General features: G+C 46.6%; 3 protein-coding genes and 1 pseudogene across 6 annotated transcripts; all 4 read right to left on the bottom strand.

Moving 5' to 3' along the window:
- Positions 1 to 10540: 10540 nt before the first annotated feature.
- LOC308425454 (multidrug and toxin extrusion protein 2) lies at positions 10541 to 49164 on the bottom strand (the record flags this gene model as incomplete). The annotated part of the gene is made up of 17 exons (XM_080922786.1): positions 10541 to 10776; positions 11031 to 11085; positions 12239 to 12333; positions 15412 to 15544; positions 16668 to 16737; positions 17713 to 17788; positions 18489 to 18597; positions 22490 to 22557; positions 23432 to 23545; positions 33107 to 33204; positions 35676 to 35773; positions 36934 to 36978; positions 43271 to 43313; positions 43902 to 44050; positions 45019 to 45087; positions 48843 to 48944; positions 49021 to 49164. The coding sequence occupies 17 exons, from the start codon at positions 49162 to 49164 to the stop codon at positions 10541 to 10543; spliced, it is 1704 nt and encodes a 567-aa protein (XP_080778912.1).
- LOC308426236 (ATP synthase subunit g, mitochondrial-like) lies at positions 45544 to 45857 on the bottom strand (annotated as a pseudogene). The gene has a single exon. The product of its transcript is annotated as an ATP synthase subunit g, mitochondrial-like (transcript).
- A 1566-nt stretch (positions 49165 to 50730) lies between the features above and the next one.
- On the bottom strand, positions 50731 to 84493 carry LOC308425816 (multidrug and toxin extrusion protein 1; the record flags this gene model as incomplete). The annotated part of the gene is made up of 17 exons (XM_080923372.1): positions 50731 to 50957; positions 54950 to 55022; positions 55758 to 55852; positions 60098 to 60230; positions 60492 to 60561; positions 67415 to 67490; positions 67615 to 67723; positions 70447 to 70514; positions 70587 to 70700; positions 70783 to 70880; positions 71136 to 71233; positions 75374 to 75418; positions 76922 to 76964; positions 77793 to 77941; positions 79341 to 79409; positions 80877 to 80978; positions 84359 to 84493. 17 exons carry the CDS (start codon positions 84491 to 84493, stop codon positions 50731 to 50733), a joined length of 1704 nt encoding a protein of 567 aa, XP_080779498.1.
- Positions 84494 to 134261: 49768 nt separating this feature from the next.
- Positions 134262 to 138735, bottom strand: RNF112 (ring finger protein 112; the record flags this gene model as incomplete). Of its 3 annotated transcripts, XM_080923854.1 has the most annotated exons (15): positions 134262 to 134732; positions 134822 to 134896; positions 135039 to 135092; positions 135167 to 135336; positions 135439 to 135559; positions 135674 to 135748; positions 135827 to 135883; positions 136181 to 136231; positions 136580 to 136684; positions 136877 to 137005; positions 137121 to 137327; positions 137495 to 137780; positions 138315 to 138383; positions 138505 to 138545; positions 138682 to 138735. In XM_080923854.1, the coding sequence occupies 15 exons, from the start codon at positions 138733 to 138735 to the stop codon at positions 134262 to 134264; spliced, it is 1965 nt and encodes a 654-aa protein (XP_080779980.1). The 3 variants fall into 3 exon arrangements, with proteins under 3 accessions (XP_080779980.1, XP_080779981.1, XP_080779979.1); XM_080923855.1 differs by lacking the exon at positions 138315 to 138383; XM_080923853.1 differs by having other exon boundaries at positions 135674 to 135883.
- Positions 138736 to 144179: the final 5444 nt, after the last annotated feature.

A 144179-nucleotide genomic window follows, 5' to 3' on the forward strand; every position in this document is an offset into this window, starting at 1 on the left:
GGCTCAGGAGGGAGATTGCTCCTGGGTGTTCAGCTCTCTGTGGGCAGGCAGTGAGTCCTGATGGCAGTGGCCCATCTCTGTCTTTGGGCTTTAACAGACCGTTCCCAGACAGCACTGTGCTACCTGAGCCCTGAGAGTTCCCAGAGGTCTCTCCCTGGATAGTCAGTGGGGAGGGAGTGGGGGCTCACCCGTGGGCTCAGGTGGGAGAGCACTTCTGAGGCTCTTCTAGGTTCTCAACAGTCTTTGGGCAGGCCCTCTGTCCTGATGGTGGTGACCAGGCTCTGTCTCCACTAGTTTTCATAAGACTAGGACTTTTCATTGTATCCTTGTTAGGTTTAGCCTTAAAATAGTAATTTAAAATAGAAGCTCTTCTAGTATCAAAGTAAAGCTTTTATTTCAGAAACACAGTCCATCGAGAGACTGGGAACTTTTCTGATCCTTACATGATGTTTCATTATAGAACATTAACATTTTCTGTATGAGTCAGCTTACCAAAATAGTGGAAGCTTAACTACACTAGCAAAAGCAAGATTAGACAGATATCCTTAAATCTGTCTCTGTTAGCCTGAGTAGCCTGAGTAGACCTTAGGTAAAGAGAATGATATTTTTTAAGTCACTGACTTTCAATGGTTTCCAATACTGTAACCCTACAGCACTTTTCTTTTCTTTCTTTCTTTCTTTCTTTTTTCTTTTTTAGTGTTCTGGTCACTGCAACCATGGAATTGTTATAGTTGTTATTTTACAAGTGTAATTTTGCAATCCCACTGTTACATTTGCAATTGCAATGTAACTGTCTGACTTGGAGACAGACCATCTTAGGCCTTTTGTTCCCCAAAGGGTCATGGCCCGTAAGTTGAGAAGCTGCCAAGTGATTTGTCATACTGCTTAAGGTCATTCTTACTGCGTCATAACATAGGAATTCCTCAGTCTTTGTTTAGCTGTGGCCATAAGTTTTTAGCCTTTTATTTACCTATTTCTTAAGATTACATATTAATAGAGACATTATATTAAAATACCTTAGAAACTGTAAAATGTTCAATAGCTTTGTAAGCTTAAATATTGTTTAAAGCTTTTTTTTGAATATTTAGTTTTTTGTTTTTCTGTAAAACTCCAAAACTAAATTAAGGAAGTTTAAAATTTCTCAACTCTGTGTTTTTGCAATACCAAAATAAAGTGCTTTTCATAAGAGTAAAGACTCCAAGCACAACCATAATATTTAGAAGGCAAAAACTAAACTCTAACAGCACAAACAGTTTAATATCTCTGAAATCAATACTAAGAGGTCACTCTTACAGGTTATGACTGTCAGCAAGGCAGATTCATTCTATAAAAACATGGATGTGCAGTTATAACACCTCGTTAAACAAACATTGTCTTAAATACTATTTTTTATGAACCTGCTTTTTGAGACCAGACAGAAATTATACAAAAATATTATCCCAATTTAAAAGAATCTTTGGCATTCTGTGGTCCCCTGGGCTGGCTCCTACCATGTGGTTGCCCTTAGTCAAAATGGCACTGAAGCCAAATGACGTTCAAATTCTCTAACCCTAGCAAAGATGTCTGCTAGCTGCTTGACTAAGGCTGCCCTTAGTCAAGATGGCATTGAAGCCATGACTCTGCCTTTTTCCAACACTAGCAAAGATGATGACTAGCCAGCCATGTGTTGTTTATATCCCAGAATGGAGTCATGCCCTATGGGTTTTTAAAACTTATCTAAGCACATACTTTTAATTACCAACCCTGAGTAACAAGTTTTCAATTAATTCTTTGTTACAGATTTTTAACCATAACCCAATAACTTATATGCTAATAATCCCTTTAGTTCCTGACTCTGCACATGGACTTAGAAACATGCCTGGGTGTGAAAAAGGGTGAACCATGACCCAATTCCAGAGCCAGCTTTTAATAAAGTAGAACAGAACAATGTTTACTTTCACACATTCAAACAAACAGGCAGTGCCCGGCTGTAACAGCAGCTGAACAATGATCAAGATACATAGAACAGAGTGAACTCACACTTTCAAGAGAAATCAGTCTGTAAACAAGCGTGCAGTGGCCACTGTGAATTTACACACGTCAAACCAACAGACAAAACTGTATCACTCCCTTTAGTGTTAAATTTCAGGGGAAGATCCTCCCACATCCCATTTTCACGAGGACAATGGTATCTTGGCGAGATTGGCTGCTGGATTATTTCTTAAAATCTAACAGAACTCTGGGTTTCTCAAAGCTGCCCACTGGCCCCCAAGCATTGTATTTTGTGAATCCCATCTCCCAAAAGCTATCTGCTTAGACATGACCTTTTTGTCAGAGATCCTGTGGCCCAGCCTCGGTGTCAGCTAGACCTAGTGGGAGGTAGGGCTGCACAGTGGGGCCCTGGCTGAGATACAGTTCCAAATGAAAACACTCAAAGACAGACCAGACACAAGAGCCAAAACAACAATAGAAAAAATGAAGACAATGATATTTAATAACTGGAGTTATCCACTTCTGAAGTCCACTCGTCTGTTTTGGTCACCACTAAAGTGCCAGGCTTCTCCAAGCACAAAACTTTGGAAACATTACTTTGTCTCTCAGTCTCACCTAGGGGTCTCTAGGACATCAACCTCCCCAATTAACCAGAAACAGAAATTACTAATGGGCTATGGGATGCCTCCCTATCCCCTGGATGAAGGATTGAAGGTGGGCAGGCATCTCTGTAGTATGTCTTCATCCCCAGATCCAGTGTCCCATATCCAGAGACTCTAGGAACCAGTAAGAAAACTGTGGTGGAAAGCTATAAAAACAAAACAAAACAAAAACCTTGCTGTTTTCCTTTGAGTGTAGCCGTTCCTCTCTGGAGTCTGCAGAGTAGTAAATGCTTCCTAGAGACCTTAGGTCAGTTGGGTTAGCTATCTCAAGGCGTGTATACTCCTGAGTAGGTTCACTTGAGGATTATGGAGTGAAGGCAGAGTTTGGGGTGAAGTTATCTCGCTGGGGCCTCCATATGTTTATCCCAAGATTCACTGGAGAAAAACCAATTCCACCATTTTGGGCTAAATTTAAAACAAGTTTATTAAATATTAAATACTGACCAAGAGATAGACTTTGGTCAGGATTATTCCCTGTAATTTCTCAGTTGAAATGGCCCCGAGTCGCAGGCTCATGTTGCAGGGGCTTATAAGGACAAGCCTATAGGCCATTGTACTTTTCCCCTAGGCTTTATTTTCCAAGATCTACAATGCCCAGCATTCTAGAAAGTTACCTGGTCGTTGGCCAGGTGGGGCTTACAGGTTAGTTTGGGGCATTACACTGGCCCTGGTGGCAGGAGCAAGGGAGAGATGGTGGGCTGAGCAATTCAGCTACCACCCAGGCCCAGGTCCAGGGCTTTAAGTTGGCCCACCCCCCAACATCTACCCCATTAATGAAATGCTGGATCATGTGAAGGGGCCAGTCCTTCAGATCCAGAGCTGCAGGATCTCCATGACAACACAATATCTGACAAGGATCCAGTATTGACAGTTTAGCAGAAGCCGGAGGCCTCCAGCCAGACCAATGACCCACTGCAATTAGCATTTACAAGCAAAGCTCTTTGGGCAAGAGGATATTCTGTGTGACACACTGCAGCTTTCATGGCGACGTGGATTTTTCTGTTTTTGTTTTCATTTTCTTTTCTTTTGAGGGGGAGGTTGCAAGGGCAGAGGCAGACACCGAGGGACAGGGAGATGAGTGGGACTGGAATGCATGATACAAAATTCTCAAAGAATCAACAAAAAGTTAAAAAGCAAACCACATACTTCTAACATGCAGTTGCTTGCCTCCTGTAAGTGTTACAGCTTTGAGGGAACCCTTCTCCAATGCGGGTGTTCCAGCTGTACTTGAAGTGTGAAAAGTGTGAAGCTGTACTTGAAGCTGTACTTGAAGGGAAAAGTGTCCTTGGAACTTGAAGCAAAGGAAGACCACAATGTCACACCATACAACAAAGATCACAAAAGGGATTAAGAGGGGAAAACCCAGGAGAGTTGCTGCCTCTACTCAGGCAGAAACAGCAGGGAACTGAGCAGAAGGCAGGCTTTATATAAAGTTTTTTGAGGGAGTGGGTCTTAAAGCTTAGGGATTGGTTGGTTGCCTTTGTTTTGTTTTGTTGTTGGTTGGTTGGTTTTCTTTTTCCTTGTCCCTGGTCTGGGGCTTGGGGATCAAGTCAGGGTCAGGGTGTTCTTTTCTTGGCCCCTTTACCCTACACTTCCAACATACAGAATATAAGTTACCATTACAAAAGGGAGAAATCTGGGTATAGTGAAACACTAGGCCAAAGCAAGACTAAGACCCAGAAGGGCAAACTCCAAATCCTGTAGCCCTGTGTCTGTTGTCAGAGGGCTTAGATGAACCAGACCTTCCAGCTTTACTACCTTAAGTACACTTCTGTATCTTGGGCTAGTTCTGCTACCTGTGTGGAGATGCCATTGCTCTAGCATCTCCAACATCATAGGGTCTCAAATACAATCCAGGATTCACTTTGTGCAGTGACCTCTCAGGGTCTTCGTTCAGGGTCTTCTTTGCTACACACCTGACCTCAGTAGTGCTCCTTAACAGCAGAGGAAGATTGGATAACCCCTTTGTCTGTGTATTCTTCATGACTCTAAAGCCAGTCTTCCCCCAGCATAATTGTCTGCCATTGGACAGGCTGTAAAGAGGAGGATTTTGAGGATGCCATCTGGATTGGCTTTGGAAGTGAGTCAGAAGAGCCGATAACTGTGGAAGAGGCTCAAATGAGGATGGTGGGCATGGCTTCCAAAGGCATGGCCTGGTGAAAGCTTCCTTCCATTGGGAGGATGAGGGATCAGCAACCATTCTTCAGCGAGCCATGGATCCTTTCCAGAGCCTGTTGGGCTTCCTGCGGGGTATTACTAAGGATAAGGGAGTGTGGCCTTGGGAATTTAGGCTGGTAGAGAGAATCTCTTGTGTACTGTGTGGAAGTGTCACCTGTCCAAAAAAAAAAAAAAAAAAAAAAAAAAAGCTTTAGTAGGAGTAAAAGATGGGACATGTGGCAGAGAAAGAGGAATTCTGGTAAACAGTCAAGTGTGGGAGATTTGCCACCTGGACTCAAAGGAAGTCAGACGTATGAAACCGAGGAGCAGCCGTGTAGAACTATGGAGTAGTATAAATGGTTTGACTGAGTTATGAGCTGGTCAGGGAACGAGCCCTCGTTTAAGGCATAGGTGTTTATTCACAAATAACAAGTCGGTATTTGGAAACTGGGGCCCAGGTGGAGACGCCTACAGGCTGCACTGAGTGGAAGCCAAGATGGCTGTTTGTGCAGGTGATGGGATTGGTGTCACCCAGAGAAATGTCAGCACAGTCCTCTTGTGGGCGTTGTGATGCTTCATGGCCACTGAGTTGGAAGACAGATAGCTTCTGGTAGGGCCAAATTCAGAGTCATGCTCAATATTAATCATGTTATGAGCAGTGAAGAGACACCTTTGTTGTGGTTAAGATTAATCAGGGGTTCCTACCCACCTTTGATCATTTAGTTTTCAAATAAAAGACACCAAACCTTTATATTTAAAATAAGCCTTAGCAGCACCAGAGTTGGGCAGATATCAGCTCTCTAGGCTGTTTTGTCTACTTCCCTGCCGATAACCCCGAGCTATAATTTGCCATGTTTCACCTGAGCTGCTCTACTCTGGCCAGCGCTCATGGCCATGTTCTCATGACCCGTCTACTGCATGGCATCTTCTTCCTTTTTCCCTCTTCCTCTTCTCCTCATGGTATGTGTCTCAGACCCCAAAACTGGCAACCAAAACCCTGCCTTCCTCTTCTGCCTAACTACAGGCTGTCTTTATTTAACCAATAGTTTTAAATTAAGGAGCAAGATTATATACCATCACTTGGTGAATGTGAGGATTTCCTTGCCCCTTGTGTGCGGGTGAGGGTGGGGGGAGACTAGATCGTGAAGGCCAGTAATTAACATTATGGTACATAGCAACAGACCAAATCTCAACACTTCTTCCTTCCAGATGGCATCAGGGGCATAGATGGGCAAGATCTGTTTGAATGTTGTATCATTTCCAGCTCAGCTGCAGCACCCTAGTTTAGCTTTTCAGGCTAATATAAAATTACCCACATGGGTCCTGGATTCTAAGATTTCACTGGCTTACTATCAAATATCCTGAAAGCCCATGTCCCACCATATAACACTGCTTCTACCTGTGGACACTTTAGCTTCAGGTTGGGAATGTAGAGAGTCTTCTAACTCTGCTCTGTCACCACAAATAAAGCCAATTGTCTCTACACAGAAATGCCACAGAGTGGCCTCGGGGTGAGGATCTCACAGTAAAATCATGTGTCATGGTTTTATGCTAATCTCTGGCGTTCAAAAGAGCAAAGTCTGGGTGATGTACTGAGGAACCCTGAGGGCTTTTACAGTCTCACACCTTCCTTACAGCTTCCCCCTCCCACTGAGGGCTTTTGCTGCTGTCCCACACTCTCAAGAAAGAAGTTCTTCAACCTTAACTGGGCAGCCCCTGGAATGTAAAGCAAGGACCTCGATATATGACCCAGGCTGGCACCAAACAACACTTCTTCCCAGGGAGAAGTGTCTTATCTGGGCAGCCCCTGGAATGTAGGGCATAGGTCATGTTGGCAGCAGCCAATCAACTTAAAATCAACTAAACCCACCAATGCTTGCATACCTAATCACCATCATTGTAGCCCACCTGTTATTAAGTGTATAAAAACTATACTGATGGAGGGCTCAGGGTTGCCTCTCCTCTGGATGTAGGTCACCCCAGTGCACTGGACTAATAAACCTCTTGCTTTTGGATCAATCTCTAATCTCTTGTCTCATTCATGGGAATCTCCAAAAACATAAGAGTCAATTTGGGTCTTATAGTACAAGTCAGTGAGTGGGTAAAAGCATCTACTACCAAGCCTTAGCATCTAAGTTCTATTGCTGGAACTCCTGTAGTGGAGGGAGAAAACTGACTCCTACGGGTTATACTTTAACCTGTGACTTACACATGCATGCACACATATACACACAATTTTTAAGAGAAGTATGTAATGTGATTTTTTCTTTTGATATAGAATCTCATGTGTCCCAGAGCCTGCATTAAACTCACTATGAAGTTAGCGATGAGTTCAATCTTCTGATCCTCTAGCCTGCAACTCCTGAGAGCTGGGATGACAGGGATACACCACTCTACACACAGTTTATGCAGAGCCAGGAATGAACCCAGAACTTCATACATTCTAAGCAAGCACTGTGAGCTATGCCCCTGTGGCATCAGCCAGAAGACCTGGTAAGGTTGAAGAAGGTTCAAAAACCCTGGGGACTTCTTTCAATTGAGAATGACAGGCATTGGAACCAGCTCCAAGCCAGGGTCTACTGGTCCTGGAACATGTAATCATGACACCCCATTGAGAAGACCATGACAACCAGTCATGGAGCATAAAATCCTAGAGTTCTCCATGCTAATGAGGTATCTAGATAGGCTCCAAATGTTCAGCCAATGACCTTCTCTTCCTGGGTATCCCTGCCTGTAAAAGGTATTTAATCTCTGGTTTACCCTGAGTAAGATGTATGCATTCACATCCACCATGAATAAAACAGTTTGTACTGGAAAGGACCGTCTCCTTCATCCAGGATTACCAACAGGGCCACACCTAAATCTCCTGGAGAAGGCCTCCTCTCTTCCAGCCCCTCGGTACTCTTGGCACTCTCTTGGACCCAGACCAGATTCCTTCCAGTCCCAGCTATTCCCTTCCTGCCTGGTGTATAAGTGGACTCTGTTCTCAACTCCTAGCAACATCTGGGCACACAGGAGACTGAGAACCGCAACATCCATTCCCACCCCAACCCCTGTCTCTCACCTCGAGAAACACAGGCTCGGACACCCTATCTTGGACTGAGTTCTGCCTTCCTTGAGCACCTGAGGTGCTCTGCATTCCAGCTGCTAGGCAAATATACAACCTGACATGCCCCCAGCCCAAGCCTGTTGTTTACTAACTTCAATATTTACAATCTAGTGGAAAACCTTTGAATTAAGTTTCAAGGACCTACTGAGTGAGATAAACCATCACACTCAGTCCCCAGGTTAATTTAGGTGCTTCTTCAACCAAGTTACTCAGATAAAAGAGCCAGCTCAGGGTCACACAATCTAATGACTTGAAGAGAGAAGCTACAGGGTGTTAAAACGACCTTAAAGTTTAGGTTAAGTCTCCCCTTTCTGAGTATGTGTATACAGAGGAGATCTGCAATATTAGGAAGAGCAAAGAATGGGGCCAAGATAAGTGTCCGTTTTGGGAGAACCGGGGCCTTTGTGAGTTCAGAGATTCCCATCTATTTAGTCACTCCTCTGGTCCCTTTAGTCCAAATTTTTGGTATTGACATCTTCAAAGGTGACCCTTGAGAATCATGCCATCAAGTTGGAAAAAAATTGAAAAAAAAACTCATGACATTTTATGTAAGTCTTTTTGTTGGGCCACATTGACGGCTGTTGTGAGAATCTCAATCCTGCACATTGTTGTCCAAGGAGTGTTTAATAGTTTTATGACTAGGATTCCTATAATTTTATCCCTACTATGACAGAAGATGCTCCTTTTGTCTCTGATTAATGTTTTGTTGAGAGATTTGGACCTTTGAAGGAAAAACCCAACCACATGAAGCAACCTTAGAAGTTGTATTTGATCTGAAGTACAATTTTTTTTTTTTGGTTCTAGATTACTAGGCCTCCTATAGTGCCATGCTTCCTGATTTCCTTCCTGGGTTAAGTCTGAGTACTACTCTGTGGTAGAGATATAGCACATTTCCCAGATGCTTTTACATTGGGGCTGTTATAAATGATATTGTATCTGTGGTTATATAATGATCTGTTCATGTCCCTACATCCTTTTGAGACATTCTCAGAAGTAAAATTCCTGGGTCATAGGTTATTTCTGTTGTTTGGGTGGTTTTTGTTGTTGTTGTTGTTGTTGTTTTGGGTTTTGTTTTGTTTTGTTGCTTTTTGAGACAATTTATGAAGCACAGGCTGACCTTCAGCTCTATACTGAAAGAAACCACTTCCAGGTGTGGTTCTATGTTTTGTTTGGCTGCTGGGGTATTAAGAGAACTGTGATTAAATTGTTTTTATAGTTAAAAGGAGAGAATATTAATTTTTCCCTAGTCATGTGGGAAATTCTGCCCACAGTTCACAACTAGTACAGGGAAAAATAGAAGTCTATAGTACCAGGTAGAGTGCATAACAGTTGTATATTCTAGAAGCGGCTAGTGAGTGGAGGTCTGACGCCCCGGGTAGAGAGCTTAACAGACAGATGGTATATTAAAGTCTGCAGGAGGCTCATATTCTTTCTAACGTGGGCTCCATGGAAATTTTGGGTTGATTTCTTGGCACGGCAGATTAGAGAGGCCTAAGAATAGGCTCACAGTGTTTTAGTTTATTTCATTTGTTTTGGATTGTTTTATTTTTTTAAATAGGTGTGATTTTGAGTTTTGTGGTTATATTATTCCTCTGAGTGTCTTTCTGGTTACTGGTTAAAGGACATGCTATTTTGGGAGAAAGTTTTTCTCTTTGTGTTTTTGTAAAGGGTGATTAGGCTCTGGTCTTCTTCCAGAGCTATATGGATCAGATTTGATAGAAGGAGACCTCCTGAAGAACTAGGTTCAAGAGAATCAAACAAACACACAAAGAACAAAATTTCATCCTAACCAGTCTGTACACCCTACTCAGACTGATACAATCCATGCAGCTATGATGATGCTAAGATTTTGTTTTGAAGTTTGTCTATTACAGAATGTACAATTGTGGTGAGTTTCACCGTCAGACATGCTGAACTGGCCTGCTTGAATTGCTCATCTCAGGAACTTTCCGTCAGATCCAGTCAAGACAGACATCAGAGACTACAACGATCATTAGTGTGACCATGAAAACTTGTTTAAAGGCAAAAACCTAAAAGTTGCCTTTTATAATAATGTTCTGTTTCCAAATATTCTCAGCACGAGTTTTAGATCTTAGCCATTTATTTTATAAATTCTTCTGTGGCACAATTCCCAGACAGAGCCAGAACAGGTACCCAGTATCACTCATTGTGAGAACGCAGCAGCAGAGGATGCGTGGGAGAATACAGCACATTCGCAGGAGGAAAAATCAAACCAACACATTTAGAAATCATGATAAAGTCAGTGGACAAAAGCATTCTTACGGGCAGAACTTCTGGGGTCTGGGAGTGCTCAGTGACAGAGAACTTGCCTGGCACGTGCTGAGGCCCTTGGGTTCTCTCCCCAGTGTCTCACCCCCAAATCTGGATGGCCGTTTACTCATTCATCTGCTCGTCCCCCCTTCCCCCTAGTGCTGAGCGTCAAACAAGGGCCTTGCACACACTGGGCACACACACTGCCCCTTTTGTGACCTGCAGTACAACGGGGAGATAACGCAGTGTAAACAAGGGTGTGCTCACTGGCAGCCCTTCTACCTGAAGTTTAGAGTGTAGCAAGCTCACATCCATGGTCAGGACATGGCACACAGATATTACCAGTCCCCAGACTGGGGACAGTCCTATCTTAGCCACGGTCATTGAAAACTCGCACTACAATCCCTGCTATGAGGACAGCAATAGAAACAGTCAGAGCCATTCCGCGGTAGATAACCAGCTGTCTCCCCGTCAAGACCTCCCCGACGGTGGGCACTGTACCCTGGCTGTTTCCTTCTACCACCAGCTGGCCAGTCTGGCTCTCTGGTCTGATGATATCAGGCAATATCACCCCGCCAGTCACTTCTCTTTCCAAGATGGGCAGATCTGTTTGGAGAGAACAGTGGGACATTCACTTGGTCACTGTGGTATTAAAAAATGACCCTCAATCATCAGCACTTTTTACATAAACTTTATATGAAACACATTTAACAGGAGAGTTCACCGTTGTCATCTGGCAAATTACAGCGGAGAAAAATGTTATCGTCACAAGAGCAGGAGCTCGTAAACTCAACCTCTGCACAGACTGAGTTTCAGACGTCGTGAATCGGAACTAGAACTGTAAAGAGAGGGTCCAGTACCTGCTGGGGTGGGCATCATCTCCTTGTTGCTCTTTAGCCCGGCTCGAACCTGTGCCTAAAAACAAGGTCACATGGGTAAATAAGGTGGAGGTCAAGCCAAGACGTAGCTCCCTGTTTAAGCTTCAACTTAAGGCTAGTGCTGAAAGTCTATGTCAGAAACAGCCTTCCATGGCCATGAAAATGTCACATGACGTGTTAAGAGACGGTGCCGGGAAACGCTGCTTGTCGCCCAGCTGCACTGGCAACATTAATGGGAAAACGGAGGGTTCTACGTGTTTGCGCTTAGGTCTCTAGTGTCTCCAAATGCAAATAAAAGGACCAAGATCTAAAGGTAAATGGCATCAGCTAGTCTACTGACCAAGTCAATATCCTTTCCCCCCACCCTACAAGACTTGTTTATGTGTACGGGTGTTTTGCCTGCAAGTATGTCTGAAGGCCATGTGCACACAGTGCCCTTGGAGGCCAGAAGATGATTTTGGATCTCTTGGAACTGTGTTACACACTTTGTGAGCCACCTTGGGGGTGCTGGGAACCAAGCGGGGATTCTCTTGAAGCGCAGTCAGTTCTCTTAACCACTGCGCCCTCTCTCCAGCCCTCTAGTCCATGTTCCGTACGTTCTGTTCCCTCAACAAGTCAACATGAATTGAAGAAGCACAGAATCCATTACCATTAGGCAAAGCTCAGAATATCAGAAAAAGAAAGGGTGATGGCCAAACGCCCGAGCTCACCTCTGTCTCCTTAAGAGTCCTTCCTCTTGGCCACCACCCGTCTTACATTAGGCCTCACAACAATAAGTGCTCAGTCTCTGCCCACATGCTCATGTGGGTCACCAGCCCAGCCCAAGTATCCCACAAATCACAAATACTTAACACATGACTTCTTTGCAAAAACAGAACCAAATAAATACTTAATTGAAGCCTTAAAATGAGCAAATCAGCACAGACAAAACTTTTTACAGAAACACAAAAGTATTTTGAAGTCAACTCCTGCTTTCTTTGCTTTAAGCCGGGACCTGTGGTCAGAGGACACCAGCCAGCTCTAATTAAGAGGAACAATCTTCCTGTCTGTCTCCTTTACCCTCTGCATAGTGTGGACGGTGATGCACTGTCTCAAAACTGATGGGACTCTGCTTTATCACTTCGTCCTGAAAGACGCCTTGTCAACCACGCATTAAGTACTGATCAAGTGCTTGACACGAGGCCTGTTACCTGCTCTGCGACTCTGTTCCAGTTTGTCCTCAGGACGTAGGCTAGATAGGAGAGGGCTTGGAAGAAGACACAGACTATCAGTCCAGCCCAGAGGCCTGTGAATTCAAAATGAGAATCAGCAATCAATTCCATTCCCGTGATTATTAAAATTATTCCTCAATAGCTCAGAATCAACTCAGCAAGATTTCAATTAACTTCTCAAAAAATGTTGGATAAACATGGAGCAGAGAAGACTGAAGTCTGCCACTGATCTGTCAGAGACACTGAAGGGACAAGACGGCAACGAGGAACCACACAGGAAGTGGAAAGTGGTGGGAATGTGACAGGTGCTCTCTGGTCATCGTTGGTGGAAGCCTGCAGTGGACTCCGAATGAGTGAGAACGGAGGGTGAGGAACCAGCCTAGGGAAGGTCCAGGCCAGCAGTACAGACGGAGGCAGGAGGAGCCTGCTGCAGGGAGATGCCAGGGTGGGAGCCCATGGAGAGGCCAAGTAGGAAATGACAAGATAGGAAAAGGTGGTGGAGGACACGTAAGCCACAGGAGGAAACAGGAGTTACTATTTATCCATGGTAACTGGGACCCATAAAAAGGTTTCAGACTGCTGTATACATGAAAATGCCTGGAATTTTCAAAAGCTTGCTTTGAAGCTAGGCATGGTACCTCATACCTACCATCCTAGCTTTCGGGAGGCTGAAGCAGGAGGATAAAGGTTCAAGGCTATCCTGGGATTCACAGTAAGTTCCAGTCTGGGATACAGAGTGAAAGGGGTTGGGGGAGAAAAGAAGGGAAGGGAAGAAGGGCAGAGGGAGGAAAAAGAAGTATCTTGCTTGGAAGGCATTCCTCTAACTGTTACATGAAAAATATGGATACTTGGGGAATACAGAGATGGCTCAGGGATTGAGAGCACTTTCTGTTCTTGCAGAAGACCCAGGTTTGGTTTCCGGTACCCACATGGTGGTTCACAACTGTCTTTAACTCCAGTTCCAGGAGATTCAATGCTCTCTTTTGGCATCCACAGGCACCGTACACACATACACTCAGGTACACACCCATTAAATAAATAAGCCTTAAAATATATTGAGACTCTAAGAGAGCCCTATGAAAGAATATGTATGAGAATAAACTATTAAAGATTTTTTTAAAATTTGTATCAGTGGTTTGCCTGAATGTAAGTGTAATGTCCAGAAAAGACAGAAGATGGTGGTAAATCACTCTAGAGGTGGAGTTAAGGCAGCCACTGCAGAGCAAGCTTTGCAGAGTTGGGATGTGCTGTAAGTTGGGACCAAGTCTCCCAGTTTGTTTGTCAGCAGTTTCCTGAGATTGATTCTTGCATTTGTTCCTGCACAAACATTAAGCAGGAACTAGAGTGATCCTTACAGATGAGGTGTAGACAGCATGACAGTGTATACCCTTAACTGTCATGATTCCGTTCCTAGGAACTGGTCCTAAAGCAAGGTTCAGGAACATATTAGTGGTGCATGTGTGTTGGGTAATCCTCGCCCAGTGTTTTGTAATCAGGAGCCGTTCAAATGCTCACTCCCAGAGATGCAGTGCAGAGGAGCTATCCCCTCTGCCAGCTGTAATTTCATGCTTTGCAAAGAAAAAGGGAGAGGGGGAATAATGTTTGTTACATGATAAAAATGTGCTGGTTGGACACAGAGTAGGAGTGATTTTTCACACACATCACTGAAGTCTGGAAGTTCTCTAATTAGACTTTTAAAAACAGTTCTGAGGGGATCATGCATGGTAGGCAGCCCCAGCTCCAACTGCACTACTTTTGAGCATGAAATAAAATCCATTGTTACTAAAAGAAATATATAACAAGTGAAAACATAAATATATATATATATATATATACACAAAACACATTTACAACTTTTAAATTACTTTGCACAATTCTACAGACTCTGAACCTCAACAAAACATTTCCAAGGATGATAAAGTTTATTCATGTAGAAACAATAAAAGTCCAAACAGAAACAGAGACATCCTCAGAATCATAAACTTCTTTAAAATCCTAGGTTAAAACAGCGTCATAGAAGACTTCTACAAAAATAAGTAATTCTTATCTTACTTAGCTGCATTGGGGCATATGAAAAATTGAACCAATTTAATGAAGTAAGCAATGTGTGTAAATAGCATTAATATTATCTCTAATGAGGGCTGAGCCTACGTCTCCATGGCAGAACATTCACCTGGCTTGTGCAAGGCCAAAAGCTCAAGCATGCACACCCAACAAAAACACACATAAAAATAAAACTGTGGTAAATTGCAAAAGCCACATAAAACAGTAATATGAAAACCTAGCAGTTCAATTTGTATATCATAGGATGATTGTGAGGAAGACAATATCCCTACCTTCATGTTTGATTCAAAGTGAAAAAATTACACCAAAAAAAGCATTTGCCAAATCCTCAGACATTTTTGTTAAAAAGCTTCAGTGAAACAAATGCCACAGTCAACTTTTTAATATTTTAATTTATGATCTGTGTGTATGATTATATATGACTGTGCATATGACCATGTATATATATATATATATGTATACATATATAATTGTGTCTTTATGGTTATATATTTATGATTATGTATACACACCATGTATACATGGGCAGCATCAACCCCAGTGCATGCGTATGTGTGTATATGAGTGTGCAAGTGTTTATGTGTTTGTGATTATGTATGTATGCTTATGTGTATGATGGTGCACATATATATGATTTGTGTATGTATGTAATTGTATGTGGGTGTATGATGTGTGTATAAGCGTGTAGGTACACATGCAATGAGGTCAAAGGACATCTTTTAGGAGTTGGTTCTGACAGTGGATTCCAAGGATGGATTGAGGTGACGATTTAATGGCCGGCACTTTTACCCACTAAGCCACTTCACCAGCCTTCCATAGACTTTTCTTAAACATGACTTAGCCATAGGCACACCGCAGCCCCAAATTCATTGCACCCTTTAGTGTAGAAACACTAGGAGCACCGTGAAGTCATGTAAACCAGAATTCCACGGTTGCCACCAGGGCTCTTTGCTGCTGCAGCAGGCCTCAGGCAGGGATGCCTCCCTTTCCACAGAACGGCTCTCCAGGCAACTGCTTTACATCTCTCGTGATTTATTTCCTTGCAGCAGCGAGATCTGGCGTGAATTGCTAAGGGATCAAACACATACCTATGATCCCGAGTTTAGCAGCAAACATCAGCGACACTCCGATAGGAAAACCAAGGCCGTAGTAACCAATGGCATTCAGGACAGCGCCTGTCTTTTGTTTCCCTGTACCTCTCAGGACCCCGCCACAGGTGCCCTGCAGGGAGGAAACCAGCAGCATTGTAGTCAGGCACCTGCGCATCACAGTACAGCGCTGCTGCCCCATAGACCAAGCTGCCCCCCAAAGCAGACATCACAGTCGAGAGAAAGGAAAACATCCTGCTTCCCAAACTACTGAGAAAGGGCACACAGCAGCTTTTGTTAAAGAACTATCAGGTCGAAGGCTTGATGCTGTGATCCTGACACCATGTAGACACCTGGGAAGAGAGAACCTCAACTGAGGAATTGAATCTATCACATTGGCCTGTGGGCATGTCTGTGGGGACATTGTCTTGATCAGTGACTGATGTGGGAGGGACCAGCCCACCGTGGGCAGCGTCAACCCCAGGCAGGTGGTTTCAGTTCCTACCTCTGGGCTCTGCCTTAAGATCCAGCCTTGGCTTCCTTAAATGGACTGTCATTGAGGATGTGTAAGTCAAATAAACCCTTTCCTCCCCAAGTTGCTTTTGGCTGTAGATTCTGTCACAGCAACAGAGAGACAACTAGGACAGGTGACATTGTTTAAATTTCTGACTATCTCAACTGCTTACAGTTATTTCACAAAGTCACATATTGTCTGAACAGTTGAAGGCTTCAGTAACGGCCCCCTCAGCAGGAAATGTGGGAGTAGCTGGAGACTGAGGGTGGGGGCCTCCACCACTATAGCTACCACCGCCATGCTCACTACCCCGTCTGCAGAGTGATGTGGAGGGAGTGGAGGGAAGCCCACAGGAAAAGAAGCCAAATGACAATGACCTAAAAGTCAGGCAACAGAGAATACTGAATTGTTCATACTAAGAATAAGTATCCAAGGATGGTTCTGGAGTGTATGTAGCCAAAGGGTCTTAAAACACCCACAGGTCCGGAGAAGATGAGCCCAGAGAGAGACATTCTGGTGGTCAGCATTAGCTCATCATTACTGGCCTGCCTGGAAGTGTACAGCTGCCACCAAGCCACTGGGTCACCACATCAGTGAAGGGGTTCAGTGTAGAGAAGAGGGGGAGAACCAGGAGGACCCTAGACCTTCACTCCAAACATTAAATCCCAGACATGCGATTTTCAGATAAACAAGCTGGGAACATTTTCTACACATGCCAGAGTGAAAATTGCCGCATACTTACTGCAAGGGCATCAAACAGATGAAATGGAGCAAAAATGGGCATCACTTGACTCACGAGGGAAATTATCTCCCTGTTACAGGAGCAAGGACAGTAGTCAGTGACTTCAGTACATCTGGGTCAGCAAGATGGCTCAGCTGGCAAAGGTGCTGTCAGCTGAGCCTAATGAGCTGAGTTCTACCCCCAGGATTCACATAGTGAAAGGAAAGAATCGACTCCTATAGGTTGTGTGCTGACCTCCCTCTATACATACACACACACATGCACATATACATACATACACATATACACACACACATATACACACATACACACACAGATACATACATAGACACACATAGACACATACAAAAATACATACATACATACATGCATGCATACATACATACACATATCACTACATAATTTTTTTTAAAATTACAAGCCTAGCATACATTTTTTTTGCAAATTACGTATATGATAAAATCATACTAATTCAAATTTCACTAATAGAATTTCTGACACTATGCAGATATTTTCTTCTTTAATAAAAAGTATTTAAAGACAGTCTCGCTTAGTTGTCCAAACTTGCCTTGAATTTATCTTCCTGTCCCTACTGCCGGATAACTGCAGTTTTGGCAGGTCTGGGCCACTAGGCCTGATAACAGACAATTTCTTATACTTAAATAACTATGCAACTATTGTTACAGAAAATACAATAAAAGTGAAGGTTGAGTCTGTGATTTTTGCAAACATGGCCTCAATGAAGAGTTGGCTACCACAGACTGCCCGGGCCCACCACGTGCCTGTCTCAGAATAAGACTAACCCAAGTGCTGTCTCCTGTTTCTCAAAGCAAAATTATACTCAGAGCTGAGGAGTGCAGTGGATACTGGAAGAGTGGGGTGAATTTGCCTGGTTTTGCACCATTCAAACTTGTTTCTCCACTGTGCCTGCCTCCCCTCCTGGCTGTGGTGCTACAAGCTTTCGTGTTGAGGGAAAGGCAATGCCCCCTCGCCAGCAGAAGCATTCAGGGAGGAAAGCATCAGAGCTACCTGGATGACTACCTACTTGTCAGTGGTGAAGATGTAGGCAACCACGTCCTTCAAGGCAGCGAGCAGAATCCCCACCAGGAGCGCACAGACCCCTGGGAAATGCAGAAGGAGTCACAGGAAGCAACAGTTTTCCAGTACGTGACATTTCTCGGGAGATTTTTGTCAGTTAGTCAAGAAATGCAAAAATGCAGCTGGGCTCAGGGACACGCACCTGCAGTCCCGGGTGTGTGGGAAGTTGGGGCAGAAGGATTGCTTAACCAGCCTGGGCAACGTGGTTAAACCCTGTCTCAAAATCAGTGCTACAGCATGCATACTCACTCTTTTTTACTGTCTATGAAAAAGCCAACTAAGATCTGCTGTTTTCTATCCCTTTAAGGGAGTCTGTCATCCACAGCTGGACCCTTGGGAACATGAGGATTCCATTAAGAATGTTTTTGTCTCTCTAATACTCAGGGTGAAATTTCATTCCCAGCACAGAAGCAAGGTGACTGACTCATGAGGGCCCTGCTGCCAGGCGTGGGACAGGTGCTTTTTCAAAGGGCCTGGCCTCCTTTTTCCACTTCTTGGTCTCTTACCACGAATTCCCCCTTCAAGACAACCTAACATTGAGCAGAGCTTGGAAGCTGAGAGCAGATTTCACCAGATAGCCAGACCTGGAGGTACCTTGATCTTTAGTCTGTGAGTAATAAACGTAGTTCTTAACAACTTTACCCATCTCAGATACTCTGTTGTGGAAACGCAGACTCAAGATATCACACCAAGTTCAGTAAGGACATCAGGGATGTTGCTCACCAGCACACAGAAGAACAGTGGTACAGGAACGCCGGGCCTGGTCAGCATTCCCTGCCCCCAGAGCATTGCCCACTCGGACACTGGCAGCCACACCAAAGCCAAAGGGCACCTGGGGATTAGCAATCATAAGTCACAGTTAAAAAAAGGAAAGGAAAGGAAATCTGCATGTTAATGCAGTAGGACCCTACTACATGGGGATTTCAGACAGACTTCACAATCTAGGTTCTAGAGATGGTTCTTACTACCTCCAAGCTGTGAGTCTAGAAACAGATGGCTCAGCTGTCTTGAAACCAGATTTTCTCACTGGTAAAGAGCCTTGGTGCACCCCCTCCCTCCACTAAGCCTCAGTCCAGGCAAGGCAGAGTAGGGCTAGACTTGGCTAGGGGTAGGGCTTCCTTTAATGGTAAGGTACAGATAAACACCATCACAACTTTGTTTAAAATACATTCTACAAGGTCAGACTTAAGTTAATATACAATGGATAAATAATTTCTAAAAACTGCGCAAACTTTGTAAAAAGCACTTAGAACTTTTCCTGCAGGACTCATGAAGATGGGTGAAATCAGATTCCATAATTTCACTGACAGTGGGACAGATGGAATAGAACTGTCAACTCAACGAGGTCCAGATCCACCTGGGAGACCTGGTTCTGGGCATGCCTGGAGGGTTATGTTGCTTAGATTGAAGTGAAAAGATCTGCCCACTGTGGGCGGCAGCATTCTTTAGACTGGGTTCCTAGACTGTATCAAAGGGAGAGTGCTAAGGTGGCCACCACACCTTTCATCCCAGCACTTGGGAGGCAGAGGCAGGCAGATCTCTCGGAGTTGGAAGCCAGCTTAGTCTACATGGAAAGTTCCAAGCCAGCCCAGACAATGTAAGACCTGTCACAAAAATAATGAAGGGAAGGTGGGCAGGAGGGAAGGAGAGGAGTTAAGTATACACATTCATCACGTTATACTCCTCCACTGTAATGTGACCAGCTGCCTCAAGCTTCTTCTGTTTGTGACTTCCCTGCTGTGATGGACTGTGACCTGAAGCTATAACCAAAAGAAATCCTTTCTCCCATAGGTTGCTTTCAGTGGGGTCTCCCATCACAGCAACAGGAGTGGGAAGTGGACATCCAGTCAATGGGAATGCTCTCTTCAAGTACCAAGGTTTGTTTGATTCTAATTTGTTTGATTCTAATTATGAACCAATGTCTCTGGGATTCTTAAACAAACTGTCAGCCAATTGTCAGCATCATCTAAATTACCATCCCACAACCCAGTGTGGCCAGTGGCCTCTCCTGGGAGCCCTGACAGCAAACAGCTCCTGTGTGGGCTACCTCTGCTTTGATAATTCACACAGCAGCTTTCAGATCTCATCTCTACCAGGAGCACTGTCTCCCGACAGCTGTCTAGTTTCTCATATATTAAAGAATAACTTGAGCTGATAAAATTATGTATCTTAAAATTATGAACTTAAAAATGGGGCGGGATAAATGGCTCAGCAGGTGAGGGGTGCTTGCTGCACAAACATGAGGACCTGAGTTCAAATCCCCAGAAGCCATGTAAAAAGCTCATTATGACCACCGAAGCCTGTAACCTCAGCACAGCACAAGCAGGGAAGGGGACGGGAGGGTCATCGCGGCTGGATGGCCACCAGCCTAGCTCCAGGTTTAATGAGAGGCTTTGTCTCGGGATGAGAGAAATAGAGTATCATACATGACACGCTGCCCTGGCCTTCATGTGTATGTGCCTGCACATAGATCATCCAACACACACACACACACACACACACACACACACACACACAATTTTAAATAGGTCTGGCTACATGTAGGACTTATATGCCCAAAGTCAACATAATCATTTTTCAGCTGGAGAAAAATGAGGAATAGGAAAAGGGCCACCAGGAAACACTGTCCGATACAAGAGATACGTGCTGTCACAGGTGAGATTCAAAACATAAGAAAGCCTCAGGCAAAATGGAAGAAAATATTTATAAACACACATTGGGTATTTTAAAAAGCAGAGGAGTGACTGCCTCGTGTGGCTCCCTCTTCCCCCTAAATACAACCAGTCGAGTGTGCACCTCACACCTCTGTCACTCTGAGGTAGTAGAGTATGCTCCTGCGTGCCTCAGTCACTGAGCAAGGGTACCTGGCATTGGCTAGGACAGCTGGTGCCAGCATTACACCCTGGAACAGTGAGAAGCCACAGACCAGCATTCACACAGAAGAAGGCTGGACCACACTCAATCCCTGCCCCCCTCCTCCACCTCCTCCCCCACCTCCTCCTCCCCCTTCTCCTCCTCCTCCCTCCCCCTCCCCCCCCTCCCCCACCTTCTCCTCCTCCTCCTCAGCGGCAGCAGCACCCTAAGATTGGAAGCCCAGGCACTGAGGCCAGAGCACAGCATGGAGAGGTGCTGCCCAGGCAGAGGCAGGTAAGGGTTGGGAGGAAGAAGCGCAGGCGGGCGCCCTGCTGCCCAGAAGCCAGCCCTTCCTTCATTGCACTGCGGGGTGGGTTGGGCTGGAGTAAGGAGGCTGCGCCGCTGAAATGAGCATGTTCCAGGTTTGCACTGGGCTCTCAGGGGCCATTCCCAGGAGAAAATCCAAACAGAAGAACAGGAATGTTCTTCCCTTTTCCTTCCTTCTTCCCTTCCTTTCTACCTCCCTCCATCTTCTCTCCTTCCAGTCCTGCCTTCTGCATACCAGGTCTGCTCATACACAGCCTTCTTTTGCATTCCAAGATGAGCAACACTTCCTTTTCTTTTCATGTAGCCCACACTCTGTCCGCTGCTAACAATTTCAGGTATTCAGGTGTCATAAGGGTTCCTCCAACTGAGCTACACTCATGCCCTCATTGCTATGATTAAAAGGGGGACAGGTTCCAAAATGGCTCATAATCCTTTTGCCCAGATGGCCTCTGTGATCTTTTTGAAACAACCAGAGTACCTTGTGCCAGGTGTGGGACAGGAAACGTCTAAAACCACCAGAAGCTAAAAGGCACTATGTGGCAGCACAGCTGTGTCTGTGCTGATCTGTGTCTTGTTCTGCATTCTGCAGCCACACTCTGCCTCCCCCCACCCCCGCCCACACACACACACCCTGTCTATTCTCTTCTTTCTTCCTTGGCCACCTCCTAGTTCCTCACATGACTGACTCCAGCACCCTCCTCCTGCTTCCCCAGGCCCACACACCTCTTTCCCTGAGAGCAAATGGGCCTGCCCACTGCGCCACCCTCCCTCCACCCTTTCTCTTAGCAACTCCTGCAGCAGCAACAAGTAGTATCCTAGCACAGAGCCCCCTGTTCAGGTTCCACAGTGGGCTGCCAACGCTGGGCTTCCCAGGCTAGCTGCTCTCATCCAGTTCAGTCAGCTTAAACTAGGAAACAAAAAAGTTCCCCCAGCTCCCCCACTTGAAAGGTTTGATGCATCTCAGACCTGTTCTGTGCTTTTTGTTTGTTTGTTGTGTTTTGTTTTATGTTTTGAGACAGGGTTGCTCTGTGTATGTAACAGCTCTGGCTGTCCTGGATTTGCTTTGTAGACCAGGCTAGCCTCAAACTCACAGAGATCTGCCTGCCTCTGTCTCCCAAGTGCTTGGATTAATGGCATACACCACCGTTGGGTCCTTGTTTGCTTTTTACTAACTTGTCATACACAGGTGAGATTCTCGGATGCTCTTTCTTTTTCTCTGTCTCCTGACCAGGCCACAGGCCAGATGAGGAGAGAAGCTGATCCCTCACACGCAAACCCAAGTCCCAGCAGCAGCTCCACGCTGGTTAACTGAATACACCAAGCTTCCTGCTGTTTGACACAAAGGGCCTCATGCACGGTGGCTACAGTTTCCTCTCGGTTTTATGTACCAAGTTTGAATCACAGAGAATTAGGTGAGGAGCCCCATGCCACACAATGGGAGACATGGTCAGGACCCAGGTCTCCTTCCTCCTCCTTCCCACCTCTGCTAAATGTGGTCCACGGGTTTTCTACAAAGAAGGAACAAAGTGTCCTCGTGCTCTTACCATGTAGGCGACAGAAGCCAGTTCATAGATGACGGCCTGGGCTCCCAGTTCTGTCACATTAACAAGGCCTGAAACAGCAACTCAGACAATACAAGTCAGACAGGAGACCCAGGAGCCATTTTCTTTATGAAACTAGAATATATATATATATATATATATATATATATATATATATATATATATATATTCTCTCTGTGTCTCTGTCTCTCTCTCTCTCTGTGTTTGTGTGTGTGTGCGCGCACAAACATGCACGCACACATGCATGCACAACTGTGTCATGCCCCCAGCTTCTAGCCCATATTTCATTTAAGAGAAACCAAGAATAGCCCAGATGCCAAAACCCTAGACACATATTGTTGGCAAGTTGCTAAGACTCTCAGGCACAGCAGGTGAAGCACTCACTCTACAAACTCCTGCTCCGTCAGGGAAGACACCCTGAGGACCAAAGTCAGGTAAGGTGAGGCTCCTGGGTGGCAGGGGTCTCGAGAGTCAGGTGGTAGGAAGGGGAGCAGGGCAGCTTTGGAAATAACTGAAGCAAGGGGTGTCTACAGATCACTGACAGTCTGAACTATAAACATTTCCAGAAAGAAGACCGGAAGAATTACAGGTCCGGCAGAAATGCGGCTCACAGCTAACACACAGCCAAACTCAGGTGGAAGCCTGGCGAAGCCAGCAACCACACAGGGTGGTCAGAGAGTCAGGACAGCTGGGCCTTCCCATCTCATGAGCCTCGATTTCCGTGTTCACAAAGCACAGGAGGACATAGCAGAGGGAGAGCCATGCCACCCTCTGCATGCGTGTTCATGCCTCTACTGCAAGCCCCTACGAGTGCCCCGAGTACCCCGAAGAGCACCAGAGAACAGAAGTAGAGCTCCCATTTCTGGGAAGCCTCTGTGCTGTGGCTGCCCAGGCTGCCTGCAGATCCCCCTGGTACAGACAGACCTGCAAGGAAGGTCCCAATCTCGAAGGTCCACCACTCGATGCACACCATGAACATGCTCGGGATGGCCAGGCGGGTGTAGGAGCTCCACTCCTGGAAGCATTCCCATGTCCACCCTGGAGAACAGGCAAGAAAGTAGGTGTGTGTGCTGTGTAACAACCACCGCCTCTCACACAGAGACAAAGGTGCCTGCTCCCCAGCAGGATACAGGGATGTCAGGGAAGCTTGGGAGGGAAGGAACCAAACTGGCCACGTGAGAGCCTGTCTCCAAAGCCAAACGTATAAACAAACACCCAGGGTGAGTTCTCAGCAGCATCTTAACAGGCTGATTATAGGCAGCACCCCTCCCCCACAGCAAAGATGGCAGAAAATAGCAAAGACCACACATGCAAAGAAGTGGAAATCTTATGTATGGTTACTGGGAACATACAAAAGAACAGATTCCTCTAGAAATGAAATGAATGATGGAAAAAGAAGAAGAAGAAGAAGAAGAAGAAGAAGAAGAAGAAGAGGAAGAGGAAGAGGAAGAGGAAGGAGAAGGAGAAGGAGAAGGAGAAGGAGAAGAAGAAGAAGAAGAAGAAGAAGAAGAAGAAGAAGAAGAAGAAGAAGAGGAAGAAGAAGAAGAAGAAGAAGAAGAAGAAGAAGAAGAAGAAGAAGAAGAAGAAGAAGAAGAGGAAAAAGAAGAAGAAGAAGAGAAAGAAGAAGAAGAAGAAGAAGAAGAAGAAGAAGAAGAGGAAAAAGAAGAAGAAGAAGAGGAAGAAGAAGAAGAAGAAGAAGAAGAGAAAGAAGAAGAAGAAGAAGAAGAAGAAGAAGAAGAAGAAGAAGAAGAAGAAGAAGAAGAAGAGGAAGAAGAAGAAGAAGAAGAAGAGGAAGAGGAAAAAGAAGAAGAAGAAGAAGAAGAAGAAGAAGAAGAGAAAGAAGAGGAAGAAGAAGAAGAGGAAGAAGAAGAAGAAGAAGACACCTCTGGGGACATCAAGTGAACATGGTATAACAAGATAAATAATAATAATAAGACTATCACAGACCCTCATATCAAGTTGGACTAAGAGAAAAGGGTCACAAGAGCAAGCAAAGAGTCAGGGACACCTCCCCCCACACACACACACTACCACCATCAGGAGGCCCACAAGAACACCAAGCTCACAACCATACACACATGCAGAGGACCTAGGTCAGACCCATACAGTGACCAGACTGTTGCTTCAGTGTCTGTGAGCCCCTACGAGCCCTACTTTGTTGATTCTGTGCGTCCTGTTCTTGTGGGGCTTTTGACTCCTCTGACTCCTTTATCCCCCTGCCCCTTTTCTTCACAGTTCCCCTGGCTTCGTCTAGTGTTTGGCTGAGGGTCTCTGCATCTGCTCCCATCACAAGCTGGCTGACATCTCTCTGGGGACAGTTGGACTAGGCACTGATCTGTAATCACTGATTTGTAATCATCTAGACAAAACAAACCACCAAGAGAGAAACTTTCCCATTAAAACGTGCCGTATAGTATATGGACATACCACACACCCATAGAAGACATACCATTAACAGCCATGGAATACACATTCAACATGAAACTGTCCCTAAAAAAGGCCATATTTCATTCTGCTTTTAAAAAAAGTTATCAAATAATACAAAATAACTTCTTCTCTACCTTCCAATAATGGAAACAAACTAAAAGTCATTACTAAAGAAACAACAGAAAGTATACAAAGACCTGGAGATTGAATGTCATTAAAGAAAACAGGAAAGAAATTCTAAAATCTCTAAAATCAAATGAAAATGAAAACACAATTTATTAGAGTCTTTGGGATGCAGTGAGGGCAGCCTCTCACCTTTCTTTCTTAAAATGCTGTGTGTGTGTGTGTGCAAGTGTGTGAGTGTGTGTAAGAGTATGTGAGTGTGTGTATGTGAAGGAGTGTGTGAGTGTGTAAGAATGTGTGTGAGAGTGTATGTGTGTAAGAATGTGTGTGAGAGTGTATGTGTGTGTGAGTGTGTGAGAGTGTGTGTGTGTTTCTGTGAGTGTGTAACAATGTGTGTGAGAGTGTGTGTGTGAGTTTATGTATGAGATTGTGTATATGTATGTGTGAGAGAGAGTGTGTGTGAATGTGTGTGTTAGTGTGTTTCAGAATTTGTGTGGGTGTGTGTAAGAGTGTATATGACTGTGTGAGAGTGTGTGTGATCGTGTGTGTGTGTGTGTGTGTGAGAGAGAGAGTGTGTGTGTGAGTGTTTGTATGTCTGTGTGCAGGCATGCCACAGCACACATGTGGAGATCAAAGGGCAACTTTCAGGAATTATCTCTGTCCTTTCACGTTGTTAGGTTCTGGAGATCAACCCAGGTAGTCAGGTTCGTGAGGAACTGCTTTTACTTACTGAGCCATCTTGCCCACCCACCCTTTCTATACCCAAACCAGACCAAATCAAACCAACCAAAACCAAAACCATAAATCCTTCTCTTCCAGCAACCTAAAACTAAAATGGTTTCTCCTTTATCTTTCCTTTTAATCCATTCCATTAACATCTATTTCACTCACAATGGTGCAAAGGAATAACTCTATTAGCACGAAAAGACCACCAGCCTCCCTGTGGACCCTAAAACAATTGGTACTTATGGCTTGACTGCTGCATAGAAGGTTTTTAGTCTGTTGTTCTTACAAAGTATCCACCTCTGGGTAGGAACCTTATTGCAGATGGTAGCCGTCTCTCAAGAGAGGAGTGGGGATAGTGTTTGGGAGCACCAGTTCTACACAGGGAAGGGATATTAAGAGCACACTTGGGGTGCAGGACAGGGAGACATCACACTGGAAATGAGTGGGACACTGCCTCCCTGCTGTCTAGCTTTCACTAATGGAAGCTGCTGCGCAGGATGCAGAGGAAGAAAGGTTGTCAATGGTCTCACCCAGACGTACCCCTTCCATGTTACAATACCAACACGCCAGGTAAGATGATCCCAGTGACGTAATCGTGTCCTGACTGGAGTCTGGCTGGATCTAGGATCCACTTCTCAGGAGGCAGTTCATGCTTTGTGCTGTGGACTTGGTCAAAGACCCATGACTGGGGAGGTCAGAGTCTCTAGTGATAAACCTGAACTGCTTCTGTTTTGCTCAGTGGCAGTGTCATTGAACTGTCTCCTCAGTCTATAAGCTTACACTGGGGCTGTGCTCAGCCTTGGTCAGAGAAGGCCTCTCTTTACAAAGAAAGGCAGTAAATGCAGAGACTCAAGCTGGTCCAGTTACTCAGCCCTCAACAGGACAGCAATGTCACCACCTTCAGGGTGCAGAGAACAGAAAGACAGTGGGATGAATACAAGAATCGGGTTACCGGGCAGAGGGCTGAGAGACGGTCTTCAGACACAGCATGGCTGCCGCTCTCGTGAACTCAGTAGCTAAGGTTGCTTGCACAGGACCTGGACAGGACTGAGCTCACAAATATTCAGTCATGGCTGGGGAACTCATAGACCCCAGGAGTAAGTCTACCATTATTCCTGTGCTACATGGACATAGTATAAAACTGCCTCGTATCTTGACCCACAGATCAATGCAGTTCTCAGCGATCATCAGAGGTGTGGCTTTACACAGCAAATGGTTAACACAGAAACTCAGAACTGGTTAAGAGAGAAAGTGGCCGTGGAGTGCGCAGGCTCAAGTCGGACATCTATACCACACCTACTCCCCAAAGCTCAAGGATTATACTGGAAGAAAGGCTAAAAGTGTTGTAAGAGCCAGAGGATGTGGAAGACCAGAGGGAGACAGTGCTTCCGATGTGACAGGACCACTGTGCTCATGAACTCAACAGCAGCTGTGGCTGCCTGCACAGGGTCTGCAGAAGACGAAGACGAAGCCAGTCACCATTCTAGTGTGAAGGAGGAATTATCTGTGCCCCGCCCATAGCAAAGGGTGGCTGATAGGGTCTCGGGAAGGAAGAGTCCGACTCTGTAGGGGCGTGTGGCTCCTGGTAGCAGGGCCATGCTTCAGCTCCAGTGGATGGCCCCACACCCAGAACCACACAGACAGCACAGATAGGAGACAATGAACCGTTAAAAACTGAGGACATGAAATTAGAGAGAGATAGAAGGCAGGGTGGATAGGGAGAGTCAAGGGGAGGAGTTAGAGGTGAATATGACCAAAATACAGTATATAAAACTCTCCCAGAAGCGATTAAAATGTTTATTTTTAGGGTATCTTTTAAAAATCCTTAAAGGCAAAAAAAAAATTTTAAAGTAAGGATGGACAGATAGACAAAAAGAAACACTCAAAATATTTAGAAATAAAAGCATAATTGTTGAAATTAGGAACAAGGTAATCAGAAACTAAATAAGATACAAGATATAAGGCGTTAGGGGGAAAGGAGACAGTTTAATATGTGAGTGCACTTGTTGTACAAGCTTGGGGACCTGAGTTCGAATCCCCCAGCTAAAGGCCAGGGGAGGCTGCACATAGCTATAACCCTGATGCTGTGAGGGGTGGGGAAGGGATGGCGGCTGGAGCCTGTCTCGATGAAATAATTCAGAGAGTATGGGAGCAGAACCTCTCTGGACTCTGAACAGACAGACAGACGAACAGACAGACAGGTGACACATAAGGCTCAGGAGAGGGGAAGCCAAGGTGCGTCATACAGGACAGAGGCAAGAAAACTGTGGGGCTGGATACACTGCAGTGAGCAATGTGGTTCTCCAACTGTCTTACCTCGCTTTTCTCTGGGCACTAATACCAACACACCTCCTCTTGGATTCCAGTTATGCACGCCACTTATGTAAACCTTCAGTGGTTAAGCTAGAATGAGCAGGTTCCTCTTTCCTTAGCTTATCTCGGAATCCAACATGGCTGGCCCAAGTACAGCTAGAGCCTGAGGATATTTCAGACTCACAGTGTGATCTGTGATTCGGTGGAGAGTCACCACACCGGGTTAGAGTTATTGGATGAAAAGTCACTGGGGAACCAGATGCTCAAATGATTTGCTTTTTTACAGGCCACATCCCAGTTACAAAGGACAAAGTGTATCTTTCCAGTGAAGAATAAAGCCAGTAAGCACCACATTTATCTTTCCCTTCTTCCTGACTGCACATGCAACGTGACCAGCCACCTCACCCTGCCGCAGTCACTTCCCCACCATGATGGACTGTCTCCACACAAATCATTAGCTAAGACAAATCCCTCCCACATTAAGTTGCTTCTCTTCGGTTATCTGGTCATGTCACTGAGAAAAGCAGCTGATAATCTATTGAAGGCACAGTGTTTAATTGTTGACAGTTACCAACAGATAGCTCACAGGAAACAACTGACATCCTCCAGAAAAGACCAGCCTAGAGACTAAGATTGACATCTATCCAGGCTGAGGTTGGGGGGAGAAAATTAACTCCAAACTGACCAGGGGAATCAGTTCTGTTACAGAAACATTTTAAATCTAGGCCATATCAGTGTACGTCTATACAGCAGTGAAAACAACCCCAAGTGAGTCTATTTCACAGTGTACAAATTATGCTTCAGTGAGGCTGTAAAAAAACAAGATCATCTTCTTTATTTCGACTTGGAAAAAGCCGGAAATGACTAAGGACTGTGAGCAGAGAGGGAATTAGCAACAGCGGTGTGGGATGTGGAGGCTGCCGAGCAACGCAGAGAATTTCCTCAATGGTCTCTCGTCTCTGCTGGCTTTTAAATGAGAAACGGAGGCAAAGGAAGGAAGAAAAGCAGGGACCGGAGCGCATTCCTATTTGTTCTTATTTTAAGCACTTTTCACAGATACACTGTGTTTTAAACCATCAATACGTAAATTATGCTTGTTTTGGATAATAAAAGGTGGGGGGGGGGCTTTGGATCTTCACAAGTAGAAGACTAAAATGCAAGCCTTATATCTCACCCCAAGCAAAAACCTATTCAGAATTCATAAAAGGCCTTCATGTAAGACCTGACACTCTGAAATCTCCATAGAGAAAGACTTCGAGTAAGCTCAGACAAGGACTTTCTAAAAATAACTCCAACAGCTCAAGAAAGAAGAGCGAGATTGGCAGTTGAATTGTGTGGAATTGAAAGGCCCGACACAGCAGAGGAACTGACCACCAGAGTGGATGGACCATCTATAAAACAGGAGAAAAAAAAAAATCTCTGCAAGCTGTTCTCCGAGAGTGGGCTAAAATCCAGAATACATAAGATAAAAGGCTGGGAGCAATTAATTCAGTCAATTAGTGGGTAAATAAATTGAGTAGCCTCAAAGAAAAATATGGCCAGCAAACATATGAAGAACTGAGACAACCTCACCCACCAGAGAAACACAAATCAAAAGTACACAGAGAAACACAAATAAAAAGTACATAGAGATATGCCAATCAAAATGGCTATCATCACGTAAACAAGCAACTATCAACTGCCCGAAAGAATTCAAGGGAAAGGCGCTTCATATCCTGCTGGTGGAAAATGCAAGGCAGCATAGTAGGGCCTCAAGCACCTAAACATAGGATGCTATATGATCTCGTTATACCACTGCTACCCCTGAAGGAAACCAAGTCATTATACAACAGAGACCTACCGACTTAAGAGTACCATGATGTTAGTCACAAGAGCCATGGTATGGGATCAGCATAAATGGGATCTCTCCACCAACAGACAAAATGATAAAGAAAGTGTGGTACATGCACACAGTGGAGTTTCATTCAGCCATAAAGAACAACAAAATCATGTTGTTTGCCCCCAGAATGGATGGAACTAGAGACTGCCATGTTGAGTACTATTAGGTAGAAGAGGGACCAGCTGGGAGGAGGACAGAATTGAGCAGGAGGAAAATCACAGGAGGAAAATACACATATACACATGGTATACACAGAATAGACATATATATACATACATACATAGTATACACATACTACACTTGAAACACGTGGTATACATGGTACACACATATGCACAGTTCACATGTATACACATACATGTGCACATGCATGTGGTATTCACAGCATACATGGTACATGTGTACATATGTATACATGGTACATACTTACATGTGGTACACACAGTACACAGCAAACATGCATACACAGTACACATGTACATACAGTACACACTGTACATGCCATACACAGGTACACAAGGTATACATACAAATATAAAAAAGTCATAATGAAACACATTTTGTTTTCTTGTTTGATTGTTATTTCCAGACAGGGTTTCTCTGTGTAGCCCTGGCTGTCGTGGAACTTGCTCTGTAGACCAGGCTGGCCTAGAACTCAGAGATCCATCTGCCTCTGTCTGCTGGGATTAAAGTGTGTGGCGCCACTGAAAGCCATTATTTGTGTAAATTATACACTAACAAAACATAAGTGGAAAAGAAAGCAAGTAGAAGTTTCTGGGCTCAGCATCAGAACTCGGGGACAGCAAGATTGGAGAGAATAAATCCCACTTTTAATGTCATAAGGAAGAAAGTACTTAGGAGTGAGTCTAACGGAGGAGGTCGGTAATCACTGCAGAAGCTTTAGCTCAGGGGAGAGAGACTGATGGCAGGCAAACAGAAGGTCTCCGTGGTCTGGGACCTGAGGAATCAGGACTGTCAAAACACCAGGTACTGGATGGTTTTGTGTCAACTTGACACACAATAGAGTCACAGAGAGAAGAAGGAGCCTCTGTTGAGAAAATGTCTCCATGAAATCCAGCTGTAAGACATTTTCTCAATTAGTGATCAATGTGGAAAGGCCCAGCCCATTGTGGGTGGGGCCTCCCCTGGGCTGACAGTCTTGGGTTCTATAAGAAAGCAGCTGAGCAAGCCATAGAGAGCAAGCCAGTCAGCAGCACCCCTCCATGGCTTCCACATCAGCTCCTGCCTCCAAGTTCCTACCCTGTGTGAGCTCCTGTCCTGACTTCCTTTGGTGATGAACAGCAATGTGGAAGTATAAGCCAAATAAACCCTTTCCTCTCCAACTTGCTTTTTTGTCATGGTGTTTTCTGCAGGAATAGAAACCCTGACTAGGACAGTCCACAGTACCCAACATTATCTAACAATCATTGTCAAAATTCCAATAGCATTCATCATAAAAGTAGAAAAAAAAAGTTCTGGAAACACAATCCTGAAGAACCAAAACAATCTTGAAAAATAACAGTGATGGAAACATCCTGACTTCAAACTATGTTTCAAAGCTATCAAAACTTAAAACAGTATGGTACTACCACAGAACATGGTGGATACAGCCAAGCAATCTTCACCGACAGCTCTGAGGCTATAATCTTTTCAGGGGTAATATCAACAACACTGGCTCTTCACAGGCAAAAGACAAGCTGAAGTAAAACCAGTTTAGATACGATTTTAAGATTTAGAGTTAAAAAATTTAAGGATTATACCATATACAAACATCAACTCAGAATGGATTCAAGAATTATTATGATCTCAAAATCAAAGAAGAAATCACAGGGGAGAGAGGCTATGGTACCAGGATTGGTAATGACTTTTTGCAACCAAGAAGAATAACATAAAACTAAAATAAAAGAGCAACCCACAGAATGAAAGGAAATATCTAATGTATCTGATAAGGAGTTTAAATCAAAATAATAACTTATATAACTCAATAGCAAAAGGGGAGAAAAGGACTCAAGTAGACATTTCTGAAAAGAAGGCATCCAAACGCTGAGCTACTGTTTTGTAATGAGCTCTGCAGATGGCGGTCAGTAGGTCGAATGCTTGCTTCACCAGCCGGAGGACCCAAATTCAGGTCCCCAGGACCCATGTAGGCATGGCGGTATTCACCAGCAATCCCAACATGGGGCACAGAGTTCCGGAGAGCCTGGGGCTTTGGTGGCCAGACAGTGCATCCAGGAAAGATGATCTCAGACAGTAAGATGGGAAGCAGTTGATGGAGATGCTGAATGTCACCCTCTGGTTCCACATGAACACATGCACATATGTACCTACATGTAGGCATACACATACATACACATACATGTGCACACAATACAGGCATAATCACGTTGGCTTATCATAAAGGTGTGTGTACCTGTAATCCCAGTTATTACGAAGGCTGAGACGAGGGAGGCGAGATAAGGTAGGGGGTCATTGGGGGGAGGGCCACAGACTTGAAGATACCCTGGGCAACTATTAAGACCCTGTCTCAAAATTTAAAAAACACAAAAGTGGTGGGAATGTATCATAACAAAACAAACTACCACCACCACCACAACAATAAAAAATATAGCCACACAGTCACACCTTAAACATATCCAAGTTTTATCAACGTTGCCTCAGTAAAACTGGAAAAAATAGAAACAAAACAAAACAAAAATCTAAACCTGTGGGTGTCTACTCAAAGGTTCTCAGCTACTTAGCCACAAGTGGTCCTAATTGGCGAGAGAGAAGTCTGCTCTCTTAAGCCGATATGACAGTAATCTAACTGCCCTTAAACTGAATAGCATGATTTTCAAGAAGCAGGATTTCATATTAGTAGTTTTAATTTATTAAATAAAATTTTCTGTAACCTAAAACCCAGTATTCAACACAGTGTTTCAGGGGCAAAGGGCTATTTTGGTAACCACACAAACACAAAATCACACACTGTCCCTAGTAATTTTTCTATTTTCAGTAGCAATCATTTTCCATGTTTTGAAATTTTTCTAAAAGATAAAAAACAAACACCGGAACTTCTATTGGGGAAAGAAATCCACAAACCAGAGCTGTGTCTGTGACCATCCCCTGTGCAATGTTGACCCCGTGTTACCTACCTCCCCAGGTGTGAATGTGGATTCTCTTCCACCACACGTAGAGAAAAAGCAGGGCAGACAGGAAGAACTGGGAGGTGGTGTTGGCCCAGGCTGACCCTCTGTCGGAGAAAAGGCCATGGCTAGTTTGAGTGTGTCCTTCCATGCACAAACTGAGGAAATACCCCCGTCCATCCCCCACCCATCCCCTGCCCCCAGAATCTTGTGTTCGGTGGTGATCTTGGAGCACCTGTGCTGTCTTTGTGTTTTGGCTGAATCCATATGTAATAGATTTGTCTGCCTTTGCAGAGATGAATCTGCTGTCTGTCGCTGTGACACTGGAGGGCCTTAATCTGTATTGCTTTCTGCAGACTGCCAACCTTAAGCAATGCTCCATTAGGCATGTCTTGGATGATGACTAGGGTGAAGGACTGAATGATCAGAGCCTCTGTTCATTTGCTCTTCCAAGCCATGGCTTTACTCCACAGGATTTGAGCAGGTTTGTTTTCCATAGAGTATAATCCTGGACACCATCAGTGGGAGCCCTTCCTACCCCAGGTACACACTGGGCCAGCTCAAGGTCACACTCTGCCTTCTTGTAGACTTTTCCAACCCATGTTCTTGTCTGAGCCCCACACTTTATTATTTATGAGCCCACCCCTATATTTCCTTCTCCTTTTTCCATACTCCAAACTACCCAGGCATATCTCTCTAGGAAAAATCCGACACTCTGGCTCTGAGGTGCCCTTCATATGGGAACCTGGGCTGACTGTGATGTCTCATCTACCCACTGGTTCACGGTGTACTCCCTCTGTGGCCTGACCAATGTCTGGGTGACAGTTGCCCTTGGTTGTCAACTTGACTGATTAACTTGACTGGTTCTGCAAGGCATGAATAGAACTGGACGCAGGAGGCCCTGACTGAGGACAGACCATACCATCCAGCAAGATGGCGGCCCAGATACAAAGAAGGTAAAAAAATGGAAGCACGCCCAAGTCTGCCAGGATCCTTTCCTTTCGAGGAAAAGCTATTTACTGATGCTGTTAGCATCCACTGCCATCAGACCATAGCTTTGTTCTTGTTCGGCTTTTATCAGTGTGACACAAACCTAGACACATCTGAGAAGGCAAACTCAGTGAGAGAATGCCCCCAAGACTGTCCTGTGGGTTTCTTGGTTTCTTTGACTGATGTGAGGGCCCAGTTCACTGTGGGCGGGGCCACCCCTGGCATGTCGTCCTGGTTTGTATGAGAAATATAAGAAAGCAGGCTGAGCAAGCTAATTGGCAGTGTTCTCCATGGTCTCCAGGTCAGCTGTGGTCCTGATTCCCATGATACAATGTGGAAGTGTAAGCAGAATACACCCTTTCATCCCCAAGTTGCTTTGGTCACGGTATCTTATCACAGCAATACAACCCAGACTAAAACAAGCTTCCTTGCCCTTTCAAAATGGACATACCCCCAACGACCTCACAGAGAGCTCCCAGGCTTTTAGTGCCAGTTTGGAATGGCTGAGGCATCTTCAAAGGGTCAATGGCCATTGTTAGACTGCCCAGCTTCTACCATGTAAGTCCATCCAAGAATTCCCCTTTTGTAATGGGTATGTGTGTGAGTATGTATATATGTACGTATGTATGTACACAAACACACACACACACTTCTTCCAGGAAACTCTGCCTGATACAGCCTCCATCCTTCCAGCATGAAGAAGATAGGATGGGAACCAGGCCTGTGCATACCAGGCGAGCTCTCTACCACTGAGTTTCACCCCCACCCACGTCCCTCTTCAATCATGGTTGACGTGGTTTCATTGACACTCAGAACCCACATTAACATGTGCATGGAAACCAAACAAATCACAGCGAAGACACCCAGTAGTTAGCATAACTCATTTTATACTCTATCTTGTTTTTATTCTCCTTAATTTTTAACATATTAACTTTTTAAAATTATATGTTTTTACTCCTCTTTTTCTTACTTGTTGTTATATATCTATGAGTACACAGTCATGACCCACTGACTAATGAATGCAGTGACCTGGACAGCCCAACCGTTGGGCTCAGTCTTTGTTTGCTGCTGTGATTCTCTCTAGCTACATATTCAGAGGCTAGCTCTCCCCGTTATGGAAAGGAAGAGCCGTCAGGACACCACTAGGGTACCCCTAACTTCTTTCTTTCATTACAGGGTCTTCTCATCATGGCTAAAGAAGAAGCTGGGCTCAGTCACTTAGAATTCAGAGGCCCTGGGAGAAGCTCTTCAGGCCACTGCCTGTCCCCCACCTCAGCCTCCAGGTGGCAGCAGCTTGCTTGTCAGGACTCAGGCTGCTCCAACCAAGGAAGCCTTCACATGGCTTTCTCCCAAGAGGTCTGTCTCTCCACCTAATCTCTGCACCCCACCCCCACACCTTCCACTTCTTCCACGACAGGAGCTAGCTAGCTGCTCCCCTGTGGGCCTTTGGGCCAGCTCTTACCTCACATGCAGAGCACCAGGGTACAGACTGCTAGGTGCCTGCTTACCCGTCTGCGTTCCCTGCTTCACTCGTTCATCCCCAGCCCTAGGGCACACAGCAGTCTTGGGTGAATGGGTTTCGACTTACACGACTCCGAGGTCCAAGGCATACAGCAAGAAGGCATTCATGCCCACGTTGACAACATTTGCTGCGATCCCAACAATAACTTGGGGCATAATGATGCCCTAAAATTCCCAAACAAATAGAAAAACATTACCATTTGCAAAAGGTTGTTGGCTAGGTTGCCAAGTGAAACTCAGAGGTAGACAGGTGGCAGAGGTAAAGTGTAAGGCTGGTAGAGAAGCCAGGACTGGCAACGGTCAAATGAGTCCTCCTTCTATCCAGCTTTTGACTGAGCCACCCAGAAGCCTGTGGTGGCTGTTTCTAAAGCCCCGTTCAGTTCAACACAACAGCAAGGACCAGAGAGAGTGGTCTTAGGAAGAACACACAGGCTTTGGGGGTCTTGGGGCCCAGACCCCAACCCCTTTTCAGGGCTGTGATGAGGATCTTCTCCCGTGCATGGCACCCAGAGATACCTGCTTTGAAGCAAGTGTGTAGAAAAATGTCCTTTGCTGAACAATGTACAATGTTGCTTTTATCATTGTTTTTGAGACAAGGTCTCACTATGTAGCCTTGGCTACTCTTTATGTAGACCAGGCTGGCCTTGAACTCTCAGAGCATCTACTGCTGTAATTAAAGCCATGCAACCATAGTGCCCAGCAACACCCTTTCCCGTTACTTATGCTGTCTACACTTTCCTGGTCCTCAAATCAACCTTCTCACTGGTCCTGAGATTAAACTCCAGCAGTCAGAGTTGGCCACTGTTAAAGTGGAGCTATCCCCTCTGTCTGAGACTTTCTATTTAAATGTGAGCGAGAGGTTCATGGGTGACCTGGGACGGGACACGGAAGTGGGGCTCAATCTCTGCCCACCCATTTCTGGCCCTCTCCTTCGATTCCCCTTCTGTCCTGCTTGCGGCACACAGTGTCCTGCCCACACTTACAAGTGTAGCTGCAGTAACTCTAGACCCTCCCAGTCAGTACCAAGAACTCGGTCAGGCCCCCAGGCCCAATGCAAAGCCAGCAGCTATCCCCAAGAGTAGGGGAAGGGTTAGATGTGAAGGCCACAGAGAAACATAGGGAGAACTGGGTTGAGTCAGATGGACCCATAGGACGGCCATCTTTTCTGTACACACAACCTCAGGGGCTCATGTTTCCAAAGTGTCTGAGAATCACAGAAATAAATCACAGGGGAACAAGGTACAAATTATTACAAAAAACATTTCCTTTGAGATATTTGCTCTCCATTTCCCATAGTAGTGTGACGTAAAAACCCAAGAGGATACCTGGCTCTGTAAATATCGCGTCTGTAGCTGGAACAGGAACGCCGCCTACAAGATTGAACAGGAAACACAAGAGCTCAATTGGCGTCTGTTTTTGTTGTTGTTTGTGCGTTTCTGTGGGTCAAACCCAGGGCTTCGCACTCAGCGAATGCCTGCTGCAGAGTGTGCCGCAGCTCAGTCTCCATCGGATGATAACTGTAAACAGTAGTGGGTTTCACTAGAGCGTTTCCGGGCCTGTCAGGTTCTCAAGCCCCAGAGTTTTTTATTCAGCTTTTGGCCTATATGCTGGCCAAAAAGAAAGAGGGCTTCATTTGGCACTTCATATACATACAGACATGTGTATATGTGTTTATAAGTATACATCTATGTATGTAAAATTGCATTTTGTCCTGATTCCCCCATCACTGTCCCCCAGAGCTCTAGTCCCTTTCCTGTTGGTCCCCTTCCTCCCATTGCTTCACCTTCTGTTTCGATAACACATACTCCACCACCCTGCCCTGCTGTCCTCTCTCTGTATAGGCTCCGCCTCTCATGGCTCCCTTCCTACTTCTGTGTCACATCACACCCAAACATATAGATGCAAATATATAAAGATATATATGAATAAGTACATATATTATATATACATACATCCACAGAGAGAGCTACTTAAACCTACATTCTGCATAATAGAGGAAAGGTGCAATATTTGTCTGAGTCGGGCTTACTTCACTTAATACAGTGGTCTCCAGTTGTATTCATTTTCTTTTCTTTTTATGTGTATTTATTTTTACTACTGTGTGTACATTTGCATGCATGTGCCATTGCACACACGTGTGGAGGTCAGAGAACAACTTGGCAGCACTGGCGCAGCACTGGCTCTCTTCTGCCACGAGTGACCCTGAGGGCTGAACTTAGATTCTGTTTACCTGCGTGGACTCCATCTTGCTGGCCTGTAATTTCATTTTTCTTTGCAGCTAAATCAAATTCCATTGTGTGCATGCACACCTTCTTATCCATCTGTTGATGGACACCCAGGCTCGTTCCACATCTTGGCAGCAAAGAAACAGATCTACAGGCATGTCCGTGGCAAGCTGGTGCCTTCAGCTATACAGCTGCAAGTGGTATGGTGGGAACATGGAGGAGATGTATATTCAGCTTTTTTAAGGAATCTTTATGTTGATCTCCATGGTAACCACAGTAGCTTACACTCCCACCACCCAGCCAGCACTTGACGTCACTAGTTGTCTTGATAACATCAAGTCTCGCTGGGTTCACTGGGAATGTCAACGCACTTTTAATTTGTGCTTCTCTGATAGCTAAAGACATTGAATACTTTTTCAAATATTTATTAGACACTTTTATTTCCTCCTTTATTCAGCCCATTAGTATTTAAATGTTTTGGGGTGTTACTTGTATATTTTAAATATTTATCCCATGTGAAATGTATAACTAGCCAGGACTGGTTCTTCTTCTGACGACTATTTGTCATGAGTGGGCTTTTAAGTTCCACATCATCCCGTTTGTTGAATCGTGGGGTTCTTTCCAGTGCTGTTGTCTGCCTTCTCAGAGAGCCCTTACCTGCGCCCAGCTCTCCTTGTTTTCCTCAGGCATTCTCGGTTTCCCGTTACACTTGAGGTCTGTGATCATCCCCCACTGATTCCAATGCTGGATCAGAGGTGCAGATCAACTCTGATTCTTCTCCGTGTGGAGTATTGCCTTCCTCGGACCACTCACCTCTCTCCTTGTCAAGGACTGGGAGTCTGTGTGAAGTCGCTGCCGGATCCTCTGTGCTACCGCTTGTCTATCTTGTCCAGTTTTTTTAGGATACTTTCTATCTGATTATGTGACATCAAAATTCAGAAAACAAGATTCACCCTAAAGAGATGCCAGGGTGAGCAGTTGGAAGATTTACTTGGTGAAGAGCAGAAAAGAGCGGGCTCTAAGTAACAAACTTCCAGCCACAAGCATCTGAGGGGGTGTGAAATATTCTGCAGATACAATCAAAAGTAACCCTGTCCTGGACAGGGTGGCCCTGTCGGTGACACTGTATTCAGAAATTGAAGGATAGAGCATTTTGGGTTTGCCTAGGCTATATAGCATGACAGTTTTTAAAAAGAAAAGGAAAGAAAAGAGAGGTGCCGTGGAACAAGGAATCAGGAACAGCACTGTGATAAATATGAGGTACAGGAATCTTGAACTTTGAACTGCTTCAAGACAGAAGCAATGGCCTCTAACCCAATCCTTCCAATAAGCCTTCCAACTGCAGGTATGCAGGAGCCAAGCCAGTCCCCAGAAGGCAGGAAGCTCAGTCCCAGAGTGTGGGGCGCCGCCTGCACATTCTCCATTACAAGATGGCGCTGACATCCGGCTGGAGTTAGCAGTAAACAAGTCATGTGCGCACGTGCTGGGTAACTTTCCATTCCTTGAGCCCTGCCTCTCCCGTGGCGTCATAGGGCCTGATGAGTTTCAACCAATCAGGGGGCTCCACGTCCAAGGCAAGGACTGATTCCTATATAAGGGGATGGGCTAGATAGTTCGTAGTCTTCGCTTCTACTTGATGTATGCTTATGCTCTGCCTCTCGAGAGCATTAAAGTTTACCGCAGAAGAATCCTATTTTGTGTGCCGCGTCGTTCTTGCAGGCGAGACGGTTGCGCGGGACACCAGAGCCCCAGCGCAAGGGCTAATATAAGCATGACCCTCAGGGTTACTGTGGACATGGGTCTGTGCACCAGACTCCCCAACATCCAAGTAGCTCTGACCCAGTGTCTGGATAGGGGCAGCCAGCTGGGGCTTCTCTCTGGCCACCTGCTCTGTTCCCTAGTGAGCCATAGGTATGGCTTTGACTCAGTGTGACCACATCTCTGACCAGCATCTGTCCTACTCCTCTTCCCCCCCACACACCCCCCTTCACCTCTGCAACCCCAGGGGCAGGAAACAACCATCCTGTTCTCATGCTGCAGCTGGCTTGCTCTCCCGTGTTGGATGCAGCTGGCTTGCTTCCTCTCCTGGGTTGGATTTTATATTCAGTTGTTTCAGTGGCGTTTATCTGATTTGGCCTTTCCTCCCTTTTATCTCTCAGATGACCGTTTCATGGTTTTTTTTTTTTCCCTACATTTTCTTTCTCTGGTTTTTCTCCTTATTTTTTTTCATCCCCTGCCCCCATCCCCCATTGTCTATGTCTTTATATTTAAGTCTTTGCCTTGATCAGTGTTGATATCGATAATTGCTTATTTAAAAAAAAAGACTCTCAATAAAGGAGAATCCACTCAGAGTCTTGGGAGAGCTATAATTCATGGAACCCAAACCAGCAGAGTAAAAGAAGTAAAGACATCAAAGATCGGTGCTGAGATGAATAAGGTGGAGACTAAAGGACACAGAGAGTCCAGGAGACGAGGTTGGTTATTTAAGAAAACGGACAAGATTTATGGGCTTTAAGATTGAACCAATAAAAGAGAGAAAGAAGGCCCAAAGCAATAAAATTAGAGGCAAACAAGGCATCATTAGATGATGCTTTGAAAAGGACATTCCAATAAACCGGAAGTCCTAGAAGAAATGAGTCAGTTTCTTGACACACATGAACTATTAAGACTGAATCAAGAGTAACAAGCGGCCGGTCATCAGCAGTGAGGTGGAGAGAGCGTCCCCAGTAAAACAGAACGCCAAGGAAGAGAGGGATTCATTCCATGCTGAGCCTATCAGACCTTAAGAAGAGCCAACATCAAAGTGCCCCAAACATCCCATAAAACAGAAACAGAAGGAATGCTCACAAAGCCATCCTACAGAGTCAGGTAAGGGCACAGCAACCAACTCCTAACTTCTTTCCTTGATGAACACAGGCGCAAGCAAGCAGGCAAACAAACAAACACATGCAAACCAAACTATCATATTACAAACAGCATTTTCTCTAGGAGACAAAGGTATCTACTCTCACCATTTTGAGTCAACACAGCACTTGAACTCTTAGCCAGAGCAACAAGGCAAGCGAAGGGAAAAAGGAAAACAAGAAGTCAAATTATCCCGATTTGCAGATGATACTACCCTATACTTACAGGGTTCCAAAGCTCCACCAGAAAACTCTTAGCTTTGTTAAATAATTTCTGCAAAGTAGCAGGACACAAGATCAACAACTTCCTTCCATGACACCAGTGTACTCACCAAAAAGGAAATCAAGACGACTCCACTTACCATACCATTGAACGATAAGTAAACGCCAAGTAATCGGCACAAATGAGGTGAAAGGCCTCCAGAATTAAAGCTCTAAAGAAAGAATAGGAAGGAGATGCTAGAAAATGAAGAGGTCTCCCATGTCCATACATTGACAGAATCAATACTGGTTAAATGGCTGTATTATGATCAGCAAAATATTCAGTGCAATCCCCATCAAAATCCCAATAACGTTTTTTCATGGAAATAGGATGACACCTCTAAAAGCACAGGGAGTGTCCAAAGCAATCCTGAGTGAAAAGAGCAATGCTGGAGGAATCACAATATCTGACTACAAATTATACTACAGAGCCATAGTGACAGAGATGGCAGATACCGACCCCAAACAGATCAGTGGAGGGGAGGACCTAGAAGTCAGCTCACACAGATGCTGACTTGTAACAAATAGGCCAGAAACATGTTAGAGGAAACACCTTTGAACCAGTGGTCCTAGCAAAACTGGACCACAGAACTATAAAAGACTGAAAGTCAACAACCCCCTATCCCTTCCCCCCCCCCCATGTATGTGTATAAGAATCAACTCAAAATGGGCCAAACCCCTGAAAATCTACAACTAGCAGAGGAAAACATTTGGAAAATATCTCATGGTAAAGGCATAGGCAAGAACTTTCTAGAATAGGACCCCAAAGTCCAAGAAATAATAGGGGAGGAAACAAATGGAATTGCATCAGTTTAAAATGTCTTGAATGCAGCAAAAGAAGTGGTCCACAGAGTGGAAGAAAACGTTTGCCAGCCACTAACCTGCCAGAGGATTAGTATTCAGAACATATGGAGATCTCAAAAAAGGAAACATAACAAGAAGGAGCAAACCAATTTACAAACTGGGTGAAAGAACCAAAGAGACAAGCTTCAGAAAAAGGGGGCCCACAAACTTATGAAAAAAAAATGCCCAACACTCTTGGTCATCAGGAGAATGCAAATCAGATTCCATCTCAACCAAGTCAGAGTGGCTTTTATCAGAAATGCAACAAGGGCTGGAGAGAATGTAGGGAAAGAACTTCACACGCGATCCATGGGAGGGAAAATCAGTACAGCCAATCTGAAAACCAGTTTGGCCATTCCTCGGATTTCAAAGCAGAGCTACTGAACCGATCCGCCTGCACCGCTCACATATGTGTGAGCAGGATTGTCTTACTGCGTCCCTGTCCTATCACTGCAGCACCATTCACAGCTATAGTGGTCCTAGTTGTTTTCCCATTGCTGTGACAATGACAATTTAAGATCTGATGATGAGATGTCTCCATGGGTAAAGATGTTTGCCGCTGAGCTTGATAATCTAAAGTCCATCTCCAGGACCCATATGGTGAGAAGAGAAAACAGATTCTCACATGTTGTCCTCTGACCTTCACACATGTGTCATGAGTGTACATGCACATACACAAAATCAATAAAATGTAAGTAAGGTGATGTAAAGGGTAAATGGTTTATTTTGGCTCACAGTTCAGGGACACATTTCAGGGCAACAGGAAGTTCATGGCGGCAGCCTGAGGCAGTGGGCCACACTGCATCCACAGTCCAAAACCAGAGGGAGATGAGCACCTGTGTTCAACTGACTTTCTCCCATTTGGGCAGTCTTAGAACCAAGACTAAGGAATGGTGCCACCCATAGTGGGTAGGCCTTTCAAATCAACCCAATAAAGATAACTCCCCAAAGTCATTAATGAGGCTGGTCTCCAGAGCAATTCTAGACCTCACCAAGTTGACATGTGAGAGTAATCATTACACATTTTGCTGGTAGCCATCAGCGGACAAATGGATAAAGAAAATGCAGTTTGCATAAAACAATGGGATACTATTTTATCATTAAGATTAAGATCATGTCATCTTTAGGAAAATGAACAAACTTGTGTCCCCTCATTTAAGTGAAAAGCCAGACTCAGAAGGACAATTATTACATATTTTTCTCTCATATGTATATTGAGGGGGAGGGATAGAACAGAGGAAATTGAGAAGGGTCATGGGAACCAGGGAAAGGCAGAAGAAGAAAAGAGAGGAAATTGGATATGATCTAAGGGCATTATACTCACGTATAAAAATGTCTCGATAGAATTATTATTATTATATTATTATTATTATTATTATCATTTCCATGACTATATACTAATAATGAAACACAGCAGCTGTGAGACTTACAGGAAGAGCAGGGATGCAAATCATCACATAAACCTGGGCTAACCTGGAACAACAAGACAGCTTTCAGGGGAAAGTGAAGTGGTTTCTGGTCACCCTACCTTCTGGTCCAGCTCAGGGCATCTTCTAAAAGTTAAAACCGAATACCTATGTGGGAGATGCTGAGTCAAACCGGCTTCCTGCACTCTGCGTCAGCAGCATCCGAGCTGCTAAGTGGTTACTCACGTAGGGGGAAGGGGCAGCCGAGACTTTTCAGGGTGGAAGGAGGGTCCACGCCCCCAACAGGAAAACAACGCACTACAAGCTGAGCACAGTGCAATGCAGAAACCTTTTGGGAAAAGCCTCAAGCCCAGGAGCAGAGATCCCACCAGAGTGCTGTTTAACCCCGCCTACCCTAAACGCAGCAGCGGGGGAGCGGGGGGGGGGGCAACTGTGTATCAGACTCTGCGCCTAGAGAACCGTGTGGAGAGATGATAGACAGATAACCCGGTGCATTGCTGTGTGCTGCCTTGTCCCTGTGCCTGTCACTCTGTGCCCACTGTCACAGCGCCTGGCCCTGAGAGCTCACATCCAGCTCATCCGCTCAGAGTGGCAGCCACTTACTGCTGATGGGGGACTCTGAGCCGGTGCTCACCTGGCGACTTCTGGGTCCTGCCTTAGGAGCAGCAGCAGGCGCTCGGTGTTGAGGAAGATGGCCCAGCAAGGGAAGCAGCAGAGAAGCAGGATGAGGATGCCTCTTTGGAGTATGACCCCCACGCGCTTCAAGTTCTTGCCTCCAAAGGACTTGGGAAAACAATGCTTCTGTGAGTGTGGCAGCCACGGCTTCACATTCCCAGCAGGCCCTGCCGCCCTGGGAGCCATGTTTCCTGCTACACTGCCCACGGGGTGGGGCCAGGCCAGAGGTGGGGGGATTTGGCCAACACGCCCCAGACAGCTGACACCGCGGCATCCTGTGTGCTCTAGGACAGCTGTTCCCTGCTCTTAGGAACTGAGGCTGGTCCCATGGAGCATAGAGGAGCAGAACAGAGCTTTGGGAAGGGAATATGCACAGACGGGGGTTTGGGGAAGAGAGACACCCACGGTGCTGGGCTGGCCCAATAGTTAAGGATGACCTTGTTTTATTGGAGAAGCCCCAAGGAGACCTAGCAAAGGTTAAGCCCAGTGGGTGGGGAAGCGATGGAAAGGGTGTTGATGGGAACTGAATCCAGTGCCGGACCAGGAGTGCAAAAACATTTTTAAGACACTTACAGGGGAGCTCAGAGTGAGGGACAAGAAAAACACAGGCCCTGTGTAGGCCAGGCTGCGAGGGCAGAACTGTCCACTAAACACAATGGGAGCCACTGATCTGTCTGCGCCTCTGCACCTAACCCAGCCAGTGGACAGGGCCAGGTGAAACCCAACAAACGAAAGTGGAGGCCCTTGACATATAAACCAAACCTCTAAGGAGGCAGAAAGATCCCACACACACTGTTTCCCCCACAATCAGAGGCTCCAGACCGAAAAATCACCCGAAGGAATCTGGTGCCACCTAGGATGAGTTTGCTAGTTTTCCTACTGCACGCCTCAGTGCCGCGCCATCAGCATGCAGCTTTCGTGTCCTATATCGTGGCCAGAGTCACAGCTAAGTCAGCTGAGTCCTGTCCCATGGCCGAGTAACTAAGCTATGCTGTCCATAGGTAAAGGGCCACCCCTACCCCCGACAAACCACAGGCTGCAGTTCCCTAGGCAATGGCCAAGGACCCATGTCTCACCTGAGACATCAGTGTGTCACAAGCGGAGGCCAAGCCAGTCCCTACTGAGATTCCAGTGACATTCACAACCTGCAAGGAAAACAAAACAAAAACAAAACAGGCCAAGTGCAGCAGGCAGAGTTGCTCAGAGCCGAGGAGCCTCTGCAGCTCAGGTTGTTGTTGTTGTTGTTGTTTTAGATACGGTCTTACTATGTAGCCCTGGCTGTCCTGGAACTCTCTACAAAGATCAGGGTAGCTCTAAACTCACAGAGATCAGCCTGACTCTGCCTCCTGAGTACTAGGATTAAAGACTTGTCCCATGATGCCCAGCTCAGCACCTCAATTTCAAAGAGCTTTTATGCCCAAATGAATGTCCAGTTTCTGTGGTTAAGACAGCCACATGAATCCTTTGGGATTATCAAACCAAAATGCCTTTTCTTCTTTTTTTTTCCCCCACAACTAGGACTTTATTCAGATTGCAGTCTTATTACACACGGTCCAAGAATATTCAAATAAGAACTTAAATCAGAAGCTAAAGATTGGTCTTCAAATATCATAGCCAACAATGCCACGTTTGCCTGTGATCTCTCCGATATAAAACCACATCCTCACCTCAGTGGCCACCAAACCCTTCAGCACAGCTTCCTTGACTCTAAGGTGTCTGAAACTGCCAGTTTTAGCATTTTGAATTATTTTTTTTTCATGCTCTGAATAGCTGTAGGGATTTCACCAGGGGTTGGGGGAACCAGCTCACCCTTGGCGTAGTGCCAGAATGTGGCCAATCGTGGCTTTGAGTAGGTCACAGCAGCGGCCACCATTGACGGTGCCTTCTCTGCGAAGTTACGGATGAACTTGGCCATGGTCTAAGGTGGAAGGTACATCTCCCCGAACCACCGGCTGAATGTCACCCCCCAAATGCCTTTTCTAATCTAGGGCCACAGCCACCTTAGGTCAACCAGGTGGGCTTAAAGCTCCACATTAGGTAAGAGACTCTGCCTCACATGAGTAAAGTGGAAAGGGAGAAAGTGGGACACTCTCTTCCTCCTCTGGACTCAGAACGCAGACATATGCACACACACACACACACACACACACACACACAAACAGCACCCAATGTTTATTAAACATATACTATGTGCCAGGTTCTTCATGCATTATGTTATGACCAGGCACTGTCCAAAGTCACATGCACATAGGGTTATAGTTTTACATTTTAGGGGAAACCTGAGTGACAAAAACTTACTATGTTTGCATCACCTAGGTTACTTGGTGTGACCTCAAACTGAGAGATCTTACTGCAAGCCTCAGGTTTTAGTAGTCTGGTAAGGACCTGGTTTGTGCTACCCTCTCAAGTAGATTTTGTGATTTCCCAACGACCCAGAGATTAGCCCACAGGTCAAGGGGTGGGGCAAGTGTGCTAAGAGGGAAGTGCAGTGCTTTTCTTCATCCCGGGCCTCAGCAGCTGGTGTCAACTCCAGTTAAATTACCTTCCCTCTGACCCAGTGTTTTGGCTAACGAAATGTGGCCTCTGAAGGTTTATGTGCTGAAAGTCTGGTCCTCGATGTGGTGTAGTTGAGAGGTAGTGGGACCTTCAGGAAGTGGCATTTAGTGAAGGTGATTAAGTCACTGGGATGCCAGTCTAAGATGGGGACTAAAATAGTTCTCACGGGGCTCGGTAGGTAGAGTGCTTGCCTAGAATGCACCAAGCCAGCGCTGCATACACTGGGCATGGTGACACATGCCTGTAACCCCAGTCCTGGACGGGTGAAGGCAGGGGGAGCTGCTCAGGGCTACCCTACTACATGGCAAGTTTGAGGTCAGGCTGGCCTCTGAGATCCCAGGACCTAATTTGTTCCTATGAGAACAACTGTACCGAGAAGCCAGGTGTCCAAATCCCTCTTGCCTTCAGTCTCGATGTGTGACTGTCTGCTCCTACCAGAAGCCACGGTGCCGTGTACGTGATGACGGAGCTCCGAGACCCCCACTGGATCTAGCAGAAGCTAGTGCTGTGCTCTTAAATGTCCTGAAGTGTGAGCTAAAGAAACGTTTTCCCTGTAAATTGCTCAGCCGCCGCAATGCTTTGAGATAGTAACAGTGGAGACCTACATCCGAAGGAGGTCAACAGCAGGCCACATGTGGAGTGCCCTAAACTTAACCCCACCAGACATGAAACCCAGAGGGCACATGGCATAGGAGGGCCCAGATGTGAGGCACACACCATGATTAAACCAATCTAGGAAAAGGGGAGTGGAAGTACCTCACTTTATAAAAAGTGATGGTGTATGCTTTTAGTCCCAATAGTCAGCAGGAGGCAGAAGCAGGTGGATCTCTGGGTTCGAGGCCAACCTGGTCTCCATAGAGAGTTCCAGAACAGCCAGAGCTACACAGAAAAAAAAAAAAAAAAAAAAAACTGTCTTGGACAAATAAACAAACAAACTTTTTCCCCCCCAAAACAGGGTTTCTCTATGTAGCTTTGCCTGTCCTGAAACCTGCTCTGTAGACCAGGCTGGCCTTGAACTCAGACACCTGCCTCCCTGAATCCCTCCAAGTGTTGGAACTAAAGGTGTGTACCAACACTACCCCACTTTATTTGACACATAAGAGTGTCTTTGTTCTGGTTGTTGTTGTAGCTAACTGCCTTTGGTTGGCTTAGAATACCTCTATAGTCCAATTTTGTTCAAGCTTCTACCAGAATGAGCACAGGTGGAGTTCGCACCGGGAACATTACAACAAAAGATGAGACAAAAATGACTAGGCCTGTAATTCCAACTGAAGCAAGAATATTGGAACTTCGGAGACCAGCTTGAACTACTGAGCAATTCCCTGTTTCAAAAACAGAATTTATAAAACTGAACATATCTAACCATGGTGCCACCAAGTCCACTGCAGTCTCAGAAATTAGTTACAAGTTAACATTCATTAAAAGCAACATATCTCCTTGACCCATTTGTGAAGGGCTGACAGTGGCTCTCGCTGTCCAGAACCTTATCTGCAGAAAGCCCTGCCTGTGGAACATACTGGGCTCCCACGAACCACTGCCAAACCTCCGGTCTCATCCTGGGTCACATTTATTCCCGTTGTTTTTAACTCTAGAGACACAAACAGGAAAAGGAAACTGCCAAACAACAAGGGGGGGAGGGAGGGAGGGAGGAAGAGGAAGAGAGAGGGGAGGGGATTCTGCTATACATAAACTGAGACCCCTCATAGCCAGGTGCTCTCCCGCACGATGCTCAAAGAGGAACTGCAGATCTTAGGTGTTGCACGGAGCATTCCAACATCCTAACGGGTAGAAGGGACAGACATTTTCAGAAATAGCGGAGGACCCAGTCACCATCACCTCACCTGGAGGAGGAGTTTCTCTCCTGTCTAAAAGTGCAGATCAAAGCAACTTTCCACTACCTTACTAGGAGATGGAGCGAGACTTCTAAAGATGCGTGATTTCAAGCCATGCGCAAGGAAGACGCTTTACAAGAGAAACAGTGCTGTCTTAATGAACTGCGTAACTAATGGCTTTGGTGGTTTGGTTTCAGAAGAGGGAACGGTAGCTGTGCAGAATGTGCTCGACTTGGGACACTCTTCACATCTCTCAGGACGCAGTGCGGAAGACGGGAAGGGGGTGGGAGTGGGGTGGGGGTTGCTCTGAACTCGCTCTCTTCCCAAATCTGAAGATCATGGTAGCACTGTGGGTCAGGCCCAGACCCGCAGTTCTAATTCTGACTCTCGGGGTTGTGGGTGTACCGAGCATACACACGGCGCTCAGGTATTTCCAGCTCTGCACAAATAAAACCACGTTAAAGCTTTCCGGTTTTACCACCACACCGTCGGCTGAAACAGTTGGCACCTACGGAAACAGCGAGTGTCACGGCGTCCAGCTCGACTTTGCCCAGGTGTCCGCAGAAGATGGAACTGACGATGCTGATGAGAAAGATCATCAGCTGCGCCAGGAACTGCAAGGAGCAGAGAGGCGGTCACTCCAGGGCCGCTTGAGGTCGCCCCGCGCCCGCAGCTCGGGGTCCGACTCACCACCGGGCCCGCGAGCGCCGCCAGCGCCGCCGCCTCCCGCCGCACGTCGGGGGACAGCGCTCCTCGCAGGCTGCGCCCCTGTGGGACGCGGACCGGCTCCGGGGGCCGAATGGCGGTGGCCAGGCTGTCCTCGGCCGGCTCCATGGTACAGGCTCAGATGGAGGAGCGATCGGCACGTGGAGCGGAGTAGCCACGGAGGAGTGCCGGGAGCCGTGCGGGAACCGCCCCAAGCCCCACCCCGCCCCGGGAGCCGCGTCCAAATCCAACCGTCACCGAGCGCAGCGCGCGGCACAAGCCTCGGTCTGGGTGGCTGAAAATCGTCGTCTTACAGACCCAAGAAGAATTAAGCTCCGAAGGATGGTTTAGGTGGCCCCAAGCAAACCCTATGTTGGAGGGCTGCCGGTGAAACTCGGTGAGGAATGCCTGCCTGTAGCAGACCCCGAGTTCCAGCACCAGCCACCAAAAGAAAAAAATAGATTGAACTGTTTTACACTCAACGGTGACTAACTTTACTAATTGTGTTCTTTTTCTGATCTTTGAAAGTTTGCTGAATTATCCGTGTGTACTTAATCAATCCCTTCAGAGGCTGGAAGAATTGGGCACTGACTTCATTAAAGCTTTGTCCCCTGGCCACCACCAGGGGGACTGTCACTCTGGGTCTTCCCCGCTTCATAGCTCCAGAGACCTCCCCCAGACTGCACCCCTTCCCCCAGGGGATCTGAGCCTCTTCTGATGATCAATAAACGCTGTTTACTAATGGAACAATAATCTACAACCCAGAGACATATCATAAAATGTATTTAATAGAAGTCACACAGTCTGAATATGGAACCAGTTCGGATACAGGTTTGTAGCTTAGAAAACAATAGGCAGGAGAAATAGGAATTCTACCCCTGAATGAAGACAGTACCCAGCAGTGCATGTTTGAGACAGTAGTGGGAGAATTAATATTTCACCATCCTCTCCCCTGCATTGTCTTAGACCACAATATGGTGTTTGCCATATTCTTTATTAGACAAACAATATTTTGGAATGTGCAGTTGAATTCTGTTAGCTAAAATGACCAGCTACTGTCGGCTCTGTGAATTGTCTGTATGTTCAAAACTGCACGTGGTCCCAGACTTACAGTGATTCACTTTCCAAGGGCTCAACTTTACAATCGGGTGCAGAAGTGACATGGATTCAGGAGAGACTAGTTTTGAACTGGGAGCTTTTCCTGGGTTCACAATGTGTGATGCCATCCTTGGAGACATGGGACAGCGGCAGTGAGAGCTACAGCCTCCAGGTAACCCTGCGATCCCAGAGGTGAAAATTCAGCATTCCAGTTGGTGCAATGTTTCAAACACTGGTATTTGGCAATAATATTGTATACATTGTCCACTCACGGAGCACGTCCTCTCTCTGTCTCTCTCTTATCTATGTCTCTGTCTCTCTGTTTCTATCTCGTGTGTGTGTGTGTGTGTGTGTGTGTGTGTGTGTGTCTGTGTGTTTCTCTCTGTGTCTCTCTCAAACACACACAGAAACAGAAAGACAGAGACAGAGGGAGGGAGAGAACTTACATGTCAGAAGGCCCTGAACATGCTGAGTGTATGGTTGTCTGCCTCAGCAATATCCCCAGCCCCTGATATGTTCAGTGTGTGGTGGGTTTGTCAGGCATTAATGTCACAGACTGAGGAGCACCTGCATTGCTGGGTTGATGACATCCCTACATCATTCAATTCTGATATAAATTCTCACCAAAATCCCACCCACAAAGACCAAGACTACCCCTAGGAGCAGGAACCCTCGCCGTAGGGCCAACTGTTTCCAAGACAGTTTGTTGCTGTCCTTTGGACGGACAGGCAGAGCTTGTTCCTGGTTTGTCTTCTGGTCCAACTGAATCTCATTCTTTTTTTCAAGTTCCATCATCACAATTTCCCCTTGGCTCTCAGGACCCACTGTGGGGGGGGAAAGGAGGTCTTAGTGAGCAGTTTAAAAGGATTTTTATTTTCATATGTATAATTGATGGCTATTATTCGTGACTATTGCTAGGAGTAAGTTGACTCAAGAAACAGTTGTTATGATAAATAAAGGAAGTAAGAAAGAGAGAGGAAGGAAGGAAGAAAGGAAGGAAGGAAGAAAGGAAGGAGGAAAGGAAGAAAGGAAGGAGGAAAGAAAGGAAGGAAGGAAGGAAGGAAGGAAGGAAGGAAGGAAGAAAGGAAGGAAAGAAGGAAGAAAACAAGCATCATTAAATGCCAGGTAAGAGAACTTAGGGCTATGCTTCAGGAGAAGGTGCTGCTGTCCCTTTAAATGACTATTAATGTTCCTTCAAGTTGTTTTTGTTTGTGTTGGATAAGGCACTGTAGAGAAAACTATAACAAATCAATCAAAACTGCCAAATCACACTGACCCACACTCCTGGGTTACAGGAGTGTCCTATAGGAAGGAACCCACAAGTACACACTATAAATGGCTTACGAGTTTGTGCTGCTAATGGTTTGTTTGTTCAGAGTAAACTTTCGATCTAAATGTCATTCAAATGGGCCCAGGAGAAATGCAATTTTCAGTCACCTTGGCCAGCCCTGCCCTGCTACAGCACCTCAGAGACAAGGCCAAGCATTTAGCCAGAGGAACAAAATGAAACTCTGAAAGTATTCATTCCCTGTGTTCCCTGCTCTCTGTATAGTAAGAGGAGGAGGAGGTAGGCAGGTCCCCCTCCAGCTTCCCAGATTCCCAGCCTGCTGGATAGAGCATAATTTAAAGACACAATTCCAGATTTTGTTTATTGTGACAGATAGGAAATCAAATTCCATGCCCAGAGCTGCTGAGGGAGCTACTTCCAGGATACCCTTTAGCCTCATCTCTGGGATGTGCTCACTGGCTCTGTACTTAGTCAAGAAATAGTTCTGGAGCCATCAAGTAGGAATGAAGGCCTTTTAGAGACTTGTGGTCTTTCTTTCAATAGTCAGACTATTAAAGCAATGATTCCCAAGAAAATGCCATTTCCCCTAGAAACATCATGCTGGGAGAAGAAAAGGGCTGATGCCTGGGACCATCCAGAGGGGAGCTTGTCTCCCACAAAGAGATTTCACAGTTCTGACAAGTTCTCAGACAATCTTGTAGGAAAGACTATCGGTGATGGACCACGTGTCGACCAGGGCTGCGTGCACATCTAAGCATTCCTCGTGCCCTCTGCTTAAACCTAAACTTTATGTCAGGATCCCAAAGATACAGTTGAGAGGAAGAAGGGGGTATCGCTGGGCCTTTTCATTTGTTCCTCTTCCCAGTGCTGCCACACTGGATAACAGCCCCTCACCCCTTCTCCGCTTCCCAGCATTGCTTATCTGTTCAGCTGGTCCACTGATATAGGTGCTGAGCATGCATTAGGGCTGCCAGGGCTCTGACCCTAACGATGCTGGTTACCTCTGAGCACCTCTATTCACTGCATAAACTGCTCTGGTCAGCCAGTGTGGGGAGCCAGAGAGCTTTCTAGGATCAGGCTTTTAAGGGGCAGATGGCTACTTAATAAGCATTTCAGACAGAAAATGAACCAAATGGAGGAGAGATAGCTCAAGTCATTCACAGAACTGATTATGGGGCTCTCCACCTCCAAGGATCCACTGAGTACCAAGCAAGATAAGGACTCACAAGAAGACTAGAGTCTCATGACCTTGTAGAGCGAGAATACTAACAGAGAAACATGCTAAGAACTTTCCAGGAGAAAGATAAAAGCAGATTACCTAGCCACCTAAGAAGAAGATCGGTATCGTCTTCCTTTGGAAGCATAGGAGGGCACGTCTGTGATGGAGCAAGTACACCTTGCCAGAAGTGCTTGGGGTCAGAAGTAGTTTACTTTCCAGTGGCTTGGATTTCAGAATGTTCGGATTAGGGATTTCCAACCTGTACTATGGTTGGTACAATGGCCTCAGAATTCTGACAAGATAATTTAGAACATCATAACACTGGTTTTTCCAGGCACGGTGGTGCATATCTGTAATGCCAACTTGGAAAGTAGAGGCAGGAGGGTCAGACCTTCAAGGTCATCCTCACCTAAAAGCCAATTCAAGGCTAGACTGAGTTTCAAAGATCCTGACTCAAAGAAACAAAGACAAACAAAGTGTTTAAAATTAAACCATGTCAGTTCACATTTATAGAATACTTGGGCTGTGCCTGGAAGTTTCTAACACTCAGTCCTCAAAGCTACACAACAAGTACACAGTAAGTATACACGGTAAGTATAATTATTTCCCACATTTTACCAGCTAGTCCTTCCTCCCAAGCTAATTGTTAGATCCGGATAAAATTAATAAATAAACATAAAATAAAGGGAATTAAAAAGAGTATCTTGAAGGTGGCAGAGAACTACTAGCACACACATACACACTCACATGCACACACACATACACACACTCATATGCACACATACACACACATAGTCACACACACTCATGTACACACACGTGCACACAAACATCACACTCACACACATATACATACACATGCACACACATCACACACACTCACACACAAAGTTCCATATTTGGACACATGGCTCAGGGCTGAGCAGTGGGTGGGCCCTGCTAAACCTCCCTGTGTCTGAGCTTGAAGCCTGCATGCAGGGTTTAAAGATGGCCCCAGACTTGGCCAGCCTCACATTGACTGCCTCTTACCTTCAAGTTAGTGAGAGATTTTGGGAATCTCAACCTCTAAAATTCCCCTAGATGGCTTGTGAAACCTCGGTGTCTAACTAGAGTAGAAGAAAGTCCTGAATAAAGACAGCTTCATGTGACTCAGAAAACAATGTTCAAGGATAGCCGTACACTAAGAACAGAATCAGAGAAACAACAGACCACTGCCAATTGACCACAGCCCCCTCCATTTAACCTTCTAGAAGCCAAAGGGTAACATTATAGAGGAGTGTTGGGGCCTGTGGCACCTTCTTGCAAAACCCTACATATCCACATTATAAAAGCATTATCTCGGGAAAATGGCTGCTCCTAAGACCTTCTAATATCAGAGAGACTTCACATAATAAGGTCACCATGATTTCCTCCCCCATACCCCATACCTAGTAGACAGCACCCTCAGAAGACCCACACCCCCACTCCCTTCTGTAGCTTCAGATGTGTCTCCATACACTTCAAGTACCTGTTCCTCCTTCATGTCTCACGGTATGTGTCCCACAGCTACAGACACAGATTATACTGTTGTTCCCCTGTGTGTCTTTGTCATGTCAGTCACGGATTGCAGGAAGGTAGAAGAAAGCCACTTTACCTCCCTCTCGGGAGTGAAAGGTTAATAACTGCCCAAGGAACCGGGGATATGGAAGAACTGCCAAACTGACAGAAAACAGCCTAATGTAACTGTATTTGCATGACGCAAAGATCCAAGCAAGAAGCTGGTTAAAGTGAGCAATGCTTAGCCAACCACAGGGACCCCATTAAAGTGAACGTGCAAATACCAGCTTTCAAGACTTTCTCCTCACATAGAAATGCCAAGTGTTGGAAATGTCTTGGAACCCAACATAAAGGACGGAGACTTATAGCAGGGGATGACCTGTCAGCTCCCTACGCTCAGTGGTACACGGTTTTATGCACACAGTGATATGTCTACTGTACCCCATAAATAACACAATTATTGCGTGTGAACCAAACACTTCCAATATGCTTTTTAAAAAGAAAATGGAGGTCTGTAGATTGCTTGCAGAGGTACGAAGCTTAGCAGAGGGCCTAAGATGCTTGAGCCATTCAGTACAATCTGTTAACAGATGGAACCAAAGCAAACAAACTTTAAGTTGGTTTATCTCAGAGTGGGTATAACTTGACATCTGTTTCTGAAACAGCAGTACCCTGCGTGAGAGCTCACAGCAGCTAATCCAGATGTGTCCCACAAATGTCCCTCCAGTCCTATATAGCAGGTCTGCTCCAGAACTGAGAAAACTGTCGCTTACCTGGGTGAGCAGGCTCCTGAGAGACAGCAGAATTCAGGGCCCCATTTACCTTCAAATTGGCGTTTACTTGAGCCTAGAAAAGTAAGCGAAACTCAAAGGAGGTTCAGACGGCAACGGGGAGCATTGCTAGGCATGGCCACCAGCTTTAGGAGGGGCCATGCCCCTTAAATGACACCGGAGACAAAGCTTCTCTGGTGTACGATGGAGCTCTCTTCTAAAAGACTGAAGCAGGTTCCTAAGTGGGTAAGGAGTAGACTAATCTGAGGGGGAGACTGACCGAGGTTGTTGAGAACTCCCCCTTCTTCATCTTCTTACTTCAGCTGCTCTTTCTACCCCCATGTTCCCGACCTCACATTGACCCTGAGAAGGTCGGGAGAAGGAAGTATACAGCCTCTCTCTCCCTCCCTCCCTCCCTCCCTCCCTCTCCCTCCCTCCCTCTCTCTCTCTCTCTCTCTCTCTCTCTCTCTCTCTCTCTCTCTCTCACACACACACACACACACACACACACACACACAGGATGAACTTTGAGAAAGTCTCTCTAGTTAGTTCCAATTCTTCTGAAACTAGCTTCTCACAGCAAGAGACCAGAAATGGAGCCCTGCTTTACTATTCACTGAACAAGCAAAAGGGAGCAAGTGCGGCCAGGGTCACTCAACCCTTCACCCCAAAACCCAACAACACAAACCCAATAACAAGCTTTAAAGGGCATAAAAAAAAAAAACTTCTCAAAATGAAAGAATGCTTGCCATATCCGGTCCAGTTTGGCATCTGCAGAAAGACTGGGGCAACCGTGAGGATGGCTACCTACCTGTTGACAGGCGAGTTTCCAATTAAGCCGAGCAATAAAAACCAGAAAACACATGGACTGACAGCTGGAGCAGATGATGATTCCTGACCACAGGCCTGCACGGGGAGATATTTGACAGTTCAGCTCATGGAGACAACAGCCACACTAAGTCAGTACTGGTAGGTAGTCAGGCAAGGTAGAGCCCTTGGTAGGATAGAGACCCCCATCTTGCAGAGGCCCAGCACCCACTAAGGTTACCTGACATGATTGATAATGTCAGAGCAAACGGTCCAGGAAGCTATTTGGATCATTTCTGCTTACTGTGATTGGATATCAAGAAAGGGGCCAGTTAAAAAAAAAAAAAATTTCTCCAGAAAAACTACTTTTCTATGCTCCTCAAAAGAGACTTTTTTTTTCATATGTGGCCTATGCATACATGTTTGTATGTTTACATGTATGTGAACATGTTGAGATGGTGCCCATGCATGTGTAGGGAGGCTTGAGGTTGACATCAGCCAACTTCCTTAATTGCTCTCCACTTACATATTGAACCAGGGTCTCTCTCCACCTCATATTTTGAGACAGGGTCTCTCTCCACCTTGTGTCTTGGGGCAGCGTCTCTCACTGAATCCAGAGCTCAATGTTCTGGAACTCTGTGCAGCCTGATATTCAGATTCCCTGACTTTGCCTCCACACAAAACTGTGTCTGTTCAGCTGCTTTCCGTCAGGACACACCTCACCCCCCATGATCCTCTCCCACTCCTCTGCTTGCCTTTCAGATTTCTGCCAAGACACATGGGTGGGGGGTAGTGGGGGAGTGATTCCCTCATGTAACAGGATCCAAATACACACAGACTTTGCAAACCAATCAAATCCATAGAAGGGCTGAGGCTATGTCTTGAGTTGTAGTTCAAAGGCTCATCTCTAATCTGCTCTTTGGTGCCAACTGCCCTCACATCTTACTTATCAATGGGCTCCTCTCAGAGTGAGTCAGTAGCCACCTGCCAATTCTAGGATGGAATAAGAAAAGCCTTTGGCTTCCTCCTTCAAATGCTCAGTTTTGCATAGAAACTACACACTCATTTCAAACATATCTGTTGTGGTAAATATTTTAAAGTGGCTTAAATATTAAAATGCTTTTTATAGTTAGATGGTTTTCAAAAATGTCAGAAATCCATAAATTATGACATTTAATGTAATTTATCTTTTGTTGAGACATATTTGCTCCTTACAGTTCCCCTTTGGTGGATTTAATGAAGAAATTGAGCATCTCTAACTCCTGGTGAGGTATAGTTTGTGGATAGGCAGCCACTGGGCAGAAACTGCTGATTTCATCTACAGACTAATTCTGTCCAGAATGGAACACTTTGTGCAGAATAGTTGACTGATAATCTTTGCTGAGCCAAAATTGTCAGCCCTTCAAGATTTCTGCATTTCAAAGTCTGTCAGTGATCCTGGTCCAGAAGGCTGAAGACTTATTCTCACACGTTGCTAACAGGGGACTGTTAGTTGAGATTTGTCTCTACAACCTCTCTCAGCTCTGGAAACCATGTTAGGCTTCCATTGTTTTGGCCACTCTCAGATTTCTGATGGAGCTGAAGACTAATTTAGTTGTATAGCCTACCCAAGCTAATTAGCTTTGAGAAAACATAGTCATTTAGAATATTTTCAACTGGTAATAGTTGTACATAGCTTACATTTAAAAGTAAAGTTTTTTTTTAAGTAAACAGAAAAGGTAATAATGGGTTGATGTTAAGGTGATACATGATTGGACAGTGGAAAGGTAGGTGGTGAAAAGGTTAGGAAAACAGAAGAGGAGGTAAGAAAGAGAAATTCCAAGAGGAATCAAGATGGAGCTGGAGAAGAAGGATCTAGATCCAGGTGGTCTTAATTGGTGATAGGTAGTTATGAATATTTTAAGGGTTTCTATAGGTCTTTTTATCTCATATAGAAGGGCAGTTTGTATCTTTGTCCATTGGATGTAAGCTTATTGTGTAGAGGATTTGTGGATTGAGAATTTAATATATAATCCTGTGTGATAAGCTACAGGGCTTTAAAGTCATGTTTGTGCCTGGCTGTGGAAGAAAAAAAAACACAGAGGTGGCCATATCCACCCGGGACAGAAGCAACAGGACAGGCGGAGTGAACCACCTGGGAAGGGAACCTTGTGGAGAGGGTGGCTCATGAGCTGTGTGACAGAGTTTGTGCGTTCGGTTCCACACTAGAATAGCATCCACAGAGTGAGACCAATAAAAGATTAAGCCATCTTTTTCATATTTACCACAACACTTATCTGCCTAGCTCTAGCTGTAATCTGAGTAACAAACTTGATTGCCACCAGCACCATAATCTCTATTTTAAAGGTCTAGGATGATTACCAGAAAGAAACCATAAGGAAATTGATAACCATTGTGATAAGTAAGTCTGCTCGTAAGAACCTGCAGCCTTCTGAGGTGCTTCTGGGAACCCCGTACACGACACACACTCCATGCAACATGAAAGATAAAACCAACCTGTACTGTATTTCTATTTAGGAGGCCATTAGGATGACTGAGTACATGAACTCACACAGCCCTCGCCTCCCCAGGGCCTGCACTCTGTCCCTCCAAGAGTCCTCAGCTCCCTCTACTTTTCCCACAACAGATACACTTCACAAATGAGTCAGTGAGCCAAGTGTAGGCCTTAGTATATAGATGTATTTATATTCTAAAGTAGATTCCTTTCTAAAATTTAACTGAGCCAGACATGGGGACACACACCTGTAATCCCAGCACTTAGGAGGCTAAGGCAGGCTGATCCCATGGTCAAGGGCTGCTTGGACTACATAGGAAGACTCTAAAATCAAAACAACAAAACAAAGTTGGATGTAGCCGGACATGATGGTGCAAGCCTTGAACCCTGAACTCAGGAAGCAGAGATCTCTGTGAGTTCTAGGTCAGCCTGATCTACATAGTGAGTTTCAAGACAGCCGAAGTTATACAGTGAAACATTTTTTAAAGTAATTTTAAGATACATCACTCACTGCATAAAATGATAACGTCACAAGGAGAGATACATAAGCTAATTACCTTGGCCTCAATAGTCCACATTCTCTGCATGTATCAAAACATTACTTTGTGTTCCATAAATGTTCGTAATTGTGTCTGTCGATTAAAATAATATTAACAAAAATATAAAAGCGACTATAAAATGTCTTCTTAGTATTTTGTACTGATTGCATGTTATAATAATACTACCTTGGAAGTGTGTTAAATAAAAACACTACTCGAAAACCAGACTCCTCTGATGTTTCCACTGGCCTGACATCAGCATATCCACGCCATGAACAACACCGGAAATTCGGCTAGGTAACAGCCGTACCTTCACAGCCACAGAACTCTGGCAAGCTCCTTCATTGGACAACCCCAATATTTTTAATTAAAATATTATTGAACTTGAGAAAATGGAAGGACACACGTAAAGAGGTGGAACTCGAGTCCCTCAGCAGCTATCAGATGACTCCTGATCACCTCCCAGCCTATCACACTGATGGATCCAAACAAGTCATGCTGAGTCAGTCCTTTATCCCAAAGACAACAGTTAGGCTTGCCTATAATCATGGCCAATACATTTCAATTATTATTTTAGAAACCAAAGCTGGACGATTAACTACCTCCCTACTTTTATTTAAAAAATGAGCTCCGGTCTTTTCAGAGCATGTGGGTTCAGTTCTTTGCTCCAAACACAGCAAGGCCATACCTTGAGTCTGCCCCAGAATCCTTTGCTTTACATCTCACCACACATCCCTCAGCAGAGATGTACGAGATACATAGGTGATAAGTGGGGAGCAGAGACTGAAGAAGGGGACAAAGGGGACAAGGAGGCCATCGCCAGCCTTGCCCTATCTGCTGAGAACACAGGGTGCTGTTCTAGCAAGTTCTATGTCCTGTGCATCCTAACCTAGGGCTTCCCCACCTCACCTCAAACTCCCCCAAGATACTAGAGGAGGAGGGCCTCAGTACTCCAAGGCCATGATAGGGGACTCACAGTGCTGTGAGTCCTTGATAAAGGAACAGGGCAAGAACTACATACAAGATGTTTCCCAATACATCAGAGATCCTGGACATTGTCTATGACTAAGGACTGGCTGGCTCAGAATGAGGAGAGTAGAAAGACCCTTTGCTGTGCTCCCATGCTGACACGTGAGCAAGAGGGGAGTGGCCAGGCAGCTCTGGGATCGTGGTCACTTTTCATCCACTGTCTGCACACTCTTTGACACTGTACAGAAGGAGTACAGGAAGCAGAGCGAAGTTTTCACGCACTTGGACATCATCCCTGGACCTGTGTGGGCAGCTGGCCTGTCTTCCCACAATGAGGCTTACCTATCACTCCCAGCTTGGTGGCGAACATCAGTGCGATCCCGATGGGGAGGCCGATGACATAATACCCGATGGCATTAACGATTGCTCCAACCTTCTGGTTTCCAGTGCCCCTCAGAACACCACCACAGGTACACTGTGGGCGGGTGACATCCATCAGCATAAACACAGCTGGTGCATCTAAAGATCCTCACCTCCCAAACATAGAATGCCTCTTTGTGATCCTCAGACTTGACTAGGAATCCATGATAATGCTTTGCAGAAGTGACCCTGATGACCATCAACAGGATAGACCACTCTAGCCTCTCTTCCCATTTGAAATGTATCATAATCAGAAGCAATAGCTGACATAGACCATGAAAGTATCTGGGGGTGGTTAACCAGGCTCAGTACTCACAGCAAGACCTTCAAAGAGGTGGGACACAGCATAAATGGGGACCACTTGAGCCACCAAAGCCAGGATTTCCCTGTCAGGAAAACAAAGCACATGGTGATTAGTAGGAAAGGCTGGAGAGATGGCTCACTGGTTTAGAGCACATGTTCTTGCAGAGGACCAAGGTTCAATCCCTAGCCCCAAGACTGCCGGGGACCCTGTTCCAGCGGATCCAAGACCCTCTTCTGGCTTCCACTGGGTTCCAGACATGCATTTTGCACACAGACACACACGCAGGCAAACATCCACATCTACAAAAAGGAAAAGAAGAAAAGACAAGGAAACAGGAATCAGAGGACATAAATCCCGGAAGAGAAGGACCTACACACGCACCCTCGCTCAACAAGGCTTGGCTCTTGGTCCAGCTGCCCTGGTATATTCACAATGGCCAGCAGCCCAAGGGGGACAAATCTACCATTGTATGACACATATCAGAAACCAACTTTCTAATCTATTTCATAGCTTTTAGGGGGAAAAATAACATGCAATCCACTTAAAACATTCAATCAATAAAAACCAGTGATCTGCTTTAGTTCCCATCTTCCCACTTAAAACAAAGTTTAGACCACATAGCCACCCTCCTTTTAACCCAATTTTTAGCCAGGTCTTAGACACACATCACAGGAGCTGTCTGAATGATGTATTGCACAGTGACCACTCATGTGTGCTCTGCATGGAATGTGGCTCAGTGGCAAAGCATCTGTCTAGGATGCGTGAGACTCTGCGTTTAGTCCTGCCACCTCTGAACTATAACTTCTTCCCAGCCAACCAAATTTGGTAAGAGTAAATGTCCCAAATGTATTCCAGGGTTCCCGCTGCTAGAAATGGGATCTGCTTTTAATGCTGCAGGGCTGTGACTGGGAAGACAAATGAGAGACACCTTGGGGGCACTGATTGGAGAGAGAGGAGAAAACGTCTGGCCGTAGATATTTGCAGAGTGAATGATTAATAAACCGAACACAGGATGGAGGGTCTCCTCCTTCCCTCAAACCCGTACAGGAACACCGTTGTTTGTTAAAAACGAGCTCTGGATGAGAAGGATAAGCTCGCGAGTCTGAGGCCCACCGTGTCTCATGGTACCGAGTGTCTGCCCTGTCTCCACGGACCACAAATCTTGCCACCCCTGTGCTTCTCTGATGTTTATAAAAATAGAACCACATGCAAATGAATCTGAGGAGACTCCCCTCCGCCTCTCACGTGCCCTCCTCTGTGACACTCACTCTGGCTTGTTCTGCCCACAGATGACCTTCTCTCTTCTAGTCCTTTCTACTGCTTTCACTAGTCTTCTAGTGCTTTCTGAGTGGCGCCCCTCAATCCCATCTACTTTGAGTTCGTCTCCAGTTTAGGGGCCATGGGGAGTCGTGATACCACAGATGGAAGCAAAGCCTTACAGTACACACAAAGTGCAGGCTCTCCCACGGAGCCACACGCCCAGGCCTTGAACTTTCAAATAGATAATTAACTCAGTTTTGAGGTACTAAGGGTCAAACTCAGAGCTTCAAGTTTAGAAGGTGCTGAGCTGAATCTCCGGCCCTAATATGGGCTTTTGAGTCATTTCTGTTGACAGAGAACGGTCTCATTTTCTTTGTGTGTGTGTGAACTGACAGATTTGGGTGCTGCCTGGGCACATCTGCTTTGTAAGGAATGCAGAAGTTTCCTCTTTGTGCTTTGAAATTTAAACATTATAACTACCTATATTTTAATGATTTGAAAATGTTTTCCCTTGAAATCTTCTGGAATCAGAGCTTTTTTTTTTGGCATTTTAAAACAAATTTCTGTTACTGATTATAAGAAAGTTACTATGTTTAGAGTTTCAGGTTTTATGGGATAAAAATGTATAGAGATTATTTCTTTTTCTGTGTTTTTGTTGTCTTTGTTTTGTTCTTTTTATTGACTCCTCAAACTTGTTAGCCTCCTGCCTCAGTCTCTTGACTGGGGAAATTATAGGCATGGGCCACTAAGCCTGACTGTGTTCTTTTAGGTTTTAATTTCCCTTACAAAAAGAGATTGTGAAAACCAATACTCTTAAGATTTTTGAAAATGTTGGGATCCACCACATATGCAGCCACCAAATTCAAGCACTATAGCTGATCCCAAAAAGTACTTACTGGCAGGAACCAGAGATGCCCCCTCAGGGACTATGCTGGAGTCATATGCCTGCAGCTAACCATCGGTCTCAACTCGGGAACCCCAATGAGGTTGCTAAAGAAAGGACCTAAGGAGCTGAAAAGGGTTGTAAACTCATGGGAAGAACAACATTATCAACCAACCAAACCCTCCAAAACTCCCATGGAGTAAAACACCTTTGTGGGAACATTGAGATACCTATTGATCCACTTGCATATATAGCTGAAGATATCAGTGTCTGGGATCAGTGTGAGAAGAGGCCTTTGGTCCAGGGAGGGCAAGTTTTCCCAATGTAGCGGAATGCCAAGGCAATGGGGTGGAGAGGGTGATCACAAGGGAGTGCACCTTTGTGAAGGCAAAGGGAGGGGGAGGGGGAATGGGAGCAGGGTGGGGTAAAGGGATAACATCTCAAATGCAAACGCAGAGTATCTAATAAAAAAAAGACGAAAAAAAAGATTTTAAAAAATGAACATGTTTAGTTGTTCTGGTAGTCTGTCTATCTGTCTGCCTGTCTGTTGCAAAATTAACCCTAGAAAAGACTGGAGATCTAAATAAAGTGATTTCCTTATGAGAAATAAAAGAAACTTGTTTCAACATGCCCTTATGGGGAGGGCTAGAGAGCTGTCACCTGGACCATGTCCTTGGCTGTGGCTGGAGGCAGAGGGAGGAGAGAAGGCAGGTAAATAGAGCTTGGGGTGTGTCAACCTGCAGATGGATTCGGTTCACCCCTTTCTTTGTGTTCTCCTTGTGGTGACTAGCTGAGCGAGGACTTCTTCTGTTTCATTTATTCAGCCAGTCTGGATTGGTTGTGCCCACTGAATGACAGGGACGTACTTTGAGAAATGTCTTATCCAATTATCCAATCACGTAGTGACAGTGCTGTGTGAACATTACAGAATGAGGTCACACAAACCTAGATGGTTTAGCCTGCCACTCGAGAGAGAGAGAGAGAGAGAGAGAGAGAGAGAGAGAGAGAGAGATGAAATAAATGTTTGTGTCTGTTTCAAGTTACTACTTACTACTCCTAGGGTCTGATAAACAAAGGACATGAAATGAGATCAAACCCGGGAGTGGACACTGGGGTTGAAGGATGTGGTGCAGTGATGTCACAGAGCTGCTGCGACCATAGCAGGGCACGCTGGGTGCCAAGGCAAACTTTCCACGTGCAGAGAGAGCACACTCTGAGTGATGAAAGGTTTGGGGAGAGGGCGTTGAGGGGGAGGGGTGAATGTGGTCAGAGTATATTATAAAACATAGATGAAAATACAGCAATTAGCTCGTCTTTTAACTTGTCCACTATTATTTTATGTGTGTGGGTGTTGCCTGCATGTATGTCTGTGTAACTGCAGTGCCTTTGTGGGCCAGGAAAGAATATCAGATCCCCTGAAACTGGAGTAACAAACGGTTAGACCAGCTTTATTGCTAATGGGAACTCCCAGGACCTCTAAAGAGCAGCCAGTGCTCTTAACTGCTAAGCCATCTCTCCAGCCCATAAATGTGTTTTTTTAAAATGTGTCCCAGGGTTCTTTATTTGAAAATAAAATAAGGGACACAGGATCAGAATCAAGAGCATCACTGAGCTCCAGCTTCCACCAACCTCCTCCTCCCACACTTTGAGCCCCACCCTTTGTGCTTGCAATCACTCCCCAGAAAATAAAAATCCTAACTTGTCTGCTGGCAGCACACACTGCAGACACACACACACACACACACACACACACACACAAACCCCTCTCCTTCCTCTGCCTGAATCCCTGGGCAGGGAAAGCACTTCAGTTTGGATGTATAGGAGAGCCCAGAGCAATGGCAGAAGTTGAGCATAGTGAAGTGGGGGATCCCCGAGCCTGGGGTACCAAAATAGGGTCCAGAAAGCAGAAGAAAGAATACAGGACCCCCTAAGAAAGAAGACTCTGTAGCTTTGCACTACTCTCATTGGAAACAGTCAATGCTAGATGGTCTGCCCTGTTGGTAAATGTCACAGGACCACCCTGGACCACACCCTTTTCTAGCCAACCCTGGCTGTAACAGTGGTCTGCTGTAGGGTGAGCCTCAAGAACAGCAAGAACACGAAACTCTCAGGTTTCTTCTCCCTTGGTTCTCAGTACTTTGCTTTTTCTCCTGGGCCTGCTCCAGGCTCTGTCCTTTGTGTATATCCTGAGGCTTCCTGTTGGCTTTCTCTGTCTACTCCTCCAGCAGGGGGTGAGGCCTAACCCTAGTTCTTGAAACTAAGATGAGGTCGTCTGGCTGAAGACCATTCCAAAGACAATCCCCAGGTTGACCCAACTCTGGCCTTGGTGTACAGTAGCATGTCTCTCCTCCCCAGCTGCTGTTCCCGTTCTTTCTGCAAAAACTGTACACCCGGGACTCCTTCAGGAAGAGTGGGGCTCCAGCTTCTGCTTGTCTATCTAACGGACCCCAGGTGGGCAATACCGAGCCAGCTCCTGTCTGGCCATCCTCTCCTCCATTTGGAGGTCTCCAGGCCAACCTGGGGCACAAGGCCTACACCAACCTAAAGTCCACAGCATACCTCCCCTTCACAGGAAGTCTCTCTTACACCTGAGCCTGGCCCAACCTCCAATCTGACTCCATGTCTATCCTTTGAGAAAGAAAAAACGTGAACAGTTGTCATCCTCACCCACCCTGAAGTGAGAAGTCTGTAAAAGATGGTCTGGGGTTGAGAAAGTGTCAGCCTGCCTTCAAAAGAGAAGCAGGTGAGGAAGAAATTGGGGCAGATGGGTCTGGCCCAGCACTTTTGTGAATCCACAAAGAGTCAGTTTTCAGTCTGTGGTTGCTAATAAAGCTATCCCACAATAAGCAGGACCTCTACAACATTTCTACATGGTGAGAACATCTAAGCTAGCCTCCTTCAGGAAGACAAGATCCCTACAGAGGACAGAGTGGATTCATTTATCTCTCCAGCCTTCAGCTCAATGTCATGTTTCCTAAGACAGATCGATCACTGATGAGATTTTTTTAAACATTAATCTATGCGCCAAATATATTCTAAAACTCTAAAAACCGGGCAGTTTGACAGATCAGAGACACCAAGGTGACTTCAGACACTAGACTGAGCATCCCAATCCATTCCCTGGGACCAACATCCATTAGACCTCAGAAATGTTGGGATGTTGGAATATTTGTACAGACACTGTAGGATATCTTGGAGACGTAAGTCTATACACAAAACTGACATCTATTATGTATTATTGGGGGTACGTACCCCTATCCCTGAGCTTTCTAGCAGCCATCAGATAGCCTTCTGCAGCCAGCAGGCTCAAACCTGAAAGCTAATTTCTGGTAATTGTTTGGTGCAACAACTGCTGCAGAAGAAAAAAAAAAAATCCAGGCTGAATAAGGTCAGGGGTCAGGGGTCCTTCGAGAGCTCTGGAAATGGTCGAAATGTTTTAACAAGTATCAATGGAGATAGACCCTACACATCTGCTTGTGAACTCCAGGAACTTTTGGCAGCTTCCGGGTTCTCCCCCCTCCTCTCCAGGTTCTACCGCTCTTCTTCAGTTGCTCCTATTGCTGATCCTATTTTCATCCCAACATTTAGCCAGTACCAGCCTACACATTGGGTTTCCAGTACAGGGGGGGGGGGGCATTGGAATTCAGTGGAGAAGAAAGAGACAAGTGCTTTCGGGATTCACTGAGACACACTCACCTGAGACAGACACCCCCAGGACATGTGGCTTCCTTGGCAGGGAGCTCAGGTGAGCTAGCCTCCAGGACTCCACCTGCAACTGTAGGCAGAGGGGGCTTGTTCTTCCCTCAGCCCCCAAGACTCCAACTCCATGCTGCAGATGAGGACCTGACCGCTCCCACGACAGTTCTGAGCCCCTAGATTTCAAGAGCACTCAGTGCCCACATGGAGCTGCTGCCCTGGGTATATGCAGAGCTGTAACTCAGCTCAGACCCAATCCTTGCTTTTGACCAGGGGCAGCTCTTGGCATCTTAAAGCTCTTGGGAGCTCTGAGCACTAGCACTTCTCAGAGCTGTATCAGCACTTGGCTAGCATCGATCTATTTTATTATTTTATTTTATCCTATTCATATTGTTAATACCGAACGGACAAATGTCCCTCTTGTTTGTAGTATGCTGGTGCTCAAACAGTTTCAGACTTTGAAGCTTTTTTTTTTTTTTTAATTAGGGGCTTAGGATGTCTAACCAACCGGCAGGGGAGAATTCTACCTCTAAACCACCCGTGCAGACTCTGTCTGCAAATATAACCAATTGTATGAGAAAGACTTAAATTAAAATAAAAATAAAAAAGGGTTGGGGAGATGGCTCAAGTCTGATGACCCCAGTTCAGTCCTTAGAACCCACATGGTAGAAGAGATTTTCCTCCTGCAAGTTATCCTCTGATTCTCTCTCTCTCTCTCTCTCTCTCTCTCTCTCTCTCTCTGTGTGTGTGTGTGTGTGTGTGTGTGTGTGTGTGTGTATGTGTGTGTGTTTGTGTGTGTGTGTCATTCACACACATACATTAAATGCAATTTAAAGTAATTTAGATTCATAACCACCATGTCCATCCTAGGCGGGTCACCATCACCCCCTCCCATTAACCTGAGATTAAATTAAATTAGTTTCTTTATCTCAATAATCAGGCCTCTCTCAAGTAATACCAGTGAAGTTTCTGATCTTGTGAATGACTCAGAACACCTCTCCAAGGCGCAGATATTCCAGGGCGCTGCCCATCGTGATGAGACCCAATCTACCTCTCACCCAGAGATTCCATGTGTCAAGAGAATCCCAGCACTCACCGGTCAGTAGTAAAAATGTAGCCCACGAGATCCTTACAGCCTATCAGCAGGACACAGAAGGTCACAGCAAAGAGCTCTGGAGGTAAAGGGTCAGAAAAAAAATGTCGCAGTGAATAGGGAGGTCACAGAAAGTGGGGAGGCAGGTTGCCCCATGCACAGCCTGTGTGCACCAGGATCCTTGGGCAGAGGGGTCCAGGCACCTGTGACTATCAAGGAAATTGCTGAGGACTTCTTGGCCTGGTCAATGTTTCCTGCACCCAACGCATTTCCCACCCTGACATTGGCAGCCACGCTGAAGCCTGAAGGAATCTGAAATGAAAGAAAACACAGTAAAACTGCAAACTGAGACACCACAGACAGAATAGCTTGTAATTTACATCCCGCTGGCCAAACATGGTCCCACGGACTCTGAAGACACTTCGCAACATCTCTTTGGCTTACTCCAGCCTGTTAAAAAACCTGTATCTCCGAGTTAGGATTCTCAGAACAAATTAGGCTTTTCTGCAGAGTTTTCAACCTCTGCTACGGGAGAGAGGACCCCTTTTGTTTTATGGGATATAAGGGACCAGGATACAGGAGGACTGACCAGAGTCCACTCTGGCACCTGTTCTGAAAAACAAAGAGATTCGGTTTTCAAAAAAGAAAACTTACTAAAGAAAATACCAGGAAGAGACATTGCCTTGTAGGCAGGAAGTTCTGAAGCAGGGTCCTTGGATCCACATTCTGACACCTCTATAAGCATTGCCCATGTGATGCTATGCTCATTACTTAACCCCGGATGTTTCATTTTATCTGTACAAAGATTCTAGAAATGGAAATGTCCCGGAGCTCACACAACCACTGTTTAGAATATTCTGTGCCTCTTGGGTAATGAATATGCATTAAAATTTTTCATTAATGTCTGTATATTTACCACTTGAGTCATTAATAATCATTTTTTAATTAATCACTTATTTGAGCGTGTATGTTGTCTTAGAGGTCGGGATACCTTAAGGGAAGGGTTAAAGAAAATCTAGTACACAGATTAAGAAGCACAGATGAAATAAATGAGAGATTGTCGGCACACCTTCGAGGTCACTACGGTGGCAAGCAGAGTTTCCAATCAACAGTTTCTCCATACAGAGGAGACATGTGAAGAAAGCTGTCTGCTTTTTAGTTAGTCCACATTATGTGTGTCCTGAAGAGGACATGACATCATGTCTTACAGAATTCCCTCCACAAGTGGAGAGTCTGGGGGTACCTAGAACGAAACAGCTACCATGCTTTCAAGGGAAATGTCACAAGCAAGAGGGAAAAAGAAAGGCCTAGTTTAGTTTAGTTCTAGTCCCAACTAAAGGACATTAATGATTAAAGGACGTTAACAAAGCATGTGTCCTTTGTGCCAGGGGCAAAGTTATTGAGACCATGTTAGAACAAGTAATGGTAAACAGACAGGGAGCCCGTACGTGTGAGGTCGTGCACACATCTACAGTGTGTGTGCGGAGTTTTCTATCCTTCTTTTAACTGGAGAGAAACATGAATACGCTCTCCTGAGCCTGTAGAGAGCAGAGGACAAGAAATGCAGAAACTGTATATATGTTTCTATGTAGCATTTATCTTAAAAATCAAAGGGTCAGGAAATCACACAAAGTTGTTTGTCCTAGGGGATATTCTGAGACGATGCCGGTCCTATTGAAATATCATGAATTTAAATACTGGGCACTAAGAGACTAACTTAAAAATAATGGGCTCATGAACTTCAAGCATTGATAAATGTACTTAACTAAATTTACTAAAACATGAGATGCATAAATATGAGGTACAGATTAAAAATGTCTTCCACAAACAGTAAAAATATATGCCCCCAAGAAGTAGAGGCGGAGCATTGGCCTATCATGTTCAGATTCCCAACACTGACAGGGAAAAAAACCAAAAACACAAGAAAGTGATTCTACTCTATATATTTTAAATATAAACAGCAGATGGTAAAATGTCAGCTAGCTGAGTCCTTTTCCATACTTGAATACCCTTTTCTCTCCACTAAAAAAACTTTTTTTTTTTTTTTGCATTGTCCTGGGGATGTGCCTCAAGTATGCAGTGCGTTCTCTACTACGGCCCGCTACCCTGTCCCTTCTTTCTGTCTCAAAAGGCACACGCTATATAGAAGACAGATCTTCAGAATTTCAGGTTGAAGCTTCCTGTAAACAAAAAGACAGAGAAGCCTCTAACAACGTATTCAGAATCTTCACTTTAAAGAGGGAGCAACTTTTCTCTGTGCGCATGCTCCAACTTTTCTCTGTGCGCATGCTCCATACTTGGCCCACCCATTCCTCCCCTGATGGGCAAACACTTAGGCCGGGTCCCCTAACTACAGCCAGTAGAACTTCTGTGAGCATGGTGTACATATATCTGTCAGTTGCTGCTTCCCGTTCTTCTGAGTACCTCCCAACCCCCACCTCCCACCCCCGGAGATGACTAAAACGTGGCAGACACAGCGATCCGAGGTAGAACCAGCACATATCTGACCTTGGTGACCAGCTCTCCTTTCCTCAGCACTCCACCTCCAGGGTACTGGGACAAAGGAAAGGATTCTGACCATGTGAAAACATAGTCAACTACTTTAGGTCGAATGGGGTCAGAGACAGAATTATCAGATCTTTGGGGGTTTTGCCCACCCCTTCATCCGCTCACCTGACCATACCGGGCATGAAGGACCTCTCTGGCTCCTAGAAGACCTTTTGCAGGAGTAGGACAAGGGTCAAACCCAAGGCCCTGTGAGTACTAGGCAAACGCTCTAAGACTGAGCTATTATTATCTTTTTATTCTTTACTCTGAGAAACTCTCTTCCTCTTTAGCGCCATCTAGTCTTGAACTTGTGACTCTCTTGCTTCACTCTCTACCCAGCTGAAAGTGCACGTCCATATCTCCAGTCCCAGCTCCAAGGTAACACCTCACGTCAGGAACCGTCTCGAACAGCATTACTTTATATCACCAGTGTCTTTTGCTCACTGTAGGACAGGTCCCCTTTACCACGGAGGGTCTTGAGCACTTACCATGTATACAAGGAGAGCCAATTCATAGGTGATGGACTGGGCTCCCAACTCCACCATGCCAAGGATACCTGGTAAAGATGCTCAGCTGATGCCTTGCCCCAGCCAGAGGGTCCCCACCAGTCACCCGTCAGCACACGTACCACTCAGGAAGCTGCCAACCTCATAGGCCCACCACTCCATGCACAGCATGAACATGCCGGGGATGGCCAGTTGCAGGAAGGAGGCCCAGTCCTGCAGACACTCCCAGGACCACCCTGCAGGTGCAACAGATGGGTTTCCAACATGCCTGACCATCGGGCAGAAGCCACAGTCAAAAGGTCAAAAGGGGTTCTTTACCTCCCCAGGTGGTTTTATGTAGTCCTCTCCAGAGGACGTAGAAGAACAGGAAGATGGCCAGGGCAAACTGGGAGATGGTGTTGGCCAATGCTGAGCCCCTAGGAAAACCAGTAGCTGTGGGTGAATACTGTGCTCCGTCCTCTCCACCCTGGCCCAGGGAGCTGGGGAACCATATATCCCTCATTGTCCCCTCCCCCACCATAAGCTCTGAGGTTACTTCCGTTTAGGGAAGTATACTCTTCACTGACAGCACTTTCCAGAAGGCCACACCCACACCAGCTAAATTACCCCCCTTTCCCTGGAAAAGTCTAATGCAACCCCCCCCACCTTGCCCAAGAGGAAACTGAACTCACATCACCCCAAGATGCAGCTGGTAGAGAAACAGATAGTTGGCCAGGGCGTTGACAAGGTTAGCTGCGATGCCCGTCAGAACCTGGGGCAGAACGATGCCCTGGAACGAGATGTGAGCGAATCTCACCTTTACATGTGGAAGCTCCAGGGGACTTGGGCAGAATAGGAGCAGTCAGCTGAGGATACCACCCTGCGCCTGACCTTCCCACTCTCCCCTCCCCCCTCAGCCCTCCTCTTTGCTGTGATTAAAGGTGGGGGAGAGCTCTGGCCTCCAGTGTGTAGTTGGTGAGAAGGCAGCAGAGAGGAAAGGGAAGCGGGGCTCCTCTGCTGTGTGCAGGAGTGGCAGAATTAAGCAAGCTCGAAGGCAGCATTTGCAAGAGATTGGAGATAAATGATATTCTCTCCACCAGAACTGGAATTCAGCGTTTGGACCAAAGATCTTGTGAGACTGTATTTCCTTCTGAAATGGACCATGAGCTCCTTCACAGTAGACTCTGAGAAGTAGGAACAGGGAAAATGTCCTCCCCCTACTACCTCATGCCTTGCATCAAGACGCTGGGGAGGGGCTGGAGAGACGGGTTAGCGGTTAAATGCACCAGCTGCTCTTCCAGAAGACTCAAGTTCAATTCCCAGCACCCACATGGCAGCTCATAACCATCTGTAACTTCCATGACAGAGACCCAACACCCTCTTCTGGCCTCGGCTGGCACCAGGCACACATTTGGTGCACAGACATATAGGCAAGAGAGGGCTGAGGCCTGTGGTGGCAGCATTGGGAAGATGGTGGCAAGAAGATCTTGAGTTCAAAGTCATCCTGAGCTAGACAGGGGGACTCTGTGTTCTGGTTAATTTTTTATTTTTCTTTATTTTATTTTTACTTTTCTGTCAACTTAAACTAAGGTCATCTGGGAAGAAACCTCAGCTGAGGTATCGGCCTCTATCATATTAGCCTAGGGGAGTATTTTCTTGATTGACAGCTGATGTGAAGGGCCAGCTCACTGTGGGCGGAGCCACGCCTGGCAGGTGGTCCTGGGTTGTACCAGGAAGCAGGCTGAGTAAGCCTAGGGAGCCATCAGTAAGCAGCTCCTCCTGGTTCCTACTCCACCTCTGCCTGGGTTCCACTGGCTTCCCTCAATGATAGACTATGATTAGGACTTAAAAGCCAGATAAACCCTCTCCTCCTCCAGTTTGGTTTTGATCAGGGTTTTATCACAACTGAGAATTCCTTAGTGGTAGAGCATCTGCCCTGGGCTATACACCTCCAGCACTGCAAAAAAAAAAAAAAAAAAATTAAGTAGAAAAAGCGAAATAATATTTATAGGGCATTCTCTTAAAATTACACTGAGCAGGGACTTCATAGCCTGCCCTCACATGTGTCAGGAGGGTGACACACAGGAGCCGAGGGTGCACAGGGAACGGGGACGCTAGCCTGGCATTAGCTCTTACTTCTTTGGATGCTGCTTTCTCACTGAGATCCTGATATGAGAATCACAGGCCATTCAAAATTTTGCTCTGGACAAAAGAAAACACTCTACTATTGCCTGGAAGATCAACAGTGCCTGGGAGTATAGCTCTGTTTGTAAAATGATGTTTGCCTCGTGTGCACAAGGACCTGACTCACTTCCCCAGCACCATAAAAAGATGAAAAACAGTGATCTGCGTACCCCTACCTCTGTGCTTCCTTCTGTTTTTTCGGTCTCCAAATAGAGACCCTGACACCTCCCCACACCCTTCCCCATGCAGGGCCTTGCTGTGCTCCGGCCTGCAAACGGAGGCTTTCTTTAAGTTTTACCTGGTCATAACCATCTGTAAAGTACTTTTGTAAGGCAGGGCTTCGCTATATAGCCCAGGTTGAATTTGAACTCATAATCCCCCTGCTTCTGTGTCCTGAATGCTAGGATTACAGGCATGCACCACCACTCCCTGCTGCTTGGCACCTCCTCCTGGTCTGGTGAGACACCCCAACACCACTGAGCCCTCGGTGCATGGGTGAAAGTGCAGCTTTGTCTCTGGCTCTCTCCAGCTGACGGGACCAACACTAACGTGTGACGGTTCGTGTGAGCTCCATGTTCAGCTTTACATCGCGGGTGTGGAAGAGCAGCCAGACGGCATGTGAGGAGCCCAGGGTATGCAGAGAGTAGGGAGCCTGGTAAATAAGATGCTACCGAAGTGACAAGAAGTAAACTCAGAAGCCCTGGGTAATCGTGAGTGCTGCCTTGCCTGATGACCTCAGTTAAATCCTAGGTAGAACCCACGTGGTGGGAGGAGAAAACCGAGAAAACTGACTCCCACAAACTATCCTCTGGCCCCTACACACATGCTGTGGCATGCACACACACACACACACACACACACACACACACACAAGATGGATGGACGGACAGACAGACAGATAGATAGACAAACCTTCAACAGAAAGAAAATAACAGCCAAGACCCACAGGACTAGGTGACTGACCGAACAGGAAAATGAAAGAAGAGACATATCCACAGAGACAATGGCCTGTGATGGACAGTTGCACCGCGTGGAGGAGGCGGCAAGCCAAGATGAAGTCACGTGCCCGACATGCTCCCCGTTGCCTCAGGGCAGCTAGTTCTGAGCTGGGTGTGGGAGCCATGGAAATAGATAACAACAGGAGACATGCAGAAAGCTTTCATCAAGGAGGCCAAAGACGGTCCAGCGCTGTTTTCTTCCTTGCCAAGGTCCTTTCAGTCTGTGCCTGCAGATCTCAGCGTGTCCTGTCTTCCCTCTGTTCCCACTCTAACCGCTTCCCTCATCCAGGAAAGTATGTTTCCCCAAGCAAGCAGTGTGTTTGCACTAAAACACTCCTGCCTCCCCCAAAGCCCACTGCCCTCACCCATCACCGAGTGTCCTGCTCCTTCTGGGCAGTCTTTTCCTCTTCGGCCATTGTCACCCCATCATTTCCATAACTCTCATCTCTGAACCACAAATTGGTTTGTTTTCTACCAGCCAATGCCCAATAGATATATCACACGGCTCTGAAAGACCAGCCAGCTCCTCTCAGCCATCCTGCCCAGGGACTGGTGTCTGACACTTGCCGACTGGGAAGACTCCAGAGCCCCACTAGCCCACCCTAATTCAGATCCCAGTCCCAGCCCCTCTCAGCTACAATGCTCTGACTACATAGGTCCTTCCCTCGGCCTCAGCTACTAGAGCCTGTAATGTTTGCAGTCTCTGTCCCTCCTCCATCCATAAGATAAAAAGGTCACCACACTGTTCAGAGACAGAAAGACAAGCAGGAGCCACTGTGACACGTTCTAGACTGTACATGGTTCATACAAGGGTCTAGACGGAGATGAACTGCCCTGGAGAACAATTAGAAATTCAGTTCCCACCACCTGTGTTCAACTAGTTCAAGTTCTTAGGTCTAGCCATAATAAAGTATGATACCTTAAGAGCAAATGGGTGTGGGGGGGGCGGCTGGAGAGATGGCTCAGCGGTTAAGAGCACTGACTGCTCTTCCACAGATCCTGAGTTCAAATCCCAGCATCCGCATGGAGGCTCACAACCATCTGAAATGAGATCTGATGCTTTCTTCTGGTGTGTCTAACAGCTACAGTGTACTTATATATGATAAATAAATAAATCTTAAAAATTAAAGGAGCAAGTGAGGACCATCCCTGCCTCTTCCTACCCTCATCCATGCCTCCCTGTTACACACACTAGAGAAAGCCTGTGTGTGACCCACTTCCTCTATTTTTTAGAAGGAAGTCCACATACTGCACACTGTTCTCATAAATCCAGCCCACAGTTACCATTCCCAGGACCTTTGGCCATTGCTGTTCGCCATGTATAAAGTCTTGACTACTCTCTGCTTTTAATACAATTTGGGCCTTGACACCCGCTGCCCCAGAAAGTAGCAGCCCTCAGACGAACCGAGAAGAGGTGTGGATTCCCTAGACCCAGCCAAGCATCTGACCCGCAGCCCTTCAGAGAGCAGACAGATCTGTCCCACCGGTGAAGAGCCAAAGAACACAGACATGCTAATCATCACAATGCCAATTGCAATATTTCCGAGTGGGAACTAGATATGAAATTTCAGAGCCAAAAATAATGCTTCATTCACTCCTTGATGTCACTTAAGAAATCTCCCCACAGCAAAGCCTTGTGTGTACTACTGTGAAAGCCTCTTCCAGTGGCTCTCAGCAGGCCAGTCCCCTCCACCCTGTTCTCTCTCATTCTATCAGCCCCCTAAAGGAAAGAGGGCAGCCCACATTACCTGGTTGAGCAAGTATTTAACTTGTAACGTATAAAGAAAGGTTGCCTACAAGAGAAGAAGAGGGCAGGGTTAGTTCTGCAACCTGGCCATATGTCAGAGACCTGGGAGCTGTGTCAGGCTTGACTCCCAGCCACCCTGACTGTCCTCCGTCCCACAAAGCCTCATCTAAACCTCAAACAGGGGCTTCACACAACTTCTATGTAAATAAACACAATCCAAGACGTTCGGGCCCTAGATTGAATGGAATATCTCTTACAGGTTCATGTGTAATCCTCAGGTAATTGGACTGTTTGGGAGGAGTTGTGGAATCTCTGGGATGTGGAGCATTATCTGGGAAATACATGGCCACAGGTTCTACCTGGTCCCACTACAAACCTGAATTCTGGCTTCCTGGTGGGTCACTGGGCTATAAGCAAGCTTCCTTGGGCTTCTCGGATCAATAATAGGAACTAATCGCACCATCACAGGACTGCGAGCTAAAAGTAAGTCTTTATCTAAGTTGCTTCTCTAGGATATTTTGTTCCAGCAATAAAAGAAGTACATCCCTGTCTAGCAAAAAGAGATACTGTCTCCTCGGGCATACACTGACATTCTAGTATGCCCCAGCTAACATCTTATTTGGTGGGATAATAAAAAGATGTCACAGCTAAGTAGTTTTATGGGAAAAGGCTGGAGGGTAAGTTCAGTGATGAAGAACTCACTTAGCATGCAAGGAGCTGGGCTCCCTCCCCAGCAATGTAAAGATCAAAAACAAAATAAAACATCTTATGATGAACTAAGAAGAACCATGTCAATTATGAGGGCAAATGGCCACCATTATGGCAGACTGCAGCCCTTGAATCCACACACACAGAAGCCTACCCCCATATGTAACTAGATTTAGAGGGTGATGAAATCAAAATGAAGGCATTGGGGTGTGGCTCTGATCCAATAGGATTGGTGCGTTTACAAGAAGAGACAGCCATGTTACATGGGAACAGAAATAGAACACCTGAAAGCTAAGGACAGAGGCCACGGGAAAGCCACTGAGGTTTACACGATGATCGTGGACTTCCAGCCTTCAGAACTGTAAGAAAATAAATTTCTGCTGTTTAAGCCTTCGTTCTGTGGCAGTCCCAGCCAACAGCCAGCCCCTCTATTCAATTCAATAAACTTAGCTTTGACTGTTCATTGACCACCTGTTATTAAACATTAACACACTCCTGTAGATTATGTAATCACACACTACTGTCTAAAGGTCAAAGTGATGCTCTTGGGGGTTCTGAAATGGATAAGACTTTACCCCTTAAAAGAAGCACGCTGAACTCTCCCACTGGCTGCCCCAGGGGTACTCCACATACAAGAAGTCAAAGCAATATCCGGATCCTAGAGTTTCTTTTGTTTGGAGGAGATAAATGCTGCTGTGTCTTTAGGGAATGTAATTAAGAGCACGTGTCTGTAACGAGCTGATGTCACGTGTGAAAATTATGTCAGGCTGAGCTCATGACATCCCAGACACTTCTCACCCAAGAACCAAGGAATGGAGCCTCTGACCCCATGAAAACTCACGGGAAGCGCTGGAATGAAGATGGTGACGTAAGTCTGGGTGAGCCTGTAAAACAGAGGAGAGCGACAGTGAGGACAGAGGTCCGCCCAGGAAAGAGTGGAACAGTGGACACTGCTGGTTCCTCCTAAATAAATGGACAATGACTGTTACAGCAAGTTCAAAACGATACCCAGCCCATTGTCTTGCCTGGAATGCCTTCCTGTTCCTGCCAATCTTACGATCTGTGGCAGTGATTCTGAGCCCCACACCGCAGCTGGACCATCGCTGGTTATGGGAGCTGCCCAAGGCACTACAAGCTGTTTCTCAGCCTTCCTGGTTCCCAAGCCCCTCTACCCAATGAGATATCCAGCATGTCTTCAGATGGTGTCAAATGCCTGTGGGTTCAGAGCTACTGGCATCGGGCAAGTACTTTTCAAAGATCTTTATTAGTTAAGCCAGTGGGTCTTATACATGGCAGCTCACCCATGGAAGATTTGAAAGTTATTAATGCCCAGGCTTTACCACTACAGTGAAAAATCTGGGGATGTGGAGACTAGAGGCCTAGAGAAGTTATCTATAGTACCAAGATTATTTTAATTCCAGCTGTGGTCAGAAATCACTAAGCATTTACAATCCACAGACTGCCATTCCAATGGGAAGATGTTTGTGAATAGTGAATACAATTCCACTCAAAACTCTCGACCCTGGAAGCCAGTAATGAGAAAGAATCCATGTCTCGCAAGCCAGATATACAAGGTCCCGATGCCTGGGAAGGGTCAGCCAAGAGCAACTTAAGCTCACTTTGGTGTGAGACTCTGACCTGTCACCCCAAGACTCAGTATGGACGGGTGGTCTTTCTGCAGAGATGGTGCCCTGCCCACCACTTTGCTTTACCTGGATACATCCGGGTCCTGTCTGAAGAGCAGCAGAATTTGCTCGGTGTTGATGAAGAGTGCCCAGCATGGGAAACAGCAAAGGAGCAGGATGAGGATCCCCCTCTGTAGGATAACCCCTACATGCTTCAAGTTCTGGCTCCCGTATGTCTGGAGAGCACAGGCAAACAACCCCATTAATCAGAAGTGGTGTACCTCAGCTGACCCTCAGAATCCTTCAATCATGCCTCGTAAGGAAGCGGGTGGCTCGGCCGTTCTCTCTAGGAAAAGACCGAGTGGTCCATTGAGAGTTGGGCTTGCTGCACTGCCCAGCACCACAAAAGGCTTATGCACATGGCTAGCCCAGGCTAGGACCCAAGTAGCGATACCATGGTAAAGGTCTCATGCAGTTCTAGTATGCTGTCAGGTTTGCATTGCCCGGAAGCTTGTGAAAAATGCAGATTCTTGGGCCTGATTCAAGACCTACTAAAGCAGGAACTGGGCCAATAGCCAGCCATGTGGGGCACCAGCTCGTCCCAACTCACAGAAGCCAGAAGCTGCCGGTGTCGCTCAGCTTTCTGTCCAGTCACAACTATAGGGGAGCTTTCAGGCCAGCTATGAAGGGGAACACACACCAGTGGGACTAGCAAGTACCAAAGGCACTCTGCTTAAGGTGGCCTAACTTTGCAGCTCCAAGCTGGTGCAAAGGAATGCACGCATCATAGAAACCAACCTTGATGTTTTATTTTTGAATCCTTCCCCAGGCTGTGATGGGGGTGTGAGCCTCTCATTCAGTTCTGGGCAGCCCAGAAGCCATGCCCCCACTCAACTATGGCTCACAAGGGGACCAAGGTGTGCTGCTGCTGAGCTGGGATGTCTGCTAGGTGAGGGAGAGTCCATGCATTTCCAACCTCAGAGTATTCTCCATCTAGGGTGGATCTATCCAGATGTAACCCATCATAACCAAAGAACATCTGTATGGAAGGTGGAGTACCAGCCCCCTGGAGGATGCTGGACATCCACCAATAGCCCTGGGGAGGGCCAAGAAACTTGTGCTTTGGCGAAGCTCTCCAGATAACCCTGAAGCAGACTCCGTTTCAGATGCCAGGACTACACCAAACTCCAACGTGAAAGTTATAGGAGGGACTTTTACACAGGTCCCTGTTTGGTCAAGGGTGAGATGAGGCAGTCATGCATAGAAATTTTTTTTTTGGTTGTTTGAGACAGGATGTTTCTGTTGTAGTCTTGATTGTCCTGAAATTTGTATTGTAGACCAGGCTGGCCTCAAACTCACAGAGCCTCTGTCTCCTGCCTCCTGAGTGCTGGGATTAAAGGTGTGCGCCATCACCGCCTGGTCAGAGCAACACTTTTGCCGTGGCTGAAGAAACCCCAGCCACATTTCAATAATAACAGTGAGAACCATCTATGGCTGGCCAAGGGTGGCAGGGAATTTCTGCTCTGAGTTCTTCATCGGTGTGTGCATGTGACCCTCCCTCTTACAGTGAGTCCCTTCATGTACACCAAAGAAGAGATGTCTGGAGTCCCTGAGAAGGTGGTCGCTGCAGTTTACCTGGGAGATGAGGGTGTCACAAGCAGTAGATAATCCATGCCCCACTGAAATGCCTGTGACATTGATGACCTAGAAAAAAAAAAGAGAGTGAGTTAAGGACCCATTCTCTGTTCCTGCAGATCAGAACCACGGTGTGACCGACCCTCTCTGAGAGCACCTGCTCAGACCCCTTGGAACATGCAAAAGCTCAGAGACAGACGCCAAAAACCCGGGCCACAGTTAGTAGCACAGCCTTTTTTAAGTCTTGGCCATTTTGCACTTCAGCTTCGGAGCAACTTCTAACTGAACTAAACACGCCACGACACAGCGGCGGTTTGCCAGTGCATCTACTCACTTGAGTCTAAGGACCAGCAGAGCACCTCTAATCCAAAATTCCACAACCCAAAATGTCGACCAGTCTGAAACTTGAGCGCTGATGTGACAGAACACAGAACCTCAGATTTCGGCGCAGTTTGGATTTTGGAGTTTCAGATTAGGTATGTTCGACTGGCTACAGTGTGCAGATATTCTAAATTGTGCAGAGGAATTCGAGACACTCCCATCCTACATTTCAGATAATTGCTCCATCTGTGTCGCTCAGTCAAGGCCATGGATTCCATGGAGGACACAAAAACAAGTGCATAGTCGAGATCGGTGCATGCCGGAGCCCTCGCCTGCGCACTTGCCTTCGCTGGACTTGGGAAGCAGCTGGACGAGTCCTGTGCTGTGCTGTTCCCTTTCTGGATATGTAGCAAGGTTCACTGGGACAATAGCTGAGCCCAGCCTGCTGAATGGCTGGCTTATCACAAGACCTCAGTCAGTACAACCTGTTTGAGGCTTAACTGTATCCAGTTCCATATCGCCTCAGATTCAAATAAGGAATTGGGGTATTGCTCAGTGGTGGAGGGTTTGCCTAGAGACCAAGCAAGTAGGGACAGGTCAGGACAAGGAAGGAGAAGGAGAACAGGAATGTACCCCATAAAGAGCCAGAGTCCACGTCTAAAGAAACACATAGCTGAACCAAATAAGTTGATAGGGCTCTTGATCGTGAATGGCCAGTTACCAAGTTAGGCAAAGACCGGTGGCATATCTCCTTGTCTTTGAGGATTGCATCCACCACCAATAGCAGTTCCAAGGGGTCTGAGCCAGTTTCAGGTTTGGATTGAAATCCTACCCTCCCATCTCATTTCCAGACTAGAACTTCACTTGGATCGGAAATGCTGGAATATAAATAATGCTCAGCACAGAAATTTTCAAGACATCTATACAATTCCCTTTTCCTGTCCTCAAACCCTGATTCACACATCAGATGTTATAGTAACTGGGGTAATGCCTTCCAACGATGGCCTCCTCCAACTCACTAGGCCTGGGAATCTGCAACATCACCCCCAAAAGCATAATTCAGCCCAGTACAACCTGTTTCAGACCCCTGAACCCCACAGTTCTGTAAGGGAACACAAGGTATGATTCAAGCACTGGGCGATTGTCACTTGTCACAGCAGCAGGTGGCACAGACCGGCCCGCTTTATAAGCCTTTGTGGAAAGTCCCATACATACCGCAATTGCCAGTGTGACTGCGTCCAGCTCCAGCTTGCCCAAGTGACCACAGAACACTGAGCTTATGAAGCTGATGAGGAACATCATCAGCTGGGCCAAGAACTGGAAAGAGAGGAGAGCAAGGGTCAAGATGAGACTCAACCACCACAGTACAAGGGAGAACATGGAGCTGCCCATCCAGTTCCCCGGGAAAAGAATATATATATCTATATATATATCTATATATATATCTATATATATATATGTGTGTGTGTGTGTGTGTGTGTGTGTGTGTATGTATGTATGTATGTATGTATGTATGTATGTATGTATATAGTATGACTCTTTTTAGTGGACACCGTGGAGAATGAACACATGACTTAATTACAGCATGCCACGTGTGTGCTCACTAGTCTTAGGTCAACTTGACACGGGATAGAACCATTTAGGAAAAGCAAATTACTCCATCGAGAAAATGCCCCCTCCTGATTGGCCTGTGGGGCATTTTCTTGACTGATGATTGATGAGGAGGGCCAAGCTCACTGTGTGCAATGCCACCCCTGAGCTGGCAGTCCCTGAATGCTGTAAGAAAGCAGGCCGGGTAAGCCATAAGAGCAAGTCAGTAAGCAACATTCCTCCATGGTCTCTGCTTCAGTCTCTGCCTCCGGGTTCCTACTTGAACTCCTCCTGCCCTGGCTTCCATCAACAGTAAACTGTGATGTGGAAGGAAATGTGACATGAAAATACAAATAAACCTTTGCCTCCATAAGTTGTCTGTGGTCATGGTGTTTTATCATGACAGAAAAAAAAAAAAAAAAAAAAAAAAAAAACCTGACCATGTTTCCCTGCTTCCTAGAGGACTGTGGGAGACCCTGTACTTCTGACTGAACATCATGAACTCAAGCCCTCTGGAACAACAAACCAGAATAAATTGCCTTGCTCTTAGTGTTTTATCACACAAGGACTAAGGCACAAGTGAGGTTATCCAGCCAGGAAGCAGAGGAGTCTGGGAGTTCACATGAAATTCTTCAGCTTTCTTGAGTCTCTCTAACCCTCTAGTTCTATGAGAGCTCAGCAATGAGAGTGGATACATCCTCAACTTCCTGCCTTATGTCCCAACGATTACTGTTGTTTCCTTATAGCTCTGGCACAAAAGCCCAGGAACTCGAGCTAAGTTCATATGATTCATTTGGGGTACACATTCAAGGGCCAGGTCAGTTAACCCAATCTCTTCACGAGGCCTGCTCCATCTTTGCTTAGGAGTGTACCAATGACTTTGCTCACTAGCCAGCTTGGCAACTGAACACAGCCAGTACCTGCAAGGAGCAAGGCTCTGGAGCAGAGATTCGCTGACTCTCGGCTGCAAGGTTCTGAGTGAGCACCTGGCCACAGACATAGAGTAACCTGCAGATATTCAAAATGTTCCCTGGCCCATCTCAATGTACCGATTTCGGATGTTTATGGAATTGAGGAGTCTGGATTTCTGTACTTTCTCTACCTCCGTGCTATGCAAAAGTTCATATGTCCAACGATCATACGTTGAGAATACCCAAGAGCTTTTGGAGCTATGCTGCAGGAAGACATGTTGCTCCTGGTTCTGCCACATAGCTCACTGGCTTCGGTGCAATTAGCAGTGGACTGAATGGTCATAGGTTAAAGCCAAACACATCACAAACAATTACCAGGTTAGGGCAGGCTGCAGCTCAGTGGGGGAACATGTGCTTAGTACAGGAGAGTCCCTGGTTCACCCCCTTCATTTATATATCCAGTTAGCAGACTCATGGTGGTTCTTTCCTTCCTTTTTATCCAGGGATATCGCTCATTTTTTTTTTTCCACCGGTAGCAAGACCCTTCCTGCCTTGCAACTTAAGATAGGAGAAGGTGGGGTGTGCCTGGGCCTAGTAGTGGCTGGAGGAGAACAAGCTACAACCTGCTTAGTGGGCTATGCAGGAGCTCTAGAAGGGCCTCACTCATCCCTCTCCCACACCAGCCTGAAAGTCTGCTCTCAGCAGCAATAGGTCAGCACAGCAAGGAGCCCAAGCCACCTTCTGGGACATTCTTTCTTGTACACACAAGGAAACTCAGCCCAGAGTCACCCAACTCAGGGTACAAGCCTGGTATCTCAGCCTGCACTTTGTGTCTGTGGCCTTCACTTGGAACTAGAGTTTTTCCTGCTGCACACATAGGCATGTTAATCACTTACAGAGGACCAGCTAAGAATCAATAATGTGTAACCCATCTACCTCATCCCATGGAAGGATAAAGGCACAAAGATAAGGGTCACTAAAGCATCTCACTGTCAGCTTCCATAATGCCCTGCTCTCAAGGCATCTGAAAATCTCCAGTCATGTTCTATTCCCTCTGTCATCTCAGATCCCAAGAACAACAGAGCCTTACAGACAGATCACTCATTGGGGGACAGTAATTACCCCCTAAAAGAAACATAATGCAAGAGCATATCTTACGGTTGTCTCTCAAACGATGATGTTATCAGAGGCACACACACACAGACATACACACACATACACACACATACACACACACACACACACGATAGATAGGTAGATAGGTAGGTAGATAGATAGATAGATAGATAGATAGATAGATAGATAGATAGATAGATAGATAGAAAGGTAGGTAGGTAGGTAGGTAGGTAGGTAGGTAGGTAGGTAGGTAGGTAGATAGATGTAAAGAGAAAGAAAAGGGGCAGAGACTCGCTTTATGGAACACACCTGGGAGGACCCACGCAGGAATTGAACTTCAAGCCTGGGGACTGAGCACCAGGGGCTCTTGTCCACAGAGAGCTGTGAGCTCCTGTTCCTCTACTGGACCTGTAGCTGATGGCGGGTTCTGATCTTACCCTACCATGTGTGCCAAGAGGGCACACACGCCAGGGCCCAAGAGCTCCGAGGTGCTTGAATGTCTGCCTCTTAGCCAAACGTTTATCCACTCAGAGACGCACTGGCAAATTCTTTTGGCCAGAGAAGTGGCTTTCTCACCCTTGAGGGATGAAAAAATAAAAAACCCAAACTGGCAGCGAACAGTAGTCAGCACGTGTGATATGGTTCTGTGTTTTTTTTAAAACCCACCTTGTTTCTAAAAGACACGGTGGAAGGAGACCTAGCCTAATGAGTAAAACCATCACCACTGATAAAAGCACTTCCAACACAGAGGGAACTTCATTAAAAACCTCAATTTTTTTTTTAGCACAGCGCTTAGTAGAAGAGGAGCTGGCACAGGATGCCTCTGCGTCAGACATTGGCTCTAGATTCCAAATAGTTTTGAAAGCCTAATTCCAAGGTGACAATTCACCTTCCTGCTTCATGCCTCTGCCTGGAGAGAAATTCAGGGCGCACGCTGAGAGGCACCTCTCTGCACATCCCCATAGCTGTCCCGCAACCGGCTCTCCCGGTCCCCGACCCCCGCCAAGTCAGATCCAGCAATTTAGGTAACTGGCCCCCAGTCCTTTGGGACTAGCCCGCGGCCAAGGCCACCTGACTCACCGCAGGACCCGCCAGGACCAAGAGTGCCCGCAGCTCTTTTTGGAAGCCAGACAGCAACAGGCGACGCAGCCCACGGCGCTCGGACGCCGCATCCGCGCCTCCTGGCCCGGGAGCGGGCTCCTCCGGGAGCTCCATGTGGCCTCGGTGCTGTCGGGGCTCGGACGCGATCGCGGAACAGCGACCCACAAGCCTGAAAGACTTCAGTCCCCGCCCTCGGCCGCCTCCCCTAAGCCCGCCCAACGCCGGTCAAGTATCTGCGACCTTGGATGCACCCCTTGCCCCCTGCAACCCCAAAGCGCGTGTGCGTCTCCAAAGACCAGCGCTCTAAGCGGGAACAGAAAAGTTTGCAGAAGCTCTGGAAGGGAACGGAGAGAGCGCTGAGGCGGGGACCTTCTAGGCTCCGTCGCTGCAGGGGAGCGGAAGGCACTTCAGAAATGTGTGGTATGGAAGGACTTGGAGTTCTGAGACATGATTCCACTATGGCCATTCAAATGTCCGATCGTGGTTCCGCAGTGGCCGGCCAAAGATCGGATCTGGCAGGAGTGGGTGTTCGAGGTCTCTGTTGTGCTGCTTGTGGTCAGCTCCACACACACTTCGTTCCATTAAAGTACATAGCTTCTACGGGGGGGCGGGGCACATTTTCCAAGTAGCACAGAAGTGTTCGCTGGTCTTGGATGGTCAGAGACAGGGGACACTGTGGCAGGAATATGCAGGTTCAAAGGACACCTGCAGCCTGGAAAAATACAGGCTTGTCACCAGGACCTTATTCTCCTCATCTGTAAACTCAAGATGCATCGCCACAGTAGCTCAGTACAGAGGCACTGCTTCACGGATGTTAGATCTAAGTCAAAGGTGACTCCTGTGAGAGAGGATAGAGTCCCTTCTGTGGCAAGTGACCCTGAATAAAAAGTGTTTCTGCTTACTGTTAGCTTCACACTTTTGTGACAAAACACCCCAAAAGCAACTTAAGGGGAGAAGGATTTATTGTGGCCCATGGCCTCAGAGGTCTCTATCCGTATCCAAGGAAGGATGTAGAGGAATGTTTCTTGCCTTGTGGCAGCCAGAATGCAGAGAGACAAAACGCCCTTCAAGGACATGGTTGTGTGATTGACTTTCTGCAGCTAGCCTTGTTTCCAGCACTTTCCAAAGGGAGGCCACCCGGTGGAGAAAGACTTCAATATAAGCTCAGCGAGACACAGTGCACACCAAGCCCTTATATAACCAGGAACTCTGGAGTCAAGATTTGGGGTTTGGTTTTTAGTATTGGAGATGGAATCCCAGCTTCACACACACACACACACACACACACACACTGAGCAAAAGCCCTGACACTGAGCTACAACCATGGGGGATCTAAGGGTTTACAAAAGATTGTTGTGTGGCTGGGAACAGAATACTTACCTGGTATATGTGAGGTCCTGGGTTGCAGCACCTTGAAAAGAACAATCTTAGTCAGTGTTTATTGCTGCGAAGAGACGCCATGACCACAGCAGCTCTTATAAAGGAAAGCAGTTAACTGGGGATTGCTTGGAGTTTCAGAAGTTTAGTTCATTGTCATCACGGTGGGACGCATGACAGCACGCAGGCAGACACTGTGCTGGAGAAGTAGCTGCAAGTTCTACATCCAGATCCACGGGCAGCAGGAAGAGAGAAGCGCTGGGCCTGGCTTGGGCTTTAGAAATCTCAAAGCCCGCCCCCAGGGATGTCCCTCCCAATCCTTTTCAAGCAGTGCCATTCCATGATGACTAAACATTCAAATGAGCCTAAGGGGCATTCTTATTCACATCACCACATAACAGAGAAACAAGACCATTAGTACCCCTTACCCTTTCCCAATATCTGTGACTCTCCCTTGATCCCTGTGCAGGTAAAGACCCATCCTCTAGTCTCATCCTCAAAGCCTATAAGTCATCTACTAAGACTCTTCTCCAGTCTCTAATACAAAATGAGAGAGACGGGAGGGGGTTGCCCTCCTTAGATTTCTTACTTACTTTTAGAACAATGACCCAGTTCAGAAAACTGGGCTCTCGTGTCTGCTTAGGCCTCAACTATACCCCAAGCTCTGTACCAAAGGGTTGGATGGTATTCGTGACTGGGGTTCCCCCATCAAGACTGCATGTGTGGAGCAGAGAAGCATCTTCTCAGAATGGGGGTCTCCACAGCCAGATGCCCAAGCTGGACACTAGATCCCCTTCTTGCTGTTTATCCTATCCCAGCCTCATCAATGTCCGGATGGTGAACTTCTGTGGCTGTTGCTTGGTCTTTAGGGGGATTCCCACTGAGCATCGGTGAGTGACATGAGACTTCTCGTGCACAGACCCAGGGGTTTCGGGGTCATTCTGGGTCTGGCTAATGAAGATGGGGAATATGAACAGTGCACTCCTAACCTGGAGCACTTGGATCCCTCCCTGCCTGTTATTTTGCTGATACACAGCTGGGCCAGTGCCGCCTTTGGGCTGCCCTGCTGTCTTAGCAGCTCCTTCTCATAGTGAAGGTCAGAGCTTTAAACATGACCACCCCAGCTGGCTCTGAGGGAGACAGAAGTTGATGTTCTCTGGGGGTCTTCAGGAACCCCTTGTGGGTGTCATATGAAGTCAGGAGCCAACAAGAAGAAGCATTAGCAGGTGATTTTCTTGAGATGAGTCTGCCTTAATTCATAATCCACAACTGATTGCTCAGGTAAGCAAGGCCAAGGCAAGGAGAAGTTCATTTTAGGAAAGATTCCTGCTATTAATATAACTTTCCGACTATTATTAAACATATATGACAATCACTAGTATCAGCCCACACTTTTGAGCAGATCAACGCAGAATAATGAAAATGCCTTGTAGTGATGCTATATAGACAAATCGGTGACTTCTTAATCTTAATGATGATTCCATAAGAATTCCTAATATTATATCAGAATTTCTTAAGCTTTTTTACAGTGGGGCTTCTATTAGGTTCTCTCTAATAATCAGAACTGTATTGAGAATTCTGTCTGTCTTTAGTGTAATGAATTAATTGCTTCTGAGATAGCAAAAAGGCATCTTCTACTCAGACTACATTCCAAGAAGTTGTAAAACCATTAACTAGGTAGGAGAGATAGTTCAGTGGTTAAGAGCATTGGCTGCTCTTCCAGAGGTCCTGAGTTCAATTCCCAGCAACCACATGGTGACTCACAACCATTCATAAAGGTATCTGATGCCCTCTTCTGATGTGCCTGAAGATAGCTACAGTGTACTTATATATAATAAATAAATAAATATTTTTTTTTTAAAAAAAGAATCCCTTATCCCTTTTTTCTGACAACTCCTTTCCCCCCTGCTTTTCTCCTTTTTCTTAGAGAGCTTTCACAGAAAACCTTTCAGAATTCAGAACTAAACACTCACACTTTTCAAAGTGCCCTTTTTTCTTACTTCGGACTTCAACTAGCAGGCTGAAAGTTAGAGCCACGAAACTCCTGCTGAGATAGAACAAAGGCTACGTTACTTAATCCCCACCTTTAGGCTACAGGTACCCAAGCCAGTGGCTTGTAACCCTTAGAGAGAGCAAGGAAGCTTTAGGACCCTTTAGAAGCTATCAACACTTGGTATAGTTAGAGAGCTAGACCGTCTGGAGAGCATCTGTCTTTAAAGCCACATGCGAGTCCCACTCTGTGCCTCATTTGAACCTGCTCCAGGCCAGGAAGCTTCAAGCAATATGACATGAAGTACAAATGCGATGTGTAAAAGTTGGGAAAGAAGAGGTAAAACCACTGCTTGCATTTACAATACAAGACAATCTGAAGAAAGCTGATAAATCCAAAGCTAATAAAGGGACCTGGCTGGCACGGTAGTGCCACAGACAGTGCGTGCTTAGCCTGTGAGAGTCCAGTAGCTCCACCCCCAGCATCAGAAGGAAAAAAAAATAGAATTGGTAAGATGGTTTAACTAAGTTCTACATGCAAGTCTTTTATGTTGATAATAACATTTACATGAAAACATTCCTTTTAAAGAAATGTCGTGCACAACAGCAACAGATAAAGTCTCTTAGCTTTGATTCTTAAGCGTGGTCAGAATCGCTCTACGGCATGTAAAAGGGAGATGATGGCTCTCATAGCAGAGACATCTGACAAATATGGCCTCAGCCAAAGAAGACAGAGTGTAACCTCAGGAGGAGCAGGGCTGCAGCATGCTCCCACCTTGGTTTCCTATGGCTTTTGAAACAACAGGCCACAGATTTGGAAGCTTCTAACAACAGAATTTTTTTTCTTTTACACTTCATCCCAAAAAAAAGTCTGAAACTAAGAAAATGGACAAGCCATTCTTGGGAACTCAGGAGAAACTCTCGAGCACACCTCTGCTGGCTTCTGGTGACAGTCACCAACTCTTGCAGTCTCTTCTGCTATGACTGAACATGAAATACACCCCATAGGCTCTCATTCTGTATATTTTTAATGATTTCATTTTTAAGATTTATTTTACTTCATATATGTGAGAGCTTTGCCTACATGCATATGTGTGAACCACACGTGTGTGCAGCTCCTGAAGAGGTGAAGAGGGCGTCCAAGCTCCTGGAACTAGAGTAACACTTGGTTGTGAGCTGCTGTGTGGGTGCTGGGAACCAAACCCGGTCCTCTGCAAGAATAGCCAGTGCTCTTAACCACTGAGCCATCTCTCCAGCCTATGTTCTGAGTTCTTGGTCACCAGGCAGGGGTGCTATTTGGGACGTTGTAGAGGCTTTAGAAGGTGAAGGAAGTAGGTGGTTAGGGGTTGTCTTATCCCTAGCCACTGCCTGCCTCACTCTGCTTCTTGGTAAGTCGTGAAGTGGACAGCTCTCCCCTACGATACATACCCACAATGCCAACTGCAGACTGAACCCTCGGAATCTGTGAGACAAAATAAATCCTTTTTCTCTTAATCATTTTTCCCTCGGACCTTTTGGTGTCAGTGATGGGAAATAATGGATTCACCTTGTTTTGTGCAGCATGGTTCTGGCCACCAACTCTGCAACCACAGCTGTCCCCTGGGGTCCATTCCCATAGCTCTGTTTCCTCTTTATACAAGGACAGAACTCATGGGGTCAAAGCCCATCATAATACATACGACTTTGTCTTGGGTTTATGACATCTGCAAAGACTCTGCTTCCAAATAAGAGCACACCGCTAAGGTTCCAGACAGAAGTTTTAAGAGGACACGATTGTGATTGAGTTCGCTCTATTGGGAATAGGGTAGGCAGCAGTGCTTGTCACTGGTTAGTTTCACCCATGTGGGTGTTTGATACCACTAAGTGTCACCCATGGACTGTTTGGATGTTTCATTGTTGCCAGCTTTTCATCCCATTTGGGATTAGAAGAACCAAAGCCAACTGGATATGGAAATATGTACCTGCAATCCTAGCACTCAGAGCTCGTGGTGGGAGGCTGGGTAGCCTAGGAGTTTGGAGCCTGGCATAGGCAAGTTCCTACTGGGCATGTAATCTCAATGCTTAGGAAGCTGAGGCAAGAAGGTTGCTGTAGTGGTTTGGATATGTTTGGTCCAGGGAGTGGCACTATTAAGAGGTGTGACCTTGTTGGAGGAAGAGTGTCACTATGGGGGTGGGATTTAAGACCCTCACCCTAGCTGCCTGCAAGTCAGTCTTCTATCAGCCTTCAGATGAAGATGTAGAACTCTCAGCTCCTCCTGCACCATGCCTGCCTGGATGCTACCACTCCACCACCTTGACGATAATGGACTAAACCTCTGAACCTGTAAGTCAACCCCAATTAAATGTTGTCATTAAAAGAGTTGTCTTGGTCATGGTGTCTTTTCACAACAGCAAAACCCTGACTAAGACAGTTGCCATGAATTGCATGCAGGCCTGGGCCAAAAAATAAGACTGTCTCAAAAAGCCAAAAAATAATTAAATAGTTACAATATTTTAAAACTAAGAAGAAAATGTTTTTAAAAGAATACAAAGTTTCTATTTTCTGAAGTTACCAGCTAGTGCTGCTTGGGTATGTCCCTCACGCTATTGTGTTGAACTTGTGGGCCTCTGTGTGTTAGTCTTCAAGAGACAGAACTTTTAAAAGGTGGGCCCAGTGCTGGTTAATTCGGTCATTCGAGTGTAACTGCCAAAATAAAGTCATGTAACCCTCAGCAACCCTGTTAGTTCCTGCAAGAGCAGGTTCTACATAGAGCAAGACCTGGCTCCCAATCCTGAGGGTCTAAGGTCTTGCCAAGCAGCATCTTCCTGTAGTCAATATTCTCATCCTGATGCCATTTGATACATTATAGTATGACCAAAAATCTCTTGCCAGAGCTGGGCAGATGCTGATGCAATGTTCTTCAGTCTCATGCACTTTGAGTTAAATATATCTTTTTTTCTTTATACATTCTTCAGCATCAAGTGTTTTGTCATAGCAATAGATGGGAGGAAACTCCAACCCGTGTTCTGTCATCTCATCTCCTTTTTCTGACTTTGACACTTCTTGTCCTCGTCTTAAGGGTCCCTGCAATTCCACTGAGTCCATGCGACAATTCAGGGTGATTGCTACATCTCAGGATCTCAACTTCACCTCATCCACATATGCCTGCCATCACATTGGGTAGCGCAAACACAGGTTCTAGGGATTAGGAAGTCTTTGGTGGACATTATTCTGTCTCTCACACTCACCATGTTCCTATTCTGTCTTCAGCTTCTTGGTCCTTTATCCTCATTAAGTTCATTGGCGTCCTTGGTAGGTCACGTGATGTATACTTTCTGAATCTTTGCATGCTGCCATGTTCACCATACTTCAGTGTCTCCATCATTTTGTGTACCAGATGACAAGCCTTACATATCCCCCCCACTTCCCCTTTTACACCAGAAAATGTGGCATCTGCACCAGGGAACTCCCCCAATATTCTTTTCACACCAAATCATTGGTTCAAACTGGTTGTGATGATTTCAGTTTCTTCATCGCCCAATTTTAACCCCAGATATTTAACCAACAAAAACACTTCCGGAATGGTTTTCTCTGTTTCTAAAATTTATGGATGGGAAGGGCCCTTACTATACCCTTGGCTTTATGCCTTGCCTAGACTTGCCTGACACCTACCAGGTCCTGAGCCCAAGGATGTTGTTGAAATCAGAAGAAACAAAGTCAAGAGAATCTCAGGCATGAGATGGAGAGACAAAAGCAAACAGACAGATTTCTAACCCTGGCAAGAAGGGGAAGTTTTTTTTTCCTTGATGTGCACAAAAAGAAAGCCAGCTTTTCAGATTCAGAACATGCACCTTGATCTATAGGTACCAGAGAATAGCATTCAACTTCAGGGAGAGAAGAAAACACTTTCCATAGACAGTCATGTGACCTGATGCTGCCATAGAAATGATGGAAACCAAACCGAAGAATCCAGGTATCAGAGTCCCAAGGTACACAAACTAAACCCTTTTACCTGGTATCTCCACCCATCAGAGATCCTGGTGCCACACTGCACGCTCATGAACAGGAAATTCATTGGTCTACACAACTCAAACCTGACGGGAGCAGAAATATTCCAAAAAGAGACAGGCATGCCCCTGCTTCCAGCTGTCAGACCACTGAGACAATGACCCCAAAGAATTTCACAGGAAGTTTAGTGGTTCATGCAGTCAACCATTCAAGAGACAGAGGCAGACAGATCTCTGAGTTCGAGGTCAGCCTGATCTATAGAGTGAGTTCCAGGACAGCCGGGGTTACACAGAGAAACCCTGTTCCAAAAAAAAAAAAAAAAAAAAATGAATTAAGATTTCACCAGGAATCTCATGCTGGGGGAAAGGAAAGCCCAAAGCTGGGATCCACCCAAAGGAGAAACTTGTCTCTCCAGGTGAGACTTCACGCCGTATTGACAATTTTATCAGACCAGCTGTAGGGCAGATGGAAAGAGGCAGTCCAGCACTGGATAGGACCAGTCCATGTGTTCCTCTCATGCTCCATTTACACCTGAAGCTCAGTCGTCACCTGGTTTTACAACTGAGCTCCTCTTGTCATACTGGGGATGGTTGGCTGAACCTCGCTTGTTGGCTTTTATCTTACAAACCACAGTAAAAGGCATGCCTGGTGGGGAGTCCCAGCACTGGGGAAGCAGAAACAGGCTGGCTTCTGTAAAACTGAAAGCAGCCCATTTTATATAGTAAATTCCAAGTCAGCCAGAGGAAAATAAAAGAAAAACCTGAGTAATAAAACCTGTTCCCTTGACTGAGAAACAGATCCCATCTACAAAGTAAGACAGAGACAGAGACCATACACACAAGGTGAGAAAACACAAGACCAGGGACAGGCAAGCCAACCTGCTTCCAGAAACTCACCCAAGTGGCAGCCAGAAAAACAGCCCGCGGGGCGGCTGCCCTGGTGCTCGGCCCTTCCACACTGCTCTGCCACGCTGAGTGTAGGGACCCCGAGCCACCAAGATCAAACCTTAGGACTAGCCCTGGTGACTCATGGTCCCAGCACTAGTGAGGCAGGAGGATTATGAATTCTAGACCAGCCTGTGCTAGTACATATCAAGACCTCCAGGGAGAGAGAGCTGATTCAGACAATGAATTATTAAATAAGGAAACAATGCCAAATAGTTTCAGAAGAAGAATGAGGCAAATGAGATTATCAAGGTTACCACATCTGCCTGTTCATGGTGTTCAAAAGAAAACTGGCAAAAATATTCATAGGAGAAATATGTGCACAGGCCCCAACATGTCCCCAGATGTTTGAGTTATACAAGCTGTGTACAGAAATACATCCCCAGATGTTTGAATTATACAAGCTGTGTACAGAAATACATCCCCAGATGTTTGAGTTATACAAGCTGTGTATACAGAAATACATCCCCAGATGTTTGAATTATAAAAGATGAGCGGGCTTTTGTCACTGAGTCACAACAATATATAGGAACAATTGTGGAGAGAATTCTGGGGTTTTGGTTTCTTTAAAAAACACGGAAATATTATGAGAATTTGTTTTCACTGTGGTCCCAGGCGTGGGGTACGGGGCTGAGTCGCAGCAGCTGACTGATTTGCTCTAGCAGAGACATGGTTTTGCCAGCTGCAGATTGTTTCTGTGATTGTGTGACAATCAGTTTGTAATACTGGGAATGTTTTAGCAGATATGTAAAAGGCTGGGGTCCTGATAGGCAGAGCTGGTGATTGTTGGTCGTTCAGGGGGTTGGTTGTGGTTTGTTTGTGGTAGTCACACTCAAAGAAGAAACAAGAAGAAAGAAATTAGATTCAGAGATCTCTCTCCCCCCTCTTCTCACCAGTTTCTTTAAATTGGGACCCGAGACTCTAGACCAGATGCTGCTCTGCCAGTGTCCCTCAACCCTGTCCTCCCCCAGAGTCTCTCGCTGTGACTTCTGGGTGCAGGAGTTTCTCACCTGGAGAAGTGGGTTCCCATTAGTGAGTTGTATGGGTGGTCACACCTCCTGTTCCCACCCTTTCCCAGAGCCCGGCTGCTGGCTAGCGCTGTGAACTTCCCCAGCCTCAAAAAGCTGTAGGGAGAGACCAGCCACATGTATGCCCCAAGAGCCTTGCTTCTTCTCTTCGGCGCCCCCGCCATGCTGCCAGGCCCTGAACTCTCCTCAGGACCCCGTTACACTATGTGTTGATCTGCCTTATCTCTAGGTCCAAAGTGTATAGGTGGTTGTTGCCTCCACATTGTAGTTTGTACCATATGCACTTTACCAACTTGGTAGCATTCTCCTGTCAGTCACTTTTCAAAAAGGAAGTGAAGACACACCTGCCCTGTGTTCTTCCTGCTTCCAGCTCTCTCACCCGGGTTTCTCTTGTTTCTTCTTCATGGATATATGATGTTCCCTTCATTGTTAGAATTTAGACACTCCACTGTATCTTATGTGAGGGTGGGCTTTCCCTCCCCTTCTTCCTAGCTCCTCCTTTTGGCTATACATACCATGCCCTCTTCCCTCATGAAACCAGACTGGTCTGGAACTCACCACGCCTCTTCTGCCTCTGGAGCGATGAGATTCCAGGCGTGCGCTTCCCTTCCTGTCTTCACCTTCAGTGAAGGTTCAGTTCAGCCTCCACAGATTCAGAGACAACCACCGGCACAGCAGCCGACTTTCCAGAGTCACCCAAACTCTGGGCCATCTGAACTAAGCTTCCCAACTGTATCCATCTACTTCCTGCCTCTGCAGAAAAGGGACCAGGGAAACGGCCCAGTGGGGAAAGCGCTTTCTGTCCAAGTGTGAGGACCTGTGTTAGGACTTCCAGAACCCGGAGGCAGAGCCTGAAGAATTCCCAAAGGCTCCTGAGCCAGCTCGCCTGGTGTCCACAGCCACAGACAACAGAGAACCTGTCACAGACAAGGTAGAAAACAAGGTGCTGCCCAAGGTGCTCCTCTGGACTGCACATACTAAATGTATCACACATACAACTGCATTTGCAAATGTGAACACATGCCCCCATTTATACCATACACACACACACACACACACACACACACACAAGATAGAAGTAAATGATAATGAATAAATAGAACATTATTGTAAAAACACCTGAGACTCGTGGATTTAAAATGTTCCTGTCTCTGGTTAGTTAGCACTGGGGTCTGAGGGGAGGCAGTGCTATATGGTAGAACATGGGTAAAGCACCCAGTGTGCGATAGGAAAGAGCCAGTGGTCTCTCACAGCTCCCTTCAAAGTCACATGGCCAGTGACCAAAAGACCTCCTGCTAGGCCCTGTCTCCAAGGTCCCCAGCACCTCTCAACTGGACAAAGCATCTAACACCAGGGCAGCCGCTGCAGCTTGTGTGTGTGTGTGTGTGTGTGTGTGTGTGTGTGTGTCCACGGCGCCGCAGGCAAGCTTCTGCTCTGTAACTGACGGTGCTTTAAGCACCTGTGGTGCACTGAGGTAGCTTTGTGGAGGTGGGTTAGACTAGGTGGATGTTGGCCTCAAACAGATTTTCCATTTGCATGTGACCACCTTAAATATGTGGCACCTCTTGAGGGCTGGGGGACCATGCAGGGTAGAGTGACAAAATCCAGTCTAGCTGATGTGTGCATGAAAGACTGGCAACTGGATGTCCCAAACTGGCTAAGTTGCCCAGTCATCTAACGCTATATCTGAAGAGCTGGGCCCTAGCCCATGCATAGTGGTAGGGTGTGGGTGGGTCACTTCCTCTACTATCTTCTCGTGGTTGGGTTGGGGTGGGAGCCTATGTGCTACCAAGACCTTCAAGCTGGGCAGGACCCACCTCTCACATACAGCAATGAAGAATAGGCTGCCAAGTGGGCAGCTAGAGAGGAGAATGCCCAGGGGATGGATCACTGTGACCTCTGGTTTCTAGTGACATGGAACTTAGAAGTCACTGTTTAACCCTAACGAGTAAAAAAAAAAAAAAAAAAAAAGCAAGATTAAAACCCCAGCAACTCTTTTTCTAATCTTTATTTTCTTTGCAAGCATTTGCTTTGCAAGTAGGCACATCATACATGCCCGGTGCCAGTGGACGCCAGAAGAGGGCATCAGATTCCTGGAACTGGAGTCACAGCTGTGTGTGAGCTTCCGTGTGCTGCAGGGAACTGAAGCCAGGTCTTCTGCAAGAGCAACAGGTGCTCTTAATGCCCACTGTTGCTCCCGACCAGCTCATGGGCTCAGCTGGATCTGCGTGCAATCTCTAATCTGTCATAAGTGTCCTATCGTCTGTTAATGGTCCCCGGGTCACACAACAACTCATCTTTCCACCACTGCATATTCAGTTCTCAAAGAAAATGACAAGGCCGACCGAAAGGAAAGAACGGTTTGAAGAGACCGAATACACCTCAGAGTCAGAAGCTCATGAAGAGGGGATGTTAGCACTTGCAACTGAGTTGTGGGGGGAGTGTGATTACTAAGCCAAATTCGTCGTTTAGGTTTACTTCTACTGTTTTTGACTTAGTGTGTGTATGGGTGTGAGCACAGGTGTCCACATACCCAAAGAGAGCAGACTCCCTGTGGAGCAGGCAGTTGTGAGCCCCCTGATGTGGGCTCTGGGAACCATACTGAGGTCCTCTGGAAGAGTGGAAAAGCAGTAAGTGACCCTAACAGATCAACAGCTGAATGGCTGGATCATCTCACTAGCCCTAAACCAAAGTTTTTGTTTTTTTGTTTTTAAGGAGAACATGTAAGAACAGAGGGACAAGCTGGATGTCATGATTCATGCCTGTAATCCTAGCACTTAGGAGGCTGAGGCAGGGGCATCGCCATGGTTCAAAGCTAGCCTGGGCTACATAGAGTTTCAGACCATCCTGGGCTACTCAAGAAAGTTTATTAGCAACCAGTAAAGGGGAAAATGCCCCAGGCCCTGCCTACTTCAGAGTATGACACTTGCGCCCCCTTCTGGTAGATCTCATTTGGCTTGTTAGAGGCTCTATTTTTTTTTAAAAATAAAGTTGTTCTTGGACAATTGTACACACAAAGAGTAATACACAATGACATTCTCACCCCCTACACTACCCCATATCTCTACTACCTTCTTTGTACATCACCCCCTTCCTTAGCAACACCTTTCTCCTGTCCCTGTGTCTTGTGACCCACCGAGTCACAAACCAAGGCTGTTTGTACGATTCCGGATTTGGAGCTATCTGTGGGAGCCTGGTGGGCTCAGCAGTTGGTTCACAACTAAAAATGGTGGTCCCTCCTCTCCAGAAGCTCCGAAGCAAAGGGTGGGGCCCATGAGTTTCTTTTCTCAGGATGCCTTGTTGGCAAGGCAGGTCTTGTGCAGACCCTCTGTAGGTACCTACAGTTGTGAGTTTTGGCACTTTTATTGTATTTACAGTGAAACCTTCACAGTCACTCACACCAGCTATCCTCTGGTTCTTCCATCCATCCTTCAACACCTTCTACGGTGTGCTGAGGGGTTTGGGGGTGAGGGAGAAGAGGCTAAAACCCTGCTGTTCTGTTTCCTACAAACACCATCTCCTATTTAGTTCCATAATCTGCTGTGTACACTTCAAATCGTTTTCTGTGTTCTTCTAGGTCCCTTTGTCTCTGTTCTCGGCCCCAGTCAGTCCACCCTGAGGAGTTGAGCAAGCTGCCATTCAGTTTCTTCCTGTAGAATGTTCCCTGGGTAGGAAAGCACATCAAGGCTTCCCTTTGGGGCTGGCTGTATAAAACAAGGACTTAAAGGCTGCTTTTGTCTGCTTTTGCCTCCTCAGTCACTTTTAGCTCCATGGAGTTCCCAAAGTGGAAGGAAAAGCCAACACCCCTCTCTTTGTTGTATACCTGCCTTCTTTGCATCTCTTGCTTCCAGGCAGATACACTTGTTAATCACCCTAGAAATTTCAACCCCTTTCACCCCGAAGGGCACAAAGATAAGGGTAGCTGAGAGAATGGCCGCAGTCCTGTTACAGATGCTAGATGAGGAGCAAAGCCTTCCAGGACAGGACAGCCCACTCTCACTGAGGGCGGGGCCTCGGCGCAGTAAGAGAATCACATCCTGAAAACTGGAGTGCCCCTCAAGCTCCAAGGACTTATTCTGACCCCTTTAAAGAACCCAGAGGTAAGACAGGGATCAGCGAGAACTTGGCCTTGACTAAGAAGCACCCCAAGGCAGACTCGAGACCACGAGACCCCTTTGTCGGTTCTTCTGGCTGTTTATATGGATGAGGTCCTGTCTGCTTTTCCATTATTACAGCTCTCATTTCAAGATGGTGGCAGAGCCTAGCTCACTGGGGCAGACCAGAGAGCTGGGGCTTCTGTCCTAAAATTTCTGCTGTAGCCATGCAGCTCTCTGGGAACTAAAGACCGCTTAAGAGAAACTGCCCTTCTCGGAGACTCAGGTGAGCTACTGCAGGGGATTTCTGCATCTGAGCATCAACTTCAGAAGGCTCGAAGCTGAACCGCCTCCAGACCCTGCCCTGCTGCTTGCTGCTTCCCCAGCCTGGGTGGTACACACAGACCTGAAGCCACAGAGCCACCCTCTCCTCCAGAGCCCACACTGTTGCATCTCTGGATGTAACAGGGACAGGATGTGGTCATGAACCACTGAAAAGTCCAACCATTACCAAAATCGACCACTCATCTCGTCCGCAGAAAAACCAGGGAACTGGGGTAAGTGGAGGACACAGTTTTATTTAATTCCAAGGAAAATGGGAAGGACCAAGCATTTTATGAACACATTTTTCTTCCAGCATTTCTTTGATGCTGTGTTGAGTGGTACCTTCCCCCAGCGTCTGTGAGATGAAAGGTTCTCTGGGAATAGCAGCACCAGCCTCTAATCCCAGCGCTTAGGAGACAGGCACAAGGTCTGCCTGGATACAGAGTGAGTTCAACGACAACCTGGGTTAAATGGGAACCCATCTGAAACACCCCCCCCAAAAAAAGAAAGAAGGAATAGGAAAGTTATGCTCTCCAAATTAGAACTCAGAAGAGAGCTGACCTAGCAGTAGGCATCTGGGAGCAACTGTATCAGAAGGGGCATCTAGACTTTGCACACACCCAGCTCATTAAAGGGCAGCCATTCCTCCCAACTCCTTGAAATGCCCTCCAGAGAATTACATTTCTTGAACTTACAGCTTTAATTACACGCATCCATCCATTCATTCATTTAGTCCTGTGCCTCTGCATGGTAGGGGATAGGCATGTGCCTGGGTAGATGACAACTTGAGAAAGTCAGCTCTCTCCCTCCACCATGTGGGTATCCAGGATCAAACTCACACCATCAGGCTTGGCAGCAAGCCCCTCTACTGCCAAGCTGTGTCACCATCCTGTTATAATTTTCAAAGGGACATTTTCTTGCCTGTGTGGTTGACTGACCCCTTTTGATCAATGCTTAAGAGGCAGTACTAATACTGTGTCCCCATGATCTTATAATCTCTAGGGACACTCCAGAATATTGGATCTCCATTCAGGGCGAGAGATATGACTCAGACCCCATTCTTTTAATCAAAAATCATGTAACACAATAAATTTAAGAGCATTAAAAAAAACAAATCTAACCGTATCCTGAAAAGACATGATATTGTCCATCAAACAATATAATATGTCTATGTCCATAGATTAGTGCTGTGTCAGCTGCAGTCAAAGAGGCTTTGGGCAGTGGGCAGCCATAATTGTAGAGATGTAGGCTCTGCCAGTGTCTAAAATAAGTGACCATGAGATGCCTAGCATGAGGAACTCTTTTCAGTCAAAGATGGTGTGGTGGTTTGCATGAAAATGGCTCCTTAGCCCCATAGGGAATAGCATTATTTGAGGGGATAAAGACATGTCCCTGGAGAGTGGGCTCTGAGGTTTCACATGCCCAAGCCATGCCTCGTGTCGTTCTCTCTCTGCTGCCTGTGAATAGAGATGTCCTCTCAGCTGCCTCTCCAGGACTATGTTTGCCTGCAGGCTGCCGTGTTTCCCACTGTAATCATGAACTAAGCCTCTGAACCTGTAAGCCAGCCCCAATTAACCGTTTTCCTTTGTAAGAGTTGCCACTGTCGTGGTGTTTCTTCACAGCAATGGAAACTGAGACGGATGACCAGCCCAAAAAGGCCCAGCCAGGGTTCTATAAGTTTCCCCATCCTGTGACCCTCTCCATATACACAATTGTTTGCCCAAGCTCTGAATGCCAGACATTCCTAAAATTTGACTCTATTACAGCCTTCCTCTTCATGCCGACTACGAATGAGTGACTCGAGTCATATTGTGAAGTCAAGCTCCCATCAATAGGGTGAGACATAATCACCACCCTACAGTAGGGTAAAAACTGAACTTCCTGCCCTGGGGTGCTCACCTGCCGAGTTCAGTTTCTTTTGCTTTGTACAATGTGTGCAGTGCGTCTGGTGTTCCCCTGATGTTAAGTAACCAGGCACTGGAAATGCCATTTCCCAACAATTTGGGGTTCTTTTCCAATACATCCATAAATGAGACATCCACATCACCCCTGAGAATCTATACACAGTTAAGAACAGGAGGCTGTGCTGGAACTCTTTAGCAGTGTAGCCACCAGAAGGATGTCTATGCTGCTACTAACAACCTCTCATCCATGGTCCTGTGAGCAATCCCAACAGCTTCACTGGGTCACACACACACACACACACACACACACACACACACACACAGGGCGAGAGCGTGGGAAAGACTATTGAGAAAGGAAAGGAATCAGCAAAAGCACAAGAGAGGGTCTCAGGGGTCTACTATGATCAAAGCATAGTTTGTGTGTGTGTGTGTGTTTATATATACAGAGAGATGTACATGTGTATGTGTCATAACAAAGTCCATCATCCCCATTCTGTATATTTGACTAAAATATGCTAAGTAAAACATTTTTAAAGACCTCTAAGTCTATAAAATAGCCACAATCTACCGGGAGGAAATAGTGTTCCCTCGGTGCGCCTCTAATAAGCTAGGCTACTGCCGCCTTCATCCTTTTGGTTGGTATTTTAAGTCTCAAGGAGGAGAAACAATGAAATGTTCTTTTCCTCAAAAAAAAAAAAAAAAAAAAAAAAAAAAAAAAAAAAAAAAAGTGGGTGGCCAGTGAAAGAGCTGGGCTCCAAGGCAAATTTTGGCAGGCAGGGGGTCCGTTCTCAATGACCTGCTAATGTCTAGCCGGATTACCTACCACCAGAGAAACTTCAGACACTTGTGTTTTGACCCATAGCACTAAACACTGCATATTAGAGTCCTTTGGTGCTGCAGCCTCGGGCATCCGTTGTTTGGGAAACACCTCCTGGCATAGACTGGGCGGGTGCGGCCTGCTGGGGCTGGTAAGGCACTAGTGTTTTACCCCACTGAAGGCAGGCCAGGGCCATCGGCAGCATATGGCAAGAGCAACCTGTAGAGATGGGGACCTATGTGCCCATGAAGGCCACAGTGACCCTGTGAGAAAGCAGTTGGGAGCACCCTTTAAAGATGATTAAATATAGGAATGGACAATGGCCAGACCAAATGTAAAAATAGAGTGCTAACCCCACTGTTTGTGCCCAGCAACCCTTGCTGCCAAATCTAGTCTGGAAGCCAGCTTCATGAGTAGCCAGAGGGTAGGGACCCGGAATCCTCCAGGCTTTTTCTTGCTGTCCAGTATCTGCCAGTCTCAGGGCTAGAGCTGACTCCACACTGCCATGAGCGCCGTCCCTGTCATACGTTCCCATCCTTCAACTCACTGCCACTCTGCATGGGCCACACTGAAGCCAGAGGGCACAGATGATGTCAGCCATCCACAGAAGAGCCACTTGATCAAGTTACACACTGGGCTAAACATGAAGGAAAGCCACATATGAGGATGTGACAAATAGAAGGAACCCTTGCAGTGTCACAGTAGGAAGGCGGAGTGTAAGGTTGGGGATGGCAGGCCACCAATGGCATGGAGAAGCCACACGTAATACCCCACCCAGCAAAGGGATAAAGAAGACAAACACACAGAAAAGCTGGGATCAGGTAGACTGGGCTCTCTGAAGCTCTGTGTGTTTATTACACAGTTAAACAGCAGGGCAGAGCTACTGCATACAGGCAGACAGGGAGACAGAGGGTTGTCACATACAGAGAGCCAGAGTTAGTCTACACAGCCGAACAGAGTCAGGCTTCGATGATCTTGTAGGAGACGCTATGGAGCATTGTGAAGGAGAAAGCTACAGTAAATATTTTCTGCACACTGTCAACATCTGCACATAGAATGCTTTGCCACCCCTCTGAGTGTCACCCCAGGGAGAAGACTTTGCCATTTCCTCATGGTCAGAGGCTAGGGTCCGTGACCTGGCTGTGAGCATATCAACAACACACACACACACACACACACACACACTCACACACACACACTCAAGGCTTCCTGTGGATGCTAATGCCTGAGATACTTGTTCCAGATTAAACTTGTTCTCTTCCTCACTCTTTAAGGTTTTCTGAGTGCTTGGTTTTGCTGAGGCTGCATTTTGGGCCAGCACTTGCTCTCTTCCGAAGAAAATTCTGCTAGAGCCATGGGCCTACAACCGCAGCTACTGAAAAGGCAGAGTGGTTTGGCCTGGAAGTCCAGGAGACCCTGCTGCAACCTGCATATTTGGGAGGTTGATCTGACTGGAGCAACAGTGAATGAAGAAAAGACAGACGTGCGTACAGAAAAGCTGGGGTTGGTTGGGCCATGTACTCTGATAGGGACACAGCCAGCATCAGGGACACTGCGCATGCTTACTATATACAGCTGAATGAAGTGGGACAGCTGATTTTGGTAGGGCGTCTCTGCGGGGGAGCAGACTCAGTCTGGAGTCTGGAATCGGCCTTGAGAGGCATGCGCATTGAGTTCGCACCGTGTGCCCCTCAGTTCCTGAGAAACTAAGTCACTCCCTCAGGCAGTGACATGTTCAGGCCACTTTGGTTTTTTTTTTTTTTTTTTTTTTTTTTTTGCATGTTCTCCTAGAAGTCAAGGAAGCATGGAAGATTGACAACTGTCAGTTAATGTCACAGACATCAATCTTCTGTACCCTGCGTAGCTTGCAAATGTTATTGTATCCTGGTAACTATAACGGTAACCACCGCTATATCCTGTTTTTGATAAGGGTATAAAAAGTCTAGTTGTTTGCAATAAAACTGTCACAGCCCCAGCCTTGCTTTGGCCCCTCTCACCTGTGCCTGACTTTTCCTTCTCACCAGCCGTATGAGGTAACTTGGCCCAGTAAGTAACACAGGCTCACAACAGTCATCAAGGAGAAAACTGTGCTTAATACTTTCTACACACACAGTCAATAGCTATTAGGGAGAAGGCCTGGCCATTCCCAAGGACACTGGGGTCCTTGGCATAGCTGTGATCCTGTTAAACATTTATACAGAGGTACATTGCTCCCACAAGACCCTATCTCAAAAAAAAAAAAAAAAAAAAAAAAAAAAATCATTTCCACGAATGCCATGAAATGTTGTATCTGAACTCTCAATATTAATCGATGTGTGACACAGACCACAAAGTATTAAGTAAAGGTAAAACAAAAAAGTCTTAACCCCAAAAAACTACAAAGTGGAAAATATCCAAGGAAAAACTCCTGAGGGTGGCCTCTGGCCTATTCAAGCACACATGCAGATACACACACACACACACACACACACACACACACACACACGGGGGGGGTGGGTGACTGTTCAGTCATCGATCAGTCAATCATCAATAGGCAGGACAGACCCCTCCCTAGTCACTCTGGCTTCTTCCCATTCACGTGCACTCCCAGGTGATGTTGAGAAGCCGGAAGTTCATCACCTGAGAGGACATCAGGCTGTAGGATTTTCACAGTCTCTGAATCCAGAGCTAACTGACTGGGCCAAGGTTACCTGACATAGCCAGTGAGAAATGAAAACCAAGCTCAGTTCGGAGGGGTCTCAGAGGCTGTGACAAGTTTATCGCAAGCAATCAGACTTTGTATACCTTAACAGAGACAATAGAGTGGAGATTGCCAGCGTCCGCACAAATCTGCAAACTCTACAAGGTGCACAAGGTTTATTTCTAAGACCAATTGTCTTGACAAACTTCTATATGCTTCTACTGAATTCTGGGGAACACCGACTGAGAAACACAAAGAAGCCTAGGTCTAGGTTTCTTAGGAACTGAAGGGCACACAATGCCCCAGAAGCTGTGGACTCAAACCTGAAACACTATGACACAGGCCTGTCAAGGCGGCTAGACCATGATTCCCCCGCAAACATTCCAAACTGGGAACTAAGTAACTCTCTTCCCAAGGTGAGCCCTCAGCCCGGGTACTTCTTCTTTCAGTGATAGGAAATGGGCTCCTGCAAAGGTCCAACAACTTGAGTTTGTGTTTGACCTGTAAAGTAATATTGAGGTGAAATTCTTTTTAAAATGGGCTGGGAGTATTTTTGCTGTTGCTGTTGTTGATTCTGTAATATAAGAGGCTAATTTTTGTAGGTTTTTAAATTTGTTCGAGGGGTTTTGTTTTTGTTGTCGGACTGTTGGCTTGTTTGTTTGTTTGTGATGTATGTGGTTTCATTATGCAGTCTTGGCTGGTCTAGAGCTATGTGATCCAGGCAGGCTAAACTTCAGAGATCTGCTTGCTTCTGGCTTTGAGCGCTGGGATTAAAGGAGTATACTACCATGCCAAAACCTCACAAGTCTTTTCCAAATTAACTTACTGATAATTTTGTCAGAGACAGTGACCTGAATGACCCCTATGCTTTGATTGATTGAGACTTACTTTAAACCCTACAGTGTGGTCGAACTTTTATGAAAAGTTCCATGTGAGGTCAAGATACGTTCCTTTGGTCATCTCCATTAATGTGATCAAATCTTGAGTCTGGGGGCTGAACTTTTCTTATCCTGAGCATATGGCCTGAGACCATGCAGACCCTCAGTCCTAGTACCCACAACTTGAGAATTTAATTGTTTTGTTAGCCAATCAATTACTAATCAGTCACAGATGCTGTCCCTACAGATGCTGTCTCTACAGATGCTGTCTCTACAGATGCTGTCTCTACAGATGCTGTCTCTAGTCGTCCCCCACCCCCTTTGATGCTGGGGATAGACCCAAGGCTTGTCTCCTCCATCTGCCCTCTATCCTACTTAGCTTGTACCAACCCTTACACCCTTCCTATCTACTGCCCCCCTTTTCCTGTGTGTGTGTGTGTGTGTGTGTGTGTAGTTTTCTTTTTGCTTAAAAAGGCCTGCACGCCACCTGCTTGGGTTCATGGTTCCAGCTCCCAATCAATTAGCTTTAGACATCCGGGGTAAATAAACTGTTCCTGCTTTACATGTACTACGTGGTCCTCATCTTGTGTGCTATCCCAAACCCAACAGTGCAAGCTGGGTAAATACCAACTGAGCTCTACGCCAGCCCCTATTTCTACTCTGTGGATTTCCTATTTTTTGACACACTTGATGTGATCTAAGGCAGAAAAAGAATCTCATCTTACTTTTGAGAAAGATACTATCCTACATGTCTCAATACCTCAATTCTGTTTGTCTGTCTGCATTTTCTCTGCCCACCAGCTCTTTGGCAACCTGACAGTCTATCTGAGATCGTCTTCCTTTTTCCTGAATCCCATCCATTGGACAGTCCATCCTGGAGAGATGTAGTAGTTGTATTTGTTTCCAAATGTCCCTATTCTTAAGGTTCTAGGTTGGTGATTTTCTCCTTGGGCACTTGTAAGAACAGCTTTTGTAGTTCCTGCTGCTGCTGCGAATTATGTTTCAGTCAAATTATCATGCGCTTTTTTTGTAGCTAATCTGCAATATTTTTAAAAACCATTTCTTTGTTGCACCGAGCCACTACATGGAATCTCAGTCATGTTTCTGTTGGTGTGACAAAATGCCAAGCAATAGCCTTAGAGGAAAGGGGCTTAGCTTACAGATCCAGAGGGATGGAAGCCGTGAAGACAGCATGGCAGTCAGGAAGGAGAAAGATGGGGGTGGGGGAGGGAGGGTGCAGACTATAAAACCTCAAAGCCGACCCAAATCCCATACTTTCTCCAGTAGGAACTACCTCCTCCCCAAACAGTGCCACCAACTGACATCTCTCATTCAGGATGGCAGTCCTAGATCATGCTTGGGTTATAGTGACTTCTTCAGAGTGGAGACTCTCATGTTGTCCGGACCGAGGAAGAGAAATCACCCTGGCTTTGAGTATTTCTCACCACCACCCCTTCTCGACTATCTTCCTTAGAGATGCTGGTCAGGACTGGATTCTCTCTCCTACTTTCATTATCTTCACATTTTCTCAAACTTTCTACCTCCTCGTGTCTTTGTAAATTTCTCAGTTCACACTTTGTGCCTGGGATGTATCACAGTTCATTCACGTCTGGGAATCAAACCCAGGGTCTCATGTGTGCTGTACGAGTACTCTACCAACTGAGCTACCTCCTCAGTCCCCTTAATGTCCTTAATATCTTTTCCTTTAATTTTTATTATAAGTTTTGTCTAATATATATACTGATTATTATAAGTTTTGTCTTATATATACTGATATCTCATTCTGAGGGAATTTACCTCCATCGATACCAGACAGGTGGAGTGAACCATACCCAAAAGTCATATTTTACAACCCCCATGAAAACTACATTCTTTTGATGAGAAAGAACAGTCTCTTTTAGCATACCACAGTCTCTTTTTCCTTATTCTCCAGATGTGATACACTGTCTTAAATTTGATGTGTATAATCCTTTCTGCTGTAAACTTTATTATTTTGGAAAAATTACAAATTAAAACATCACCCACCAAAATTAACTAGCACCAACATCTACAGAAGGCAATGAAAAGTTAGAATTGTCATTCTGAATGGAAACTGGGAAGCCTCACGTTAAACTTTATACTGTCGGTATCAAATATCTTCTATGAGCTTATCCACCACTTTTTTGGAGATAGGGTCTTGATATGTAGCCCAGGCTAGCCTTCAGCTTGCAGTTCCCTGCCTTAACCTTCCAAGAACTAGGATTAAACTACTGTGCCATCACAACAGAGCCATTTACATTTCTAAATACAGATATATATTTCAGTACCATATGTATTTACAGGTTGGCTATTTCTAATCTGCAGATTCGGAATGCTCCAAAGCCCAAGGCACTTTGAACAGTGACCTGACACCTGAGTCAGCTGGAAAATTCTTCACCTTGATTGCACAAGCCAGGTGAACATCAGATGCAGGGACACCAGGGTTACCATAGCAACTATCTTCAGAATGTGCACAAGATGTGTGTGAAACGTTAAGTGGACTCTGTGTTTGAGTTTGAATCCCATTTCAAAGATATGCAGTTACATGTATGCCAACATACCAGCTAGTTTTATGTCAACCTGACACAAACTAGAGTCATCAGAGAGGAAGGGGCCTCAACTGAGAAAAGATTTGGCTGTAGGCAAGTATGTAGGGCATTTTTTAAATTACTAATTGATGAGGGAGGGCCTGGCCTATTGTGGGTGAGACATTTTGGACAGGTGGTCCAGGGTTCTATAAGAAAGCAGGCTAAACAGCCATGGAGAGCAAGCCAGTAAGCAGCACTCCTCCGTGGCCTCTGCATCAGCTCCCTCCAGGTCCCCGCCCTGTGTGAGTTCCTGCCCCTACTTCTTGTGATGATGAACTGTTCTATGGAACTGTGAGCAAAATAAACCCTTTCTCCCCAAGTTGCTTTGGGTCATGGTATTTCATCCCAGCAATAGTAATCCTAATTAAGACAGCCTACATTTCAAAAGTTTTAAACAACCTGTAACAATTCTGGTCCCTGTTGCTGGTTCAAGAATTTTAGATAAAAGATACGTGTTTATAATTTCAATGCAGCCTGTTTCTATTTTCTACATAAGTCTGCCCTTGGGAAAAAAGGATTTTAAAAAAAGCTATTAACAAACATGAAGCAAACATCCAGATCTAATGGTTGTACTGGGCTTGTAGGGGCGAGAACGGTCCACAGATGGACCACTAGAGACCGTCATTTCCAGTCCAGGAGCCGTTTAGAGAGAAAAGCTGAGAAAATGAAGTTCAAGACAAACACGGAGAGATCTATATTAAAGCACAGGGCTCTGTGTTGATTGGTCACACAAGCTCGGGTAACTGCAGGAGAGATGGGCAGGATCCGAGGGGCGAGTCAGGGCGCTGCAGTTCACCTTTCCCTGGGTTTGATTCGACTGTAGCGCCTCCTGTCGGTTGTCAGAATTCATCGGTTTCCCCAGCATTCGGGTGTTCGTAGTCTCAAGGAAGAGAAAAGGGGACTACTGCCTTCCATGTCTTGAGAAAGGCGGTTGGTTTGGTCTGGTACTGATCTAATTTCTTCTTCGGGGCTTGGAACTTCTAATCTGTCAGGGATGACAGTGAAAAAAAACCTAGCTTGACCCCGACGTGACTTGAACACGCAACCTTCTGATCTGGAGTCAGACGCGCTACCATTGCGCCACGAGGTCACAGCAAGCTTGTGACTCTGTGTCGCTAAAGGCCTCGCTTCACCGGCTCTCCCCTGGGCTCGGAGGTTCGGAATGGAGTCCTGTTGCTCGCACACGTGGAGGAAGCGCCCAGAATCCCGCGGCTGCGACCCGAACGGCGGCCCAGAAGATGCCAGGCTGTCAATCGGCGACAAACATCTGGCTCTTCCTCCTCCGTCTCTCGCCGGTGACCCACGGGGCACACAGTGCTGGGGGGAAACTCATGGGAGAGGAGACGCCGGAAGGCAAATAAGGGATGCTCGTGAAGAAGCATCCATTCCCGGGGGATGGGGGGGGGAATGTGGGACCCCGGACTTATTAACCGCCGCTGCACGGCCGCCGGCCCCGCCCTGAAGATGGCGACCGCCTCCGGGAGAGCCAGGGGCGGCCCGGCATGGGTGAGGGTGATCAGGCAGGGCTCCGGGCCTGGACCGCTGGTCCCGGATGATGGGGACCGACCAAGCGGGCACCCGGATCAGGCCGGGGGTCCGGGAGGACGGGGATCTGGCAGGCACTCGGGCGCCAGTTCTGGTTCCTAGTCCGCTGCCCCCCCCCCCGGAAGAAACGTGGGGACCCGGAGAGAGCGAACAGCTAGATAAACAAGAAAAGGCGCGGCAGAATTATTAACTATATAAATAAACATTTCTGTGAGGAGAGAACAGTATGTGGAATAGTAGTCAAACAGGAACATTACTATTATTTCCCGGCGCTGTTCCTTAGTCCAGATTGTGGCCCGAACTTATACCAGTGCCCAGATCACACACAGAAACTTTTGCCCCTAATTGACACGAAGGGCAAGTGCCCAAGCAGCAGCATTAACGTGTACTTTAAAAATGTGTATGTGCATATGTGTTAACACACTTGGTTTTGGAAGTTTTGAAAGGCCTGATAAATACATATTCATAAACTGAGATACTCTTACCATTTAAAAATCTTTGGATCTATTAAATGTTTCATAAAACCTTAACATTCTCTGGGGCATATGATTTAAAACTTCATCAAACTACGAAATTGAACATTAAATACAGACACATAGATTTAGTAATCCTGTCCTTCCTAAGCAAATTGTTAGTTAGTATTTTGGGTGGCTGTGGAATCCTGTAGACCAGGCTGGCTTTGAACTCTGATATCCTCCTGCCTCAGTGTTGGTATTAAAGGTGTGTACCACCACACCACACCTGGCTCAGGAATATTCTTTATCTACAAATGTTAAATGTAAGATTGGCAGGCCAAGAAATAAAAATAAATAAATAATATCACCACATAATAAAATTGAATTTTAAAAATTGAAGTGACCTCACATTTTGATATTCAGTTATTCTGGGAAACTTTAGGGGCAGACTCAGTTTTGTTGCATGCTGTTTTAACATAGAATGGCATATAGACTCTTTTGTAGACCAGGCTAGCCTCAAACTCAGGGATCTGCCTGACTCTGCCTCCCAAGTTCTGAGATTAAAGGTATGTGCCATTACCTCTTGGCTTGGGAATGTGAATTCTTTTTTTTTTTTTTTTTTTTTTTTTCGTTCTTTCTTTTTTTGGGGGGGGGGATTTTTTTAATTTACATTTCAAATGTTATGCCCTTTCCCGGTTTTCCCTCCAGGAACCCCCCCATCCCATCCCCCTCCCCCTGCTTCTATGAGGGTGTGCCCCTCTCCTCCGCCCCTGACATTTCCCTACACTGGGACATTGAGTGTTGGCAGAACCAAGGGCTTCTCCCATTGATGCCCAACAATTCCATTCTCTGCTACATATGCAGCTGGAGCCATGGTTTCATTCATGTGAACTCTTCAGATGATGGTTTAGTCTCTGGGAGCTCTGGTTGGTTGGTATTGTTGTTTTTATGGGGTTGCAAACCCCTTCAGTCCCTTCAACTTTCTCAAATTCCTCCATTGGGGTTCCTGTTCTCAGTCCAATGGTTGGCTGCGAGCATCCGCCTCTGTGTTTGTCAGGCTCTGGCAGAGCCTCTCAGGAGACAGCTATATCAGGCTCCTGTCAGCATGCACTTCTTGGCATCAGCAATATTGTCTGGGTTTGGTGGCTGTATATCGGCTGGATCCCTAGATGAGGCAGTCTCTGGATGGCCTTTCCTTCCGTCTCTGCTCCACACTTTGTCTCCGTATTTCCTCCCGTGAGTATTTTGGGAACGTGGGTTCTTAACTGCCCTGAGAGTACACACCTCCTCGTTACTAAATTTAAATTTATATTAAAGTCAAAAGTGATGTCAACCTTTTTTTTTTTTAAGATTTGTTGGATTCTCAGAATCAACCTTTTTTTCTTTTTCTTCCTTTCTTTTGTTCTGTTTTTTGTTTGTTTGTTTTTTGTTTTTAAGGCAGGTTCTACATAGTCTTGGCTATCCTGGAACTCACTATATAGCCAGCCTGGCATCAAACTCATAGAGATCCGCCTGGCTCTGCCTTCTGAGTACAGGGATTAAAGATGTGAACCACCATGTCTGGCTAACTTTACTTTAATCTTAGAAGCTGAACCATAGCTTGTAGTCCAAGAGACAGCAAGAAATAAGTATCAGGTCTCTGGGGTGGAGAGAAGTGTCCCTGTCACCTGCTCTCAGAGTCCTCAAAGAGACCAGTCAAGTTACAGTGCCCTTCCTTCCTGTCTCTCAAACCCACACATCCTCAGGCAAGCTCACTGTGGACACAGAGATCGCAGACACTAGCTTGGGTCCCCAGCTCTCGGCCCTTACTCTTTTACTGGCTGGAGAAACAACTGCCAGCCCTGTCTCTCTCCTAGCAGCAGCCCAACCATGAGCATCTCTAAAGTTATCTTTTACCTTAGTGAAAATGAGGTTTCTTGCCTAAGACACTTAAAAAAAAATACATAATTAACAGCCAAGAGAACCTCGGCTAGAGTTAAGAGCAAGTGCTGCTCTTCCAGAGAACCTGGGTTCAGTTCCGAACGTCTGTGTTAGATGACTGACATGGCCCTGAAATTCCAGTTCCGGGAGATTTGTTGTCCTCTTCTGGTGTCCTTGGGTACTGCATGCACCTGGTCCACATACAAAGACTCAGAATCTCCCTCTCTCCCTCTCTTCCCTTCAACCCCCGCCCCATAAATTAAATAAATGTTTACAACACCTCAAAAAATCCATGTGCTAGATTCAGAGAAAAGGCTCCTTGTCTGAATGGCTTTTTGTTTGTTGTGTTTTCGTTTTTGTTGCTTTTTGTTTTAAATAGCCATTGGGGTTAAAAGAGCAGGTGAGAAAGGTGCTTTCTTTGTATCTATTGCTCAAAGCAATTTGGGTTTTTTTTTTTTTCTGGGTAACGATTGCCATACACTCAGAATAGACTGTACACTAAATGAATAAGGAAAAACCGAGGGCAGCTAGGTTATAATGCACCAGAAGCAAACAAGTATTTTGGCAGAAAATTAACAATCAGAATTAACAAGACAGGAGGGAGCATTCTGAGCCTGTAGGTGACAGACAGCACTCACAGAGATGGTGACCGGGAGCTGCATCTGAGTTCCTGTCACCTGTCGTGTGTCTGGGAAGAGACACAGAAGTTGGGGGGGGGGGTGTGCCAGTAAGTGCAGATGACATGGGGAAATCTGTGGGTGTGGTCTGGGACCCAGCAGCAATGGGTCCTCGAGGAACCGAGAGGAAAGGCAAACGAACAGCCTGAATCAGACCGCGCTTGATTCCCCAGCTTTGGAAGACTGGCTTGGAGGCCCAGGGACACCCACCAACCTTTCCAGGTTCTTGTGTCTAGAGATTTTTCCAGGGACACACAATAAAATAATAGAAATAGAGTTTTTTGTTTGTTTGTTTGTTTGTTTGTTTGTTTTAGGGAAAGCTGAGCTGGAAAGATGGCTCAGCAGCTGCAAAGCGTACCCAGCAGCTCATTGCTCCATGGGGATCTGTCACCTTTGGCCTCTATAGGCACACGCACATGCACACAGTGAGGGGGGTCCTCAGGGAATCAATACTCTTGTGTCTAGCACACTGGTCCTGGAATCACGGGATGACAATGCTAGCACTGGCCATCTGCAGCGACACCTTCAGAAAATGACGGGGATTGCCTTGGCTCCCAAAGGCACAGCCCAGCCCGCGCCATTTAAAACATCTCTTTGTAATATTTCACAAGCCAGAGAGATTTCTAAGTAACCCTGCAACTATTTCCCCCTTAGAGGGGGCTTCTTCTTATGGTGGTCTAGTAGTGGGGCTGCTGAGACTAAGAGGAAGGATGTGATTGGCCCAAACAAACAACTGTGATTGGTCTAAACATCTTTCTTAGGCTATATAATGAACCTCATCTTGTGAGTTGTTGGGGGGACACCCAGCTTCCCTAAAGGGCCCGGAAGTCTTCTCTCCAGTGGTCCTCGTTTGCCTTCTGTCTTGAGAGTTGCGATTGTACCACAAAGAGGCAAAAAGGACAGCAGAGCAGTGGAAACAGTCGCGGTGACGGCGTCTGAGCGGTCATCGGGCCAAACTGGAAGAGAAGCTTCGGAACCAGGAAGAAGCCAGGGCAGGAGGAAGAACAGCACCGGAGAGCCGGCTAAAGGAGAGTTAAGGAGCCGGGTGTGGTAACCTGGTCTGTAATCCTGAAACTTGGGAGGTGGAGGCAGGAGGCTCAGGGGTTCAAGGCCAACCTGGGCTGTGTAAGTCCCAGCTGCAAAAGAAAAATGAAATAATTGAAAATAATAAGTGGGTTTAAGGACCCAGAAGACAGAAAGTGCAGGCCCTAGTTAGCAGAAGTGTTCCAAAGATCTGTCCGGTCTTAAAGACAAAAGGGTCTCAGACCTCAGGATGAGAACTGTTAATTCTGGCTACTGTCGAGGGCTATCTTTTTCAGGTGCCTGAGGCCTGAACCAGACTGTAACACAAGAGGGCGCCATACTCTTCTGCTTCGTGTGCCCACCGCCTGCTTGAACATCCTGAGGATTTGAGCCCTTAGCCTATGTGGGACAACAAAAGAGCCCTCAGCCAGCAGGAGTGCGGACAGCAGGAACAACAGACTTCTTTCCTAACTCCTAGCACGGTCATGTGACCCTGCACTGCCTCTGGTCTCTACGTGATGCGTTGCTGTTTTGCACTCCATTAATGACATGTACAAAGATGTTCACAGCCACTTTCGGGTGAGCGCCCAAAGGGAAATGCCTCGTGTGCTGGCTAGGTTCTTGTTGTTGTTTGCTCATTGTTGTTCGTCAGGTTGACACAAACCTAGTTGTATCTGAGAAGAGGAAATCTCAACTAATGAACTGCCTCCATCAGATTGGCCTCTAGACAAGTCTGTAGGAGTTGGGATTTTTTTGTTTGTTTGTTTGATTGGGTTTTTTTGTTTTGTTTTGTTTTTGTTTTTGTTTTTTTTGTTTCGTTTTTTTGGTTGATGATTGATATGTGAGAGCGTCCAGCCCACTGTGGCAGGCTCCATCCCTGAGAAGTTGGACCTGGACTGTATAAGTTAGCTGATCGTGAGCCTGGAAACAAGCCAGTAAGCAGCATCCCTCCATGGCCTGGGCTTTGGTTCCCATGTCCAGGTTTCTGCCCTGCTTGAGTTCCTGCCTGGCTTTCCTTAGCGATCAGGATGAGTGAGCCAAATGTAAATGCTTTCCCCCTTCGGTCGCTTTTGGTTGTGATCTTTATGGCAGCAATAGAAGGCAAACTAGGACACCTCGGGCTTGTACCAACTGGAGCGGGGACTGCGTGTGATCTGTTCTAAGTGATCGAAGACAGCTGGGCACGGGAACAGGCAGTGACCTTGCGCTAGTGAGGGAAGCTCTGCCTCACAGAGAGTGTGGTGTGTCGTCTCCCAAACCTCCTCAGAGTGGGAGAAAGAACAGGCCACTGTGGGGACAGGAGCCTTACCCCGCATGATAAGGATGTGGGGGAAGCCGGGTGCAGGAAGCTCTGCTTAGATGATGTGCTAGGCAAGGTCCCTGTGTGCACTGCAGAGGCGCAGCTGTGCTGGCCGCTCCCCAAAGACAACCCATTTCAGGACTCGGTCATGTATTCACACAGGAGGGGAAAGTGCACAGAAGAGCGTACGCATCCTGTGCTCCAGTCAGTGTTCAGGGGGGCTCTGCCTTCTCCCAACAGGATCACTTACAGGTTCCCCGGCTAGCCCCGTGGGTAGTGACACGCGGGTCATGAAGCGTCCTCCGGTGTCCGTCAGCTGAGCCCTCTGTTCTCTCTTGGGCTGGAAGGCATGCAGATCTTTGTCTGAGCTGTCCACAGAAATGTCCGGCATCTCCCCTCCTGCGGCTTCTCTTTGAGCTCAGGATAGAGTTAGGACCATGTGGATCTATGACTCTACCATCCCTTCTAGTCCTCTGTGGCCAATATGCCTGGACTCTGGGGACTTCCGATGCTGAGCAGGTATGCAGATAATGACCTTCTGCTGGGGGACGTCCCAGTGAACCTGATTTGTGGTATTTTGCTCCCAAGTCAAACAGGGCTCAGTTTGGAGCATTTCCTAACTCCTTTGGGTGCAGGCCAGAAGCCCCTGGACAAGGCAGCAAAGCCCACCATGTCCCCCACATCCTCTAGCACATTGCAATGAAAGCCTGCCTCTGATTACTTCCCACAACCTGCACATGTGCCAGCAGGCATCTGTGATACTGGGCTGGACCACAGCCCAGCTGGCATGGTCTAAAAATGTCCATAAGGATGAACAGACACCTCCATCCCCCCATCCCAGCAACTTTACATCCCTTCTCATTAGGAGATGCCACAAGTTTCCCCATGAATTTGGGAGACTCAGACAGGGTGCCCCATCAAAGCTCATATCTCTACAGATAAGAAACAGAATGAGCCCTGTGGTGGTTTGAGTGAGAATGGTCCCCCTAGGGACCATTGTCTGTTTGGTTCTTAGTGTGAGTTTTTGAAAAGGATTAGAAAGATTGGGAGGTGTGGCTTTGTTGGAGTAGGTGTGTCCTTGCTGGCAGAAGTATGTCTCTGGGGGCGGGTTTGAAAAGCCCACATTAGACTCGGTACCCCACCCCCACACTGTCTGCCTACAGAACAGAGTTTAAAAACTCTCAACCCCCACTATGACGTTTGTGGGCTCATCCTCTGAGACAATAAGCTATACCCCCAATTAAGTGCTTTCTTTTATAAGAGTTGCCTTGGTTGTGGTTTCTTTTCACAGCAATAGAGGAGTAGTTAAGAAAAGCCGCTAAGCCCATTGTATTCTTTTCCCAGAGAGCAGCAAAGGCCACTGAGGTTCATCAGAGGCCTGGCCCCCTCTGAAGCTTTATCCTTTACACACCAAGCATGGTTTCCATGGATGACAAGTGTATTTATTAGTCAGGGTTTACTAGAGAAACAAAACTTATAGAACAAGTCTATACCTAGGGAGAGAGAGGGGATTACGTAGAACGGCTTACAGACTGAGGTCCCACTAGTCCAGCAATGGCTGTCGGCCATCTAGTAGTCGTTCAGTCCGTGAGGTTGGATGTCTCAGCTGGTCTTCAGCATACCTTGGAATCACGACGAAGGAGGCTCTAACGCCAGTGAAGGGTTGGACTTGCCAGTGGCAGCAAGCGGGCAGAGAGAGGGAGCAAACTTCCCCCGGTGTGCACAGGCCGCCATAGAGGTGTGGCCCAGATTAAAGGTGGATCTTCCCATCCCAAAGGGTTAAAGATACATCTTCCTATCTCAAAGATCCAGGTTAGTAAAAATGGGTCTTGGGCTGGAGACATGGCTCAGTGGTTAAGAGCACTAACTGCTCTTCTGGAGGTCATGAGTTCAAATCCCAGCAACCACATGGTGGCTCATAACCATCTGTAATGAGATCTGATGCCCTCTTCTGGTGTGTCTGAAGACAGGTACAGTGTACTTATATAATAAATAAATCTCTTAAAAGGGGGGTCTTCCCACTTCAAATAATTTTATCAAGGAAAAAAAAAATCCCTCACGGGCATGCCCAGCCATTTGAGGTTTTAGCTAATTCTAAATGTAGTCAAGTTGACAAGAACAGCAATCACAACAGGGATTAAGCTAAGATTTTCTATTAAGGTTTTTTTTAACTGTATGTGTATAGATGTTTTTCCTACACATATGTTTATCCTGTGCATCATCAGTGGTCAGCGCCCCAAGAAATTAGAAAAGGACACCAGATCCCCTGGGACTGGAGTTGCTGACAATAGAAAGCTGTCATGTGGCCTCTAGGAATTGAACACAAGGCCTCTGTCTAGAGCAGCCAGTGCTTTTAAGAGGTGAACCATCTCTCCTTCCCCAACTTACTTTTCTTCTTCATGCTGGAAGTGGGAGTCATCCACACCCCCATCTCCCTCAGAGCACATTCCTGATCTAAGTTAAACCCAGCCTCCCCGGAAACACTGATCTACTCATGTCTACCTTAGAAATCCCGTACAAAACACAGGCTACGCCACTGTATTTGCTCACTACCGGCAAACTGTCCGGGGTTGAGTTGTACAGAATTTAATTTTTTAAAAAATGAAGCCAGACCAGCGAATTTGTCCTTGTCACTGTGACTGTCCTTTGATCAGGGCTGAGCCTTCACTTCAATGTCACACTTCCCAGTGTTTTAATGACTGCCCACTCTGAGCCAGTGCAGCCTGGGGCAGAGCACTGTGAACAGATGTCCCATTAAACTCCTCTAAGAAGCTGTGCTTGCTGTCTCTCTCCTAAGGTAGAATGGGGATACTTGTGGGAACAAAAGATACAGAGAACCTCAGAGGCTGGTCAGCAGCTTGCTACCCACAACACTCTTTCTTTTTCTGTGATGACGTGAATGTATCTGTCCCTTAAGTACTTTCCCCGACTCTCACCACAGCCAAAGAGGAGGGTAGTGTCATAAGCTCCCCCAAGACAAACTGGCTTCAAACCTGTATCTTACATAGGAAAAAAACATTTCTTCAAATATAAAAGAGAGAGAGAGAGAGAAAGGGAGAGGGAGAGCGAGAGAGGGAGAGAGAAAGAGAGACTTCTATTGAAACGTCATCCCCAAGGCTGGGCATTGAGCTCAGACAATAAAAGAACTTGCCAGGCAAATATACGTGAGAATCTGAGTTAGAATTCTCAGAACAACAAGAGGCTAGACTCTGTAGTTCCAGCATTCTACAGGAGGCTGAGGGAGAGACAAGAAAAGTCACAGAAGCTTGTGGGTCATCAGAAAGAAAGCCAAGACCCTGTGAAAACAAAACAAACTCAGATATCAGAGCTGGAGAAGCAGCTCACAGTTTAAAGCACTAGCTATTCTTCCAGAGGACCAGGGTTTGATTCCCAGCACCTACGTGGTGGCTCAGAACTGTCTGAAACTCTAGTTCCAAGGGATCTGATACCTTCAAACAGACATATGCAGGCAAAAATGCTAGTCCTCAAGTGTCACCCTCTGACCTCCACACCTGTGTCATGGGACACTCATGTCCTTATTCACACTCATGAAGACACACGACACACACATACACACACACACACACACACACACACACACACCACATCTTTTTAATTAGCAGAAAATCATCAGACCTCACACCTTTCCAGCAACAGAAGATCTTATTGAATCCCCTGATTTGGGGCACCCTGGATCTCTCTTCACAGCGCTATCCCTTTGTACCCTTACCCGCTTCTCTTTGTAGCTGAAAGGCTCACTCTGTCTGCCCCAGTTTTACTTCATCCTCACTGAGACTAAAGTGGCCACACATCTGCAACACCGTAGACTGATACCTATTGCAGCGGGCTTGGGTTTCAAGGCCAAATGCATTGAGATTCCCTGTGGACTCTTTGTCCTTTTAAGACACAGAGAGTAAATCAAGATAAACTGAGGATGAAGTACAAGTAGGAAAACTGGAGGAAGCCAGGGAAGTCTGGGGATGCTCGGGAATCCATGTGCAAAAGTGCAGGAAGCTCAGTGTGGCTCAGGAGCCAGGCTGTGCTGGCTGCAAGAGACTAGAACGCGCTGCTGCAGTCTTTTCTGGCAATGTTGAAAGGGTTATTTTGAGAGCAGCTATTTTAAAAAAAAGTCTTTTGAGAAAGTAATTTACATCTGTAAAGGAATTACTGGGTACAAGCATCCGCCTCAGGAAGAGCAAGAGATGGTTCATCACACACAGCATCTCGATGTATGGACTCCTTGACACCAGGCATGTGGAAACACCAGGCATGTGAGGCTTTCTCTAAGCAATCTACCTGCCTGAACCCACCTAAAGGAATGCACTGTCCTGATCCGCCTTTTCAGGAACCTTATCAACCAGGGAACACTAACACAGACCACAGCAGAGATGGGTCTTCCGGTACCAGATACAGTGTGGGTAACTCTAGGAATCACCGAGGCAGGAAATCCTTGACCCACCACCCTCAGAGGTCAAAAGCAAGTGGACTCCCTTCCCAAGGCTCCCAGAGGGTGAGTTCACTGGGAATAGATTTCTGTTCTCAGAAGGCTCCAAACTGGCCGTGGGTGGTCATGCTTGGCCTTCAAAGTCTACGGGACAAGGTGACACATGAGACAGCCATTCTCTATTTGGGGAAGCTGCCCAAGTGAGAGTCACAGGTTTCTTTTATGGTGATTTATTTCCTTTAGCACAATGTCCCTAAGCATCGCCCGCATGGCATGTGACAGTGCCCTCCTTTCTGAAGGCTGAGTGATATTCTTCTACAAGTTGGTTTGCCACCCTTGTTATTAGTAGACAACATGGCTGCCTCCTTCTTGGTGACAGCATCAAGCATGACTGTGCATAGACTCTCAGAGGCTCTGACTCCAAAGCTTTTAGGTACACGACCATATGGATAATACATGGCTCTATTTTTGGTTTTGAGGTGCCTCCCACTGCTTTCTTTACTTCTGTACAATTTTACATTCCCACTAACAGCCAAGTCCTATGGAAACTTTTATTTCAGATCTGTTACCCACAATGTGAAGGTAGAATGGAATGCTTATGCTGTATTTTTATCTCACTGATGAATAATTTAGATATTTCTTACATCGTATCACTAAGGTTGCTTCTTTAGCTATTAAGAATATCAGCACAGGGGCTGGAACAATATCAGTGGTTAAGGGCACTGGCTGTTCTTACAGAGGACCCAGGTTCAATTCCCAGCACCTTCATCGCAGCTCACAACCATTTGTAACTCCAGTTGCAGGGGAGCTGTTGCCCTCTTCAGACCTTGGAGGTACCTATCCTGGAATTCTAGTAGAATCCTTGAATCTAGCATAGACATCAGAATGAGTCCTTGTTTTCTAGGAGCACTTTAACCTTGAAGAAAGTATTCTTGAAACCAGTGATTGTTTTTTGTTACCTATAGTGCAGTTTTTCTGAAGGAGCCTGACAAACCTGAAGGGGGTAGTGCTGATGCTAAGATCCTGTTCCCCAATTGGTTCTTGATCTGTCAGTAAAGAAAGCTGGGAGCTAACTACTGGGCTGAAGGTACAGATGGAATTTCTGGGTTCCAAGGGGGAAGAGAAGACACGGAAAGGAGAGGGAGTCTTCTGCCATGCTTTGGAGGTAGAAGGATGTAGGAGGGCTCTGGGAGAGCTGGGGCCTGTGGCCATTACTACAAGCATGTAGTCATGGACGTTTGGCAGGGGCTAGGTGGAACTAGCCACTAAAGTTTAGAGCAGATAGAGAGACGGAGAGGATAAATTGGTAAGAGAATGCTTTTCCAGGCAGGAGATATCAATGCCCAGAAGTATGTTATAAAAAACATACTGTGTGTGTGTGTGTGTGTGTGTGTGTGTGTGTGTCTTTTACCTGTGGGTTCAAGGAAACCTGGGAAGGGGCTGGTAGTGTGGCCCACTTCCTAGAGCAAGGCAGGTAGAGCAAAAGGGATGCTGGGTGGGAGCTTTAGACCACAGTTACCTCCCAACATAAGCCTTATGTGACTTTGGTCACAAGATGGTCCTGGCACACCTGGAATGCCTCACATTACTGGGTACTGCAGACAGTGACTATTGTTGCGGGGTTCATGTTTTTCTTCAGGATTAGAGGAGGAGCTTTGGTATGAGGAGCATACCCAAAAATAACTTTCGTGTAATGATCAATTTTACCCAAAAACAACTTTCATGTAATGATCAATAAATTTGTTTCTGTGTGGCTGTCCCAGGTTCAGTTCATGGAGACTATTCCTTCCTGCTGTCTCAGAGCCTGGTTATACTCTGGAGTGACCCTCTTTCTGTGATCCACCTGCATAATTCAGGACACCAACATGCACCAGACACACACATGGTGTACAGACATGCATGCAAGCAAAACACTCATAGCACATCAGTTAAAAATAAATCTTACAAAATAGCACAAGTTCCTAACTCATCTGTTAATCTAACAACAGAGACATCAGTCCTCGGGAGATAAGTTTTAGAGAGATGCTTTATTCTACAGACACGCACATGGATGTATCAACCAGTGGAACAGAACAGAGTCTTTAAATAAAACCGTGAACATGCATCTGATCTGTAACCAGGTATCTCGGAGACACAATGGAGAAAGGACGGTCTCTTCAACAAACAGTGCCAGGAACGCTCAATGTCAAACACGCAGAATGATGACCACAAACCTCCACCTTATACCACATACAAAGATCAGCGTGAAATGGTTAAAGACATAAGATTAAAAAAAAACTATTTAAAAAAAGATTTTATGCTGTTGGAATGGTCAGTGAATTTTTTTAATAATTTGTTTTTGTTTTATATGCATTGGCGTTTTGCTTGCACGTGTGCCTACGTGTAGGCGTTGGATGCCCTGGAACTGGAGTTACAGACAGGTGTGAGCAGCCATGAGGGTGCTGGGAATTGAACTCAGATCTTCTTAAAAAGCAACCTGTGCTCTTAACTGCTGAGCCATCTCTCTAGCCTAGGCAGGGAATTTTTGAAATGACAAAAGTGTGAAAAACAGACACACAGGACTTTGCCAAAATAACAATACTTCAGTGCAGCAAAGGCAATAGTCAGAAGTTGGAAATGCAGCCTCCAGAAGAGGAAAAAAAATTCACAGGGCATATAACTAATGAAGGTTTCCCATCCATAACCTGTATAGATCTCATTAACCTCAAAACCAGAAGCAAACATTGCCAACTGAGAGATATCTTTCTAGCTATTTAAAAGGTCAGTGGGTTCATGAAAGCACGCTCAACATCACTAGGTAAACTCTAGTCAAAAATGACTTATCAATCCACGTGTGGGTATTTCATACACATATAAAGAAATCAAGTGTTGGTGAAAATGTGGAGAAAGCCTTGCACAATATGGGTTGAAAAGAAAAAAAAAAAAGTATAGTTGCTACCGAATGGCATATTGGGTCTCCTGGAAAAAGAATTAAAAATAGAACTACCATATGGCCCAGAAATTCTGAGTATTTATTTAAAGGAATTGAAATTAGAATCGAGAAGAGATATTTGCACCATCATGTTTGCTACAGCTTTATTCACTATAGCCAAGAAGCAGAAGCAACTCATGCATCCATTCAAAAAACGCAGTGGCATGTGCTGGTGGGATTCATTCAGCTACAAACAAAAACAAAATGCTGACCTACGTGCCTTGGATGGCTGGGGGCGGGAGGGGGAGGGGCGGCACTATGCTGAGTGAACCCATATTGGCAGGAGGCTTTACTCCATTTCTGAGGTGTGTAAAGTCAGGTGGAAAATTGAATTGTGGTGGGGGAGGGGGTTGCTATTGATCCCCTGCAGGGCTTAGCTCTGCCGGCTGAATGAATAATCAAGATCCGCCATCAGGCTGTTCCTGCGGTGTGCGGCTGAACGCCCATAGAAAGCATCTGCACCCACGATTTAAAATAGAAGGCTTGGATAATACAATCCACTGGTTTGGGTTGTTTTATTTTTTTTAGACAGGCTCTCTGCCCGTGCTGACCTTGAACTCCCTATGAAGCCACAGCGACTTTGACAGAAACAGTTTTACAGGTTCCTGAGAAATGCTGAAAGTCTCCGCCAGCCATTCTCCCCGGCAGTGTCCAGTTCAAGCCGAGCCCCGGCTGTCATCACGGATATGGTCAGTAGACCTGTCCTTTAGGGGTGCTTGGGGTTTTTCTTCATACCCAATGGGGTGGTGAATTAGCAAGAGGGCAGAATAAGAGACCCCAGCCTTCATTCCTTCATAGAGGCCCAGAATTAACACAGTCTATGGATCCAAATGTCTGTGTGGGAATTCCAGAAACCAGTTAGGAGGCTGCATTGCCCCAGCTTCTTAAGATCAAGCCAAGAACAGTCTATGAAATTATAAGAGCCCTGATACAATGACTCAGCAGGTAAAGACTGACACAATGACTCAGCAGGTAAAGACTGATACAATGATTCAGCAGTAAAGACACTTGCTGCCAAGCCTGACAACCTGAGTTTGATCCCCTAAACTCACGAGGTGGAAGGAGAGAACCAACTCCCAATTCAACCTCTGACCTCACATGCCTTTTGTGGTAAACCCCCTCCCCCTCCTGGCTGCTGCCACCAACGTCAAATAAACAAATGTAAAAAAGAGAGAGACAGAGGAATAGAAAGAAATTGGTCAGAAAAGCCACTTTGCTTTATCCACAATCAGCCCTTTAAACTAACACCACTCACTTCAGAGTGTGGATTCTCCCTGGGATGGGAGGCAGGAAGGCCATGGTGCATAAAAGCCTGGTTTCCTGTTTATCTAAGAGCACTAACTGAACAGACATAGTTTGGAAGTCTGTGGGCCCTTGAAAGCAAGGATGAGTTCTCATTGTGCCAATCTGTGGCTTCTCCCTTAAAGCATAGGTAGGTGATGGATTATGGGTGGATGTGTGCAGAGCTGCCCCAGGGCCTGGTTTATCACTTGACCAGGGGACCTGAAGGGAGTCAGTACATACGCTGATGAACTGCTGAGAACGGAGATGGGAGGGGTGGCTTGCTGCTGTGGAGCCAGAGGTGTGAGCTCCTCCGGGGTCTATATGCAGCAGAGGAGGGGAGGGGGAGGAGGAAGAGGAGGAACGATTGCAAGAACCAGATGTTAATGGGTGACTCTGAAGGAAACCCTGTCTTCCAGACATGACAAGGCAGATGCACATGTGAACTCACACGTGCTGTGATAGCGTGCACAGGGGCCCTGCAGGTCAGAACGGCACCTACAGGTGGAAGTGGACAAGGGCCCCCACCCTAGCCAAGAAGCTACCTGCAATTAATAGCCACTGACAAAGGGGAAATTCGTTTACTCCAATGGAATCTCACTGGGTATATTAACCACACACCTCAGCCCCATGCCCAGGAGTAGCTGCCCAACACAAAATGAACTCAAAGATATTTTTGTAGACTTTTGTAGCCATTGTTGTTCTCATTTTGCTTTGTTTGGCTTTTGTTGTTGTCTTATTGTCTTTTGCTTGTTTATTTTCAATGCATTGTTCTCTGGGCATTTTTGTGTTCCTTGTTTTTTTGTTTGTTTGTTTGTTTGTTTGTTTTTAAAGAGGGAGAAAGAGCATAAAGTTGAGGACCTAAAAGGAATTGTAGTAGGGAAAGAGCATGATTAAATATATTGTGTGACATTTTTTTTCCCTATTAAAGAAAGATGCAAGAGAGAGATGCGAGCTCCAGAAAAAGAGAACACCAAACCTCTCTGACACCGGAAACAAGCACGTGCTGTGTTATCGGCTGTCACTGCGACAGGAGAGAAACCATTTAGAAGAAAGAAGGGGTGCGTTTGTGTTTGGTGTGTGGTTTCAGGCATTTTAATTTACAGAAGTCTGGCTCCATTGTTCACGGGTTGTGACAAAGCAAGACATCAGCTTGGCATGGACAGAGCAGAGCAAAGCCTGCCCCTCCTCGGAGGCTGTGCTGCAGAGAGAGAGAAGAGACGCCTAAACACAGCCTCCTTTCCCTCCTCCTCCACTTTCTCTTCTTCATCTTCTTCTCCTTCTCCTTCTCCTCCTCCTCCTCCTCCTCCTCCTCCTCCTCCTCCTCCTCCTCCTCCTCCTCCTCCTCCTCCTCCTTCTTCTTCTTCTTCTTCTTCTTCTCCTCTTCCTCCTCCTCTTCCATTTTCTCCTCCTCCTCTCACTCTCCCTTGTCTTCCTCCTCCCTCCTCCCTCCCTCCTACTCTCCTCCACACTTTCTCCTCCCCCTCTCCCTCTTCCTCTTCCTTGTCTTCCTCCTCCTCCCTTCCTCCCCTCCTCCCTCCTCCTATGCTCCCCCACACTTTCTCCTCCTCCTCACCTTGAATGTAGGTAGGTTCTTCTCTTCCTTGCTCTGAGAAGTCCCTCATTAGACATTCCTCCACAAAATCAAGACATAAACATGTAAAAAGGAAAGAGCAGCCACCTCCACTCCCCAAAGACTTCAGAGAGGACTGACTGGTAAGGGTCATCCTCTGTGCAACTACTCAGTAGAGACTGAGAGAGGCAGACGCTTTTTCAAATACCGAAAACTTAGCAAGAGATCCATGAGGCATATGTGCCGGGCAAACATGAACCCGAGTCTGCAGAATCACAGCCCATTGGAAGGAACAAAGTATATTCAGAAGCTGACTCCAAAGAAAGATTCATCTATAAACTACTCGACAAGGCATTCAAAATAAATTGTCTTAAAGAAGTATAACCGTTTTTAAGAGAATAAAAACAGTCAGACAGCTAAATAGGATCTGGAAAGTAGGCCAGGACAAAAAATGAGAATGCCAACGAGAACCGTTAAATCAGGACATTTAGCTCTAAAACTGTAGATTTGATTGCCAAATGGGCATGGGCACTGTAGGAAGTCACAGCATGCTTGTCTGCAAACGAGCACTGGCCACTTGGAAAAGGGAAATGAAATAATAAAGGAAGCCTAGAGGACATTTGAGGCACCATCATATTTATCAACATATACATGCACACACACACATATACACACACTCATACATACAGAGACACTTACTCACATAAACATACATACATACACACTCATACATACACACTCATACATACAGACACACACATACACACACTTATACATGCATACACACACATGCATACACACACATACACAATAACACACCACAATGTGATTTCCATTAGACAAAAGTTGAAAGAACCCTTCCCTGGAGAAATAATAGCTGGATACTCCCTAAATTCGACAAAAGAAACAGACATCCAAATTCAAGGTCAAAAGACTCCCCCAGGATGACCTGAAGAAAGCCACATTGGTCAAAAAAAAAAAAAAAAAAACATTGAAAGCAGCGTGGACCAGGCCACCATCAGGAACCAGGGAGCTCTATTTAGATTATACTGAGTGCCTGAGTAGAAACACACCAGAAGGAAGTGGGTGATAAAGTAAACCAGCCGATTCAGGAATAGAGTTCAATCTAGTACATTGTGGGGAGAAAGCCTGCATGTGTGTGCATGCATGTGTCTGGGATTGAACCCAAGACCTTGCGCATGCTAGAAAAGCAATCTATCACTAAACTACATATCCAACATACAATACTTACTTTAAATGTAAATAGACTAAACTGTAACCAAAAAGCATGGAGTACCTGAATAGATTTGAGATTGAAATATAAGTTGTCTTCAAAATGGCACGCTCTAAGTATAAGAACATATAGGAAATGGAAGGGCAGACATTGATATCCTATACAGATGATAAACCATGACGAGCAAAGCTGGCCATTTGCAAATGACAAAAAAAAAAAAAAAAGCTTCAGTCAAAAACTGTCACAGAAACAAACTCAGCATTGTGTAATCAAAGTCATTTCACCAGGAAGATGCAGATGATAAATATGTATGCCCGACATCTGTGGACTGCAGATGTGAGCACTCATTCCCGATCCTCCCTCCCTCTTAGCTCTTCTCAACAGCATTCTCTCTGACCCAACATGCTTGCTTCCACCAAAGGACATGGAGGTCCAAAGCTCCATCCACTGATGAGAGAAACATAAATCGCTAGCTGTGGTCTAGGGTTAGAGGCCGTACACTTCCACGTCTAATATGACTTGGTGCAATTGCTTTGTTCATCATGGATTCAAATAGCTGCAGCAGACAGACGAATGAGTCTTTTAAGTTCGTTTCATAAGCTTGCAAGATGGTTTGGTGGGTCAGAGAGCTTGCTGGGCAGGCCTGACAGCTGTGTTGTTTGAGGGGCTGTGGAGCCCGTGGGTGGAAGAAGACATGGCTGGTGGACGTGAGTCACTTTGGTACATAACAAGAGAGATGTGGAGGTTGAGAACCTTGTTCTACTTCAGATCCCATTTCTGCTTTCTGATCTGCCAGAGTGCGAGAGACACCTCCGCCCCTTACTGCAGCCACCATGAACTCCGCCTCTCCACAAGGACAGACTGAAACCAGGAGCCCACAGAGAATAAACCACCCCTTTATTAGGCTGTTTCTGCCAGCCATCTCGCCACAGCAATAAAAACAGTGAAATGGGGCGCGTCTCCTCATCACCAACACAGAAGCCCAGACCTGGGACTGAAGCCGCAGCTCACTGGCCATCTCAGATGCCAGTGCCTCGAGGGACATCGGAGACTGCAGCCCTGCTCACTAGCATGGCATGGGTCAAGACAAGAAGCCGAGGTCTGAAACGGAGCGTGACGGGCACCACACACAAACTCAACCAGCCGAGGGTCTAAAGGAAATTACTTTGAGCCGGCTCTACTGAGAATGCATCAGGGACTAGAAGAGATGACTAATATTTAAATCTGGAGGATTACAGTTGCTTTTTGAGATTCCACCCCGAATGGTTTTTCTACTAGGCTTTGAAGCAGAGCATTGGTTTGTTTAAAACATCTTAGGTTGAAAGACTTTCAGATGTCTGTGCTGAGTATGCTCTGACATAATGCTTGAGCCCATGGGATTCACTGGGAAGTCTTTGCAGTAGGCAGCAGCTGGCCCAGGACTGTCAGACCGCTGGGAATGTCACAGTCACCGTGGCTTTTGCATAGATTTTCTAAACTTGCACCCAATAACCTTCAGCTTTCCCTCGTCTGCATTCTCCACCTGCAGACGGCTGATTGGTCCAGCATCTTTTGCTGAAAAATGAGGACAAAAGAAACAGTTTTTGGGAAGCTAAGAACAAAACTGGGATTTGGTGCTAGGAAATTGTCTCCCAGTTGGATGTATGAGGCCCAGCAAAGACATAGCTAGGAAAAGATGAACATTAAAACCTGTGTTTGGGAGCCGGGGAGACAGCACTGTGGGTAAAGTGCTTTCTGTACCAGTACAGAGGCTGAAACAGGATCCTCACAACCTGTGTAAAAGCCAGATGCGATGCTGTACACTTAGAACTCTGGGGAGCAGAGCAGTGGATCCTTGGGTTTGCTGGCCTGCTAGTCTAGCCCAGACACTGAGACCCTGTCTCAGAACACGAACACACACACACACACACACACACACACATACACACACACACACACACACACACATGCACAGTTAACTGAACTTGGAGCACAACTCAAATTTGAGCTAGCAGAAGAAAAAGCAAGTGATCCAAATATGGATTGGGGAAGAAAAAGCCATGAGCAAAGAGAATGAAGATTAAGGGGGAAAAAAAAGGAAGGAAAGAAGGAAGGAAGGAAGGAAAGAAGGAAGAAAGGGCAAAGCCTCGGAATGTTGGAACAGTTTATAGAATACGAAATTACCTCATTCTCAGATCATATATAAAATCCAAACAACATCTTTAAGTTACCCTAAAAGGTTACATATATTGAAGGGTCATGTGCAAGCAGTGACTCTCCTAAGGCTTCACATACATAGCACTGCTGGTGAGATCCGGAAGCTTCCAGCCAACCATCCAAGTCATTCTGTAAAAACTGACTCCAAGAACTGACCCCAGGGCTGCCATTCTGGAGTCGGGACTTAAAACAAGTCTAAAGCAGGCTAGGAAGACACAGAAGATGCTGGGGACACAGGTGGGGGTACGAGCCCCCCACCCAACAGTCGGCTTGAAACTGCTCACCAGCTGAGGCAAGAACCCCAACATGTCAGCATTTGCTGTGAAGGGTGCAGGGAGAGAGAGGAAGAATATTTCTTTGCATGTAAGTAGTTTATTTCAAAATAGCAATGGCCTAGGCTCATGAATTAGTCTGACTTTGGGCTGGGTATTATTCCTTTCCCCAGACATTTTCTGAGCAACTCCAACAAGACACTTAGTGGATGTGTCTACCTCCCCTGCAACCCCAGGGTCTACATCCTTGGTGTATTGTTTGCAGTCCCATGACATCCCCTCCCCCAGGAGACACCTGGTGACCGCACTTGTGTCTCCAGTGATTATTATAGATAACAGCTTCACATTGCTGGACCAATCAGATATGACAGGCAAAGAGTGCAGATGACTCCCAAATTCTCTCAGACATCCACACCCATGCTCTGGGATGCACCCCTCTTCCTCCTAACCCTGTGCTTAAAAATCCACATTAAAATACCTTTATTAAACCCCCAACTCTGCTTTGTTCTAACCCATCCCCAAATCCTTTTTCTGCATGGGTCTGTCATGCATCGGAGAAAAGTTGGGGAAATGGAGACTTAATAGACTTTGATGGGAACAAAAATGTCTCCGAAAACAAAGACACTCAAGGCCTCACAGGCCACAGCCTCCAGAAGTCACCTGAACAAAACAGTGACATTTCTAAATGGCAGGGCAGCCCTGGTACTTAAAACCCCAGTTTTACTCTGACAAGTAACTTTTGTTCATTTCCTCACGGAGGGAATAATAGACGGGACAAGAAAAGCTCTAAGTGACCTCAGCTAGGCCACAGGGGTTAGCTAACACTTCTATAGCTTGTCCTTGTTGCTTGCTGTTCTCCTCTGAGGAGGGATTTTAAAGCACCCCCACTATGCCCCACTATGTTGGGCAGGTGGTATTATCCAAGATGTGTTAGAGGCTAGGCGTGGGGGGGCTCAAGCCTGTCATCTCAGCACCCAGGAGGCCAAAGGAGGATGTTATGAGTTCAGGGCAAGCCTGTGCTTCACAGTGAGTTCTAATCCTGGTCTAAAGAATGAGGTTCTTTCTTGACACCCCTTCCTGCCAATCAATGACAACTCTAAGAGATCTGGAGCCTGTCAGCAGGGTTTCTAACATGCAGGAGCTCTTAGCACAGGGTGCTATGAAAGTGTCTCCTCGGCCAGCTTTGCCAGGGACTTGGGGATAGTTGGATGCTATTGAAGCAAAGCTGTGGGAGGTGAGAGATTAGGTCTCATTGTGGTGTGTAGGGTGCCTGGGAGGCCTGGAGGCACTGTCATTTGGGAATGAGGTGTGTCATTCTGGGTTCTCCTGCACACACAACATCCTCTGCTTAAGTAGAACAGATGAGTCAGACTCTGCGTGTCCATCCGGTGCTCTTTCTGGGAGGATGCTAACACTCCATTGCTAATCCTGCTAAAGATGAGAGGAGCCCCACAGGCGAGCATCACACTGTCCTTTGAGCTCTTGTCTGGCAGGCTATGACTATGGGTTGAGACCATGGCCTGTACCAAATTTAGCCCAATTCTCTCATACCGTGTTCAGTGCTTAAAAGAACTCTTTTCCCTGCCACGCCTGGGATAGGCTCCTTGGGAACCTACAGCCCCACCAACAGTCCAGAGATTTCATGTACAGAGAAGCATTCTAGAGAAAAGTCAGGCTATCCCTACATGGGCTCCTGCAAGTGTTCTGATGTGACCACCAAAGGAAAAGATGAATGTACCTGAGCTCCCGTGCCTTCCACAAAGCCAGCTCCTCAGGAGACTACAGTGGGGTTCCCACCAGGACTTAAGCCCTGTATTCTCAAGACTAACTGATATTTGGCCATTATAAAATGGATATTATTGTCACAGACGGCCTTGGTGGCCTGTGTTGGTTTTTCATTACCATTACAACTTGACATAATCAACTTATAAAGAAGAAAGCCTTATGTGGGCTCCCAGCTTCAGAGGTGTCAGTACAAGGTTGGCCCCACTGCTTTCAAGCCCATGGTGAGACAGTATCTCAGGGCACATAGGCAAAGCTTCACCCCTCACAGTGGCAGGGAAACAAAGAGAGGAGGGGCTGGAGTCCCACTATCCTCTTCAATGGTACATCTCAGTGACCTAACTTCTTCCCACTGGTTCTCATGCCTTAATATCCTACCAATAATACTATGAGACAAGAAGTAAGCTTTTAACACATGGGCCTTTGGGGACATTGGTCCAAACTCTAACACGTCTGACTTGAATTAGTGATTTTAATTACTCTAAGACTCACAGTTCACTAAGAGTTGGTAGGTTATTTTATGACACTGCTTTGTTTTCCTGCACTACCAGTCTTGGGCCCCAGAAGTATTGTACTCATGCTGACAGCATTCCCAGGGCAGGTGTGGTCTGTAAAGACTCACTAGGTATAGTCCTTGCTAGGAACAGGGCCAGGCAAGTGTGGCTTTGGAAACGAAGGGCAAGTTCATGATACAAACATGCAAGGTCTTTGACACTTGCTTCTAAAGGTTAAATAAACTTTACCAAGAACTAACTGTGTTTCTTTGGGTCCTTGTCATGTGGTCCTAGCGTTCTATCACCCGGGTATCAGGGTATTTCAGATGCTCTGACCCCTGCTTACCAAGTAAACCTAGTGGGGACCTGAGAAATCAGACACAGCACATTCGCAGGACCACAGGCTGCATCCACCTGGCCATATAGATGAATGTGTGATGATTAACCATCTTTGTCAACTTTGCTGGATTAGAATCAGCCAGATCAGTAAGCCCCTCTCTGAATGTGTCTGCAGAGACCTCCCAGGGAGAATGAAGAATAAAGACATGCTCTAAACGTAGATGTACCATCCCATGGGCAAAGGGCCCAGATATAATAAAATGGAGCAAAGAAGAAAAAAAAGAGTCAACAAAAGACGGTATTCTCTTTTCTTGCTTTCTGGTTGGCCAGGAAGTGAACAACTGTCTTCCACCTCAGCTCCTCTCACCATGGGCTCTGCCCAACACATAGGACCAAGTGACCATGAACCAAGTCCTCTGAAACCATGAGCAAAGCCAATCTTTCCCTTTCAGCTGTCTGTTTAGCTATTGGCCCCAGAAACAAAAGAACAACACAGGTGGGATTTCTTTCTGTCTCTGTAATGACGTTACCAGATTACACAGGATCAACCCTGTGCATTGAGTGTATGTTAAGCGAACCACCTTCCTTCTTTTCCGCATTGGTGGAGAGAATGTTCTGCTTGGCAAGAGACTTTATTCTTTTAAAAACTTCTTCCTCAACCATATGGGTTCTAGATTCCAAGTATTTATAGGTGGGCGGTAAGCAAGTGGTTTGTCATGACATGAGCCCAGCTGTGTGTTCCCTTACTGCTCAACACCCGACTGGTGTTTGTCAGTGTTGCTTATGGCAACACCCCATTTCAAAGAACGCAGGTCTGTTGGTAGGTTAGGAAGGCAATGCCGCAGTAACAAATCAGCTTGGCGTCTCAGTCATTCAATGCAGCCAGAGCCTTCTGGCTTCCTGCAAGTCAGTGGAGTGGGGACCTTGCACGTGTCGGGGACTTCAGGTTGCTGGCTTTTTGTGTCTTGTGCCCGTGGCGTCTTCAACACTAGGGAGCTCAGAATTAGGAACTGTGAGGTATGGTAGCTATCTCTGACCCAGAGACTTGGGACAAGAGAATCTTAGAGACCTGGGTTACAGGCTGGTAGATCACAGAACCAATGTTGAAAGCCCAGTACTAGTTTGAAGTATTGTTTAAAGGTATCTCAGGCCTCATAAATGGGACACTTGGCCCTCATCAGACCTTTAAGAGATGGGACCTAGATTAATCAGGTCACTGGGGATACAACCCTCAGTAGGGGCTAACATAGTTCCTATGATTCCTCTCTCTCTGGCTTCCTGTCTTGTCACATGAGGGCCCCCTCTTATACACCCTCCTCCCAATCTATGCCAAGCACCATGAAATCCTCAACAGAGCCAAACTGATACCAGCACACACTCTTGGACCTCCAAAACTGTTCAGTTCGAGAAACTTCTCTTGATAACATGCCTGGCCTGGAGAATTTTACTGTAAGAAAGAAAACTGGAACCACACACTCAGAAGCCACCTAGAGTCAGAAGGTTGTCTGGGGGTATGGAGAGACCTGTAAGGGCCTCTGCCCAGCAAGGGATTCTGACATCAGAAATCCTGTTTGTCTGTCACTAGTGGTTTCAGCAACACTGAGACACACCATTTCCCTGAGCTTCTATGTCCTCCTCTACACAAATGTATATTGCCCAGGCTGATGGCTTCCAGGTTTAAGGAGAAGCTGCCTGGGAGACACGCTTTGAAAGACACAAGGCCCAAGGCAAATACCATGGAATATTCATCCCCCCTCAACCCCCGCAGAAGGATCTCTAGCCAAGCCAATTTCTCCCATCTGTTCAGTGAGTACAAAGTTGACCTTGGAGTTTCCTCCAAGTTCTTGTGGGAGGGGGATCCTAAGCCACACAGCACCGCCCTCTGAGTCCTCAGAGGGCCTTACGTCCCAAGCTTGCCAGCCCCGATCTTGAGAAGGATTTGCAGCTCATGTGTCTCCCAGATGACGGTGGAAGGGATCTGTGATGAGCCCAGAAAGCCTAGCTCCACAGACACTACACACTGTCTAGACCCTGTCCCCATGCATGGCCGAGTTTCCAAGAAGAGTCTCCCTCGTTTGCTCTTGCCCTACCCAGCCTCCTTCCCAGCTCTGGGATGTTATATATTTCTCCATCAGTCCTTGACCATATCCTCTGCTACGCCTCAAATTTTCCTTGAGCTGGACCTGTAAGCAGCAGCCTCCATAGAGGCACATCTTGATTTCAGCAAAGCCCTCATCAGCATATCTTTCAATGTCTGTCTGTGTATTACCAGCAGCCTGGATGCCAGATCCTCCGCATCTCCCCTGGCCAGCTGGTCAGTCTTTGAGACTCTGTCTTGGGTCTGCCTCTGGGAAATGCAGGATTTGGACAGAGTGAGCATGTCGTAATTCTGAGACTGGAAGCAGGAATGGGACAGACTCCAGTGTCACGCACTGCCTAGACCTGCACAATGGATCCTGACTTCTCCCTTTTCCAGGGTCTGACCGAAATCTCCCTGTTCATACCTCTTTCTGTCTTCTGATGGAAAAGACGTCAGCTCCCTACTGACTGACAGGGTCATCAGGATCAGCTTCTCCAGGGACCGGCAAGAGGATCCAAAGTTCCAGCAGACAAGCCTGCAAAGATGGCTGTGTACTTGGCTCTTATCTCCTACTGCCAAGCCAGAGCTTGGTACTCCTCAGATCACTTTGAATTTCAATGTTGCTGTCCCCACATTCTGATAATGGAATCCTTGTCATCTCCCCAATAGCCCAAATTCCTTGGGAGGCCAAATTCTTATTTCAGTAATGTACTGAGAAGTTGTCATTCACACGCACACGTTTTATTTTTATATAAAATAAAGGGTCACTTGCCCAACATCCTTTATAGTTTAATAGTCCAGAAGTCTCTTTAGAAATCTCCATTCCCAGAGAGAGGCCCCCTGTCCACAAGCTCTCTGGGGGCTTGTTGTTCAGAGTGCTGCATCAAAGTGGTCTTACAGTGTGGCACAGAGGCCCCACCGCTCAAATAAAAGGCCAGAGCTCATTTCCTGCGCTCTCTTTTACCACACTTTGGCAGAACCTGGTACGCTTTAGTACAGAATGCAATCGGAGGTGTGGTTCTTTGGCATGTAATCTGTGTTGATCCATCCAATGAGCTTGGCACAGGGCACAGGCTTAGGAGGACTGCAGGAGTCTGGGGTACAGGGCGGTTCAGGACACACATCTGGACACCCAACTAAACAGCAAGGGAGGCCAGCCAAGTCTGGCCTTCTGGAGCAGTTTGGGAAACAAATCACCACTTGAATTATAGCCCTATGGTTCCCATCCCTGCCCTGTGATCCCTCCTTTTTCATCCCTGCTAGGGGCCCCCAGCTCCAAAGTCAGTTATTCTCGGACCTATCCCAACTGTAAAACAGATGCGATTCTGGATCCAGGAGCAAACTTCCAGGCCAGGGCCCTTCAGGGAAAGAAACTGGAGCTGGGTAGGGGAGGTGGAGCCTTATGTGGTGGGAGATCCTAAGTTCCAGTGAATAGCGATTAGCCATAGTCAGAAACAGGTCTTACACCCTATCCACTGAGCTCCAAACACAGCCTCATGGCCAGAAAGCCTCCTCAGGTTTCGGGACCCACCTTAAATCCCCAGTTCAGCCAGTGTTTTGACATGGGGCATTCAACCAGTATACACGTGGTCCCCTCTGAATCCCTGGCATGTCCACACCCTTCCTCCTACCTTTCATGTATTTCATGCTTAGACATCTCCTAGCTGTTATTCTTCCTGGAGTAGGGGCTCCCGGTCGCCTCCTTGAACTCTCTCATCTTCCTCTTTCTCCATGCAGCCCACAGTAGCGGCCAGCCCAGCACCCACACCACCCCCAACTACAGCAGCCCCAGTGGCACCCACCGCGGCCCCAGCTGCCACCATTCCAGCTTCCGCAGCCAATGCTGCTGCCGCCATACCTGCGCCCACCACGCCCCCTGCCAGGCCCATGAGCCCAGCGCCTACAGCGCCCCCTACTGCGGCCAGGTGGCCACAGAAGCGCATTGTGTAGGAGTCCATGAAGGCCTTGGCTTCTGCCTGCAGCTCGGCTTCCAGGGCCTCCAAGGTCTGCTCTCTCTCTTTGCACAACAGGGCCACGCCATGGCGGGCCAAGATGGCGTCCTTCTGGGTGGAGAGGAGGTTCCTCATGGTGTCAGGCAGGACCCGTAGCGCAGAGAAGATGCGCTTGGTGGCTATGTCCTGCAGCAGTGGGAAGGAAAGTGGGTGATCCAGTTGGGTCCTTAGGCATCCTCTCCTGCACACCCTCTCCTGCACACCCTGAAGCTCACCTGCTGTCTCACATACTCCTCAAACTCCTTCTTGGCAGCTTCCACTTTCCTCAGGTCATGAAGCTGAGCAGCCATCTGTCCACAGGAAAACCCAAGCTGCCTGCCTCTTTCCTCCTCAGCCAGGGATACTCCAGGCTCTTCATTCCCAGGGCATACAGACCCTCACCTCAGGTCACCCTCCCTGTCCCTATCCTTCTGGAGGAGAGGAGCTCATTACCTCATCTGGAGAGCTGAAACTGGGCCCAGTCTTCCCCATCCAGCCAGAGAGGTTCTGCAGAGACAACACAGCCAGGTCAGAGAGGGTAGGCACCCGAAGAGGCCGTGCTCCCCAGAAACTTTTCACACCTTGATCTCCTGTGCTAGCTGCTGCCCTGTGAGTAGGCGTCTGTCCCCCCTGGCTATGGTGCGCCCCTCACTCCAGTACTCTTGGCAGCGGCTCTTGGCATGCTGAGGGGCTGTGCTCAGCACATCTGAGATGTAAGCCCGGAAATGGTGGGAGAAGTCATCTTCTGTGGCTGAGAAAGAGATTCCTTGGACTGAGGAGCCTTGGGCCTCAGGGATATGGAGTCAAAGCTAGGAAGCCATGCCAAGGACGTCTCCACCCCTGAAACACTTACTGCCTCCTGGGCTTGCTTGGCCTTTGTTTATCCACTGCCTCTCAGGAGCAGGAAGGAGGTAACAGCGGGCCCGTTTCCCTAGGAGCAGCTCTTGGACCTTGGGGTATTTTCCGGACAGCTTCTAAGAGATGGATACATAGGTCTCTGAGCCAAAGAAGCAGCTTCCTTCTGTAAGCACACTCCTGGGACCCCACCCAGCCTCCCTCATTTGCCACCTGCCCTCTGTACTGCTTACCTGGAGTATGTCACCCACGTGCCCTTGCCCTGACTTATTATGATGGGAAGAGTCACGGACTAAGAGATCCAGATGCTGGAAGAGAAAGGGCCCTGACACCGGCAGCCGGGATTGGCGTGTCGGGATTGATGAGGCTAGAAATAGATGTCTTACCTGGATTGGTACCATCCCATAATGTTTGCCCATCACCTCAGCCACTTGAACGAACATCTGGGAATGGATATAGAGAAATTTAGGGATGGGGTACTCCCGGGCTAGAGTCTGTCTCCTAAGCCTTCTTTCTAGCCACCCTGGATCACTCTAGGAGCCAAGATTCCAGCTTCCAGATTGGAGATTTTCTGCCCTTGCTCCAAACCAGGTGCCTAATGTTCAACCCTCTGACCTGAAGCCCACTAAGTCAATTCAAGTGTCATAAATCCTACGCCTGAAAGGGAAGCCATGATTTCCTTTTGTTCCAGCCCTCCCGACCTTGTGGTCACAGCTTTAATATCAGAGGCTATACCTTACCTCTAGATAGCCCAGATCTGTGTCCTTCAGCTCTTGGGAGGTGTTCAGGATCTGGAAAGAAAACCATAAGATGCAAGAAGATTTGCAGTGAAGGGCTCCCGAGCAGGCTGCATCCAAGAACATAAGCCCAGTCCAGCATGAGGGCCTCTTCGCCTAAGTGAAAACCATCTTCAGAAGCACAGAGTTGTGTGATCCCATGAGTCTCCAGTTTTCCCCCAGTCTTATTATGGCATCTTTAGAACAACCCATCTGCCCAGCTTCACCAGGAACATCTTCCTCCTTCCAGAAGCACCTTCTAGAACCTTGCAGACCCTGATACCCAAGCCTGTAACTCTCTCGGTTCTGAGGACACCGAGGATGGTGTGCAGGGCTGGCCACCCACCTGAGCACCTCTCTCACCTGGTAGGAACTGAGCATCATGGTGAGAGCACAGAGCTTGACCCTTGTCTCCCTGCTCAGTTCTGGGCTCATGACATCTCCTGTGTCCACTAAGAACACAGCCACCTATCAAGGATGCAAACCAAAGGGTTAGGCCTGTCTTGCTCTGCCTAACCCCTTTCTTTGTCCTCACCCCAGAGATGTCCTTCTCATTCCTCTCTCCTTCCTGCCTGTCCTCTTTCCTCCCTCTCCCCGAGACCCCTCCTCCCTGTGTTCTCCACTTCCCCTCCTTGACCCATGTCTACTTTTCTTCCTCACCTTCTTTCCTTCTTTTCCCAGCAGGAAGGGGTGACTCCACATCCAGATGCCCCTCGTGAGGCCATTAGTGCCCCATCTGATCCCAGACAGAGACCCCTCTGCTCTGGGCCTGCCGCTGTCACTAGATTCCTAAAGGTGAAGAAGGTATCAGGACGGTCCATCCTACATCCTCAGAGACTCTACTCCCCTCCCAGAGCCAACCTAGGGCCCTCATTTTGCAATCGCCTGCCAGCCCTGCCCTCACCAGGCCTGGTAAGCCTCTGAGCAAGTGGTCCAAGAGGAAGGACTTTCCGGATTGCTGCTCTCCCAGGACAGCAAGCAAGCAGACAGGTGTGTCCCTGGCCAGTGGATGCTTCAGGCAGCGGTTTATGGCCCCCATCCTGAGGATGAGGCCTCCAGAGGCATTGATTCGTACCAACAGTAGACGCTCTGATCTCACAGCACAGGTCTCCTGGACAGGACAGAGAAGGGTCCCCTGAGCATCCCAAATGGAACTGACCCCGGAGCTGAAAGTATATCCAGCCTGGAACTCTGCGCCCCTTCCGGGCAGTATAGAATAGGGTCCATTATGCTTGGATCTAATCAGAGATCTCTGCATGCAGAGATTGTGTCCCTTACCTGCAGTGCAGGGGGCAGTGACCGCTGTGGTAGGAGCTTCATCCTCTCCCCTAGACTGCGGAGACCCTTCTTTTGCTTACAGATTTTCCGGCATTCGGGACAGCATGGTAGCTCACAGCCTGGGATGCGATGTGTGCTGAAGCATCGGATGCAGAAGTCGTGACCACAGTCCAGTGAGACGGGCTCTCGAAGCCTTTCCAGACAGATGGAGCAGGTAGGCAGCTCCCGGGTTGGGGAGGGACGGTGTCCCAGGCCCAGCTCCAGCTTAGGGAATGATGCATGGGACCTGGAGGGCAGGACATCATCCGAAAGCTGGATGCCTGTTGGGTGCAGGGTTTGGAGGTCTGACAGCTTAGGGCTGAAGACCCCTCTATGTAACCTCAGCTTGCTAGGGCTGCCTGGAGAGACAAATGCTATACACATTTCCTCACTTCCTTGCACCTCAGGTCCTGGCCATCCCAAGTAGAGCAGCAGAACAGTGGGGAGGGAATGCCCCAGAGAGCAACCCTCAGCAACCCTGGTTCTGCACATTGCCAGCCATGCAACTATGGGTGAGGTCCAACGCAGAGATTAGCAGTGTTCTGGCTAGGGCTGTGGACAATCATTAGCAGTGACTACCTCATCTACAAGGTGGCCATAGACCACCACCCTTCTTGTGGCGGGGCTTCCTCAAGAAGGAACAAACTGCAACCCCAGCTTCTGGGATAGTCAGGAGAGGGCGGTAGCTTCCTGGCACCCGGGCGGCCATTCTGCAGCCGAACAGATGGCCAGGTTCTCAGAGGATCCCTTGCTCTCTGAGCTGAGCATCTGTAGCACCCACCTGCTTGTCCTGGTCCCTCCCTGCACAGCCTGGCCCATCCAATCTTGTGCTTCCTCCCTGGGGAGAACCCTGTGGGGCGTGCAGCAAAGGAGTCTGCTGGTCTGCAGAGATCCGTGCTCCGGACCAGCCTTGCCAGCTGACCTGATCGGCCCACTGCACCAATCCCAGCCCAGAAGGCCCCGTAGCTCACCAACTGTTGCTGCTGTTTCCCATGAAGCTTCGTTTGCTCTCCTAGTGGGGGAGGGGACAGATTTAGAACAGAATCCAGACCCTGCCTTCCTCCTGGGTTGCCAGGGTCCTTCTACCCTCCACTCTTCGAGGTGGTTCCTTCCCACTCCCAATTCCCCTTCCCGGACTGAAGACTTGCCCGTTTGCCAAGCCGGTGACAAAAAGCAGTGACTGACAGGACGGGCCTTGGCATGAGAGACTGGAATAGCAGAGGGTCCGATGCTCAGAGAGGAAACCCACCGAGATCTTTGCCCGGTAGGACGGACAGCTAGAGGAGCAGGTGGAGGGTGGAGCAGGGGGATGGGCTCCTCAGTGGCTCTGCCTAGCTGTCAGCGCTGGAGAATAAATGAGCCACTCAGAGAAAAAAGAGAGACTGTAAAGGAGGGTGGATTCGCCCCAGGGGGAGGAGACAGGGCTGCGGGTACCAGAGCTTCGGAGGAGGGATGAACCAAGCCCAGCTCAGAATCCCTGGCAGAGGCTGGGATGCAGGCAAGCCGAGGCGAGGCGGGTGAATCTCCATGGAGACGAAAGGGAAAGATAAGGACAGGGAGGGGGAGGGGAGACGAAGAGTGTGAAGCCACGTGGACGCACCTGGCACGGCAGGATGAGGCTCCTGGTGGAGCCCAGAAGAGCACCGTCCCTACAGGAGCAGAAGGGGTCTTCGGAACCCGGGGCAGGGTGGGCAGAAAGGAAAGATGTAGAAAACAGGAGAGTGTGCAACTGGGGCAGACCTAGAGCCAGAGAAGCTTTAGGTCTCCAGTCAATCCCACACCTACTTTGACTGAGCATTCACTATATGCAGAGCTGAATGATGCCATTGTGTTCTATATGACACAGTGCATCTTGCCACCCTCTCCCAAGGTGTGTCACTAGAGCTTGGTATGCTAGCTTACAAGTCCCTTGATGATGAAGAACTATTTATTTAGCCTTTTCTCCATACAAACTTATTAACAGCCATCTCAAGACTCTCTCTCTCTCTCTCTCTCTCTCTCTCTCTATATATATATATATATATATATATATATATATATATATATATATATATATATATATATATGACAATTGGATGCTTGTATACAATGTATCTTGATGAAATCCAACACACACACACACACACACACACACACACATACATACACACACACTTCCCTGGACCCCTTCCAAACAAGTTCTCATCTCATCTTCAGGTCCTTTTTAAACAATTTTAATAATTCACTGAGTCCAGTTAGTTCATCCTACGTGCACATAGGTGAGAGACAGCCTACTGGAGCCCGGGCAACCTACCAGAGGCCTCCACATTCATCCCTTCCCAGTATCTTTGCTGGGATGTTGGCTGGCCCGATCTTGTGCAGATCTTGTGCACATAAGCACAACTGCTGTGAGTCCATCCACCATGTCTTGTCCAGAGGCAACATTTCACGGCACCCCTACAGCTCTTACCTTCTTTCCAGCTCTCTCTTCTTTGCCAGCCTCTGAGCCTTGGGGTGGAGGGGAGATCAGTGGTTGATACAGATGCCCTGTTTAAGGCACAATATTCAACAACTGCTTACACTCTGTAGTGAGTCTGTATGTTAACTATGGTCCACTACAAAGAAAAGCCCCTCTGACTGGATTTGGGAACACCACTAATCTATGTATTAGAAAGCAGTTTGACAACATTTTCATTTAGCAAAAAGCATAGGTTTTTGTTTGCTAAGGGCCCACAGGCTCCTTAGCTTTAACCAGGATTACAGTATCAGGCATGAATTCCCTCTATGGAGCAGGCCTCAAGTTCAATAAGAAAGTGGCTGATTACTGTTGATATCAGGGACCTTTGCTCCGAACCCAGCGGTGATGTTACCCATAGGCAACAAGGGACCCAGGCATCTGTTGCTGTGGCAACGGCCATGTGTTCCCAGTTTGGGTTTACCTCCCGCCTTTACCTTTGAGCGGTTCACAGTCTAAATAAAAGGCAGACCCTCACTGCCCCCTTCCCGTTTCTTCTTCCTCTCTCTTCCCCCAAACCCTTGTCTCTGTCGTCCCCAATAAGGCCCTCCCACGTGGAACTGCATTGGCCTGGTGTGGTCTGTTCGGACCCGAGCTGTGATTCTATCTCAACAGTTACTCCATAGCATTCACATCACTACCACATCAGTGGGCACAGCTTGCCTGTCAGTACTGCAGGGCCCAGCAACAGGTAAAAACCACCAATATCCTTTCCTCCTGCAGTCTAACACCTTCCTTGAAAGGCAGCCAGCAGGGAGCAAGTCCTAGTCAGTTCCACGTGACTCGTCTGTTCTGCAACCAAAATATGTGGGGTTTCAGCATCAGCGTCTACCATTTAGTCAGAGTGAGAAACCAATAGAACTGGCGACGGTCTGCGTTATTTTGGCAGCTTCTAGGGCCTCCTTGACCAGAACCCATTGGGAAATGCCACATCCTTTGCCCTGAGATTCTTGTTTAATAATAGCCCATGTCTCCTTGGAGTGACAGTGTCCCCATGTGGAGTGACTCCATTTCAGTGCCTTTCTTTAAAGAATTAGATTACAAAGTAGTGAGATCCGTACATACCTGGTTTGGTTACTGTGCACCACACCCATTCCTCTCCTTGACTGCCCCATCCCCATTTAAACCTTTAACCCTCCGTGTCCCTCCCACTACTTTAATATCACATGTGCTTTACTATCTTCCTCCCACTGAGGCTAGTTTCCCTCTCCTCTCCGTCTCCTGTGCCATTTCTGGCTTTCTGACCTCCACAGACACTTGAAGTCAGGCACACAAATCTAAAAGTTCAAAGCTCAGGTCTGCACGGGAGAGAAAACACAATGAGATGATCTTTCTGTGCCCCCATGTTTTGTTCTAGTTTCACTCATTTTCTTACAAATGTCTTTTTTTTTTTTTTTTTTTTTTTTTGCTGTTGTTGCTGTGTTGTTGTTGTTGTTTGAGACTAAGTTGCTCTGTGTAGCACTGGCTGTCCTGGAACTTACTGTGTAGACCAGGCTGGCCTCAGACTGGGAGATCTACCTGCCTCCCAAAAGCAGTAATTAAAGGCATGTGCCACCACCACCCGACATCCTTACCCTACAAGTGTCTTAATTTTGTTTTTCTTTATAACTAAAAAGAATTCAATTGTGTGTGTGTGCACGACATTTTCATAATCCATCGGCGGGTGGACATCCAGGCTGACTGCATTTCCTGGCTATTGTGAACATGGGTGATGTTCTGCCATATGATATGGAGCCGTGAGAGTGTGCTGGTTACTTTTCTGTGCTGTCATAAAGCACCGTGACCAAGGCAACTTATAGAAGGAATTTATTTAGGCTTACCATGCATTCCAGAGGGACAAGGGTCTACCATAATTCAGAAGTGAAGTCCCAAGTAGCAGACATGGTCGCTGGAGCAGGAAGCCAAGGCCTTGCTTCTGGAAACACAAGGAGAAAGTAGAGAGAGAGAGACGGTGTGTTGGGAGGTGGGATTGGCAGTGCCCTAAGGCATAGAAATTCTCAAAGCCCAGCCCTGTGACATACTTCTTCCAAGGAGACTACCCCTCCTACACTTCCCCAAACAGCACTAGTTTTTGTTTTTCTCGGGTCTCAAAGAAGCCTAGGTGTCAGCCATGTACAGCCTGGACTCTTCCCTCTACCTACTCTCTGCCCCATAGCTGCGATAAAAATCATCTCTATACTTTAGGAGTAAGCACACCTCCTCCTGTTGTTTCTTTCATCTTTTTTTGTTTGTTTGTTTGTTTTGTTTTTTGGGGGTTTTTTTGTTTTTGTTTTTAAGAGGCTTTTCTTAGGGGTGGGGAAATGAAAGTCGGCATAAACCCCATTTGTCTCCATTTAAGGACCAGGCCTGATTTTGAGAAGAAGGCAATAAGGCATTAGCTCCAGGAACAGACCATAAAATTCAGAAACAAAGTCATAAAACCCCCTCCCAGAGAACAGCCTGGGGATAACCACAGAAATGGGGAAATATCTCAGGATGGTCACCTGTGCTGGGCAGCCCTATCTCATCCTACGGTTAAACATTCATGACAGGAATGCAGACCACTGACCCCCTGTGACCCCTGGCACCCACCAATGAAACAAGATTACCTAATCCTTCTAGAGAGTTCCCCTGATTTCCTTTAAGAAGGCCTGCACAACTTTGTCTAGTAATGCCTCTTTGAAAAATGGCTCCCTCCCCACCTCACCCCCAGTGCTGATTGTTTCTGCAGAATAAACGCTTCTTGTCTTCGCATACTACCTGAGTCTGGGGTCTTCCTTCAGTGATTTTCAGACTCTTACAGAAGCATGCACATAGCCAGCAGGCACACAGAGATAAAGACCTTCCACAGAACAGCAAAGGGAGTCAGGATGCTGAACCCCAGCTTTCATTGAGGGCTGGGAGTCTTTAAGTCTTTGAAGGATTTTCCTCCCCTAATTTAGAGTTGGTCAGTTTGAAAGAGGGCAGGGTGGGTGGTTGATCCACGATTGCTGTGTCAATTTGTCCTGATCTCATCTTGACCTTGGTAAGCCAGCCTCTCAGTAGAGGCATGACTGGCAGGAGAAGCCTGCAAGGCCTTTGTTTTAAGCTGCTAGCTTTGATCTTGGGTTGACACTGTGAGGAAGAAGCCAACCATCTTGGAAGTTCACAATTTTTATTACCTAGTCATGACCTCTCTCCTTTATATGTCTGCCTACCAGGGACTATGTCTAACTGCAGTTCCTCATTCCTTCCATCAGAGTTCACCCCAACTGCTATTAGGGGTTTGGAAGCACCGACCATGAGCTACCAAAGAGGGTGCTGAAGAAAGAGCCACAGTCAGAGTGTCTCAGAGGAGGCTTGATCTAAGGTTTCACAATAAATCTTAACCAATGAAATGTAACCAATGGCAAAGATTCAGAACACAAGTGTGGTAGGTACGGTCCCCATGGACTCATGTATTTGAAGGCTTGGTCTATGGAGTGGCACTATTAGGGAGTGTGGCCTTGTTGGAGGAAGTGTGTCACTGGGTTTGGGGTCGGGGAGACTTTGAGGTCTTCTATGCTCAAGTCGGGCCAGTGTGTCAGTCCCCTTTCTGCTGCCTTCAGATCAAGATGCAGAAGTCTCAGGTCCTTCTCCAGCATGTCTGCCTGCATGCCACCATGCTTCCCACCATGATGATGATGCACTAAACCTCTGAAACTGTAAGCCAGCCCCAATGAAATGTTTTCCTTTATAAGAGTTGCCGTGGTCACGGTGTCTGTTCACAGCAATAGAATACCCTGACTAAGACAATGAGGAAGCCGTGTGATGACTGTATAATCTAGTGTCTCCTTGTAAAATGTGAGTTCTATGAGATTACAGTTGAGCTTGCTCAGGTTAGCACAAACAGGAATGTCTTTGGACAGCCTGTCTCCCAGGATAATCTGTGTCACCTTGGGCAAACAATTTCAGACTGTCAGAGAGAAATGTGAGCTGTGGTAGCAACAATCTTTTCATTTACAAGCTCCTCACAGCACCCCTCCAAAATCTTACAGCCAGCTTTTTTTTTTCTTGGCAGACCCCTCAATTTCCTGAGGGAGAAAGGCTGCCCCTTTCTGTGTATGTTGATAAACACAGCCCCATCTGTTGAGGGTCAGACTCTGGTCTCTTTCTGCCTTGTGTCTCTTTATGCTGGCTTAGACCTCTAACAGT

Source organism: Micromys minutus (assembly GCF_963924665.1).
Source record: "Micromys minutus genome assembly, chromosome: 10".
NCBI classification, from domain to species: domain Eukaryota; kingdom Metazoa; phylum Chordata; class Mammalia; order Rodentia; family Muridae; genus Micromys; species Micromys minutus.